This window comes from Panthera tigris, chromosome A2, assembly GCF_018350195.1.
Source record: "Panthera tigris isolate Pti1 chromosome A2, P.tigris_Pti1_mat1.1, whole genome shotgun sequence".
NCBI lineage: Eukaryota > Metazoa > Chordata > Mammalia > Carnivora > Felidae > Panthera > Panthera tigris.
The window spans coordinates 124,311,354-124,440,044 of NC_056661.1; the positions used below are offsets into that span (position 1 = coordinate 124,311,354).

The window sequence follows — 128,691 nt, forward strand, 5'->3', positions numbered from 1 at the left end:
CCAAGATGTCAGAGAATGAAGGTGTCGCTTTGTAAAGAAGTTAATTGTACGGGCATGAACTAAACTGTCTTTCCTCCAGCCAACTAAATAAATAAATAAACAGACAAAGCTGATGCTTGTATCAAGCAAGAACATGGAGCTATAGTTTAGGAAATATCATGAGACCAAACTATTGTTTAATGCATGAGAAAATGCTTTCAGCAGCTCTAAAGTTATCCCCAAACGATCGTTTTAAAGAATTATTGTGTCCCTTGATGTAAATGATAAAGTAATGTGAACCTGTAACAGCATAAATAGAAGAAGAGTATGGGTAACCCCAGTTATATAACACTGGGGTCCGTGAAGCTGCTTACTCCTCTTTGTTGGTGGCTTCACGGACCCCAGTGTTATGTCCCTTCCTCATTATTCAGGACTGCAGTCTCCCACAAACGAGTTCATGGTTATCTGACTATAGAGAATGAGGCTGAACATGTCAACAATCAAGGCAGAGATGAAAATAATAATTAAAAAAACCCACCTTCTATACTTTTCATGATCTTTTTTATTTAACATACATAGTACATGTAAAACAACTGGCATAAAATTCATAAAAATACAATGCTTCTATGCAATATCACTTTATTCCTGATATATCCTTTCATGTTCTCCTTAGTATCATTGTTCTAGTTTAATACAATCCTTCTTCTGCTAAGCAGTTTTAGAGGCTTATCTCACAGAAATCCTGCCCCAACTTTGTTTGTTTCTTTTTTGTCACGGCAACAGCTATTTTTATCGCCTCTCTGCCCATCCTTACCTTCCTCACACTAAAGCAAAAATATTTTTAATGCTAAAAATGAGTAAAATACTGAGCTTTAATACTGTTTTGTCATGTATATCGAAACTACTACTATTCTACTTTGCCATAAAAGATATTTATAATCTACAGCACCGGCTGCTACCAGATGTGACCAAGGCTGAGTGTGCAGGGCAGCCCAAGGCCTCTGTTCGAAACTCACGGGCTTAAAATATAATCATAGCTTGCTGGTGGAGTCACGTTAATAAATGCCATTACAAAAGGATTCTTTGGGGGTGGGGAAGAAAAAAAAAACTAACTTGACCACTTTTAACTTTTCCCAGCATACGAAACAATCAAAACAGTACTTTCATGTTTTTCCTGTACAGAATCTCCAATCATTACACGGGAACTTATTGGGAAGGGAATTATCGGAGGGTGGGGAGGATAAAGAATGGCTTTGAAAGTACAATTTTTAAAAACCTGTAACCGCTGGAGGTACAAAACAGCCATATTTGGTGCAGAACAGTCACAGAGCGGAGCACGCTTCCCTCCTCCCTCCCACCGCGACCCTCAGCCACCTCGGCCTCAGGTGCCCTCTTGCCATTTTTCTGGATTGCTGCATCATTGCTCAAATTCTACTCCCAGTCCACAACTCCCCAGCTGCTTCCCTATTTTCTGAAACTGGCAAAAAGCCCAAGAAATAAAAGTCACCCAGCAAGCGAGGAGGAGGGGGCGGGCACCTGAAGACACTGGCACAGAAGCTCCGGCCGGAAGGAGGCTCCCCGGGAAGGCGGGCTCTGGGGCAGGCCGGGGGCTGCACGCTCGCCAGCCCAGGCTGTCCTTGCAGCTGTCTGCTCTAAGCAAGCTAGTGCTTCCCCCAGACCAGGCTCGTCCTTGGGCTCTGGTGAGAAGGCAGAAAGGGAACAGCTCTTCAGTGGCTCCCAGCAGTGGGCACCGGAAGCCATCCCTGAGGACTCAGGTCTCAAGGACAGTCCACAGTGAGGTTAATCTGCCTGCGGTTAATAAAGAGAACACTGTATAATTAAATGTGTAGTCCGTCAGAGTCATGGTTTGCTTAGAATTTAAAATCTTAAAACCATTTCTCAGAACTATGAGGATTCGCTGTTTTGAAGAATCTCATTTCACACAAATTAACTTCTAAGAAACAAAAATTCATCGTAGGAATTCAGAGCAGGTTGGGGACCCTTTCAAAATAAAAATAAATAGGAAGGGAAAAAAAAATAAAGAGCAAGGCTGAATATATTCATTCCTTTGTACTGAAATGATAGTTTTGGGGATCAAAATTATAACATAAGGCTTAAGGCTTTGTCTTACTAAAGACAGGCAATTTAAACAGTAAAATATAAAAACTCCATTCACTTCTCGTTATTCATTTACTTTTCCGACAGAAAAATTAGTCACGTTTTATTGTATCTTAATAGTAAAAGAAAAACTACACATACTACATCTACTATTCCACTGTAAACTATGCCTACTCAAATGCACTACATTTGAGTCATTCAAAATAGTGGTTCTTAAAACTACAATTAAACATGAAAAATTCTGTCAATGGTTTAAAGGTATTAAAGTATAAACATCTGAATAATACTAAAAATGAGAAACATACACAACTGCCATTAAATTTTTTTAACCAAGAATAAGTACTTTCTAAGCAACTAAATGAGTAAATAACACTTATTTGACAAAGAATGCTGGGAGAGAAAGCGGGAGAGAAGGAGAGAGAGCAGACACGCTGTCACATGGTTGGTGGTTAGAAGAATTTGGTCCTGACCACTAGGTCCAAGAATCTGGATTAGTAATGGGCAGAAAATGCTTCATTAACAAGAGCAACAAGACACAGCAGAACGTGAAGAAGTGAAATCAACAGATAATTCCACATAGCAAATACCCATGTCTGCCCCATCTGCTCTCACGGAAGCTGATGACAGGGGCCGACACGGCTGAGGAGCTTATGACAATCACTGAAATGTCCAAAAGACGAGAGCAAGAGGCAGAAAAAGAAGCAAGGGGCATCAATAGTCCATAAACTAAAATCAGCCCCTACATAGTTCAGAGCTCACGATACTTTCATATCATCCTTGCCATGAGCCATCATGTTTTTTACACAAGTAGCTTTGCTCGCTCACTTTAGAACAAATATTTAAGTCAGGTACAAACATATACTCATTTGCATAGCAAATTTTAAGGGGTGCATTGAAATAGTAACCAACTGATTAAGGTGTTAAGTATCTTTACAATCAGAACGACATTCAAATTGACCACACGAAATGTTTTCTATTTGAAAACAGTTACCTATAAAAGTTTTTGGGATCTGAATTAAAAACAAGGCATGAATTATTAGCAAAACATTAAAACCATTACTGATGTACTTCTCTGTAGGCAGCAGTCACTCTTCTATAACTTCTAAGACCTTGTAAACACTGTTCTGGAATACAGTGGTGAAGTGTGGCTTGGAATCCTTCACCAGGAGGTTACATAAGGGAGGTTTCCCAGCATTAGCAGGGTCTTCCACATCCCAAATTTCAGGCATACTGCACCCAGGCCTAGAAAAATTAACGTACAGATTAAAAATCAAAGTACATGATACACGGCAGATGAAGCAGAGCACACTTTTTCTATTCCTGCCCTCGTTTCATTTTTTCTATGTAAATTCACTTAGTTTAAAAAATCCTGTTATAGTTATCTATATTTATTTAAGCTGCCATAAATTCTCTTTAGAACAAGGTGAACGCAGCAAGTGGACTATAAAGAAGGAAACAGATGTACAAAATACATGAATGCAGGTGGTGGGGTAAGACAGATCTTGCTTCAATTCTGCAACAGTTGGCTTAGCAAGGATGTGGTGTTGGAGAGCTCACAGTCTCTCTCCAGATTTGTCAAATGGGGAATAACCATGATGTGGGTATGGGTTATGAGGACTCAGAGAGAAAGACTGTACCTAGTTAGCACCGTGCCCAGAACACAGACAGAGGTAATATGTTATATTGACTTAAAAATTATAATTGGCAGATATGCTTAGTTCACATTTTTGCAACTTCCCACTATTGTCTCCTAGAATGAGTCAACTTAAAGAAAACCCAGTGGTGTTCAGTTCAAGTCTTTAGCTAAATGCACAATTAAATTTTATTTTTTTCACAATTAAATTTTAAAAGCAATATAGTTTATGAAGAACAGAAGTGAAATTGATATTATGTGGTATCAGTCCCAATAACTTCTGCAGATGGCTTTAACATTTATTTTAAATCTAAAGCAGTGTTATAGATATAACTGCTGGCTTTCACTAGGGTTCACAGATTTCTTTTTTCTTTTTGGCTTTTGTTACATTGAGGATTTTTATGTTATTATATTCCAAAATGTCAGTGTTTTCTTTAGGACTTATGATTTCTATGTCTTGTTTAAGGAATCCTTCCCTATAACATATCATGAGAGTATGCATTGTGTTCTTCTGTGAAAGTTTTAGAGTCTGCTTTTCACAGCTAGACTTATAACTCATCTGGAATTAATCTTTCTGTATGGTGTGAGGCAGAGATTTAATTTTAATTTTTTCCATATAGATAGCCCAGCAACTCTAGGGACATTCTTATTTAAAGCAATTTTTTTTTAATGTTTATTGATTTTTGAGAGAGTGAGCAAGAGAGGGCAGGGAGAGAGGGAGACAGAGAATCTGAAGAAGGCTCTGAGCCATCAGTACAAAGCCCGATGAGGGGCTCGAACCCACAAACCATAAGATCATGACCTGAGCCAAAGTCTACACTCAACCGACTGAGCCACCCAGGTGTCCCATATGATTTATTATTTGTCAAATCCATCCTTACCCCTATTGATCAGTACCTGGCATACTACTTTCAAATCTATATTACCTGTTTTATAATCACCAATGTAATAATGGATTCAGGCAAGAGTCAAAACTGGATGCAAGAACTATCTGGTGAAAGGTTGTTGAGAAAGAGGATAAACAAATGGCCTCTAAGTATTTTTACAGATTTCCTATTAATTCTATAGGAGATGTGCCTCCTTAATATAGAGAGATCAGGTGATCAAACTTAGCATGACCAATGATAGAACAAAGTGATCTCTACTTCCTGATGTGACACAATACAAAGTATACAACCCCTCTGATGTCATAATCTTGCCACAATTTGCCAAACTGAATCTAATCACAAGGAAGGAATTAGACAAATCCAGACATGGGACCTTTCCTCTAAGACAACTGGCTTGGACTCTGGGAAAATATCAACAAAAACAAAAAAGGGCAAAAGGGAGTTCACAATCTCCTATGTGCTATTTGAGAAATTAAAACAAACAAACAAACAAAAACAGAAAAATACACAATACAGAATAATTATAGAGAACTGACAACAGCTTATGTTTTGTCATAGTTGCTTCATTTTAAGAGAAAGAAACATTTCCAACATGTCTTTTTAATCCCCAAGTGCAGCCCCGCTTCCCTACCTCTACTATGGGGCAAGAAGCACATGCCTTTTTCTTCTCAATAACATCTTTAATTTGAAACTGACTAATCATCCAAAAAGTGTCAAAATATAGGCCTATCAAAAATAAAAAAATGAAAGTCACTGTCACTTCCAAAGCCATTTCTCAGAGGTGACCTGTGTAAACAATCCAGCATACATTCTGCTACACCCATTTAAAATTTTTTAAGTGCATTTATTTATTTTTGAGAGAGAGAGACAGGGAGAGAGAGACAGAGAGAGTGAGTGGGGCAGGGGCAGGGAGAGAGAGGGAGAGAGAATCCCAAGCAGGTTCCATACTATCAGCACAGAGCCTGATGTGGGGCTTGAACTCATGAACCGCAAGATCATGACCTGAGCTGAAACCAGGAATTGGACGCTTAACCGACTGAGCCACCCAGGCAACCCTCAGCTAGACCTTTTTAATCCAACTTCAGACACACACATACAAATATAGGAATGGACAGATTTATGTATACAGATGCTCCTGGGCTGCTTTTACAAACAAGAGATTATTCTGGAACTCCTCACTTAACAATAAAATGTGGCCATTTTCCTACCTCAGTACCTAAAGACCTACTTCATTCCTTTTAATAGTTGCTAGTACACCTATTAATTAGCCACTCTTTTATGGGTAGATATTTTGTTTCTCATTTTGCCATTATAAAATGACATTGATATAAACATTCTTGTGCCTATATCTTTCTGCAAGCTAAATTAAAAATTATTTTTAATGTTTATTTATTTTTGAGAGAGAGAAGACAGAGTGCAAGCAGGGGAAGAGTAGAGAGAGAGGGAGACACAGAATCTGAAGCAGGCTCCAGGATCTGAGCTGTGAGCACAGAGCCCGATGCGGGGCTCAAACCCACAAACCGTGAGATCATGACCTTAGCCAAAGTCGGACACTTAACTGACTGAGCCCCCCAGGTGCCCCAACTGCAAGTTAAACTTCTAGAAGCAGCACTATTATCACATCACAGGGCTACACAATTTTCACTTTGCCTCTATCACATCATCTCCCAGTGAGTGTTCCCACGAAGGCTGTTCACTAGATTCTACCAACACCGAGCATATATGATAAAATGAGAGGGCTTAGGTTTTCTAAGCCATTTAATTTTCTGACACATGCCAAGGACAAACTGTTGCCACACTGCAGGCCATGGGTAGTAGAGAGCGAAACATACAGGCAGTAGAAAACTACCCAGTTCCTGAGCTCAACTGTTTGCAGGAAAAAGAGAAGGTAAGAGCTGCCTTTGTGAGCTCTGTCTGCCTGAGTGTAACATCCTTTAGTACTTATCTGCGTGTACTGGAGCTCCCCCAAGTCAGCCAGCGAGGTCTTTAAATAGCATTATTGAAAATGGGAATAATTTTCTTCTGAATTCATGTGTTTTAATTTTATGTCAACTCTATTATCGGAATTAATGAGATAGAAAGCAGAGAACTGAGAAGAAAATAGTTAATTAAAAACTCATCTACAACTTGCATTTGAGTATATTTTCGTACTTGTATTTGAACATGGGGTGTCAAGTATTTAAGGAATAATCAAGCCACACAATTAAAGTCACTGGTGGGGCGCCTGGGTAGCTCAGCCAGCTGAGCATCTGACTTTGGTTCAGGTCATGATCTCATGGTTAGTAAGTATGAGCCCTGCACTGGGCTCTCTGCTGCCAGCGTAGAGCCCACGTTGGATCCTCTGTCCCCCTCTCTCCACCTCTCTCTCTCTCAAAAATAAAGAAACTTTATAAAACAAAAATTAAAAATAAAGCCACTGGTAATGAGACCACATAAATGTAGGGCTCACCAACATGCTGGGCACAGATTAAGTGCTAGATAAATATTAGGTCCCTCTTCCTTTTCTTCTTCCTTTTCTTTGAGTTCTCCATTTACTCCCCCTGCTCTGACAAATTTTTCTCTTCCAGTAACCTACAAATGTCTCAGGCATAACTGAAATGGACAGTGGGGGCCAAGGCATTAAAGGCATTTCTACCTAGTTCTGGTAGAAAGTTCTGTCAAGAAATGCAGTCTTCCGACTGCACTAAATATTAGTCCTTATTCCCTTTCCTCTTCTGAGTTCCCCATTTGCTTCCCTGGCAAAACAGAAAGCACAGCTTGTGTTTTGTTTCAAGGTTTAAGCAGAGTGCACCTGTCTAAGGTTTCCTGAGATTTAGTATCAGTCTGGCTTAAATCCTGTAGTAAAAGGAGAGTGCTGTTTTAGTTACTGAGTGAGGAAAACAGATTAGAGAAAGTCACCTCTTTAGCCTCCTTCTCTCCACTCCTGCCGGAAAAACACAACAGGGGCAAGTCAAGATCCAGACAGGAAGATCGAGTACGCACTCCCACCCCAAACTCTCAGTCTTGGTGCCCAGAAGTGGGCGCTAAATGGAGAGGATCCAAAGCCAGTGAATTTACTGCTGACCTTGTTTAGTGAGCAAGATTTGTTGCCATACTTCCTAAATTTGTCTTTCTTCCCTTCTTGTGTATAAAACAGTAATCTGCCCATCAGAACATGAGACTACTACAGCAATGCACATCCAAGGAGTTCCATCAACATCTTAGAATATAAAATGCCTTTGGGGCGCCTGGGTGGCTCAGTCGGTTAAGTGTCCAACTTCGGTTCAGGTCGTGATCTCACGGTTTGTGAGTTCGAGGCCCACGTTGGGCTCTGTGCTGACAGCTCGGAGCCTGGAGCCTGCTTCGGATTCTCTCTCTCTCTGCCCCTACCCAACTTGTGCTCTGTCTCTCTGTGTCTCTCAAAAAATAAATAAGCGTAAAAGAAAAACTAAATAAAAAAAAAGAATATAAAGTGCCCCAATCTCTGTGATTTACACATATTTAAAATACTATGCAAGATCTGGGGGAAGAAATGAAGAATCTTGAATCAAGGCTCATCATTAGCATGGGAACAAAAAGGTCATAAAACATTATTTTTATGTTCCAGTAACCTATAAGTGCCTCAGGATGATAATCGAACTGGGGAGCAAAGCCCTTGGCAATAAAGATCACAATGCTGGTGGAAATCTCTGACAAGAAGTTTTTCTTGCAAGTTCTTCTAATCGCAAATGTCAGCCTACCATTCCTTTATTACAATATCCTCATAAAATTGTTATGAGAGATGCTTATGACTTCTTTATTCTAAATTTATGTAACAAAGTTAATTAAAAGTGGGTATATGAATTTCATATGTATTCTCTTCTGTTTATAAGGACATAAAACATTTTCTAAATTATGATTCTAAGAACATAAACATTTTGTATAGATCTTGATTAAATTCAAGTCACTTGGGACATATGCATTGGAAAATCATTCAGTAATCAACAGTTGTTTGAGTTTCCTTGTGGGCTATGTCACAGAACTATTTTCACTCCTGAATCAATATTTAATTATTTTGTCTTAACACCCTTTTGTATCACTGAAATACATGGCGAATAAGCCACAAATGATCAAGCCACAAATACAGCAGCCTCCTGAAGGCTTCTGTTTAAAGAGTAGTGAGAATTTTAAAAATAATAGTTCTCCATAAATACTCTTATTTTCTAATGAAACTGCTCATGTCTGTGCTCCTCATGGATCCAGCGCTTTGGTATTTTAACAGCAAGAAGCTACAGGCATCTGTGTGTAGTCACCGAGGTACAACATCTCTAAACAGTCACCTTTACAAGTCATATTTGCTTTTATGATCTTACTAACCTCTGCTATACTCTGCTTAGTGAACTTCTCTGTGGAAATAGTTTTAAAAACTATAAAGCCAGGAAAATGTGGGTCACGGTAAAGTTAATTGTTTTCCCACTCAAATAAGATGTGAAACAGCAAGAAAGAAGTGTCACTGTAAGGGGACGCCGGGAGGGGGCCCGTCTCTCACGGGGCACGGCGTGACGTGCAGAGACGTAGTGTGCACAAAGGAGGCTCTGACTCTCAGCTGTCTGTCTGACTTCATTACAATGAGACTCTCCATTATTTGGTTTCAGACTCTGCAAGTCTTTTTAAAAGAGAATACATCCAACTTTAAATAAAAGTTTTTAAAAACATCGCAGGCAAATATGAGCGATTTGGGAAATTATCGATCAGTACCAATATAATACCTTTATGGTTGGATACACATGCAAATCATTATAAAAGAAACATATTCGTAATGACCAGAAAAGAAAAACTTGCAATTCAAAAAATGATCTAAAAAGTTCTTTCCACTTATACTTTGCTAAATGTTATATATATCTCACACATACGACTAGTAAAGCACTTGCCATAAGACTGAATTAATTTTTCATGTCTTATGCATATAAAATATTAACTGTGTTGAATACTCACTTGGATCTTCTTATACACCAGGACTCTTCTAGAATGTAATAATTCACTTGTAACTTTATCAATTCTCGCTTCACTTCTTCAGCTGCTTTTCGACTATACATTGAGTAAACTATTTTCGTTCTGGCTCTTTAAAGAAAGATAATTGGGCAAAAGAGTTTCAAGATTAAAAGGATGCAGTCAACGCACTTGGAAGACAGCACTGAATGGAACAGGAAGGAAGAGTCTACAGAAGAGTCAGGTCAAGAGAACTTTCTTCTCAGAGTTGCTGCTCAGGGGCCCCAGGGAGGTCAAAAGGACATTTAGAAGCTGCACAAGAGTCCTGGGAGAAGAGATGCACTTTGATGAACCCCTTCCTTTCCAAACTTAGTCTCTTTGTTCATTGGCTCATTTGTTTTTGTCTCGTATTCTCCATAACTCTATCATACATTAGAGTGAGGCGTGCTGTGTGTGGGCAGGGTGGACCACACATACACGGCCACCACACTAGAGCTGCAACACAGTCCCGACTTCGACAGCAACAATAACTGGCATAAATGGCTCTTCATTTTGGTCCTAGATTAAAATACAAAAACAAAACAAAACAAAACAAAACAAAAAAAAAACTAAACCGATTCCACACAACTGCTCTGGAAATAAGCTTGCGGAAATTGGTTTTTTAATGAAAAAGTTTTTTTATTTATAAAATGTATGTCTCACCGTTACACAAACAATACATTAAGAGGAGTCACCCAGTGACAGGGATAGCTTGACCTAGCCCCAGAAACTGTATGAAAATTAAATCTATGTCCTTTTTAAAAGAGAACACAATACTCTAACTTATGAAAAGTAGTAAAAAACAAAAACCAAGATCATTCTAGTAGGCTACACAAGTGAAAATCAGAATAAAATCTTCTTTGAATGAGATTCCGTTTCAACTGACTCTTGAGAATTCAAGAAAAAATAGCCAAAGGGCACCTTAATAAAAGCTAGAGGCTAATGAATCTTCTGGGGAGCACAAGGACGGTGATGACTAACAAGAACCTAGGTGGTTTGCAGCCCTGCTCACCTGGAGAAAAAGGACACACTATGATTTCATTTTACTGCCTCGAACAAAAGGCAGAAAAGGTTGTAGATTTATTGCCCTGTGGAGCCTTACCAGTTTGTATCGAACTCAGCCCTCTTATTTCAGCCTTGTTTTCTCCCCTAACTCTATAAATCCCCATTCACCACAGCCTCGTTATCTTGCTGGTTCCCTCACTCACTATTTGTGTGGGAAATTTGTTTTGGGCAATATGAGAACTGTGTACTAACCTTAAACCTGCATCTTCATAATGTGGATGATTCACAATGGGCCGAAGTGCAGAGAGTTTAACACTCGCCATTGTGGGCATGGCACCTGCAAACACCGCGTCTGCAAAGCAGGAAAGAAGGTCTCAGGAGACTCAGTGAGTGTCACAAGGGTCTCCTTCTGGGTCAACTCAATCACTTCCCAGGTGAAAAAACGGAGGCCCAGAGAGGTTCACGACTTAAAGATTCAATGGAAGAACCAGACTGAAGTTGGAAAAATGGCTATCAGCAACCTGGCCTGGGTAAACAATTTTCTTGGGAAGTTAGAGCCTCCTCATTTCATCACTGAGGATTTCTGGGGTTTTCTTTGTTTGTTTGTTTTTGTAATGTCTTAGAAATCTTTCCTGCCCCTGGGAAAGAAGTATCAAATTGGCTAGGGAAGTTTTATAGCACCAAGGGATCCTGGAAAATGATTTAAAATTCAGTCATTTGATACTCAGACAACAAAATCTCCCTTGGATAAAATGCCATACTCCATGAGTTCATTTCAAGGAGGAATGTGCAGGACTAAGATTAAAAACTCATTAGGAAAATAAGCACAACAAAAATTATTTTAAATCTCGCAATGTAAAATCTTGGATAAATTTTGAAAAAACATTGGTATTTAAGGAAAATAGCAAAACAGATTACTAAGAAAATATATATAACATTTCCTTGGCAAACCATTTAAGTAAGATTGACATCTCTCTTTTTCTGAATAATCTAGAAGCAATACTACTTAGAGTAAGGCCACTGGAAGTAAGTTGGGTTTAAGATTTTGCAGGGGCATATGAAACCGTGAGGGAAACTTACCTGGTTTAGTACTGTATTTGATCCATTCTATAAGTTCTTCTTGTGGCAAATTGCTGAATTCCCCTACAATATTCCATTGGGTTTGTAGATTTGCTGAACCCTGTATTGACATTGCTGCTAAGACAGCAAAAACAACAGCACCAGGATGTACTTTGCAAAAGAGCCATCCAAATAGCTGAAACCAAATTAAGAATACGTTGATAATTAGTACAAAGCAGCCTGTATCAAATAAACATAAGTTCTTCCCAGAAAAGAACACAGTCTCTGGTAGAGTCACAGATAAATGATTAATTATCCTACGAAAAAGTTCCAGCAACAATGACCAGGGGGATTAAAAGAATTTTACCATAAGCCTTACATAGGTGGGACATAATTTAAGAAGTTCTTCTCTCAATTTGTGCTAATTCTAGCTTCAGGTAAGGCCAGGACCACCTACATAATTTGTCAGGCCCAATGCAAAAAGAAAAGGTAGGGTCTCTCGTTTAAAAAGTATTTAGAAGTTCCAAAGACCAACAGAAGAGCACCCAACTAGATGTAGGGTCCTTCTGAGTGTGGGCCCTCGTGTGTTTGCAAAGGTCCCACACCTGTGAAGCCATCCCGGGGCCATGCTCTCTATCTTCAGTCATGGTGCGGGCTTCCTGCCAGCCTCCTTTCCTGTCCCAGCCCAGAGGAATCAGGAACAGCAGCTTCATACCAAGACAGGTAGGTCTCTAGAAAGCTGTCCCTCTTTAACACAACACCAACATTCTGATTGGGAAACTTGAGGCTAGCTGATTTTTCCATTCTAATAGTCCACACTCAATAATAACACTTTACCCCTATTATTCTCTCCCTAATTTCTCTATATGTCTTTAGAGTTAGATTTCAAGCCTCTTGAGGGCAGATATATATTATTGCTTTTTGATTTTTCTATCTACCATTCTACCCTCATCCTTAGAGTATGGTATAGATGCTTAGTAAATATTTGTTAAATTTAAAAGAGGTACTGCTGCTGGACCTTGGCTAATTGGTTGATGAAAAGGTGACACGATGCAGAAGCATCAATCTGTGAATACAGAGCAAGGACACAGTTATCCAGGGAAAATAAGCAGCAAATAACCAAAATGGCTTACACTAAATTTTAAAAAGGCAGAGATGTGCATACAAATGTATACTCAAATGAGAAAAATATTTTTTTAAACTTGATACTGAAAAAGAACATCTATTTGAAAGCAACTGTACCTTGAAATCACTGGCTAGAATTCTTTGTGATAGGAATGTCAAAACAACAAAAAAATATTTCTACAATGACGCTCTGCTTTCTATCAACATCTGTAGGGATCATTCATGAATTCAGCCTGTACTATTTGAGCGTCTGTTGTATGCCAAGGAATGTCTTAGAAGTTAGAAGGATAAATGACCTGTTTTGGCCCTTACCCTTTATGAACAATTAATATAAATCCATGAAGAACTTTATGACAATTTAAAGAATTTTGAGTTATTCAATATTATTTCAGGGTCATTCAATGACATAGGCTGGGGTAAAGTGATCATAGCAACTACAACACCAACATAACGATCTTACCTGTCTTGAACAGATCAAAGAAGCCATAACACACATATGTGGGGTCAAGAAGAGTTTTAGTCTCATAATTAAAATACCGAGGGCTGTATATGCTAACAGTTGCAATGCATGATAAACTAGCTGAAAGAAAGAGAAAATATTTTTTACTCCTACAGTTTAATATATTGTTAAATAGATGAATATCCAGAAGAGTACTTTTGCTTCGCAACAATACTTTGACTTCTGAAATAAACGAGTCTACAAGTTCACTTTCAAACCTCTCCATTTTATTAAAAGCCTAAAATGATAAAGTCACTAAAGCAAGTTGTTCTAGAATTCTGCTCAGGGTTAAGTCCATAGTTACCAAAGCCCACATCTCTGAATCTACCTTGATGATACCATCAGATTAACACAGGAAAGCGGTAAACAAAAGTAAGTACTATTTAAGATCCCAGAGTCTGCCTTGGAAGAGCCATCAAAACCAGGCAGAAATATGCAATACAGTATTATTAGCTATAGTCACCATGCTGTTGCTAAGAGAGTAGATCTTAAAGGCCATCCCAGGGGAAAAAAAATTATTTTGTAACTACGTATGGTGATGGATGTTAGCTAGACTTATTGTGGTGATCATCTCACAATGTCTACAAATCTGATTACTTATGCCATACACCTGAAATCAATATCAGGTTACATGTCAATTAGATCTCAAGTAAAAACAAAACAAAACAAGAAAGAAAAAAAGATAAACAAGTGAAACCACCAGGAGATGGCAGGAGCAACCAGTCACACCTCCAAAGCCTCAGGGCAAGGTGAGTAGAGAGGAAAGCCATCTCCAGTCAAGCAAAAGACACTCCACATGCATTTAGCAATAAACTGGATCTTCTGAGGATGATCAGAGCAGACCAAATGGGTTTCCTACTTAATGGTTTTAACAAATGAATGGTCATGTTTGTAACAGTCTCATAAAAACACATACAGGACTATTTTGAAGATGATTAGTGACAAATACCAATACTTAGAAACTGGAAATGAAAGTATATATACACACACACACACACACACATGCACACACATATATACATATATGTACGTATATGTATATATACATATATACATATACGTACATATGTATGTACGTATATGTATATATATACATATATATACATACACACACACACATTGAAATAAAGTATGTTTTAGTAATATTAAGTCTTTACCTCTCCATGATCAAACTGGTGTTTTCTGAAATGGAATAAGAAATATTACTATTGAATCATTGTTGAAGCACTTCAATTATTTGCATTTTTATCTTACAAATACAAGTTTTACAATTTCTGTAATATTCCAAGGACATATATATGTAAAGAAAAATTACAAAGTTATGAACCCAAACTGGTGCCATAATCTTTTAAAAGACAGTTTATTTTTAAAAAATTGACCTTGGAGCATACCTTGCACATTTGACTACAGGGACAATTCCTGGGCCAACAAAAGGGACACCGTGGTGTAGCAGGTACCTCCCTGTGATGTCCTGCCAAAGCAGGGAGGGAAGTGAAGGGAACCCTGAAGACTTCATAGTTCTGTTCCCCTGCTTCTCATCCCCAGGGGTACCTGAGCTCCCCCCCAAGCTGGGGCTGCTATAGAGATAATTTAGGAAACCACATAAAAGATTTTTTCATCAGTGGTCTGGAATATACAAATAGCCACAAAATTCCCTCTTTAGTTCTACTTGACAGCTTTAATTTTCCTGAGAAAAGATGTACGCTTAGAGGTCCCTGCATCTCCCTCTGGTCTCGTGCCACCCCTCTCCATAATCACTCCTACTCCATTTCCCTGCTTTATCTCCTCAAAGATGTTCATTTATTGGTTTCTTATTATCATCTGTCTCTCCGTACTAAAATGAACCCCTCAGGACTACAAGGTACAAACCTATCCATCCTCAATCCCACTGAGCACCGATGACACTGGAGACACAGCAGTAGATAAGATGGGGAAAAAAATCTTTGCCCTCATAGAACTTACATATAGTAAAGGGAGAAACAAAATGCAAGTAAGTAAACATTTGTCAAACAGTGAGAAGTACCGTGGAGAGAGCGAAAACAGGGCAAAAGATGCAGGGGGTGATGGGGAAGGCGTATAGCAATCAATGGGGTCACTGAGTGACATTTGAGCAAGGCCTGAAGAAGCAGAGAGTTTGAGGTTGAGCAACCCTCAGGAAGAGCACTTGAGGCAAAGAGAAAGATAGTGCATAACCCTATAGTAGGAAGTAGTCCTTAATGGGCTAAGTACAAAGACACCGTGATCAGAGAAGAGAGATGTGGGGGAGAATGGCAGTGCCATAGGAGATGTTCAAGTATAAATGGTGATAAACGCGGAGAGAGGAAGATAAGGGCACATGATGATGAAGAATAACAAGCCAGGAGACAAGGAATCTACAGGGAAGTGATGGTCAGGAAAGGCTTCTTGAAGGAGGTAACATTTAAACAAGAATTAAAGGAATTGGCCACATGCAGAGCCAAGCTGTGGGGAGCAGAGGCACAATTACAGCCTTGGGGTACAAACAGTGCAAAACTGCCGGGCAGGAAGCAATGGCCAAGGTTACAGAGCAGCAAGGAGGTTCAGGGGACATGAGTGTGGTGGGAAAAGGGAAAGTGAGAATTTATTTTTCTCTCAATTGCCTCTTTTGTGTACTTCACTCATTTTCCAATAGGGTTTTAGCATTTTTCCTGTTAATTCACAGAAGTCCTTTATACATCAGTCATTTGTCCTTTGTCATATATTGTGACTATTGTACCCAATTTGTCTTTTTCTCTGAACAATGCTTACAAGTATCTCATCAAACCAAAATATTTATCTGGTCAGACTTTTCAGTCTTTCCTTTTAGCGTACAGGTTTTATGTCATACTTAACAAGGCCTCTCTCATCCTAAGAGTCCTAAAATAATCTCTTGCTTAATATTGGGGTTTTCGGTTTTTTCCTACATTTAAATCTCTGCTCCATCTGGAATTTATTTTGTGTAAAAAGTAAAGTAGGGAATCAGTTTTCTATTTCCCTGCTCTTCTCTCAAAAGGCAGTCCAGTCCATTGGTCCTAAAACCAACAACAGAATAATTTATTTTCCCTGATAAACTGAAGCACAAAGCTGTGTCCTTCAAGTACAGATTATGTGTAGGCCTTAATATCAGATTGTATGGATGGAATCTGAGGTATGAATAAGTAATGTACTGAGCTCTGCATGGACAGGGGATCATGAGAAAAGCAAAGAAGGGGAATGACAACAATCGAAAACATCCATGATCAAATGTTGAGTGTACCACACCACATGAATTATAAAATTAATACCTTGTAGATATCTATTTAATAGATAATGTAACAAAATGATTAATAGCATACTTACCTCATTTGTGTCTGTTGTTTAGTTAAGACACCCCACATGTCACTAATAATCTGCAAATAGATTTTTTAACACTGAATAAGAGTTGTTTTGGGAAAAACAAAATTGTAACTAAAGTATCTTCTAAATTTTCAAACTCTACTTAAAAATATAAGTATAGGGATAAGAGATGACTCGGGAAATAATAACTACAACAACCTAATCTTACATTTGTACAGTACTCGATCATATATCTAATACCCAACAACCCTGTTCAAATAGATTTTCTTATCTTCATTTCGTACATGAGCAATGGGCTCAGATGGATTAGATGATCTCCTGGAAGGTGGACAACAACTAGGAAGCATTAATAGGTCGTGAAACCTGACCTTCTGGCTTCCAGTCCACATTCAGTGAACTCTACCATGCCAAGGTCACTAGCAATGCCTCTTCTTAATCATGCACATATACCCCATATACCCGGACAACTGCCTCAGAGACTGATAAGCACAACTAACTAAACACTGGGTTTGCACAGTTAGCAGCCAGGGAAGATCATCTAATCTGAAATCCTATCCCCAGTATGGATGCCCTCTTGGACACTGCTCACATTTTAATCTAGCCCTTGGAAGAACCACCCAACTGCTGCTTGAATCTACAACACTTTGTCAGTCCAGATCAATTCTGGTCCAAAGTCCAACCTCGTAGAATTGGCCATAATTCTAAGGAGCCAGAATGAGTGTAATCGTATTTCCAAGGGGTAGGCTTTAAATATTTGAAAATAATTATCTTTTGTCCAAATGAATCCTTCTTCTTTAAATCAAACATCTCAGCTTTTTTAACCTGATATAATTGCTTTTGTCATCTCTAGCCATCCAGGTTACTGCCTTTTTAATGGATTCTGGATTGCCAACATTGGTACTTTCTGATTTACCTACTAGGTGCACACCTACACGAAGTATGCAAAAGTGCAAAGGAAGCACAGAGCCTGGCATATAGCAGAAACTGACCACAAACTCATTAGATTTGAAAAGCTTGTGCAACTACAAAGCTGAATGCTACACTACACCCAAGAAGGAGGGAAAGGTGCAGAGTCTGATTCTTATTCCTTCCTTGCTTTTTTATGGACATGATGTGAGGCTGGTAACAACTTCTATGATCTTCTAATTCTGCATCTGTCAAAATGGGGGCAATATCTGTGTACCGTACAGAGCTGTCAAATAAGCAGGTGAAATAACACACGTGATATGGCTGGGGAGAGTACAAATATATAATGTGAACAATAACCATAGTACAGAATATTCTACAAATACACGATATTCTGTTAACCCAGAAATCACTAACTACAAATCAGAAAACTTTTAGGATCTATCATCTGTTTTTTGATAATAGATTAATCTTTATTTATTCTCTTAAAACACTTGCAATTACAGAATTCATCAACTCTTACAAGAAAAAAGAGAGTATCACACCTGCTCTTTGCTAAAGATTGGAACTTCCATGACCTGATTTAAATCTGGGCTTAGAATTTCATTATCAAAGCCAAGTTGGAAGTCTAACAATTTTATCGATGTTGGTAATACACTGTTAGTATTCTATTTTTTCCTTTTGATCAATAATAATAAACTCAATCCAGGAGTTAGTGAGAACTGCACAAATGACTTAGAAAGGCATACATTAAATATTTTAGAAAATATTACATAAAGTTAAAAGTCAGTCAGTAGTAACTTACAAAGACAAAAATAACTGTATCTGGGTCAATATGGTCTCTCTGATCATGTCTTTCAAAATGCATGACCATCAAAACCGGAGCCATCCTTTTCCTATGTCTATTTTATGCTGGCAGATAGAATATTTTTAAGGTTTATAATGTTCATCAAGGGCTGTAATTAAGAAAATACAGAAAACGTTTCAACAAATCCATATGATGTATTGTGTCATATTAACGTGTAACCTAGTTTACTTAACTACTAGGATAGAAACAACAAAGTGTTTTATTATAAAAAAGAGCTCTTAAGTAATCAAATCAACATACCTTTCTAACGATTGCAATAAACACAACCAGAACAACCGGAAGCAGCAGTGTCTTTGTATACCTCAGAGGAGTCTGCAATTCAAAGAGATGTTTTGTTAGAGGAAACTATTTTCAGACAAAATTTCATTTCAAAAAGTATAAGCAGAGAAACATGAGCATCAGTCCAATATACCCATTGACTCCCATCGTAAAAATGAAGATGCATTTCCATAGAAACAAACATCCCTAAAATGCTGAGTTGAAAACATGAACACTGGTAAGTATAAAATGTGACTAGGAAGATTACTGTTCACTTTTTGTACACAGCTTTTCCAACTACAGAGCTCAACTTAACATTTGCCTAAGGTCAGCAGGACTCTAACTTTAAACAGCATGAGCATTTCCTGTACATTTTGGTGGGGGATAAAAATCGTAACCATGATCCTAAGACACACTAAGACACACTAAGACACACTAAGACACACACACACACACACACACACACACACACACACACACACACAGTAATGACCAATGTTTACAGAAGAAATAAAAACATTTTTGCATTTTCTTAATAACAGAGAAAAAGCTACAGAAACATTTAATACCAAAGCCTTACACACTGCAATCCTATATATATTTCAATCATTTGAAGTCACACTTTTAAACAATTCTGGGCTTGAAATTTCTAAATTGCAATTGATTTGCTTACCACCAACATTTACCTTCACAAAAATAATACTATATTATTGAGTTAAATAATGTACATTTTCCCAAATATGTTTATCAAGAGAAATCTAGCTTTAATCATATTAAAAACACTGATACATTTTAATTTTACAAAGTAGTATTTTCTGATTTTCCCTCTCATTAGTCCAATTTTCTCACTTGTTATTCTGTATTAGAAAGTAATTTTGATAATTTATTAACCCAAAATGCATACTTCAGTTAGAAGTCCCATTAAAAGATTTTTTATGGTTTTATTTTACTATTTACAAGCATGTGCATAGTACTTAATATTTTAAAATATACTTATTTCTAATTTGTAAATTTTACATTATGTCTTTGTCTAGACCTATGTCTAGGCAAAAATCATATAACCAAAACTATTTTATCATTTAAAATTTAGACATTTGCTATCAACAACTAACGATAAATATAAGAAAAGGTGTGAAATACAGGTGTTTACCTTAAAAAGGCAATGTGTCAAAACTGTGTTAAAAGTATTTAACAATTTAACAAAGAATTCAAACAATTTTAAAAATACATTCAAAAACTTTGTTTTAAAAGTATTTTTTAGGGGCACTTGGGTGGTTCAGTCAGTTAAGCGTCTGACTCTTCATTTTGGGTCAGGTCATGATCTCACAGTTCATGAGTTCAGACCCCAAGTCAGGCTCCCCACTGACAGCATGGAGCCTGTTTGGGTATCTCTCTCTCTCTCTCTCTCTCTCTCTCTCTCTCTTTTTCTCAAAATAAATAAATAAATATTTTTAAAAAGACACTCAAGGAAAAATACATGAGCCAAAGATTTTGAATCTAGCCAGAATTTCACTTATAAAATAAGCCACTGATAGAATATTCGACCACGTAAAAACTCAGGGATTACTGTTCCTATGGCCCTTCCTGAGGAATCCGTTGGAGAGCAAGCTTCACACAATAGAGAAATGGCAGGAGAGGCTTCAATGCCAGAACACACAGTGTTAAAAACACCAACCTACAGAACTATGACAAGGATGTCACAGATATAACAGATATAACTGTGACAGAGTAGCATGAGTGGTTACATGTGTAGACAATTCAGATACAGTGGATCTCTTAAAACAGGGGTCAGAGGGGAGAGTACATGGGAAGTAAAATAACGTCACTGATTATAGTATTACAATAGAAATGGGGGGGAGTAGTGGCCAGGCAAGAAGAAACTAAGTTCAATATACTTCTCAGTAGGAAACCAACAGAAGGCACTGGAGTGGATATATGAAAGTATTAATACAAAGGAAACAAAATCATACAATTTCCTCAATACCAAAAGATCCACCAGAGTGTATGCAGAAGAACAAATGCAAGGGAAACAACCACACAGGGAGAGAGGTGAGCATGTGTGTGCAATATCAGAATTACAAGTTCTTTTAATACTTCTATGAATTGTTGGATTTAGTCTAAGCATAAAAGTTATATACGCTCATTGTAAAAACTAAAAAATGCAGAGAAAATAAAGAACCAATTTAAAGAAAGCCTGGGCGGCTCAGTCAGTTAAGTGTCTGACTCTTGATCTTGGCTCAGGTCATGATCTCAGGATTTATAAGTTTGAGCCCTGCATCGATCGGGCTTTGTGCTGGCAGTGTGGAGTCTGCTTGGGATCCTCTCTCTCCCTCTCTCATTGCCTCTCCCCCTCGCTCAAAATAAACAAGCAAACAAACAAATAATAAGGAAACAACCAATTTCACATTTTAATCAGTTGTCAGCATTTCCTCCCCAATGGGTTGTCTGTTCCCACCTTTCACCTATTTCTGCATAGGTGTGTGGGAGTGGGGATGTATTCTTTGTGATGGGGAAGGGTAAGAGTCCTCGGTAAATTTTTTTTTAATGTTTATTTATTTATTTTGAGAGCGGGTGGAGGGGCAGAGAGAGAGGTGAGAGAGAATTCCAAGCAGGTTCTGTGCTCAACGCTCCAGCACAGAGCCTGATGCAGGATCGATCTCACCAACCATGAGATCACGACCTGAGCTGGAATCAAGAGGTAGATGCTTAACCGACTGAGCCACTCAGGCACCCCAAGTCCTCTGAAATTTTTTCTTGATTTGGACAATCTCCTATACTCACTACCTTAATCCCTAGTTTCACTTGTCGTATTTATGGCAAAAATCATCCCACTTAGTCATTTGCCTTTTAGTTTTTGCAATATTTAATGTCAGATGTTTTAAGTTACATGCAGACAAATCTATTAATCATTCTCATATGCATTATGTTAAACTGTTCCCTTTTCCCCACCGTATGGATGTATCAAACAATGGATGCACTCTCCGAGCTGGCACAGTACTCTGTCTCTACAGCACGGTCCCTGTGAAGACACCCATGGAGATGAGGAATGGCAGGCTGGAAACAGCTTTGCTACTGTCTTCAAATTAACTGAAGCCAGGCTATGCCTCAATAAGCGATTTCTTCTATCACCTACCCGATGGTTCTTACTCTCAGGTGACAGCGGCATGTGTATCTAACTAATGTCAGAGGACTTCCACCAAGTCCTAATGTCTTCTGGTGTTTACCTTCTACTTCCTTTACCGCTTGCTTGAAGGAGTCTTGAGCTGCTGTGAATACGTATTTTAATGTCTTGCAGATACTCTTCCTTCCTTTCTTTCAGTGGGCTCAATACATTCACTCATACAGTTTTTATTAGCCATTATATGTCAAAACTTGCCAGAACCTGGGAATGAAGACTGGTAGGTACTGGAGTAAAGAGGACATCTTCAGGACATGCCCAATTCAGAAAGTCTGGTTGAAAGGACTTTGCAGTGTGGGGCACTATCATCCACTGGTCTGTGTAACTCAGGACACAGAGGGAACCCAGTGGGGAGCAAGAGGAAAATGAAAGTGTCAACAAAGTACCGTTGACCAGTGTAATATATACACACACACAGCTCTGAAGGAAAATGTTTCACAGATAGTAAACTATCATAATAAATTGGGGCCGCATGGATGGTGTTAAAAAAGACACATATATATGTGTTTGTTGAACCAAACCAGCTCACTGATTACTGCAAAATAATATTTTATAAAAAATATCATTAAAATATCAAAGTACTGTCCTCTGTATCTCATTTGGTCCTCACAATATCTTTTTGCAGCACACTACTAGAAACTAGTAAGCTATGAGAGAGAACAAAATGAGAGTCGCGTGTTCAACAACATCGAATACTACTGCAGACTTCGATCTCCCAATCCACCACACTACTGTCTGATTTCCTTTTAAACGTCTGAATACAGTTTTAGAAAGAAAAATGCTGTTGGAATGAACAAACTCAAACTCAACGATATTTCAAAGCAATGAGATTATTCCAACAAACAACCACTGAATGAATGGAAATGTAAGAGCTCGGGAGCGTCACTGAATTAATGTTGTCCCTGAAAAGAGGCATCTTGAAATGCCTCTGTGTTTACTCATTCAAAAAACTACTGCTAGTCTGAATGCATGCTTCCAAATTATCAAAGTGAGAAAAAGACCATACATTTCAAGGTGCTGTACTAATGTAAGTAGGAACATCTTCCTGTAAACCATCACTTTCCTTTTCCTTCCAAGTGAGGTAACAGCACAGAGGAGAGTCTGAGATAACAGGAGCGCCCTTTATGAAAAATGAGTGGACCAGAACCTGGGGAAGGAAAACTAGAAATCACATCTTACCTCCTTTTCCATAAAGTCAAACTCTGCTGCACAGGTATACAATAAAGTATCAAAATCCTTGTAACTGAAGAATTTTGATGTTAATAAGTTGCCAATATGAGCCTAGGAAGGAATAAAGTGAGGCACCATTAGATTACGCCATATGGTGTAATAGTGCATTTTCATCTTAATAGCATTGAGAAATAGCTTTCACTACATTGGCGAGCTCGCTGTCCCCATGCCAGGCTTGCTTCTGCTAAAGAGCTGCAACTTCGTGGTTCTCCCTTCTTTTGCTGACAAATGGTAACTCCAACAACACCCTGCCTTCCACGATCCATCAACATACCAGAGCTTTCATCCTTAGGTTTTCCCTGCTCAGTGTGCTAAGCCTGATGAAATACACTACCCATCTCCTTTTCTGGAGCCTTCTAGGGAGGGCGGGCTTGGTAACACATACAGACATCTGTCAATCATAAGGAACAAAACGCAATGGAGTGAAAGAAAAGGAGGAAACATTCATTCTGATTTTTGAAAAGGGGATTGAAAAGACTCTTTGAAAGGGGTGCCTGGGTGGCTTGGTTGGTTAGACTGTTGATTTCAGCTCCGGTCATGATCTCACAATTTGTAAGTTAAAGCCCCGTGTGGGGCTCTGTGCTGATGGCTTGGAGCCTGCTTGAGATTCTGTCTCTCTCTTTGCTCTCTTTCTCTCTCTCTCTCTCTCTCTCAAAATAAATAAATAAACTTTAAAAAAATGGCCAGGCCTTGCAATAAAATCCACCTTCTGCATGACGATCAATTTACCCGTGTAATTCTTTACATGTTACCAAGTGCTCTTACGTACCTCCTCTCATCTGCTTCCCACAAAAGTCATGTGAGGAAAGTGGGATTATTTGCATTTAACAAATGAGGAAACGTTGGCTAAATTTTCAATTCATTATTGTCTAAAAGAGTAAGGACCAAAGAAAAGGGGGAAATTATGTAAAACAAACAATAGCTAAAATCCTAAATGATACCTACATGAATGAAGTAGGAAGATTGGAGGAGAGGGGAACTAAATAAGGGGTGGTGGGAATGTGTTGAAAAATTCCAAAATACTCTATTTTGTTGGAGAGGAAATGCATGCTGAGAAGTTTAAGACATCAACAGGAAGAACATACAGTGCCTTAAACAGCATAAGAAATCTGTCTATCCAATGAAAAGGAGAAAAATCTAAAAAGCATGTAAAATAGTTGGAAACTGAAATACAATGGAAGAAATGTCCCAATATAATGGTAAGTGCCATATATTTAAAGAACTTAAATTCACAAATTAAAGGATAGATGCTCAAATTAGGTTTTAGGAAGAAAATTCAAATATATATTGTCTACAAAAGACATGTTTAACACAAAAGTACATAGAAAGGTTGAAAATAAAAGAGGAGAACAAGATATATTAGATAAACTGGACCAAAGAAATCTAGGTTAGCAATAGTAACATCTCACAAAGCTGAATTCAAGCAAAAAATACATGAAAAGAGACAGAATGACCTTATATGCTGGTAAAATGAACAGCAAAGCAAGGTCATATGTATCATGAACATATGTGCAGTTAACAGTATAGATTCAAAGTGTATCAAGAGCTGAAAAGAATGTAGAAATAGGTAAGAAGAAATAGGTAAGAATAGGTAAATTGATGAAGAAATAGGTAAGTTGACAGTGTTCATTGGAAATGTTAAATATTTCTCACTAAAATAGAAATATTTCTCACTAAAATAAATATTTCTCACTAAAATAGAAGGTTAACAAATGTTAACATAACACCTGAATAATAATATGCTCACAGAGAATACAAACTTCACAAGAGAGACTACATGCTACCCTTGAACATGGTAAAAATTTTTTTAAATGTTCACATACCATACCACAATATATTTTAAAGAACTGATATAATACAAATTATTTTTTTCTAATCGTAAATGCAATAAAACTGGAAAACAGCTAACTAGAAATGGCTTTAAAAATCCTTTTGGCTAGAAGCTAACATAAATAGCATAAAACTTAATAACCTTCAGGCTAAAAAGAACACTAAATAGTTAATTTGTAAGATACACAAAAAGTACTACTTACAGGGAAATGTATAGCTTTAAATGCATTTATCAGAAAGAGAGGTTGAAAACAAAAGAGCCAAGCACTTTCCCTCGAGCATTAGAAAAACAGAACAGCACAAAGAAATAAGAAATGAGGATGACGGAATTTGTTGACAAAGAGAAATTCAACAAAACCAGAGGACTCAAAAAAGGTGGTACTTTGAAAATATTAATACAGTAAGTAGAAAACAGGAAAAATAGCACACCCAAAAAAACCCCTCAAAAAACAGCTCTTTATAGGAGACTAATACAATATTGACTCTGAATCCAAATAATAAATAAAAGAATGTAAAACCATTTCACATACATGCAAAAATATTAATTAGAATTTTCACTAATTGAATCCTGTAATAAATTTTTAATTTTTTAAACTTTTTTATTTATTATTTTTGAGAGAGAGAGAGAGAGAGAGAGAGGGAGAGAGAAACAGAGCACGAGTGGGAAAGGGGCAGAGAGAGAGACACACACACAGAATCTGAAGCAGGCTCCAGGCTCTGAGCTGTCAGCACAGAGCCTGATGCGGGGCTCAAACTCACAGTGAGGTCATGACCTGAGCTGAAGTCAGATGCTTAACTGACTGAGCCACTCAGGTGCCCCAGGCTATAATAATTTTTCTAAAAAATACAATCGTGGGGCACCTGGATGGCTCGGTCAGTTAAGCGTCTGACTTCAGCTCAGGTCATGATCACATGGTTCATGGGTTCGAGTCTGGAGTCAGGCTCTGCGCAGACAGCTCAGAGCCTGGGGCCTGCTTCAGATTCTGTGTCTCTCTCTTTGCCCCTCTCCCCACTCACATTCTGTTGTCTCTCTCTCTCTCAAAAATTAAATAAACATAAAAAAACTTTTTTTTAAATACAATCCATTTGATGACACATATGAAATGGGTAAGATTCCTCTAAAGACATAAACCACCAATAACTTCCTCAAAAAAATGCATTTGTAGTAGAAAATTCTCTCATGAAGAAAAGTCCAGGCCCTGCAGGCTTCACTGTCAAATTCTACCATACACTGTAGGCAAAGAAATAATATCAATTCTACATAAATTCTCTTTGAAATAGAGAAGCTATCATTACCTTGAAACCAAAGCCAGATAAAAAAACATTGTAAGAAAATAAAACCACAGACTAATCTCTCTCATAAATATAGACAAAAATCCTTAAAAATATTAACAACCAAATCCAAATCCAATATACAGAAAGAATACTACATTGTGAGCAAGTGAGGTTATCTGAGAAACACAAGACTGAATGAACAATTAAGAATCGATGGAAATGAGTACTTCCTATGTCAGAGAAGTTGACAAATCCTTTTCCCCAATAACAACTATAAAACTGGACAAAACTGCCAAAAACAACCATATCAGGTTCTAGAAACTGACCACAAGGCAAGCAAACTGAGAAGCACTCATTCATACAAGAGCTGATGAACTCTGAGTGGACGTAGAAGGCGTCTGCGGCATTCTTGCCTGGGCTGGCCCATCTGCCATCAGATCAGCACCACGCTTGGTGGGACCAATAGTCCCCGAGGCTGGGGCTGAGCATGAAAAGCAGAACCTTTGCTACTGGAGGGTCCTGACTTGTTTGGGGGCAGACAGCAAAATGCCTATGCCCAGAGACACTATTAATAAAAGTATGGAATGGCAGGAAATGAAAGGTGAAAGCTCACAGCTTTGCCAGCCTAGTATTTCATTACTTGTGCAGTGAACAGCAGACTGGAAGACTACCTAGAAATTTTAAAAAGATTCTGGAAATGAGAAAACCAGCAAGGAGGTAAAAAAGTTCTCACATCCCTGGTGGACTAGAAAGCTGCACACACGGGCAGGGATCCTCGAGCCCAAGCTCTCCACAAACCTATCACCAACTGGGAAGTGGTATGCAGATTCACGGAAGATCCAATAAGTCATGGAAGATGGGAAAAGATGGGGCAGACCTGATGTTCAGGTGAGAGTTAACATAGTAGGCCTGACTGCTATCTTTTGAAAACCCTGCTTGCAAAGCTGGCACCTGGCTGGCATCAGAGAACTTAGATTTCAGATGGCTCCTTCCACCCTAAGCGAGAATGAACAGTGGCTCACTGTGCCCAAATTGTACAAACCCAGGCCTATCCTTAGCACCTACATTCCTTCTGGGAGTCTGGAACTTTGAATTGTGTCAGGCCGAGGGTGCCTATGTTACCAGCTCCCAGTGAAAACTGTGTCACTGAGTACTGAGCTTCCCTGGTAGACAAGCTCAAGCTTCTACCAAGAAGAGTGTGACAGAAGCAGGATGTACTGAGAAATTGGCTCACTTGGCTCCTAAAGAACAGGCGAGTGTCTAATTATCTTAATAGAAAGGGGTGAATGAAAGTGCTTCTTGAGAGCTATGGGACCTTGCCATTCTCTTCCTCTGACCAATGTCAAAATTCAGAATTTATGAGCTGATGTCCTTGATCGGTGTTACAGATTCCTAGAAATATTAAAGTTGCAATTAAATTACTTCTGATTTGGAAATAACTGTGGTTTGGTCCTGCTACAACATCAGGCTGTGACAGCAATGACGACATCACTTTAACCTGAATCAATACCTTAATTGGTTTGTCTTCTCCCAGGGAGGAAACAGATTCCGTTCACCCAGGACTTGGGCTCTTTCCTTTCCTGCTCATTCTCTGCGTCCTCACTGACTCGATCACCTTTTAGCTCTCCTCTTCGCAGGTGACTTCAGGCAGGAGGCTTCCCCTCTCCTCCTCTATGTTTCTGCAGCTTTCTGTACTTGTTTTTTTTAACACAGCCTTCCTCACATTGTATCACAGTTGCTAGAAATCGTTTCCACCTCACACTAGACCGTGTCTTACTCAGTTTTGTGTCTCTAGGATGCATTCTACTGCCAGGCACAAAGCAGGCACGTATTGAATGAATGAATACGTACTGAATGATAATTTTAGACTCCAGTTTTATACTTTAAAAAGTCTTTCCACAGCTTGCAGATCATCCACTGAACAACCCAATTGTTCAATCTTTTTTAAGCAAAAAATTCCCTTGTTCTAATGAAAACCTATATAATTATCCAACGTGTAAGAAATTAAAGCTAAACTGCACTGGGTGGAGCGGGGGGACTTCCAGGATGATTGGGAAGTAGGTGGAGCCCACGGAAGACGCCTTAGAAGTCTCAGGACTTCACAAGACCCAGTGTCAAAACTACAGCTTTAATCTATTATGGATAGAGGAAAGACAGCCTGTTAAAATAAATTACAGAAAAAAATACATGGTTTACTTTTGCTGGTTGCTGTGTTGCTTCTTTTTTAATTAATGTGTTTACTAAAACACCAAAATAAAATAGGCAAAGCAAAATTATGCAAGGAGGAATCCTTAAAGTTATAAAGCAGATTTCCATCCTACCCAGATACCAAAACAGAACAGACAAGAAAAACCCTTCTCTTCTCAATAAGGCTCACTTGGATTAAATTATCTATAATTTAGGTATAAATTATAAATTACCTATAATTTAGGTATAAATTACGTATAAATTATAAATAAACCTTTCACAAGCACTGACTGGGAAACCTGGGATGGGAGGAATGAGGCTATAATACAGTCTATAGATTCAGAGGCTCTGAAGATGGCATACTGATGTGTTACCAAGGGGAATTATGAAGAAACCAGAGAAAAATGACTATATGGACCTTAACATTTGAGCTTAGGACTCTAGAGCTTTCTTGCTTTAAAATTTTAAAATCTTTATGATACAGAAGGATAAAATAACAGAATTGTGTCAAGAAATTAATATTGGAGAATAGAGACTATACACAGAGTCACATTTACTTTCTATTATAGTAAATAGATAAAAAAAAATAAGTAAATAGACTTCACATTAGAATCTGGCTTAAAGAGTGGTACTTTAATAACTCAGGTAATTCATTCTTAGCCTGTCTGATTCTTTTAAAGTCTTTCAAGTTTAAGCAAAAATGCACTTACATCGTCTGCAATGCCAAAGATTTTAGATGTCAAATACTTGAGTACGACAGTTCCAAATAACCAAAAACATCCTTGGATAACCTACAAAAGAAAAACATAATAAAGCAAAAATAAATTGATGCTTCTGATAGCCATTCCTTGCATATAATGGAGGAAGAAAAATATAAATGCTTTAATCAACTGTGAAATAACTAGCTCCATACCCAAGAAAAAATATGCTAAACAATGCAGCTTAAAGAATGCTACTCCAAAATCACCAAAAATAAGAATATATACATACAATATTATCAACATTATAATAATTATAGGAGATTTATACGGAATTACAGTTAAATTCCCTTTGTACTAACAGTTTCTACACACGCACTGCTCCCCTGAAACAAACATGGGTGATAAAATAAGTAAAACTAGAATTCTTCACTTATCCAATATTAATTTTAACTTGCCACATGAAAACGGCAATTTGGCACATTAAAATTGAGCCCTAATTATGTCATAAAGCTGTTAGATATCTTGCATTAGATAAAAATAGATAATTTCCTTAAAAGTAAAACATAAAATCAAAGATACATTTTAGAGAAGGAAAAAGTTACACATTCAAATAGATTGATTCTTACCCATAAACTAAGTTCAGATACATTCATTTTCAGGAAATGTGGTTTCATTTCCAGTATACCCTTCATGGAGAAAGTAACATAGCATGCAGTTAATACTTATATACATAAATTCAAGCACCAAAAACCACTTATAATAAGACTCTCTAGAATCTAAAACTCAGCACATTGTCAATGTTCCATATAGCATTACCACAAGTTCAATGACTTTAAGCAACAGTCCTATTTTATCCAAAGTAGATTAGGTTAGTTAGTGACTTTGTAAAATTGAAAACAAATTACCATACATTTCTACAACTGATTTTACATCTCTGATTTACCTAAGAATCAATATAATATATAATAGAGTATAATAACATATATAAAGTATATAATAATTTCAGAATTTTAGACAGTATCTTATAGTCATAAAATTTTACTTAAGTTAAATATTATCAACTCTTAGAATAAACTACAAATGAGTTTTTAGTGGACCAACCAAATACTTCTCCTCTATCAAATCTTTGCTCTCTCCTGGACATGAATAGACTCCCAAAGTATATTACCTATAGGGGGCTAAATGCACTTGTAACTTGGCAAAAGTACGGCTACAGATCAAAACATAAATAAACACATGAACCCAAATTAAATCTTTTCAGAAGTTTCTGAATATCTGAGAATACAACAGGTGATAGGATTAAGGTTTCAAAGTGATAACTACAAATAAAAATAGGAAATGAGTGTTTATAGTTGAATATGCATAAATATGCTATATTCTGTAACTGTGGGCATCATTTATTTTTATACACACCCAAATAGGAAAAATACATAAATACACTTAATTCATACCTAAGACACACCTCAGTGTCAAGCAGCTAAAAGGAAACCTGACACACTGTGGGTCCTGGACTGAACTGAAGTTTCCTGTAAAATGTACTTAGGTTAGATTTTATTGGTACCTGAATACAAGTACCAAGAGTCATGTGCTTTAATATAAGTGATAGCAGGACTTGCCTGTGCACACATGTAAAATATAGAACGGAGTACACTGTTAACATTTCCTGATTAGAAACAGAGTTCACTGACTGTAAGAACTATCATTAATCTCAAACTACAGCAACTCACTTAATGATTTTTCTTTGTCATTGTTGAAAACGCAGCATCACCATATGCTAATTACTTATACCTGCAACTAAGTATACTCGAGCCACACAACCTGAAAAAGGGTAGCGTGGTCCAGAGTGGGAAGAGGCATATTTCTGGGGGAAAAGGATCTTAAGTGTTATTTGTGAAATGGGGCAAAGAAATAGGAAGTTCCCAATTTGTTCATGAGTTCTAGAAATCAAGAAAGCCAAAATAATCTGAGTAACTTAAACAATTATTCAAAGAGAATATATTTCAATTAAGAGAGTACAATACACTTTTGTCTTCAGGAAAGCAGCCTAATGCTAAAGCACATGCACTTTTAAACACAGGAATACTATTTTTCCTCTTAGGTACACTAAACATTATAATGGTGAGATCCATGAATAAAAAAGGCATACCCACCTCTGGAAGTCCTTAAATTTAGGAAGATTTATATTTAGAAGGTCATCCTGCCAAAAGTGGCAGAAGGAGTTAGACGACCTTTCACCATTTGTTCCAATTCTAGCAGACAGTCTCCCAATAATCTAAACCTGCTCTCAGTAGTGATTTAGCAAAATACAACTGAATCATCACCTGACTGAAACTATCTAAATATTTCACACAAATAGAACAGGAAAAAAAAAAAAAAAAAAACTAAGAGAACCCAGGGCCCCACACCTCTGATCACAGCAAAACCAGGAGAGACTACTGCGAAGTGCCACAGGGAGGCAAGGGGGGTCAGCGAGTGGAGTAGGAATAGGATAAAAACTGCAAAGAGGGGAGGAAACAAGAACAAGAAGAAAGCGTGAAACCTTTCTCAAGTGAAACCTGGGACCAAAACTTAGGTGACAGAAAAGACAAGGAAAGAGAAAGGGCAAAGTAGAGGTATGAGGCAAGGGGCTATGTCTTCCAGTATCAACTCTTTTGTTTCTTTCCTGTTTGAAAAGTGAGTACTGGAATACTCTATCACATATAGATGAATTCATTAAAACACCTCAGGTGATTCTTATAGAAAATAACTCATGAATCCCAAGCCAGTGGTTAAAAAAACTGGTCAGTCATTAGTTTCAAAAACAGCCATATACTTAAGAGGCACTTACCCAAATAATTACCAAAGAGGAAGCATAATAAGAAGTTAATAACATTGAGTTTCCAAACATCAAAACAAAACAAAGTGCAAGAGAAATCTGGAAAAATCCAAGAAAAATATAATTAATGCACATAAAAAACACTGATTTTTATTCTTAAAATTGCACATGCCCATGATGAAATTCAAACCATTCACAAGAGAACAGACAATGAAAGCAGCTCATGTTCTATCCCACACTTCAAAACCCAAAAGATCGCCACCATCAACAGTTTCCGGTGCATCCTTCCACATAGTCACATGTACAAATTCCAGTTTGTATTTTTTAAAAACCACAAATGGAAACTTGGCCCATAAGCTATGCTACTGCTTGCTTTACTCTGACTTTGTTTCCGAGAGCTTTCCATGAATCCAAACCAATCTAATTCATTCCATTGAATAACTGAAAAAAGTACACCACTCTAAAGTGGTTCCATAATTTACCGAACAGTCCTAGGACTACTGCTGAACAGGTAAGTACCTTCCAGCTTTATTTTGCTGCTATTTTGCTTTTCCTGTTGCAAACACCATTATGATAAGCATCCTTAGGTGTATATCTTATATACATGTCCAACACTCGTGAGATAAATTATTTTATTTTTATTGCCATAAAAAATATTGTACCAATTTACCCTCCATCAATGGGATATGAGAGCTCCTGCTGATACACACTCCTGCCAATTCTTTTAAATGTTTGACAATCTTTTTTTTTTTAAGTTTTTAAGTTATTCAGAGAGAATGATCTTTTTTTTTTTTTTTTAAGTTTATTTATTCAGAGACAGAGACAGAGAGTGTGCATGCAAGCTGGGGAAAGGCAGAGAAGGAGACAGAGAATCCCAAGCAGTCTCCGTGCTGTCAGTGCAGAGCCCAACTCGGGGCTCAAACTCACGAACCAGGAGATCATGACCTGAGCCGAAATCAAGAGTCAGACGGTCAACCGATGGAGCCACCCAGATGCCCCTATTTGACAAGCTAATATAAGAAAAATGTTGCCTCATTATTTCACTTTTCCATTCTTTTAATACTGGGTAGATGCACTATCTTTTCTTCTATTTGTTGTTTTTGTTACTGTGTGTCTGAATTGCTTATTCCTACTGCCCATTTTTCTACTGGGTTTCCAGCTATTTTCTTTAAGAGCTCTCTTTATATATTATGAAAAAAATCTCTCCTTATCAAACAAACATACTGTAAATATTTTTCCCAGTTCATTTTTATCTTTGTGGCATTTCTGTATTATGATTGTTTTCCAAATTTTTATGATCATCAAATTTATCATTCATTTCCTTTAGGTCTTCCATTATCAGAAAAGCTTTAAAAATAAAATAATCCATGTTTTCTTCTAGAAGTTTTCTTTTTGAGCCATATATATGAATTTCTATCCGAATTTTAGAATCAGCTTAAGTTTCAAAACTGACATTTTTATTAGAACTGTTTTATTCAATAACATATATCACATATTTATAGCTATAATCTGTCAACTGTTGAATCTTTAGATCCAAAAATACCACATTGCCTCCATTTCTCTAAGTGTTCCTATACTTATTCATTAGCAGAGTATAAAATTTTCTTCATATAGATCCAGCATGTTAAGTTTACTTCAAAGTATATTATTTCTGTTGCTATTCTATCAGGAATATTTTTTCATCATGTTTTCTGACTGCATAAAAAAATTATGGTAAATATACAGAAATGAATATAATCTTTTATTATTTCTAGTAGTAGTTTATTAACTTTGGTTTTTTTAGGTATTCAAAATCATATCACCTGCAAATAATATTTCTTTGTCTTCCCTTTATTTTTGAAAGTCTTATTTTTTAATCAATTGTATTGTTTGATATTCTTTCAACAAAATTAAGTAATAAAAGTGACAATAGGCATTATCTGTCAAGCTTCTGGCATTAATGGGAATAGTTCTATTGATGCATCATTTTGTGTGATGCTACTAGCTTTTGAAGTATATGTATATATTTAAAATTTCAATGAAGGGGCGCCTGGGTGGCTCAGTTGGTTGAGCGACCGACTTTGGCTCAGGTCATGATCTTGCGGTTTATGAGTTCGAGCCCCGTGTCGGGCTCTGTGCTGACAGCTCAGAGCCTGGAGCCTGCTTCGGATTCTGTGTCTCCCTCTCTCTCCGCCCCTCCCCCGCTCATGCTCTGTCTCTCTCTGTCAAAAATAAATAAACATTAAAAAAATTTTTTTAATTTCAATGAAATTTCCATCTATTTTCATTTGATTACGATCTTAAAATAAGAAATAGATATTGACTTTTATTAAATACCTTTATAGCATCACAGGAAATGATCATATTGTTGATCTTCTAAAAATATATTGATATGATAAATTATATTAATATAATTTCTAATGTCAAACCTTTCTCACATTCCTGGAACGAACTTAACTTTTCATGGTACATTATTTACATACACTTACTAAATGGGTAAGGAGCCAAATTCTCAAAATTTTATGACAATACCTTTTTCCCATAAGTGCTAAAATTTAAGACTAACTCTAAACTTTCCCAATCAATTCTGGCAAAAATTAGCAGAATAACATCACTTTGAATAAACAGATTCACAACCAACAATCAGGTAAAGCCATGTCAAGGGTATTCAAGAAAAAAATTAAGGCAGTATTAAAAAAGGAGGTCCTAAAGGTCTGCAGAGACATTTGCGATCCATTCCCACCTCAGCAGCCAGTCTGGTCACTTCCCTGCTCAAACCCTCCAAAAGCTTTGATTGTCACTTTAAGGGAAAGCCAAAGGCCTTACAAACACCTACAGAACTTCTAGGGCCTTCCCCACTAACACCTGGAACTTCATTTCACATTACCTTTCCCATCTCACTCCAATCCAGCCACATCTTGGACATGCAGGAACATACCGGGGACACCCCCATCTCAGAGCTTTCGTACCTGCTGTCTCTCTTAACCTAACAGACGCTACCTCCACTCCCTCAGCTATCTCTATGTAACCTTCTCAGTGAGGCCTTATCTTTGCACCCTTTTCAATTCTGACCTCCAGCACACACTCAGCACATTTTTTGTCTGCTTTCTTTTCCTAATACCTTTGGAATTAACATACTGTTTATCTTACATATTTGCTTTCTTTGTACTCTAGAACACAAGGTCCAGGGGCGCCTGGGTGGCTCCGTCGGTTAAGCATCCGACTTTGGCTCAGGTCATGATCTCATGGCTCGTGAGTTCAAGCCCCGCATCGGGCTCTGGGCTGACAGCTCAGAGCCTGGAACGTGTTTCGGATTCTGTGTCTCCCTTTCTCTGCCCCTCCCCTGTTCATGCTCTGTCTCTCTCTCTCTCAAAAATAAATAAAAATTAAAAAAAAAAAAAATTAGAATACCAGCTCTAGAAGGGAAGGTTTCTTTCTTTTTATTGTTTTTTTCACTGCTCTATCCTTAGAACCCAGGAAATGTTTGACAAACAACTCATTGCTCAAAAACATCAGTGAATTCAAATTTGAGGGAAAAAATTTGAAAATTTGAAAATTTGAAAAAACAAGAAAATTAAGAACTTAAAAGGTGCAGAATAGAGATTACGAATTATTTAGTATTTGTCTTTTTTTGAGTATCTGTATTTTTAGTAGGTTAAAAAAAAAATAAGACAACACTGTGAATGACTTATGTTAGTGAACTTTTTTTTTAAGTTTATTTATTTTGAGAGAGAGAAAGCACACAAGCGAGTGCAAGCAGGGGAGGAGCAGTGAGAGAGGGACAGAAAGAATTCCAAGCAGGCTCCATGCTGACGCAGGAGCCCCCATGAACCATGAGATCATGACCTGAGCTGAAACCAAGAGTAGGACGCTTAACGGACTGAGCTACCCAGGTGCCCCATTATGTTAGTGAACTGTAAAACTTAGATGATATGGGACAATTCCTAGCAATGCAAAAGTTATAAAAAACTATTCAAGAAAGAAATCTAAACTGTCTTATTATCATGAAACAAGTTAGATCAGTAATTTAAAATCTGTCCACAAAGAAAACAACAGATCCATATAGTTTAATAGGCAATATCACCAAACTTTCAGGGGATATTCCTTCCAATCTTAAATAAAATCTACCACAGAAAGAAAAGGTAGAGACAACTTACAATTAAACTCTATGGGGCTAGAATAAATCTGATATAAAAAACCATCAAGTGTGGCTGGAGCATTCTGGGAGAATAGCAGGTCTGCTCACCTAAATAACAACTGCACTGGCCAAATCTGTCTGATGGAACTGTTCTGGAACTCGGGAGTCTATTAAGAGTTACAACTTCCAGGAGAACTCTTCAATGGGAAATTGAGTTAATTTGAGTCCATTTCAGCTCTTACCTCAACAGCAGCTACCCATCGAGACACAAACAGTCCTGCACAGGTTCAAAAGCATAGGCAACAAAAGCAAAATAAACAAGCGAAACTATATCAACCTAAAAAGCTTCTGCATAGCAAAAGAAATGATCAACAATATGAAGAAGCAACTTACAGAATGAGAGAAAATATTTGCAAACCATCTAGCAGAGTTAATATTCAAAATATGTAAGTTTTTACAACTCAATAGTCAAAGAAACCCAAAAGCCCACAAAATCTGATTAAATATGGGCAGAAGACCTGAACAGACATTTTTCTAAGGAAAACATACAAATGGCCCACAGATATAAAAGTTGCTCAACATCACTAATCATTAGGTAAATGCAAAACAAAACCACAATGAACATCACCTTACACCTGTTAGAATGACTATTATAAAAAAGACAAGAGATAAGTGTTGAAGAGGATATGGAAAAAAGGAACCCTTGTTTTCTGTTGGTGGGAATGTAAATTGGTACAGCCACTATGGAAGATAGTATGGAGGTTTCTTAGGAAATTAAAAGCAGAACTACCATATGATTCAGCAATCCCAAAGAAAGAAAATGAAAACAGGATCTCAAAGAGGTAACTGTACTCCCATATTCACTGCAGCCTTATTCATAAGAGCCAAGACATGGAAATAAACTAAGTTTGCATCAATGAATAAATAGATATTGAAATTGTGATGTGTATGTGTGCGTACACACACACACACACACACACACACACACATACACAATGCAAAAATTATTCACCCATAAAAAAAGGAAATCCTTCCATTTGCATCAACATGGATGGATCTTGAACACATCATGCTAAGTAAAATAACACATTAAGAAAAAAATAACTGGCACAGTTAAAATCATAGACATAGAAAGCAGAATGGGGGTTTCCAGGAGCTGGAGGGGAAGGAGGGGAATAGGTAATTATTGTTTAATGGGTATAGAGATTCTATCTCAAAAGATGAAAAGAGTTTGAGAGATGGTGGTAATGGGTGCATAACAATGTGAATATACTTAATACCACTGACAGGTACACTTAAAAAGATTAAGATAGTGAATGTTACATTATGTATATTTTACCACAATAAAAAAATGGAAAAAATTTCTGTTTGGAAATAATTATTTATTTTCCTTTATATAACTATAGGGATTTAGGAACTTGTAAAGTGATAACGAAAGAAGGTATTTCACAGTAAGAAACTAGTTCCGTAGTTAGTAAGTCACATCATAAACCATATACCATTCACCCAAGACAGGTTCTACTACAAATAAACCTGAGTAATGTTAGTACTTTTTTAACTGTAATTGAGTCAAACACCTTACCCATAGTCACCTGTGTGACCCTGTGACTGACCAACTCTAAATGCTAATTATTTCTTTAAATGTTTATTTATTTTGAGAGAGAGAGAGACAAAGCGAGCAGGGGAGGGTCAGAGAAAGAATCCCAAGCAGGCTCCACCCTGTCAGAGCAGAGACAGACATAGGGCTCGATCACACGAACTTGAGATCATGACCTGAATGGAAATCAAGAGTTGGACATGTAACCGACTGAGCCACCCATGTGCCCCTACACAATTATTCTGATTTTTGCTGCAATGTAAAAACAAAAAACAAAAAACAAAACAAAACAAAAAAAAACGATATTAAACAGTTTGGGGGGGGAAAAAAGGCAAGTGTAACAAAAGGATAATTACTGTCTAATCCCATTCATGAAGAGATTTAAAAAGAGATAAAAAAAAAAAGAGATTTAAAAAATTCATGAAGAGCAAAATGAATCCAGTAATATATAAAAATTGTATTTAGTCCATAAAAGCAAGGTTTCTTGCTGTATAATATCAATTAATATAATTTACCACAGTAACATATTAAAGGGAAATATACACAGGATCATCTAGACAGACACTTTAGAAAAGCATTTGATGAAACTTAGCTTTTATTAATTTCTTTTAAGAGATGCTCAAAGCTTGAGGACACGTTAGAAAGACAAAGAAGCCAGCTTTACGTAGCTGGCCAAATCAGGAACAAGTTAAGCATAAAAGCATAAAAATAAATAATGAAAATGGTGGATTATACTGCAGTGAATAAAACAGATGCCATTTTCTCTTGGACATAAGAGAGAAAGTGGTAAGAGATTTGAATAGGAACGTCACAAAAAAAGAAGCACAAAGGGCCCATAAACACACGAAAAGATCTTTGGCTTTATTGACAATCAGAGAAAATGCAAATTAAGGCCATAAGATACCATTTTATACTCACCCGAAAGACAAAATAAAAAAAGGATGTACAATAATATGAGCTATATATTATCCATTACTGTTTGAGGTAGTCTAATCATTTTTGAAAAACAATACAGGATTAAATTAAAAAGCTGAACATGTATATAATTTACCACCCAGGAGTTCTACTGTTAGGTAAATACCCTAGAGGAATTCTTAATATATATGCCTCAGGAGGTACATGTGACAATATACAGCATTATTCATAAAAGAAAAAAGAAGAGGAAAAAACCTAAATGTCTTTCAACAAGAAAATGGGTAAATAAATTGTGCTTTGTTTATACAATGGAAAGTGCAAAGCAAAGAAAATGTCTGAACTCCAGTAACATCAAAATCTCAGAAACCTAAGTAAAAATGTAAGTCTCATAAACAGATACAATTTTTACAAACCTTAAAAACAATACTAACCTATAATAAAAAGGGTATATTATTCAGGAATACATAAAAGGTAAAGTCACCAAGAAAAGCAAGTTAGTTATAATTTAACAAGTCAGGAGACTGATTATCCCTAGGAGAAGTGAGGGGGATGTATCTAGGGCACACAAGGATTTCCAAGTAATGACGGTTCTATTTTTCAGTTAGAGGGTGGGCTCATGCTTGTTAATTTTACAACTGTACTCAAAACTTCCCTATATATTATAATGTCCTTTTATAGAGAATAAAAAACAATAATGGCATATTATAATAACATCAAAATTATAGGGAAAAGAAAACATTAAATTTTAAAAATTAGTGACAATGACAGATACTCTTGAAGAATAAACATTCATCAAAATAAACCATCCAGCGCCTTAGGACCTTTGTTCTAACTGTTCCATGACATCTACTTAGCTAACTCCCTCTCCTTCCAATCTTTGCTTTCCTCTCCTCTTCTCCCTAAAGACCTGCCCTAACTACTTACTTGATATCTTAATCTCCCACCACCTAAGACTGGCACTCCTGAAAAAATTAAAAATAGAGAACTACCCTATGACCCAGCAATAGCACTACTAGGAATTTACCCAAGGGATACAGGAGTGCTGGTGCATAGGGGCACTTGTACCCCAATGTTTATAGCAGCACTTTCAACAATAGCCAAATTACAGAAAGAGCCTAAATGTCCATCAACTGATGAATGGCTAAAGAAGATGTGGTTTATATATACAATGGAATACTACTTGGCAATGAGAAAGAATGAAATCTGGCCATTTGCAGCAATGTGGATGGAACTGGAAGGTATTATGCTGAGTGAAATAAGTCAGTCAGAGAAGGACAGATATCATATGTTTTTACTCATATGTGGATCTTGAGAAACTTAACAGAATACCATGAGGGAAGGGAAGGGAAAAAAAAAATTTACAGAGAGGGAGGGAGGCAAACCAGAAGAGACTCTTAAATACAGAGAACAAACTGAGGGTGGATGGGGGAGGTGGGTAGGGGAGAGGGGGAAATGGGTGATGGGCATCGAGGAGGGCACTTGTTGGGATGAGCACCGGGTGTTGTATGTAAGCCAATTTGACAATAAATTATATTAAAAATTAAATTAAATTAAAAAAAAAAAAAAAGACTGGCACTCCTGATCGCCCTGAGGTACCTTGATTTGTTCTTTTCTTTTTTTCTACAGTTCTGTGTCACCTTCTATTTTTTTTTTTTAATTTTTTTTAAGGTTTATTTTCATTTTTGAGACAGAGAGAGACAGAGCATGAACAGGGGAGGAGCAGAGAGAGAGGGAGACACAGAATCTGAAACAGGCTCCAGGCTCTGAGCTGTCAGCACAGAGCCCGACGCGGGGCTTGAACTCATGGACCGTGAGATCATGACCTGAGCCGAAGTCGGACGCTTAACCGACCAAGCCACCCAGGCGCCCCCTGTGTCACCTTCTAATACTATATACTTTGCCCATTTACTGTGTTGATTATTTACCCTCTGTGCTCTCGCATTCCCCATTCTCCCAGAATGTGATTAACATGGATGCTGGGATCTGTGTAGTTCTAGTCTCAGGTACAACCCACGTGCCTGGATAGTTGGTGCTCAGAAATGAACATTCCACTTCATTTTAACAGAAGGCTCCTGGATAATACACTATTCTATGTTTCTCTCTCACGAATTCTCTCTTTTACTTGTAGCAAGTCAGGCACAATCTCAAACCAGATAACATGACCCAAATTAAAATTTTCTGGGTGGCCTATTTTAAAACATGGTCTGTTAATTATATCACAATATTTGAATGACACTTTTTTTAGTTATGGAATCCTATTATGAGTTTCAACCATGTGTATAACAAATAGTAACGAGGAGTTTAAGGTCAAAGTAAATCGAAAAACAAAAAATTTAAACCATTACCATGTGTATATAAATGATCTTCCGTAATTTGCATACATCAATGTATCCCACAACATATACTGCAAATAATGATGCAATCTGAAATTTAAGAAGAAGTTAAATTATAAATAAAAATTACATACATAATGAATACCTATAAGAATGAAAAAAGATTATTTTTTGTTTTTTCTCACTTTGATTTGTATTTATATTAAAAGGAAATTCTTTAGTTTCTCTCTTACCTGCCAATTTACTATTGAATATGGTCAATATATAAATATAGCAAATATTGATGTTTTTCCTTCCATACACAGCTGTCTTACATAACCATGTAAATTTTCTACTTTGTGGATTATTCAACACAATACTCATTATAATGTCAGGGTGACTCTACTGTCAACATGTACAATTACAAAGTGCCTTGCCCAATCAAAAAATACAAAAATTTAATTATAATGTATGATAATTAATACATAATTGGGAAAGGTACATTGAACTCAAAAGTAATCATGTAATGAGTGTGTGTGTAAAAATGCATTAAGTTCTGCTTATTAGTCACTCTTTACAAAAATCTCCATTAGTGTTCTCTGTCATATAAATATTCAAGTACTTGTTATAATCAAATTTATCAAATTTCAAATTAGAAGGATAATTTTCACTACTTTTAACTTTCTTCACAGTTTTGAAGAAACCTGCATATATATTTACCAAGAATTCAAGGAGTACTGGAGTTATTTAGATGAATTAATTGATTAAATGATAACAATGTACCTCTTCATAAAATATAGTTACTCGGTCAAACAATGACTCTCCACTCTTCTTCATGGAGAAAGCAACTCAGATTAAATTCCATGCTTCCCCTACCACACAAACATGGTACAAATGAGCTGTAAAGTGGCTGAATGCTTAAACACAGAACTTAAAATTTCATTCATCAAATTATTTATCTCCAAAATGATCTACAACAAATTTTCTCATTAGCAAGAAAAACAAGATTTCCCTTTACCAGGAATTTACCCAAGGGGAACACTGCATTGCCTAAGGATGAGACTAATAAGACATGGTAACTGGGAGGAAGTGTGCCTCGTTATTCAACATAAGCCCCTCACTCCGTGCAACGCCTTCCCCCACTCACCACCCCCCTAAAAAAAAAACAACAACGCAGGTTAGCACCCCTAGCTGGAAGCAACGGCAACTCTCCCTTTCCACCCCAGAGCCAAGCAATACACAGCAGGCCTACAAGGGTAGACTCTTAAGGAGTGTCTCTCAGGGCCATATTTAAGCAGACACATTTAAAATGTCACCAAGCTAAAGGAAACAAGGGAGCCTAAAAGGTAAGATCAAAGAAAGAATAAAATACAAATAGAGCCTCTTTTTAAAAAATAATGATAAAAGCACCTGACCTTACTGGCATCTTGCTAAGTACCAGCAATGTGTTAAGTCTAATATGCATTCCCTCATCTGATCCTAACCCAATAAAGTAGGTTCTTTCATTTTCTCTATCTCACAACGGAGAAAACTGAAACTAAGCAAAGTTAAGCAGTTTGTCTAAGTCAAGCGGCTAGTGGACAGAGTTAGGAATCAAACCCAGGTCTTACTTCATATCTCAAGCAAGACATTTCCAAGATTACAAAGCAACTCTTAATCTGCTTTATATGAATAGGAAGATGGCAAGCACAATGAGGGAGCAGAAGTAGCTGGGGGCGGGGAGCAGCATAGGGAGAGACCACCCACAATTCACTCCCTCTCTCAGCAAGCACCTTCACCTTGCTTCATATACTTCTATTTGAAGGGAGAAGGGGGCAAGAATGCACAGAAAAATGATAAATTATAGATTGGTGGGGGAGCTCTATAAATAAGAACTGTTTAGCTCCCTGTCCTATGTTATCCTGTGTGCATTTATGCCCTGGGTAAAGAATGTACAGCGTTATTCATAAAAGAAGTACATTTATTTAAGAGAAATACTTAAAGTTTCAGCGCTGGTCCTCTTTTAAGCACACTAGCAACACCGAATAACAAATATGAGTAGGCTCATCAGTTTGAGTTCAATAAAGGCACTCCACTAGTAAGCCAATAAGGAGCACTCACTAATACATAAATGTTACATATTTCCCTATCTTGAACTTTCTTTAAAAGTATTAACTAAAAAACATTTTAGGACTTAGAATCATGTAATATCTCAGTTCTATAATTTTACACAAGTGAGTACACATAATCAAACACTGAGCTTAATTCCATTTAAAACTGTAAGCACCGTACCTGAGTAAGAAGCACAAACTGAGCAAACTGCCATGGAAGCATGAAAAATACATTGGAAATGCAGAGTGCAATCAGGCTTCCTCTATAAAGTTTTGTAGCCCTTGGGAAGATAAAATAAATATGAGTAAGTTTAACCACGAGATATTCTAGCACGGCCCCGAAATGCTGCCAATTAGTATCCTTAAACATAATCTGGTTATAACATAAACCAGACATGAAATGAACATATGGGTTAGAAATTATACTCCCTGACACTCAATTCCAACACCTTTCCATGAACAAAACAAAGCTTGCCAGAGAGAAAGGGCAGTTGGGTCAGTATATCCGTTGAATTTTTTCAAATTGTATTTCGGCAAATTTATAACCAAACATATTTAATGCTCCATCCCAATAGCTTCATTTGGAGAGTCAGAAGATGTGTATAAAAAAGTAGCATATTCTAAGTGCTAAGTATTCTGCAGATAAATTGAATTCCGAATACGGGCTGAGTAGAGGGAAAATCTGTGGAGGGTGTGGGATAAATGTTGGGTCCTGCCCAGGGAGGACCCAGAGGAGAGAAGAGAAGAGAAGAGGCAGCAAAGGCAAGGGGCCACTGTGGAGCACCCTTAGAGGCTTCACTTTCCTGACTTGTAATTTAGGGGACCTTCAGGAAGGTGAGGCAATTTTATCTTTCGTGCTAGTTTTGAGAAGTACTTTTCTCCTAAATCAGTGAGCCAACGAGAAGCCCCCAACATGTCTAACATCTGCGCAAAGTGAAGTGTATATGCTAACACAATGCAGTATACACCTTAAAGAGATCCTCCTCAGGATAAACCTACCTGGGGCACTGAGCGCCACCACAAAATGCCTTTCTTTACTTCCTTAAGCATCCCGTTTCTGAGGACATCTCTCTCTGCTCTTCTAATCCAACTCTTTATATCATGTCCCTATATCAAGTACTTTTAAAATCCAGGTAACCTTTTTGTGAGCTATGAAATCAATTTATTAGCTACAAACCTGTAATTTTTAATGGAGTGAATACATCCCACATTTGGAGAGGGGCCTGTCTACCTAAGGGACAAGGCCACATAATGGCTCTAGTCCTGCTGAGGTTGTCACAGGTGGAAATGGATCGTCCAAACGGTTTTGGTGTAACAGATTTCAACCAGCTTCTCCTACATTCTGCCGATCGTTGAAGGGAGTTCTTAGTCTGAGTCATCTTCAGAGTTTCGTCAGGCTTTGTTCTATTTTTTTCGCAGTCCCCATTTTGTTTAATTTTTACCCTCTGAATCAAGGCAACATCCATCCAAACTCAATATTCATCGACACAAAGGAGAGAGAAGTGTTCTTGGTCCTACTCTCTTCCATTCATACGGTGCGTGAATCTCTGTGAGGTCTCTAGCTGAAGGCCAGATGAACATGAGAAAGCCCAATCCAATCCTGAACTTCCAGCAGGAATTCTCCTAGTAAGTGTATCTCCGGTCTACTGAGTGGTTTCTTTTTATGCTTACTGTCTGATTCTAGGGGATGCTAAACACATACAGGAAGAATTACACGCGTGAACGTACCTGGCCACAATTATTCTACGAACTGTTCTTTCCTCTGAAGGACTGTATCTTACAGGTTACACTCTACTGCCATCAGTCTTCCCCCTTCTCTCTGCCTACTTTTGGGAAGCCGTGGTGGCAGCGGAAAGTGACTTGGGAAAGAGGAGATGGCAAGAGTGAAAGCAGATTTGCTGCTCCTCGAGCAACTAAGGAAAAAGGGAGAAGACTGGAAGGCAGCTGAAGAAAATGTTTTTGGTGCTGAATATTTTGAAGGTATACACTTAAAATAACCATGGATTCAACCTAGCAACGGCATCGTCTTAATTATTTCATTCCATTGACTGTTTTTATTATGGAAGCTTAAAAAATTCTAGCTTAAGTTATTCAATGCAAAACAAACAAATTAGACCTAAGGAGAAGTCAAAGTTACCTGAGAATGTGAGTCACAAGCAACATCTGAAGTACAAGGAACGGATAGGAGAAGCTTTCGCGGAGAGGTGGTGTCCACATCACACGTGTGCACTAAAAACAAAATTCATAGTGTATGGTCTGTCTGTTGAATGTGTTAAGTAAGACATACTAATCGAAAGCAGCTATTTACGAACACAAAAAAAGTCTTTTTCACACATAATTTAAATGGTATGTTGGAAAACAAGCTGCTAGGTTTTCCACCAACAGCAAAACTGAAAAGTGAGAAGCGAAACATTATTGAGAGGGGGACACACATGGCGTAAGATCTTGTGAAATAGTAACATGAATTGTCAACAACAAATACCAACAGACTTCAACTACAGCCTAAAAGGAAAGTGGGGAAAGCACGAGCAAGAAAATGTTCCGCCAAAATGAAAAACGTTTCATTTTGAATTGGTGGTGGAAACCTGTTTAGTTTGTCTTCTTCCACTTGAATTTCAGCAAAACTATCCATAACCAATACTTCAAAACTCTTTGTAGTTATCAATGTCAGTATTTTTATGCACAATGCTGCTTTACAAAAAAGTGGGGGTGGGGGGTGGGCAGCATTCCATTTCTGTTTTTACTTTTTCTTTGCCCAAGCTACCCTTGGTTGCAAAATATTTAAAAGTGGCAGAGGGGATCAAATAAAAAATAACAAATCCTAAAATGTAATGTACCAACTCTACTAAAGAACTCACTTTGGACATAAATAAATAACGTTCCATCCCAGTTTTAGTACTCTTATCATTTTTCTGCATCTATACGAAATGTAATAAGTCTATCTTTCAATTAAAGGAAAACTATACTGAATGACATATAAACAATCTGATTTTACTACTATTAAGCTACTCACACTAGATGAAATCATTACATCTTTCAAGTCAAGCAGATTTACTTAATTTTATTTTTTTAAGATTTTTTATTTTTTTATTTTGTAAGTACTCTCTACACTCAGAGTGGGGCTTGAACTCACAACCCTGAGAGTAAGAGTCACATGCTCTACCAAAGGAGTCAGCCAGGTGCTCCAAGCAGAGTTACTTTAAAGACTACATGCAATTACAAAGATCACAGTGAATAAAGGAAATAAACCTTTCCTTTATTTTAGCTCTGCCTCAGACTATTAGATATTTCCACTACTGCTATAGAAAATTTGAGCCAATTCACTTCTCTTTTTAAGCAAAATTCACCATCCTCTATGAAACTGAACATAGATACCTATTTATAAATGAACTATACACACAAGAGAATTCTGAAAAGATTGAAAAAGTCTTTTTAGAACGCATATTTATTGTTACTGGAAGGCAATTTAAAAAATCTGTTAGTTTACCAAATTAATTAGAAATTTCAGTATGATTGATAGTAGAGATATATAACCATACTTTATAAAGCTATCAATCTCTGTGCAAAAACCAAGAAGAAAATATTTAAACTATGTAATTCACAATTTGAGAATTTTCTCCATTCAGACTGTTTACCTACGTTTATTTTATTACCCAAATTCAACTATGGTGCCATCTCTTAGAAATTCATTTCTTTTACTAGCTGAAGTCACTCAATTCTCTAAAACTCAGTTACATCCCTTGTAAAACGTAGGATGAGAAGGCCAAATTACAGAACTGAAACAAAGAGCAAGGTCATCTGCCTCTACAAAGTTAAGAGTGAATGAATGCAAACGTATGGGAAAGTGCTTATTGCTTCTCCAATGACACCATGTGCTTTCCTAGATCTGGTACAAACATAACTGCTGGTCCAGATGACCCCAAGTAATTTGAAAATAGTAAACAGATTTGCTTTAATCAGACCTTAAATCTTAACAAGTAAGTATTTTCCTCTAATTATAATACAGTTCTCTACATAGGATGATAGTTCAAAATGCCTTCTAAAGGCATCACTGTGAAATTTAGGAATTATAGAAGGGAATAAACGTGTGAGCTCCTTCACGTGGGGTTACACACTGTGTTACGCACACTCAGACAAAATACAAGAAACTCCTGAATTATGAAAATGAACTCAAAGAAAATCTGTTTCTTTTTTTTTTTTAATTTTTTTTTCAACGTTTTTTATTTATTTTTGGGACAGAGAGAGACAGAGCATGAACGGGGGAGGGGCAGAGAGAGAGGGAGACACAGAATCGGAAACAGGCTCCAGGCTCCGAGCCATCAGCCCAGAGCCTGACGCGGGGCTCGAACTCACGGACCGTGAGATCGTGACCTGGCTGAAGTCGGACGCTCAACCGACTGCGCCACCCAGGCGCCCCAAAGAAAATCTGTTTCTTTAAACTGTCCTCTTATAGTATATAATTTCTGGCACACATTTCGAAGCACTAAATAATGCTGCAGCATGATATGGCCCAGGTATTGACAACAACAGCTCCAATTTTCTGCTTAGGAAAGCCTGAATTTCAAATCATCTACTCAAGAATCAAAAACCCAGGAATTTCAGCAGTAGGCAGCTTCATTTGTCAAGCTCTATTTTCTATTAATTTTTTTTTTTAACGTTTATTTATTTTTGAGACAGAGAGAGACAGAGCATGAATGGGGGAGGGTCAGAGAGAGAGGGAGACACAGAATCTGGAACAGGCTCCAGGCTCTGAGCAGTCAGCACAGAGCCCGACGCGGGGCTCGAACTCACATACCGTGAGATCGTGACCTGAGCCGAAGTCGGACGCTTAACCGACTGAGCCACCCAGGCGCCCCAAGCTCTATTTTCAAATGGCTTATTTATACTATTAGAGATCTAGCATAATCTAATCTACTTCTCTTCATAATGTAAAACTAAATAGGAGAACAACTAACTCGTGAATTATAAATTAGTTAATATCAGAAAGATCGTGTTTAAGGCTTGTTCTAAGAGTTTTGGCCAGAGCTGATTGATATTTGTAGGGTTAGTCATAAATTGTTGTTGGTATAATGTCTAGGTTTACAATAAATTATCCCCCTTCTGAATGCTGCACACAATATTAGCTATAACATTGCTTTATATTGCTTACTGTTCATTATAATATTGTGTTAAACCCTGCACTTAAACTGCTTCCAAAAAAAGATTTCTGGCCCCCATGGGTTTGGCTACTTTCCTGCAGAGAACGGTACAGGTTTAAAAATACTATTCCTGGGGCACCTGGGTGGCTCAGTTGCTTAAGCATCCAACTCTTGATTTCAGCTTGGGTCTGGGCTCTGCGCTGACAACACAGAACCCGCTTGAGATTCTCTCTCTCCCCCTCTCTCTCTCTGCCTCTCCCTCACTCACATGCTCTCACTCTCTCTCTCAAAAAAATAAACTTAAAAAAAATTCTATTCCTCAGATGCTAACCATAAAAAATGCTAGGAGTAACAGCCACAATTTGAACATCTCTTTGATGTTACTTAGGGCAGTACCACTATTTAGGAAGACCTTTAGCTCGGAGTGGGCTTTGTGTGGCTGGCTGATGGTGTTGCACCTTGATAATAAGCCAGGTACCTTTCTTGGAATTTTTGTCTCTTTCTGTACCACGTAATGATATGCTGCCCAATTAACCAGTCATATAAATCAATTTGAATTTGTAACACAATTTTGGCTCACACAAGAATTAATGTGGCAGTAATATATAATTGCTAGTATTAAGTTTTACTACCTTAACAAAGAATTTCTGCTGATTCTATGAAAAGAAAATTATCTTTTTTGTCTCTGAACTTTCAGGATATCAGTATACATCTGTGAAATCTGTAAACTTTGTTGGAAAAGCATTGAATCACATCTTCATGCCTCCATCTATTGCTGCAATGACCCAAACTTGACCATTTCTTACTCATTTAAAATAGAAAATATTGTCTGACAATATTCTAACAATATATCTCCTTTACCATGTGGTTGTAAACTATACCTCTCAAAGTGATCAAGAATCAGAATTCTGTCTATAGTATGAAAGTATTAGTCAAGATATAAAGGCAGTATAAACTATAAGTGATTTTAATTGTATTATCAAAATAATAACATAGAGAAAAATAATTCAAGTCACTTCTGAATGTTTAATTTTTGAACTGACTGTATAACGTTAGTAGAATATACTCTTGCAAGAAAAAGAACTGCAAAAAAATCTTGAGTCTTACTAGCAAATTCATTATTGGTAACAGGATTAGTGTACTAATTCTGAAACTACTTCTTGTATATCATAGAATAAAGCAAATAAATAAATTTATTTAAATTGGGGGAAAGAGGAAGATACAAATATGGAGTGGGGGAAAGTAAAGAAGAACCCTAAAATAATTATTGGAGGAATCAGTAGGAATTAATGATTTTTTTAAAAGCATATTTACTAGCCTTCTGCTGAAAAGAGCTAAAAGTAATTACACCCTAGTACCAGTGAGTGCAGCAAGGACCCTGCTTGTGGTCTCTAAATACCATTTGGGGTGCCTGGGTGGCTCAGTCGTGTAAGTGACTGACTCTTGGTTTCAGTTCAGGTCATGATCTCACAGTTTGTGGGTTCGAGCCCTGCATCGGGCTCTGTGTTGATGGTGCACAGCCTGCTTGGGATGCTCTCTCTCTCCCTCTATCTGCACCTCCCCTGTTCTCTCTCTCTCAAAATAAATAAACATTTAAAAATAAATAAATAAATATCATTTTCCACTAAAAGCGTCCAAGGTTCCTTAGAAAACAGTGGATTTGGGGCAGCTGGGTGGCTCAGTCAGTTAAATGTCTGGAGTTTGATTTCAGCTCAGGCCATGATCTCATAGTTCATGAGTTTGAGCCCCACATTGGGCTCTGTGCTGGCAGTGTGGAGCCTGGTTGGGAATTTTTCTTTCTCTTTGCCCCTCCGGTGCTCAGGCTCACTCTCTCTCTCTCTCACACACACACAAATAAACATTACAAAAATTTTAAAAGGGGGCACCTGGATGGCTCAGTCAGTTAAGTGTCTGACTTCAGCTCAGGTCATGATCTCACCATTCGTGTGTTGGAGCCCCGCATCAGGCTCTGTGCTGACATCTCAGAGCCTGGAGTCTGCTTCGGACTCTGTGTCTCCTTCTCTCTCTCTGCCCCTCTCCCACTCACACTCTCCCTCTCTCTCAAAAATAAATAAACATTAAAAAAAAATTTGTTTTAAATAAAAAAAAAATTAAAGAAAACAGTGGATTCCACATCTGGAGATAAGAAAAGTACAAGGTGATCCTGTAACACCTTTTTTTTTTTTTTTTTCCCAGAAAGGATATGTTCAAAGACAAATGGGGACATATCAAAGGCAGAGAATAGTACCCAAAACCCCCACAAAATCTTTAGGAATTAATTTAACATAAATATATGTCATCATGTCTGCACTTAGTTTAAATGGATTAGAAAAACGTCTGTGATGTGTAGGAGCATGTATAAGACAGAGAAAGCAAATGTGGGAAAATATTACAATTGGCAAATGAAGTGAATCTAGAACAATGTGTACATTAATTTTTCCAAATAAAAAGCTAGAGAGAAAAAGTAAAGAAACATGTAGTTTTTTGGTACTGCCTTTTTAGGACAAAATGTACAATGGAATTAGATAGAGCCCAAAAGAAGAGACAGAACATCTGTTGGCTTCTACTTTTACACCTGGGAACAACTGCATAATTTAGGTATGGACCTTCCACAGTTTTTGCTGGTGCCAGATATAAAACAGATAGACTTCTAACAACAAAAACTGGAATCTGGAAAAGCCACGACACAAAAATAAATCTTTTTGACAACTTTCCCCCCTCACACCAACCCTGAAGACAGACAGACACACACACACACACACACACACACACACACACACACACACACCACACAAATTTGGCAGAGTAGGCAGCAGTGGGGAGGCGTAAAAAAGCAGACAGAGATCTCACAATCTCATATAATGCTTAGCTTCCAGGAACTTGCGGGAAGTTGAATTCAGAGATGGACTGAAAGTAACTAAAAGGCTGAAAACGAACCTCCTCTCAATTCAAAGGCTGGTAAGATCAAAGAGCTAATGCCCTGGGCTGAGCAGCTGGGAAGTTGGATATTGAGCCTAAGAGCAAAGATCTCCTTAATTCAAACCAGAGGCAAACTAAAACAATGAAAAGTATAGCCTTGCCCAACTAAAGCAGGACTCATAGTGAGATCCAGATGCTCAGGGCCTCACCTTACATGCCTGACCCGAGAAAAGATGGTCCTTCTCTGGGAAAAAGAAAAAAACAAATGAAAGCAATTATCTAGTTCAGGCTTTCTCATTTTTTCATACAAAATGTCTTACATAAGATAGAAAGCTATGACACATGCAAAATAGCAAAGAAACAGAACCCACAATCAAGAGATAAACTCTAGTCAACAGAATTAAAGCCATAAACAACATATATGTTGGAATTAACAGACAAGGACTTTAAAATAACTATAATTAGATTTTAAAATTTATAGAATAAGATAGACTGGGTGAACAGATGTGAATTTTCAATAGAGAAATGGAAGCTCGAAAAAAACCCCGAAATTCTAACACTGAAATTCATAATATCTTAAATGAAAAATTCACCGGACTGAGTAGCAGATTGAATGTATCAGAATAAAGTACCAGTGAACTCAAGGACATGGCAAGAGAAAATATCTAAATAGAGACAAAGATAGAAAAAAAAAAAACAAAACATGAATAAAAACAAGAGGAAGAGAGTATCAAAAACCCATCAAAAATACATGGAATCAGAATCCTCAAAGACGTGAAAAGACAAAATATTCGAAGATACTGGCTAAAAATTTTCCAAAACCAATTTAGAAGAATCAACCCAGGGAACAAAGATGTTCAGTGAGCCGTAAGCAGGGCACATACAAAGAAGACCACATCTAAATTTATTACCATCAAACCAGTGAAAACCAAATATAAAAAGAAAGTCTTCAAACCACCACAGAAGAGATGTACTACATTCAGAGTAATAAGAAGAATGATAACTGACTTCTCATTAAACAACGGAAAGCAGACGACAATAGAATAACACTTAAAGTGCCGAAAGGTAAAGCTATCAACCTAGAATTCTTATCCAGCAAAAACACGCTTAAAAAAAAGAAGGCAAAATAAGGACATTTTTAGACAGGCAGAAGCTAAGAGACCCTGTTGGCAGCAGATCTTCACCGCAACGCTAAATAAAGTTCTTAAGACCAAAGAGAAATTCTACCAGATGGAAACCCAGATCTGTAGAATGAAAAATATCACTGACACCCAAACACAAATGTCCAGATGTGAAGGATGGCTAGGAGATAAAAAGGGAGGGATGTTTGCAGGGCAAAGGCACAGCACATACAAAGGCTCTGAGGAAGGAAAAGGAGTGGTCCTTTTGGGAAGTAGAGGGGGAAGGGCAGTGGGACCTAAGCAAAGAGAAGAGCCTGGATAGTGCTGAGAACCCAGCAGGGCCCAGGTCATCAAGAGGCTAGTTTTCTACTATATTATAGGCGGTTTTCAAATCTAATCAATAGATACATTCCCATCTAAGATCAGCACACTTTTTTTTGACTTTGGAGTTAATGCAATTTTAATGTAAATTCACAAATTGATAAACACACCTCTCAATAGCCTGAATAAATAACACATCTTTATACTCACACAATTTTCCAAATTAATGTAAAAAGTAATTTAAACTGCATCATTCTTCTGCATGTAATTCCTCAATGGCCTTCCCACTTACTCCAAATGAACCTTACAGTGACCAACAAGGACTACACAATTGGCTTCTTCCACATCCTACTCCCCATTATTAACTGGCCTCATCCCTTCTACTCGCCGCTCCTGTTGCGATAGCCTCCTTGCTACTTTCCCCAAAAGCCAGGATTCTCCCACCTTAGACAGAAGATGGTCTGACCTTCAGACGCTTATCCACAAGGACAGGGGTCCTTGTTTTACTGACATATTGACATATCCTCAGCATCTACAAGTACCTGGCATACAATGAGCCCTCTGTATACATTGTTTTAATTGAGTTGAATAAACAGAAGACCCAGAATAAATGTCCTGGCCAAAATGTTACCATCACAAAAAAGGGAAGAAGGGAGAGAGGGAAGAAGAAAAAAAAAAAAAGGAAGGAAGAGAGAAGAGAAAGGGAAGAGAAAAAGTTCCGCAAATTAGCAAGGAAAGATCTCTGTACTTTTACTCCTGAAAGATAAACTGTTGTGTTATCTTTGATATCCTACTCCCTTTTCTGAGTTATCTGTCTTGAGAGAAGTTTGGAGAGATTACAGGTTAATCAGAAAACTTAGAATCCTGTCCCTGCTTAGCAACCTTGACTCAAACATTTAACCTTTTAGCGCTTCCAATTATTATGCAAACTGGAATATTATTATCTCCTATTTATCTACCATACAAGAACATCCCAAGGATTAATGAGACTGTTTTCAAAGTGTTCTAAGAACTGCTTTCCAAATCTTAAATAACATAACTGTGTCAATAACTAATTAGGAACATGTACATTATCTCAGTTCAGTTCAAAAATATTTAAGAACCCAATATGGGTCAGAAATATATTATGGGTAATAAAGAAAGGTTAATTAGATATGCCTCTAAAGCAAACCTTTCACATACTACTTTGAATTACTTTGGTTTCAAAAAAAAAAAAAAAAAGAATTTTCCTCCTCACATGTGCCTATCATTTTATCTGTGAACATGTTTCACATAAAACACCATCAGTCATCTTAGTAATAACTTCTAAAAAATCTCATCATGAAAAAGCTAAACAAACCTATTTCACATATAATGAATTTTTAACAGTCTAAAATTAAAGAGAAATATTGTATTTAGGTTTTTTTTGATACACTCCTCTAAATGCTTTTCAATCAGTATGCTAAAAATCCTACAGTATCAACCCATGTGGCATACATCTGATCTTGTAATTAGGAAGGATTTAAAAGGCAGAGCAAAACTGTTAGCTTTCATCTTAGCAATAATTCCCAACTGGGACAGAATCAACATTTAATAAAAAAAAAAAAAAGCTTGACAAGTGAAAACATCTACATAATTTTTATTATGAAATGTGCAAGCTCAATATTATTATTACTATGAACAATCAATAAGTCCTTTGTTACATTTTCACAGGTTTCAGATTTGGAGGTTTTAAATTTCTGTTTTAAATTATTTGATTACTTCTTGTATACTATACATTGTGTAGTTCTTTTGTTAAGGCCAAAATGTTCCCTTATGAAATCATCTCAGTGAAAGACTGTTTTCAAAATATACTATCTTAGACTCAAGTAGAGAGCAAACTAAACAATGGAAATAGAATTTAAAAGCAAGTAACAATCCATAACTATTTTTTGGCATACAAACCATTCACTCGCATGATTAAGATAACTCTCCTAAGAAAGAGGGGTTCAGATTAGTAACCGCCAGCAATTCCGGTGAGCAAAACACCAGGAAGCTCTAGAACAGTTCACTAAACATGTGAATAGGTACGACCAGAGTAGATACTTCCCTTCTATAAAAATTATAGACTTTGAGCAACATCTTTAAAATTCAGAAAAAAATAGGGTCTGACAATCACAGTCTGAAAACCAAAATAAATACTAAATTATAATATAAACAGTTTTAGTTACTTAAGTTCTCACCCTCACTTTACCCCAAACTGCAGTTTATTCTACGAAATTTCAATGTTTTTACTCAGAATGGTCACGTTTCTACTCCAAAGCTAAGTTACTGATTAAGTACAATTATCTACTTGACTATTTCAGTGTAACTGCAATTCTAATTCTTGTCACATTTAGTCGACCCTTTCCTAAGTAGAAAGGGATGTCTAAGCATGTTTAAACACACCAAATGGCCAAAAAGTATCAAAGGGAAAGTCTATCAACCCGAAAAATGAACAGAATAGTCCAAATTTCATTGGTATAAACTGAAAAGCTTTGTAAGGAATGATGTTCATGCTATGTGAGCATCAAAATCGTGTAAGAAAAACATAAGATCGGGAATTGACCACCTCTAATTTAGACTGAGGGTAACACAATAGACCTTTCTGCTTAACAGACCATGGTCTTTAAAACTGCACCTTGGCTTCAAATTTTTCTATAATCTCTTTCCTCCAACATCTCATAGTGAACACTCAGCGCTCCTTTCCTCCACTGTTAAGTAGTTACTTCCTAGTTCTTAGGTCATTCTCCCAGGATCTGTGCTTCCACATGTCCCATGGTCCGCACTATTACACTGAGTGGCATCCACAGTCAAAAAGAGGCAAAAAAACAAAAACAAATTTTTTTTTCTTGCTCAAAAGTCAGACAAACCATGCTGCAATGATTTATCTCAAATGCTCTAATCTCTAAGGCTGCTCTGGCTTTAAATTTCTGTGATTCTAAATATTAAGCCTATGTTAGTTAACATAACAATAAAAAAAAAGTTCAACCTTGACTCTACAGTTACGTTTCAGTATAATTAGGGGTTTTTAACGTGTGCATATTCAAATACTGTAGACACTGAGTTTATAAATGCATAAAAGGATTAAGTTACTTCACACAAAACAAGCTGAGTTTTTTTTCCTTTCCCTCGTACAAAATTTACCATGAAAGAAAACCAGATAGAGATCTATTAATAGAAATTCATTTACAACTACAATTGATTTAGTGGAAGGATTTCACTGGCATCCTGAATTTATATTAGAATTTAATCTAAACTAAGTTATTAATAATAATACAAGGTAATAGTTACATAACAGTTACTATGTGCCAAACATTGTTCTAGATGCTTTACACTCATGAATTCATTTAATCTCCCCAATAATCTCATGAGATGAGTAACATCATTACACCCATTTACAAAGAGGAAACTAAGGCAGGTGAGACATATGACTTGCTCAGGTCACGAAGCCCCTAAACATCAGAGCCAGGATTTGAACACAGGTAGCCTGGAGACAGAGTCGATACTTTTTTATAATAGTGTTCTCTTTAGAAAACCCTTGGATATGTGCAAATTTACAGGAATAATATTCTGCAAAGGAGACTTAAAAATGCATCCAAGTTTAACATAGATGCATTAAGACAGAAACATACTATATAGCTCCAACAACACTAAGTTATCCCCTGGGGCACCTGGGTGGCTCAGCTGGTTAAGCATCCGACCCATCTGACTCCTGATTTCACCTCAGACCACGGTCTCCCAGTTCGTGAGATGGAGCCCCGCGTCAGGCTCTGCGTTGACAGCACAGAGCCTGCCTGGGCTTCTCTCTCTCTCTCTCGCTCTCGCTCTCGCTCTCGCTCTCTCTGCCCCTCCCTTGCTGGGGCTCTTTCTCGTTCTATCAAAATAAATAAACTTAAAAAAAAAAAAAGTTACCCCCACACAAGGAAGTTAACTACATCCATGGCTGGCTTATTTCTATTATCACTACACGTGAACTTCTGCACTTTTAAATTATATAAAGAATTGATGCAGACCCATCTTGCTTCAAATCACTAAGAGATATATGGCACAAAAGATATAATATTGACAAAAAGTTAACTTAAAATAAATGCTAGTGTAAAATTTGTATGAAAATAAGATTAAGCATTTAAAGAATGCTACTATAGACTAAATTTAAGGAAATTAAATTTTAAAAAGAAACCTGTATTTCCATCAGCAAAATCTCCTAAATTTTTTAAAAAATATTTGATTGACTACCTAAAGAAGAAACTTGTATTTCTGGAAGTACAATCTTCTAAAAATTCTGAAAATGTTTGTTGACTACATACCTCTCCATGATTGAAAAAGAAGCACAGCACTGTAACCAGGCCTCCTAATCGGCTGCCGCTGGAAAAGAAGGTAAGAAAACATAACTCAACCGAAATTCAGGTCAACCCTAATGAAACCATGAAATAATATAATACGATAAACTTCTAGTACTACACAAATTTTAGCCACACTAGAACTCACTCTACTGTGCTTATTTACAAAATGGTTTATTCCCTTTACCGTAACATTAGTCAAAATTAGTTTCATTTTTAAAAAGTCATTTTCCATCTTCCAAATGTACCAAAAAAACCTCAAACTGACAGGGAATGAAAAGTTGTGAATAGTCGCATTCCTGGGCATAAAACAAGCTGATATTTTTATTTTCTTTTTTTTTTTTCCACTCTTTCATACCATATATTTATTTGTGTCCTCCAGCAGTTCTCAAACTATTTTTCTGAAGACACAGGATAATAGATTAAGGAAAGAGGAGGAGAGAAGTGCAGAAAAAGGTTTAGTGGTCATTAAGGTAGAAAACACCATATGGTCTCCTACTCTTGGAAATTCAGAAAGCATGCCAGCCCATTAAAGATTTGATTAATTCATTATTTCCCAAACCCCATCCCAAGCTTTCCTATAGAACATGCTTGGCAAACATCAGTTTACAGATGAAGTTTTTACCTTTCATCTGTTTTCAAAAATTTATAAAAGAATACAAAAATCAAAATACAGCCATCAGTCTTCTAACTCTAGCTAAGAAATCATAATGCCATAGTTTGGCAGTTGAAACAATTAAATCTTCATTTGCTTAGGTAAGAGTAATACGCGTCCCCCCACTCTCCTCCCGTTCTGGCCAGAAGCATCTGGACAGGGGATAAAAAGGCTGTTCTAGGTTTGCTGCCTTTCTTTCATCTTTACTCTTGAGGACTTCTACTCTCTTTAGCTCATGTTGTTTTCTCATTATTGTGCCCAAATAGCCTTCCTTCTTTCTATCTACCCAACAAGTACATGTATAACACAGACAAGTCAGGAAGGTAAGGAAGAATCAGACACAGGTATCCTAGGCCATGATACTTACTCTTGGAGATGAATGAATAAGGAAACAGAGGAGATACACGAGATGGCAGAGACAATCCAAGGAACGAGCACACACACCCTCCACATCCCCCCAGAAAGAGATAGGAAGGGCTGGCCTCCCCAGCATAGGTGGCTAATCAGCCTTGGTACGAGAGGAAGGTTAAGTTTGTGTGTTCAGAGCAGCACGTAGTTTCTGGCGTTGCCATTTTCCCTACAGAGTCTTGAGCCCCTCACTTGCTGCTCTAGAGAAGAAGTGGCAGTGCTAGAAGTTTGAAGAAAGAGGCTTGTCTGAAATACCACATGCATTTAAGAATGGAGCTAACGAGGGGAAACAGATGGACTGCTAAGCCATCTTAAGGGATCATCGGACACTGAACACCACACATTTATAGGACACTAATGGAAGAACTGTGTAATTTTTCTCCACCAACTATCAACCTGGACTAGCACAAATGACCTATAAAGGGGCAAAGAAACAGCATACTGGCCAGAAAATGGCTGAAGTGAAGAATCACAGAAATAAGAGGGACAAATAAAGGAGCCAGAAAGTAGTACAGGCCAGGAAGCAAAAGCCAGCATTCTCCCCTTGGAGGCCCAGCACATCTTCTTAAAAAGACCAGCAAACAGGCCAACCCCAAATTTCATTGAAAGTCATGAGACTTTAGAAAATGTAAGCTAGAGTTACGGGTTTAAATAAATAAATGTTAATATTTTGAACTTATTCCACCAGAGCAGAAAGTGCAAAGATCTACATAGTTTAAAAATTGGTCTCCTCCCTGCCACCCTTCTCCAAATCCCATTCACCTAAGATAAATAATAACATCTGTGTGTGTCCATTCTCCCAAATCTTTTTCTATACCCATACAAATATATATTTTAATTTGATCATACTACTAACACCTCTCTGAAATATGTTCCTTTGCCAAACAATCTATTATGAAGATGATTCCTAATCAATACATGTAACTCAAGACGTTCTTATTAACGGAGGTCAAATATTACATAGTACAAATGTATTACAATTTGTTCTGTCTTTTCGCTATTATCGGACACACTAATATTTTTTAAATTTCTTACTATAATAAAAACACGTTAAAAAGATGCCTGGGTGGCTTAGTGGGTTGAGCGTCCGACTCATGATTTCAGCTCAAGTCATAATTCCAGGGTCATGGGATCGAGCTCCATGCTCAGCACAGAGCCTGCTTAGATTCATTCTCTCTCTCTCTCTCTCTCTCTCTCTCTCTCTCTCTCTCATTCTCTCTCTGTCTCTGCCTCTCTCTGTCTCTCTGTCTCTCTCTCCTCATCTGACCCTGTCCCCCACTCACACTCTTTCTAAAATAAAAAAAATAATTAATTAAAAACACATTAAAATAAATATCCTTGTACATGCATATACTGGTGCTTTCATTTCTATAGGACAGACCTTACTGTGAGACTGCCCAGTCAAAGAATGAACTTTCCAGAAAACGCCATACCAGTCCACATACACCCCACCACAGCATGTGAGGGGTCTGCTTCTCCATAACACAGAACCTGATGTGCCCGGACCCTTTTGTATTTTCCCCATTGGATAGGTGGTAACTTTTTTCTCACTGTTATTTTTACTTCCTTCCTGCTTATACAGAGCATCATTTTAATGGGTTTTGGAGACAATATGCATTTCTCTTCCGTGAATTGCCTGTTTACATTCTTGTCTGTTTTTCTATTGGATTGTCTGTTTCCCTATTCAAAGATTAAGGGTATCAATTTTTTGACTGTCATATGTGTGACTAAGTCTTTTAATAATTTATGGTGTATTCTGCCAGAAAGAAATATAAAAGTTTACGCAGTTAATTTTATGTAGTTAAATGTCAATATTTTCCTTTATTTCTTCTGCATTTCCTGTCTTGTCTGTGAAGATCTTTCCTACCTCAAAATGATACAGTGTTCTAAAATATCTTCCAGTATCATTGTAATTTACATTTAAATCTTTCATCCACAGAAATGTAAGTGTAAAGCCCTAATTTTGTTCTTTTTGACACAGATAGCCAATTATGCTAACACCATTTATCAAATAAACATTCCTTTTTCCAGTGTAATGAAATTCAGCCTTTATCTACTTTAATTTCTTACAGTATTAGAATCTGTTATTTCCAGCCAATTGACTTAATTCTGTATTTTCTATATCACACTGTTTTTATTCCTGTAGCATTATGGTAATTTTATTTTAAAGTTTATTTATTGATTTCGAGAAAGACAGAGAAAGTGAGCAGGGGAGGGGAAGAGAGAAAGGGAGAGAGAGAAACCCAAGCAGGCTCTGCACTGTCAGCTCAGAGCCCGATACGGGGCTCAAACTCATGAAACGTGAGATCATGACCTGAGCCGAAACCAAGAATCCGACACTTAACCAAATGAGCTATCCAGGCACCCCACATTATGGTAATTTTAACATATGATAAGGAAAGTTCCCCACCCTCAAGTACTCTTATTTTTTAACATTTTTTAAGGTAATTCTAACCAATGTCCCTCCCATGCACAAAAAAGTGTCGGGTTTCTGATCAGAATGTCATTAAATTTAGAGATAATGTTGGAAGAACTGCCATTTATGTGATGTAAGTCTGCCCATTCAGCTGGAGATTATGTCTCTCTCCATTTATTCAATTCTATTTCTTTAAATAAAACTTTTATGGACAAGCAGCACGGCAGTCAGATAACTAGAGTTAAAACTTCTAGAAATACAGGGATATAATAAAATCTGATCATAGTAAAGTATTTTAGCACTTTCAGATTTTGGTAGATCACATAAGCTGAAGAAAACATACTAACAATTTGAATGAGATAATCAATAAGCTCAATTTTATGAATATATATAGTACTTTAACTATACAGAGAATATGCATTATTTTTTTATGTCCCTGGAGCACCTGGCTAGAAAGACACCTCATTATCTGATTATAATCCAAACCAACCTAAAACACAAAAGAGACTCAAAACAACACCACCAATTTGGGAAATTAATGTAAAATTCCCTTTTAAAAATACCCTGAACAGAAAAAGAATCAAAACTGAAATTTTATGAATTGAATTTTTTTAATGGCAGAGTAAAGACAAGGACAGGGATGTGGAGGACAAGAACAGAAGGATCACAAGTCCGATTTTATCTCGCAACCAAAACTCATGATGAGGTCTGCTCAAGAAGTCTTCCACCCTTACTCAATTGCCATACGACCTGTGGGGCTCCGGAACTGGACATTTTCCCAAAGGCAGAAGCGTTGTGACAAAACTCCCCTTTCAGCAAATTACCACAAAGTAGGTTATGGCCCAACCTCTTCCATGAACACGAACAGCTATGCTTAACTAACCAGGGGGGCAGATTTTCCCCTACACTTTCATGTCCTGTATAGTTGGAAGGGAGAACAAAATTTGCTTACCTACAAGGAATATCTGAGTTACAATCGTTTTGAAATGACGTGACTTGCAACAAATCTAAAATAGTGTCTCCAGCATTAACTCCCTCCCCTATGATCCGTACAAACGACCACATAGGTCATTTTATTTTTCTAAACAGAAAAGATATAATAATCAGAAAACTTAAGACTGACTTTTTTTTTCCTCATTATAGTTGATCAGTTGATATTTCAGCATTCCCTAGTGGTTTAAAAAAAAAAAAAAAAGCTTCTTCTGCAATATTACCACCAACCATCAGAAAATTCTGAAGCTCCTATTGTGTCAGTTTTATAATATTCTAAGTTTGCTAAACATTTACCATATTTACTCATTCACCTCTTCAGCCTCAATTTCATTGGATGTAAAATGAGGGGGTAAGAATGTGAAAGATCTTAAAAATACTTTTCAGTTCTGACATTTAATAACTTATAATTCTCTTCTCACATCTTTAAGTGACATGAATTCAAACCAATCATATTTTGTGGGCTTCATTAATCACTGATGTTTGTACCTCCATTTACGAAAAAATCGTAAAACATACAAAGTTCAACACTCAATGAGAAAAAGAAAAACTAATCAGTTAATTCAAAATGTTATTAACTAACTCTTGAAGTTAAGTAACTCTTGTATAAATGCTTAAGAAAGAGAAAATGAGAGAATAATGTAGAAACAACTGAATTAAGAGAATTTCAGTCTCAAGTTAGAGACGTAAGACTTAGACACCTATGATGAAGAAACACCTGGCAGGCCAGATGAAGAAACACCTGGCAGGCCCACTGAGCACCTTCCCCTAAACTTACACGTGGATTCTTTGGCTCCTCTGGGGCATTAAGGAAAGCCACAGAAAGTAAAGGTAAGGAACAAGAATGATAATTGGGAAGGCTAGGAAAGGTCTCAGCTTAGCCCTCCCAGTCTATTAGAGGCAACTAATTAATGCCTTTAATTTAACTCTTTGTCTGCCAGGGCCAAAAACATAATCTTTTATCTACTAGATTGTGAACTTCCCAAATCATCATGGTGGCTGCCATAGTGCCTAACACACAGCCTGAGCGTTGTCTATGGCAGAGTCAAAAGGTATCTGAGGGGTAAATAAAAACATGAAGACAATCCACTTAAAAGGCGGCTGGCATTCTTTTCTTTCAGGGGAGGGAAGGGAGCACTTTCAAACACCCCACACCTCATGCTACTGCTGTCCTTGGTCACTGGCCTAGATGCAGACTCCTGCTCATCATCAGTGTCATGTGTTCAGTGGAACCTCTACTGTGACCCACCACACCACTTGACTCCCCATCCAGACCTTTCACTGCACCCTTCAGAACCTCCATTCCACGGTAAACAACTTCCTTCACGGCACCCTCAGTCTCTACCCAGATGCTTCCCTCTCCTGTCTTGAAACCTCACCCTCCTCTGAGAAGAAGTTTCCCCTCCCCACACCACCATGCTCCTGAATGGCTCTAGGCCCCGGGGGCGAGGCCAGTAGCTTCCTCTGTTGCTACTTTCAGACACCACCCTGGAACCTTCCTGAAAGCCTGCCCCTCTGAGCTCATTTCTCTCACTTCCCTTCTCACAACAGTTCTCTCCCAACACTCCGGCTTGTTCCCCATAATCCACAGCTATTCTCCTTCATCACAGGCACACCTAGAGTCTTAACTCACAGGAGGCAGGGTTCCGGGTTCCCTGTGCCTCTTTTCCCTTCCTCTCTTACACTGGGGTGGCTTTTTGAGGAGAACTTTTTAACGACCTTTTTTAATGAACTTCTCTACATTTAATGTCTGCTGCTCTGTATCACTGTGGCCACTCTAATCTGTCTCTGATCTCTTCCTTCTCTTCTTGAATATTTACCTTTCTCTGTTTCTACTTTATCCTCCGTTGCTTCTCAGCTCTTGTCAGAAAATCCTGGCCATTCTTTTGTAGACATAGCTAGTCATCAGAAAATGCCTTTTCTTCCACAAGAGAAACCAACCAGTCACAGAGCATAATGCATTCATCATCTCATTTTCTGCTCTACTCTATTATTTTCTTTGGTCACTACAGGTTCATGCTTCTTTGATACCAGAAAGAATTTTTGACTACTTTATTTCTAAAGGTATTCCAGAAGCCCTGAAAGCATGGAAGATTAGTCTATATCCAAATCTTCCTTTTAATTTTGCTTAACATCCCCCCTTTCTATCCTGAATAATGATAGTGAAGAGTCACAGTTAATATAACCAGTTTTTCTAGTCTCTTCTCATGATCCAATCCAAGCTATCTATGAAGTGAATCAATGTTTTTTTAGGTTCTGTGGCAGAATAGAGTAGCTTTTCATATCAATTCTTTATTATAGATCAATATACCACTACCTGTTTCAAGGCAAAGTTGGGCTTCTTATTCTTTATGTCAATTTTGCTTTGCTTCCACTGTTTTATTTGACATTTTTCTGTTGTTCATGCTTCATTAAAAAATCAAGCATTATTGTTTATGCAGGCTGGATTTTTGACTAAAATAGTCTTAAATAAGCTATGAATTGCACCAGCTCGAATTTCTTCAGCTTCATGTTCTTGTTGTGGAGGGGGTTTTTTTTTTTGTTTGTTTTTTGCTTTTTTATTTTTATTTTTTGGAATGTTCTATTAACTTGGCCTGCTAGCACATCTTTAGTCATTTGGTCTAACAGTTGTATATGAATATTTAAAAGATAAGTATTTCTCTTCAGTACACATAAATTGATGAAAGTTATTGGTTGAAAATATTGGCATCTTTTCTCCAAAACCTGTCCCTTTTTAGGTCACTATCTCAGCAAATGACACTTCAAACCAACAAAGTTTGCTACCCAAGTCTGACCCCTAGGAAAGACCCATGGCTTTCCTGTTACTCTGTTTCCTCAGAGTTACCTCTGAAAGTGCTAGAAACGTATTTCTTCAGTAAGCAAATAATCTTAAGATGGGAATCTGAAGAGGAAAAGCTTCAAATGAATCCACTGAAAAAATACTTCCTAAATTGGTAAAATGCTAATAAAGCTTATATGCTAGATAAGAATATATCATTTTTGTGCCCTTTGCAAATAGCAATCAAGAGCTAAGTTTTTCTTCCCCCAATAATTTATTTATTCACTTCATTCAATTAAAAACTATTTTCTGAAAGCAAACTTTCTTCTAGGTGCCCTGCAAGCATTATCTTATTGTATCTTCTGTCTCACACAGAAGACAGTGTCTCCTAACTCATTTCGGTGTTTTCCCCCCTACCCAGTCACTTCTTAAAAATTCTCCTATAATCTTTCATTCCAATTAACTTGATGAAACACTTTACCTCCCTATCACAACCCTGAAAAACCTTTGTTACATTATATTTTCTTTTACATCTAAAGGCAAACCAAAGAACTGGCAGTCACTCTAAGTTCTTCCCACGTCATTTATTCAAATTATATAAAAACTCAATGTTAACAGGTTCCACCCACGATATGGAGCTTCCATACTGCTTTTGTGTCCTCCTATCTCAATCATGACAGCCTAGGATAGCCAGACAGCTAAAGACAACCTCTAACACGGTAGGTGAAGACAAAAGATTAAAAAAAAGCAAACTAGAAGATACCAAAGTTGTTTAGGGAAGAAAAAAATCATTAGTATCCACTGAGAGAAAGATATTGAATCCATGAAACAAAAATAAAATACTACTTTTTAAAAACGGAACATTCACAGAACAAATGAAAATTCTTGAAAATTAAAAACAAGATAACAGAAATGAAAAAGTGAGAAGAGTTGGAAAAATAAAGTGGACAAAGTATTCTAGAATGTAGAATAGCAATGATATTAAAAATAGGAAAATATATGAAAATTAGAAGATCAGGAAATGCAATACTCAAATAACAGAAGTTTTGAAAGAGAAAACAGAAGGAATGATGTAAGTGAAGAAATAATCCAAGAAAATTTCCCTGAAATCAAGGGCACAAACTGCAACACTGAAACAACCCATCACACGTACAAGATAATAAAGGGGAACAGATCTACAGCAAGACAGATGTGAAATCTGAGAACCACGGTGACAAAGAAAAAATTCCACAATCATTCAGAAGGAAAGACAGGGGAGAAAAGGTCACATACAAAAATTTAGGAATCTGAATAACTTACACTTGAACAGCACCATGTGAACCAAGACAACAATAGTGTGATGCCTTCAAAATTCTGAAGGAAAATGATTTCCAATCTGGAGTTCAATACTGGCTAAAACTATCAATCAAATGTAAGGACAAAATAGATACATTTTCAAATATGCAAAACCTTACCTCCCATCTAGTCACTAGAAGATGTACCAGAGTGAAAAAATAAACCAAGAAAGAAGAATACATAGGATATGGCACAAGAGATCCCATTATAAGAGAGCAATGAAGGAACACTGGGTGGTGAAGGAAAATGCCAAGATGACAGATGGACACCAAACCATAGAAAGCAGTCAGTACAGAACCAAGTACTGACTCATGCCAAGATTCTTTTTTCTTTTTAATGTTTATTTATTTTTGAGAGAGAAAGAACGCAAGTTGGGGAAGGGTGGAGAGAGGAGGACAGAGGATCTGAAACCAGCTCCACACTGAAGGCAGTAAGCCCAATGTGGGGCTTGAACTCATGAACTGCAACACAACCTGAGCTTAAGTTGGATGCACAATCCACGGAGCCACCCAGGTGCCCTTCGTGTTTTATTTAACTTGAGATTAATACCCAGGTGAGCCTAGATCAGATTGTTGTCCATATTTTGTCTTGGCTTCCACATGCCTTACTACTGGCATCAGCTAAAGACGCTCATTTCACCTACAGAAATTGTTCTGTTTTGGTATATCCTTGAGAGCCAGGATGCAGTGATGAATTTGGAAACAGGGGACAGCTCTTCCCCTGACAATATTTCAGCTGGACATTCAGACCAGGCCCGTTCTTCCAGATGCCCCTTTGTCCTCATGACCTTGCCCACAGATGCCCTACAGAGTTGGGCTCCTGGTTAAAAACCCATATATAATTTCTAAGGCCCAACCACAGACAATTACAAAGGTTTACCTGACAGGCCTCACTGAGACAGCTACCCTCCCCCCACACACCTGGTGCATGGCAGTCTCTGAGGACTCAGGATATCCTGGCCAGTCATGGCCTTCACATCTTTGCATTCCTACCCCCAGCTGCCTTCATTCCTAGGTCTCTTTATCTGAGACTTTGGGCAGAAGTCCTCTTCAGATGCCTCTGCCAAGGGCTCCTTATAGAGGGATGAGAGGGGGAGCTCTGAAGATACTTTCCCCCAGTCTGACTCAGTACCCAGTACTTTTCCATTCCTAGCCATCTCCCCTTTGCCCTTCCCCCACCTACCTCAGGGTCCATAAAACTGCTGTAGCCTTTTGTTCAGGGCTTCCTCAACAGTGAGATGACCCCCATGTCTACACTGGTCCCCCACTTCTCAACCAGTGCACTGTTTCATGGGGGGAAGTGGGACAGGGGTAGTCTGTGTTTTCTCCAGTTTTAGACTCATGCTACATTATCACAGTAAGTGACAGAAGGCTTAACTCTTTTGTTTTTGGCTTGTTGCTTTAATGGACGACTCCAATACTTGACAGCTCAGCTCCCTCTCCTAGCTCAGCTGAGCTCCTAACAGTCCCTGAAGGTTCCCTCAGAGAATCCTCCTTCCTGCAGAATGGAAACTTGCACATACCAAGTCTTATGAAACTGGCCTCCAGAAACTGTTAGTCTGTAGCTGAAACATGTCAGGGTATCTTATGAAATAGATAACTGTAATCATGAATTAACAAAACAGCTTTTAGAAAATAACAACATATGTTTTATTAAAAACAAAAACAAAAACAGAACACTGAGAATTCCAGAAAAAGAGATACATCATGAATAGGTTGTATTGACAAAACATCTTACTTCATCTCAAGTCAGAGCTTGGCAGCCCAGCCCCATTTCACCATTTGGCTGTGTTTTCTGTTTCTCCTTCCACTTCCATTTTTTCTTTTTTTTGTGAAATGGATTGACTTATCTGACTTCAGAAAACTTATATCTGTACTATTTAAAAAGAAATATACTTCTGGAGTAAAAATGTCATACTCAATCTGCCTGTAAATTTATATAATACAATTTATAAAAAGATTCTAACCACAGTTATAGATATCCTCCTCTTTATTCTTAACCCACATGTTAAGAAGTCTGCAGCTTTATCCCACTTTATAAAGTTAGAAGGTTGACAGAACTAACCACCAAGAAAGAAAACAATAAGAACTACCTAGCAATTTAAGACCTCTAAAAATACTCATGTTAAGAACATTCTAAAATACGATGAAAAAAACTGATAGAAAAGACGTGACTGAAGACTCTGTTCAACACAATATAAACCAGGATCACCACTGGACTCTAATTTACACATCTGCCCTCAGGGCACAGTGCAATAGTCAAGGCTCTCTAGAAAAGGCTCTGTTCATGTACAAGAACTAGATACTCATTTGGGGCTGGAAAGAAATGAGTTTAGGACACATTTGGCTCAAGCTAGAGTGATTACTCAGGTAGGGTTAAAAAAAATGCCCGCAAACAGAGCAAAGGGAGAAGGAGAGAAGTGAAAACGTGTGGCACTACCGCAGGTCTATATCCAAGCCCAGGTGCATAAGGCAGACCACCCTCAGGGTCCAAGAGTCAAGCAACACCTGAAAGGCTGGGGCACAAAAAGGCAAGTGGGTGAAGCTGAAACAGGCTGCAGCCCTCGGAGCCAGGAAGAGAAACCAAAAACAGCTATTTGGAAACACTCAAATGAGTAAGGTAATCACTCCCTCATACTGAGTAGCAGTGGTCTACAGATTTTTTTTTTTTTTTTTTTACACTCAAAGTATAAGAAATGAGACTTTACAGCTCAGCACATGCACGTGTATACACGTATATACAATAAATAGCAAATAGAAGTTTCTCTAAATCTTACCTATCTTACAAAGTGTTGTATAATCTATGATGTACATTTGTATTCTTTTCTTTTTCATGTGAAATATACTGCTGCGCCAAACCAATTAAATTGATTCTAAAATCACCGAGTAGGCCATACCCTGCAGTTTGACAGATGCTATGCTAAAGGAGTTACTGGCTAACTGTAGTGACAGGTGAAAATCAAGGGTCTCATGAGACCATAGTTTAGTTTGAATCCTGTCCCTCCGTTGGTCAATTTCTGAATGTCTTCGCTTGCTTTGGAATAGGTCTCAAACCGGCCAAGGTCATGCACCAACCAGCCAAACCATTTCTCCAATCTTAATCTTCAACAATGTTCCTCAATAATCTGCATCCCAGTAAAACTCATCTGCTTTCTACATCCAACGTTTTCCACCTTTGCCTCTCCCTGGAATTCCTTCCTCCCCCACCTATCCAAAATGCCCTGACCCTCCAGGGGACGGCTAAAGCAACCCTCCACCCAGAACAAACTTCTGCCACCAGCACTAGAAGCGCGTTATCCTTGTTGGCTGTCTCCCATTTACGTGCGCTCAGCACCACTTTCATCTCCCACTCACCTCACCACATGCTGTCAAAACCCAAGCGCACCAGCTCACAAATAAGTCACTTGGTACATACTTTATGTGGACTAGACAAATGAACACGTGTCTCCTATGTAGGGAGAAAACTGCTGTCTGGGGACAGCGGGAGCTGAAGACTGAGAAATCTCAGGTCAGGGCCTAAACCACCGAGAACCTCTCAGTCAAAACCACAAAATGGAGTCCCTGCAGCGGATGTCATACCCTTGGCCTTCAAAACGATGCATTATAAGGAAATGATACTGCATGCTTATTAAATATTTAGAAATTCTTCTTTCAATTAAAAAGGTAGCATAACTATAGGTCGGCAATTTAGCAACAATGCCATGTTCCACATTTTAACTTCTTTTCCTCAAAATCAAATATCCCAAATGCAATAAAGCTACCCATCCATTAGACAGCTAGGCAGTACTTAGCAAAATGACGGACCCCCTCCCAAAGCAGAGACCTTAGGCTCATCATAATACAAGGCACACTGGCCATGCTCTCCTTCAGGTGGACTTCCTCTTGACCAATTAACATATACTTCTGGTTAAGATATCTGTGTGGCTTGTTTCAAAAACAAAATCTTCCACATCACCTTTTAATCACGCATTTTCATTTCAGTCTCCTCTAGTGACATGATTAAAAAAACTTTGTTATAGCTAAATCAGAAATATTAGCATCAAAGTATCTTAAATCTATATGCAAATATACTTTAAATTGATCTTCTAATAACTTCCTCATCTGACAAATATTTATGAAGTTACTGTTATCTGCTCAAACACTGAGCTAGGAATGAAAGAGATCTTTGAGGCACTATACTGAAAATACCAGTACTTCCAAGGCAAAGATAATGGTATAACAGCAGATTCAAACTCATTAACCCAAATTGAAAGTCATATACCTATGCTCATACTTCTGTACTACAAGGAATCTATAAGCAATATAAAAAAATTCTAAACATATTCTCAAGGTAAAATTGTTCAAACAAGTACACAATGTAACAAACTGTCAAAAAAAGAAGAAAAATAAAGATGCTTACAAAATTTGTCAATCTTTTACTTTAAGGACTATTATTCACCTGTGAAGTATACCAGGTCAGATATTAAATATCTGTATAAAATATATTTCTATTTTAACATCAGCAAAATAGAATTGTTAACACCATTTGATAATGAGTGGTCCTTTCCTTATATTTTATGTAAACAATATATTATTTATGCTTAAAAGCCTATAAATATTTAAAATTAATCAAATATCCCCACCCTTCTCTATTTAAGCCTCTAAAATTATTTTAAGTTTGGCTGGCTATGCCAATGGTGAAATCATTCAAACAGGAAAGAATTTTGTATCTACAAGTAGATCTATTAGAAATATTATAAAACTGAACCAAAAGTTAATCTTTATCTCACCATTTTTATTATTTTAGTATATAGTGTTATAATACATACCAAAATATTCTCGATGAACAGTCTTACCTTAAATATGTGCCATATATGAAGAATAATGCCATCATTAGTCCATTTAAAATAAAAATTACAGCCACATAAAAGCAAGCAGGATCTCCCAATCCTTTAAAAATAAAAAAAAATTAAAAAAAACATATGTTCTAACTATAAATTACTCTGTGTGTCTGGCAATTTATATTAAAATGTGCTTATTTTGAAAATGGCACAGATATCTTCAATGGTTGCCTTGGTTCCCATAGGAACACATGACACTACTGCAGAACAGAGATGAGAACAGGGCAGTAGCTGTGATGGTTTTATTTTTTATTTTTATTTTTTAAAGTTATTTATTTACTTATTTATTTACTTGTTTATTTATTGAGAGACAGACAGAGAGACAGAGACAGACACAGAGAGAGACAGAGAATTTCAAGCAGGCTCCAAGCCCAGCGTACAGCCCAAGGCGGGGCTTGATCAAAGAACCCTGAGATCATGATGTAAGCTGAAGTCAGGAGTCAGACACCTCCCTGAGCTACCCAGGTGCTCCAACTGCCGTGGTTTTAAAACAGGGCTACAAATTCAGATACTCCTCCTTTCGAGGTATTGGGGAAGGGGAGGATCTATGCTCATGCTTTTGAGTCTGGCTGGGCTTGTGACTGCTTTAACAGACGATGGCAGAGGCCATACTATGTGACTTCTAAGACTAGAAGAGGCCAAGCAGTATCCAACTTGGAGTCCATGAAAAGCCTGATTACCCTGAGGTACTATCTGGCTCAAAAGCCAAAGATGCATGGAAAAGGCATATGTAGGTGTTCCAACCGACAGCCCCAAACGAGCCCAGCCTCGCAGGGCAGAATGTAAGTGAAGCAGTCTCCAATTAATTCCAGTGTTCCCAAGCCATTTGAATCTAGCAGAAGCCTCTGACACAATATCACAGAAAGAACCTTGCCTTCACAGCTTTCAATAGGACTGAGTCCTTCTCCTCTGGTAACCGTCCAACATATCTTGGTTTGAAGACCAATCAAGTCCATTGTTTTGGTATAAATCCGGTACCAGCTGGCTAAGATTACCTATTTTTAAGAAAATAGAGGCATTTTTTTAGATTTTTAGAGAAAAGATATTATCATCAACAGTTTCATTACTAGAATATTTTTGAGATATTTTGATGATTATTAAACCTTCCTTTCCTACACTTACCCACTTGGTTCCCTTTAAATTTAGTCAAGTAAGCTTTACAATCCCCTGCATAGATTCCTCATTAGCCAGGCTTCAACTGTTCACCCATACATAAGAATAAAATATAACATGAAACACGCAAGATTTATATTTTTCAAAAGCTATAAGATTCTACTAAGGAACATAAAAGAAGAGATGAACAAATAGAAAGATAGTTTGTCCTCTTGAATAGATCTAATTTCTCAAGATGTGACTTCTCCCTCACATATGTTTATGTTTAACTCATAAACATAAAACAATGCTAAGCAAAATCCCAAGTGTCTATCCAGAAGTGCTATGTGGCAATATAACAAGGAGAATAACCAAAGGGAATATTCTATCTAACAGATACTAAAACTTGCTACTTACAAAAATTAAAACAGTGTGATGCGGGAAGAAGAGCCAGACAGATCAAAGTAATCATGGCAGAGGCCTCGAGGAGTGTTACCATATCCTCCTCCAGGGCTGAGACACTCATTTCTTCAGGGGCTGGGAGGGTTGGTGGCTGACAGCTCCCACCAGAGTCCCACTCTGGGAACTACCCTCAACTGGAGGACAGTAAATTCATTATAGGTTACACCCTGACCCAAAGGCGACCCAAAGGCAACCCACGGGTAACTGGGCATTCAATACTAGACTAGTCAATAGGGAGGGATGTAAAGGCCAAGGACAACTCCCAGCAGGGCCATCTCAGTTCCAGAGCTCTGGCTGGGATTGCCTGCAGCCTCTGTTGTGACTGCATCAGAGCCCAACTCCTCCAGCCTCAGCCAACTTCCTTCATCCCCTTTAGGTGTTGCCCCCAAGGGCACTCCTCTAGATACTTCCTATATGCAAATCTCCATCTGAAAGCCTGCTCTCCAGGACCTCAACCTAACCCAACACAGAATACAAAGCCCCAAAACAGATGCAAGCATATACGTAGAATAATTCTGTATATAATAAAGAAAGCTACTTCAAATCAGTAGGGAGAAAGAAGATGGACCACTCATCAAAGTGTTAGGTTACACATGAGACCATTTTGAAAAAATATAAGGTTAGATTCCTATTCCAATACTGTGCAATAAAATAAATTCCAGAAATATTCAAAACATAAATGCCAAAAAAATAATTAAAAGAATGAAGATTTTTTTACAAATATGAAAAATCATAAATTTAAAAGATTAATAGGTATGCCACTTCTATACAGAAAAAATACGTACATATCATACACAAAGTTAAAGGCAAACAAAAACCGGAGGAAAAGGTTTACCCAAATAGCCTGGTATTAACATCCAGAATATAATAAATGTACCCCTACAAAATTGCAATAGAAATATAGACAAAGGACATAAACCATTACTTTTATAAGTAAAAATGCATTTTTAATGTATAGCACCGAACGAAATACATATATACACACGTATATAGCAATGAGAAAAATATATCATGTGATTTCAATTTTTTTGTCTACCAAATTGGCAGGGATTCAAGGAAATAAACATTTTCAAAAACACTGCCAGTGGTAATTTCGATTAGTATAACCTATCTAGAAAACATTTTAGCAACACATACCAAAGTCATTAAAGTATATATTTTGTTGAACCAAATAGTTCCACATCAACAAATTTATACTCTAAAAAACGTAAGGACATGTATAGAAATTTAGCTTCAAGAATGCTCATGCCAGTATTAGAATATTTTAAAAATTGAAAACAGCCAAAATTTTCATAAAAGATGGACTAAATAAACAATGGGAGATTGGATATACAGCCACCAAAAATGATGTTGCAGAAGAAAAGATGACACAGGAAGATTGTTACAAATATCCTAAAAGACAAAAAGGACTTATAAAAGAATATTTGCTATGTGATCCCATTTCTGTAAAAATAAATGTATACACGGTTATAGAAAGTACTCATAAGAAGTACATTAGTAAAACAACACAGGGGTGCCTGGGTGCCTCAGCAGGTTAAGCTTCCAACTCTTGATTTCTGCTCAGGTCATGTTCTCACAATTCGTGAGTTCAAGTCCTGCACTGGGATTTGTGCTGACAGTGTGGAGCCTGCTTGGGGTTGTCTCTCTCTCTCCCTCTCTCCCTCTCTCTCTCTCTCTCTCTCTCTCTCTGCCCCTCCCATTCACTCTCTCTCTCTCAAAATAAATAAACTTAAAAAAACAGAAACAAAAACAAAACACTGGAACTTGGCGGTTATTTGTCTCTACCTCCTCTATCTCTATCTCCTCATTAATCAATCAGCTAACTCACTGATCTGGATGGAGTTTGGGACTCCTCTCTCGTGGAATGGGAATAACGGAGAGCCCTGCTAAGTCCTGGTACAGAGCCCAAGCTTGAGATCCCCAGAGACCAAGGCAGCCACTGCCCTAGCCCTAGAACATGCTGTCTAGCAGCTCAGGCAAGTTAAGAGGGGGGAGTCACAGGGGCAGTGTATTAACAGGGGAACCTCATATCAAGTCAAGGAGGATGTCACTGAGTCACATCTCAATTTAGCCCTGGAAAATGCTTAGGGATGTGTCAAATGAAGCCAGGGACAGTAAAAGAGAGGCCAAAAAAGTTACTGATATCATTGAGATCACCTCCTGGGTGGATCTGTCTTTCCCCTCCCCGCAAAAAGGGCATTCATTCAATTAAGTGAAGAATCCCAGACAGGGAAGAAACATTATTTGGCAAATGACATGTAATGGCACTCCCTTGCTATCATCTCTGTATCACCGAATCTAGATAGTTTTCAAATTTTCTAAACCATGAAATCATGACAGTTCCCATGAAACTGGCTAAAGCCCACCAAAATTAATAATAATTTTTTTCATAGTTCTTTCCAAAAGAATATATATAATTTCTTTTTAAGTAGAAGATGAAATAGAATATATTGAACTATACCTTACATTTAGAATCAGCATTTAATGCAAGTAACACTTTAAAAAGTAAAAAAAAAAAAAAAAAAATCACAATTGAAAAAGTAACTTACCTCAGGATAAAGATTGAACCTTTTTAATGTATTTATAACAAGGGGGTATTCAGTCAGCTTATCATTCATAATCATCCATACTCCATTCAAAAATGAGGGTGCTTCCACAATAGTCTTAAAGTAGGAATAATACAGTCCCTGAAACAAACATGTTATAGTTATAATAAAAAGCACATAATTACTATGCCTCTTATCAGCTTAAAAAAATACACTGTTTTTGAAAAATAAAGCAATCGGGAAAATAATAGCTTTCAGTTTCTGATCACTAATACAATCTTAGGTTACAAAAAAGAACTACATATGTTAGTATAACCTTGCCTTAATTAAAATAATTGAACTCAAAAAAAATAAATTAAATAATTGAACACAAAATTTACTCAAAAATAGTTTTAGCATTTAAAAAGTAATATAACTCAGACAGCATACATAATCTAAGAAACCCCAGGTCCCATACTAATTTAATTGTTAGAAAAGGCTACCTTATGAACAGGGTGAGTGAGTGGTTTACTACAGAACATAAATTACCATGATCCAAGAAATCTTCCCTCAGCAAAAATGTTTCCCCCTTCCTGCTTATCTGATTCCCCCAAATTCTGCCATCAGTCATCTTTCCTCCAGATTTGCATGTAAGAATGAAAATATATTAGGAAGGCTACATATTGATGTGTTACATATCAATTATTACATTCAGATGCCAACCAGTTTTCCAGGCTGTTTTCTTTCTGTCCAGCTCAGAATATGGTAAGAACCCCATAGGACTGGGATCACGTGGGTCGGGGAGGACAGCAGTGGTACTCCCATTATGAGCGAATAGGACATATTGAGGTTGGAATAATACAAAGAACAAAAAATAAGCAAGTACTAGTACTTGCCCCCTTGTGAGGGAGTATAAGTGGCAGTACGGGGCAAGACAGGAAACATCCTGCATCTTCTATACAATTTTGCCTACAGCTGCCCTGGTGGCCAGAACACATCAGCTGTCAAATTCCATACTGGATTTAAAGCTCATAAATATGAAAGCAATTTGCATACCTGGATATTTATTGAAAACAACAAAAAAATGGTTCTTCCTACTATGGTATTTAGCTTTCATATCACTTTTTAAAAATATCTCCTACTATAATGAGTTGAATAATATCCCCCAAAATTTCATACGCACTGACACCTGTGAATGTGAACCTATTTGGAATAGGTTCCTTGAAGACATAATCAAATTAAAATGAGGACATCTAATAAGTGATATCCTTACAATGAGAGGGAAATTTAAACACAGAGACACAGGGGAAAATGTCTCATGATGACAGAGGCAGAGCCTGGAGTGATGGCAATTCCAAAGCCGGCCAAGGAATGCCAAGGATTGCCGGAAACCATGAGAAGCTAGGAAGAGGCAAGGAAGGACTTCCCACAGAGCCTTCTGACAGAACGTGGCCCTGCCCACACTTTGACTTCACACTTCTAGCCTCTGAAACTCTGAGAGAATAAATCTCTGCTTTTAAGCCACCTGGTTTATTGTACCCTTGTTATGTTAGCCGTAGAAACCTACTACAACCTATCTTGTTTTATAGGTTTGTTTTGGAATCATGTAAATATCTTACTGAATTACAAAACAAAAATTTTGTAAACCCCAAACATCAAAATAAAGGAATTAATTATCAAGTTGGAAGATTTCAAATAACTGTAAGATACAGTAATTCTACTGTACATCCCTAATGGAATATATCCTGAAGTCAAAAAGAAATGCAAGAAAATCTTAAAATGTTTTCAATAATCATATGTTTAATAATACCTTTGGTACTTTTGTTCCTCAAAAACAAGTAACTTGAAACCAAGATTCCTAAGCTAACAATAAAGATATAAATTTAATACAAATTTATAATTAATTTAATTTAATTTAATAAATTAAATTTATTAAATAAAATTAATTTAATTTAAAAAAATCTCATCCTAAATTTGCATTTTAAAATACGAATATAAGATCATAATTTCTCTTTTAAAAATTGTTTCTTAGTTCTGTTTACTAAAAAGGCTTAGACACAATGGCCAATCTAGTATCAAATACATCTGAACCCAGAACAACACAGGTTTGAACTACACAGTTCCACTCAGATTTTTTTGAATAAATACAGTATATTTTCTCTTCCTTATGATTTTCTTAATAACATTTTCTTTTTTCTAGCTTACTATATGGGAAGAATATAGTTTATAATACATGTAACATACAAAATATGTGTTAATCAATTGTTCATGCTATTAGTAAGGCTTCCGGTAAACAGTAAGCTATTAATCATTAAATTTGGAAGGAGTCAAAAGTTATACGTGGATGTTTGACTGCACGGGGGTCAGGACCTCTAACCCCCTTGTTGTTCAAAGGTCAACTGTAATAGCAATAAACATCTCTAGCACCAAAACTGTGGTCTCTAACTACCACTTGCTACTGAAAGGAATTGGGGCTCCTTGGAAAACTGGATGACTCCAGGTCTGGAAAGGATACACCTAATAGTACCAGAAAGTATGAAAGCTATAGAAGATTAGCAAGGTCACATCAAAGGGACAAAAAGTCAATGCAAGGACTCTCATTAGTTAAAGACAGTTTTACAAGTTGACAAAACATGTTAAAATTCATCAGTTCATAATGATTTATTCCAAAAGATGGAACTCCATCAGTTACCAGAAGAAAATGCTAGGAAACCAACTAATTTTTCTAGAAAGTAGTAAATAAAAAGAAAAACTCAAGCATTTATTTGTCTTACCTGTACAAAGCGTACACAGAGAATATATAATTAAATAATAAATAAATAAATATTATGGGAAAATTCTTCTTTATAAAAGAATTACAGTTAACAAATGCAGGAAAAAAATAATGAGAATAGATCATCAACATTTGGTCATCTTAATGAATTAACTGATCTAGGCTGATGGCTAGGCTATAATGGAAGGATCAACATGACAATATCTAAACCCACTGATCAATCTTGGCGTCACAGAAAGTGAGACAACCAATTATGGTGTGCCTCTTTGTATGATACAGCAAATGTACACCCGCTTATGAAATATCCCTACTGAAACAAACAAACAAACAAAAAAAACAGACAAAAAGAACACCACTGAATCTTCAGTTATCAGGTCTCTCTCAATTATTCAGGAAACTTGGGGCAGTGGAACATAATAAATGACATGAATTACTGTGGATAATTCTGTAAGATAAATAACCTGGATTCTTCAACAAATAAAGAGCAGAACAACAAAAATCAGAAGTGGAATTTATAGATTAAAAGACAAGAGAGGGGCGCTGGGTGGCTCAGTCGGTTAAGGGGCTGACTTCGGCTCAGGTCATGATCTCGCTGTCCGTGAGTTCAAGCCCCGCGTAGGGCCCTGTGCTGACAGCTCAGAGCCTGGAGCTTGTTTCCAATTCTGTGTCTCCCTCTCTCTGACCCTCCCCCGTTCATGCTCTGTCTCTCTCTGTCTCAAAAATAAATGAACATTAAAAAAAAAATTTTTTTTAAATAAAAAAAAATAAATAAAAGACAAGAGATACATCAACTAAGCACAATGTGTAGACATTGTCTGAATCCTAATTCAAGCCTACCAACACACCAACTGTAAAAAGGAAAAAAAAAAAAAAAAGCCAGTAGGTCACTTAAACACTGACTGACATTTGACAGTATTAAGCAATTGCTGTTTATCGTTTTCAAGTGCGCCAGAAGTACTGTGGGTAACAAAAAATTCCTCTTTCGAGATAACATACGAAAGTATTTACAGATGAAATGATACGATGTCTGAGGCTTCCTTTAAAAAGAGATGGCTGTGTGGAGGTGAGGGAATGAAAGAAAGATGGCTGTGTCTCCAGGTGTTGAAGCCGCAGGATGGGGCATGGGAGGTGTCTGCTCTTTCTACTTTAGAACATCTTTGAAAATTTCCCTGATAAAAAGCTTCAAGTTTTTAGATGCCTAAAATACCACACGAAAACTAACCATTTCAGTGCGAAAAGCCATCTCCCTTTCCAACGTTGAGAGGTGAGAAAAGTGGCGATCATTTTCAAAGAGGTGTGTTATATGGCTCCTGCAAAAACAAAAGAGTTAACAGAGCAGCAGCATTGAACTTACGCTAAGTATTATTTTGAAAAGAAACCAAGAGCAAACATAAAAGAATCTAGAAATTTGCACATCATTTGTAATGAAAGTCAAAGACAACAGTGTCCACATTTGTTTTTTCACTCTGTATGTCTTAACATTTCTACTAAAATTTCTATTAGAAAACACATTCAAATTAGATTTTAAAATTAGAATGAACCAGAATAACAATATTTTAAACTAAGTACAATAAAACTATAAATGAACTATAAATGTCATTGGGTTCCCATTTCAGAAATATCTGATTAATGAAATTCATATTTCACTCTATCCAGAAGATTAAAAAAATTAATCTTCCTCTCAACATGAACATAATATTACGTTAAGTGAAATAGGGCTTCAAATATAACCTCTTCAATAATGGATCTCTTTTTTTTTATTAAAAAATTACATTATTCTGACCTTGATTTATCAATTAAACTACTTTTTCAAGCTATTGTGTTGCCTGTAGTAATTAATATATATATATTCATCCTTATCATACTGAAATTTTTTTCTTTATATATATGGGAAATAGCTTTGGTAAGTTGTAATGATCTGCATAAAATACATGAGGAGAAAACAATCTTACCAGTGCAACACTGCTGCAAAGGCAGCTGGAAGAAAAAAGAAATTTAAATTACTATGTTAGCATAAAGAAACGTGTTCACCTTATAGAAAAGCATTGCAAAAATAAGCATGGTAAAATTTGGGATATAAAATGTTGGATTCTTAGCGATTGGGGAAAGAAGAGAGACTCTTTGGAAGAAACCCCAGGGCTATGCTTAAAATCCAACAGCCTGGATTACAAAAGAATTAGGCATGTATCTATAAATTTCATTCATTCACTCACTCAGCAAAATGCGGGCCCTTTATTTGCCAAAAACTATCCAAGGAACCCTCACATGGAAACTTCCACAAACAGAACTGCCAGAGGAATAGAAACAACAGTGAGAAATAACTCAAGAATAAAGGCATATGGTGACCTCAGGGCGCCGGACTGAGGATGAATAAAATAAGAAACTATCACTTATTGTATATTGCTGCAATATCTGGATTTTTATGATGAATTTTACTATTTTTTAAACAAATTTATCATGAAATATAGTAAAGAAGGAAGGAAGAGGGAGGGCTGTTAACACAAAACAAGCAAACATTTTAGAATCTCTAAAATAAGAGAGTTTTACGGGAGCCCAAGTTAGGACACATGCCCAAGAAACATGCTCTTCACAGAGAAGTGCTTCAGAGAGTAAACAGTTTTTACAAGGTTATATACTTTTTTACATCTTGTAAAAACTCAAAAGATTACAGATTAGCATACAGGCAGCAAACATAAGTTTAATGTCAAGGAATGCAAGTAAGAGCAATGATCGATATCTTAAAGACAAGATGGTTTTCCTTAGGCTACTCATTTACAAAGCAGGTGTATAATGTAGGAGTGGTGGGCCATAAATCAGGCGTTTGTTTTAAACCAAGTTTATGTACAGTCATGCTGACTTAGAAAGAAATCTAAAATAACTTCCCTTATATCTCAGGCCTTTAGAGGTTTTTTGTTTTTGTTTTTCCTCTCATCAGGGCAGAAGGAAGAAAGAAAAGGTAAGGGAGAGAAAATAAGCTAATAATAAAATCAGTCTCATAGGAGAATCAATAGTTGCTTTCTGTCCAAGTACAAAAAACATATTAAGATGAATCCAAATGATACCAATTTTCTTATGCCACAAGATTCACCCTATTGCAGGCTTCTTATTAAATAACTACTAAGGAACTGAACTATAAAATACTCTTAGAAATGAAAACCAAATAGTCTAGATCTTATTGCCTTTTTCTTAAACAAGTATTTACATTTTTAAATATTAAAAAATACATGTTACCTAGGAGATAGTAATGGTTATAAAAGACAGATTACTCCTTCTGGATCACTAAAACTGCAAATATTTAACTAGGTTTGTCATTTGACATTTGTTATATATATTACTTGGATCTTTCAAAATTTTGATTTTTTCTTGTTGACAAATCTACCATCCATTTCTTTTTTGGTTTCTGCCTTCAAAGACTTCACCTCACCATACATAACACAATTTGGGCTTTAGTTTCTCAATAATCTAACTATCATGTTCTGAATAAATTGTTCTCTCACTGAATGTAAATGCCATCTTTAATGTATGGAACACCTTACACCCTTCTACTTTGGGAATCCCTTTGAGATTGTAATTGGAGTTTCATTTATAAATTAATTTGGAAAGAAGCTACACGGTGATGACATGAATCCATATGTATATACCCATAAACATAGTACATACCTTCAATTATTCAACTTGCTTTTCAATTGCCCTTGACAAAAATCCTATCGGTAGAATTAATATAGTAGTTACACAGTTAATTCATATTTCTTAAGTCTCCTTTGTGAGCTTAACATTTTTCTGCTAATATCCACGAAATCTTTTTTATTACACTTTACTGAATACTGTTAATGTACTTATTTTTGAAGTGTAATTATTTTGCCATGTACTTATTTTTGACTCGTACTAAATTATTAATTTTATTACCTTTTTTTGGTTTACACTCAATTCTCTATTTTGAACAATATTATTTAAAAATAATAATTTTGCGGGGCACCTGGGTGGCTCAGTCCATTAAGCGTCTGACTTCCATTTGGGTCATGATCTCATGGTTCGTGGATTTGAGCCCCACTTCCCACTTCCAGCTCTGTGCTGACAGCTCAGAGCCTGGAGTCTGCTTCAGATTCTGTGTCTCCCTTTCTCTCTGCCCCTCCCCACTTGTGCTCTCTCTCAAAAATAAATGAACATTAAAAAAATTTTTTTAATAATTTTGCTCGTATTTTATAATTTTGCTGTTAGTATCTTCTTCCCACTTGACAATAATAATAGACTTCTAGAACAATACTAAGTAATTCTGGTAAAAGAGGGCATCCTGCCTTCTACTGACTTCAGTGGCAATGCATTTCACATCTGCTTTTAAATTAGCCTCTAACCTTCAGGACTCTGGAGTGATAAATAGGATTTCTCAAGGCAATCACCTCTCTACTTCCTCAGAATACCACAATTCTTCAGGAGAAGAACGGAAGGAAGGAAGGTACCGAGTGGCCTTTGGTGCCTTCCTCTAATTCAATCCCTGAAGCACTAAACTGTTCTTGGAATTTGGGGCATTTGAATGGAGCTCTTTCATAGCCCCCAGGGTCGATTCATAATATACTCAGTGTTTTCAATTCCTTTGCTCCTTTCAATTTAGTAGTAATAATAATAAAGCAGCTGACATTTTCATTCTTATTACATGCCAGGTACTTTTGAAGTGCTTTACCTAAACCAACCCAGTAGATCCCCACAACTATCCCATGGGGTAGACACCAGTATTTCCCCACTATATAGTGAGAAACTGAGGCTCAGAGAACTGGAGGAACTTGACCAAGGAAACAAAGCAAGTAAACAGAGAAAGGGAAGTTGAAGACAAGAACTTTAACATGAAAGCCATACACTGCCTGGCCTCTTGAGGAGGACTGCGGGGGCAAGGGTAAGACAAAAGCCGGGGCTTCCTTACCTTAAATTATCTTGCTCCCTTCTTTCTTTTTTTTTTTTCCTTAAGATAAAAGGGGTGGAAAGTTGCAATTTATCTATTGATATATGCAGCATACTTTACAGAAACTACTAATTTTTACATAAAAATGTAGAGTTATGCTTTAATTTATTCAAAATTGAAATAAGCTATGTGTGTGTATACATATATTTATATATATACATTTTTTTCATTTGAAAATGAAAGCCTCAGTAAGGCAGATACTGCCTTGTGAGCATATAATTTAAGCAGAAAGACATAAAATGACAAAAACTTCTGAAGTCACCCCTAAAGAGCTTTTCTTGCATTCTTGCCTACAGAAAAGATTATAAATGATTTTCTCTAAATTTAGTCCAGTGATCATCAACCCTGTCTATATAGTCTTTTGGGAGTGTCACAAAATTGATAATCCCTTTTCTTCCATTTTAATACACATGCTATTTTTTTTTGTCATTTTAAGGTACTGTGGTGAATTTAGCATGTTTTTTTTCTTTTAATCGGAACATTGAAAAAAACCCGAACTTTCAAAAATCCAAGCCGATTCCATAAGAAGCAAAGTGTTCAAGGAAAGATTTGCTTTGTAATCTAATTCAAAAGATTGCAATCCTATGGCTGAGAATTCTGAAAGGCTCTTATGTTTTGCTGGAAGCACTTAAATTACCAACACTCTGAAGCTAAACTGGACACTCCTTCCACTTTCTGATTAAAGAAATTCTGTACCAGATTATATGTCACATTATATCAATTTTCAGTTTCATGGGATTTGAGAGGCCTAGCCACTGAAAATTGTTCTTCTCCTGTTATTAGAATCTTGTTTACACAAACTAGAATGTAACTCCCTGAGGGCAGAAACGATGTTTTACTGAGGTTTATACCACAGTACTTACAGGATGCTGAGCACATACTGGAGAACACAGCTCAAATGAAATGTTTGCTGAACTAATGGGTACAACTTGATATAATTAAAGGGGAAACGAAATCATCTAAATCATGTCCACATAATAAGGGTGAATGTACTCTGGTTGATGGATACACACACATACACTTGTATGTAAGTAATAGATTTTTTTTTCCAAAAATTGAGTCCCCACTTACTTAGTGCAAATTTGACACCCCCACCAGCCTCCCTCTACAAACAGTCAGGTGCCTAAGCTTTTAGTTCCCCTCTCACCCGCAGCCCAGCAGCAGGCAGCAGGGGAGGACGAGTGCCCCCAGGTGAGCAGGCGAGGTCCCAGAAGTCCACCCCAGCTCAGTTCCCTTTGACCCCCCTCCTTCTAGCCACAGCTCCCCAAGGTGGCCTTTGTTCTTTTCCTCTGGATCGCTCCACACCGGCAAGTCCAGTGTCTTGGGAAAACGGGGAGGGGACATTCCCTGTCCCCATCCCAATGCCTGGCCCACAGTGGTCAGCAGCAGCAGGGAGGGCAGGAGGAAAGGAAAAAGAAATGGGAGAAGGGGCTCTTCCATAGGTTCAGCTCAATCCTCCCTCAATGGCTCCTAAACCCTAATCCCTCTCTGCCCGGCCCCCGGCCCCTGCCCGCCCTCACCTCCTCTCCCAGCCTCTTCCCTTCCCCCAAGTTGCCTCGCTCCAGCAGATGACTCAGAAGTCCAGAACCCCTTTATGAATACACCCACCAACACCCATCAGGGTTGCTGCGAAGTAGAGCCCTGTGATCTGCATCTTTAAGATACTCAGCTGAGTCTTTTGCACTCTAATGCACAGTCCTTTCCTTTCCTTTTCCACCTCCTCAAGGTGTGAGAGCAAGAACCATGAAGCCAAGGTGGGCTGCCTCTGCCTTTGCTCTCCTGTGCTAACCTGCAGGAGGCTCTCCTGCAGCCAACAGAGATTTCTGATCATGAATATATTATCCCATCCATGTTACATTTTCCCTGACATGTGTACTACGTGTAACTAGCATTTGACCTAAAATTCAGAGCTACCTTCACAAACTGTCTCATTTGATTCTCACACAGCAGTGGGAGTATTTATTCCTATTTTACAAATGAAAAACTAGGCCTTCAAGAGGTCATTTCCCCCAAAGGCACATAGCTGATAAATGGCAAGAATCACCTGGAGCCAGGGGTTCTAATTCCAAACCTCCCTTTCTTCCCACTGGGAAGGAGCTGCCTCCTCTCCCATTTGTGGGCATTTGCTGACCTCATCTTGTAACAATATTTATATGGAAAAATGTATTCTAAAACCATAATGACTTGCAAAATTTAATACAATTTATTCCTAAATTGAGGTTAATCCATACTTAAAGCATTCTAAAGAGTTTTAGCCTCCCTAACCCTCAAGTGACAAATGACATAAAAAAAGGTTAAGGATGCTCCCCTTAAATCTATTGGACAAGGTTTCCAAATCAACCTTGACAAGTTCTATACTCAATCCTTACTAATCATTTCTTATTGTTCTCAAGGGTCTGTTCAGAGTTTAAGTTTCTTTCCAGAAGGTAAAGCCACCAGTAAATAGTCTGTCTCCTTGTTCCATATCAACAATCCATCCTGGAGAATGAAGTCAATTTCGAAATGTACAGGTTTAAGCATCTCATCCCCTTGTCTAAAAAGTCTCGTAACTCCCGAAGCCTCAAACCATGGAGCCCACACTCTGGTCTGTTTTCACTTGATTCCCACCACATGCCTTTCATGCGCACTGCACTGGGCAACAGTCCCCTAAAATACCAAGTGTTTCATGATGCTATGCTTTTGCTTCTGTCTGTAAACTCCTACTTTATCCTTCAAATCACAGGAATTCAAATGTGGCATTTTGTGAAGCTGATCCTGCCATCCTAGCTAAAATACTTTATTACAGTACCTAAATAGCTAGTCATGCACACGCCAGTTTCCTCTGCTAGAATGGAAAGGCCTTGAAGCTGAGCTTGTGTTTAATTCCTCTTAATATCTACATGTCCTAGCATGACACCTGGCACCTCACTGGGTTGAACTGTTAAATGACGATCACCATGTAAGAGAAATTAAAGAATGCACCCCATTAAATAAAAACCTAAATACCTAAAGACAATATCTAAGCATTCCAAACTGTTCAAAGGGTTCCCATTACATGAAGGTCTATATATTACAATAAAATTAATATATTGGAAGAAATCATATTTTCAGTCTATAGTACCTATAATGAAACAGAGGCCAGTTTCTGTGTAATCAAGTAACAAGTGAAAAGACATTTTGTAGGATCCAGTTTAAGAAAGAGAAAACAGTTGTTATACCATAAGCTCAGCTCCTGCCTTCTTTCTAGCACCTAGATTTTTGAGAATTATAAGTGCTTTAAAGTCAACAAGTATCTAAATGCCTACTAGACGCACATTTTCCTAGAAACCAACAACATTAAAGAAATGTTATCTAACATCAGGGGCACCTGGGTGGCTCAGTGGGTTAAGCATCTGACTTCAGCTCAGGTCATGATCTTGGTCTGTGAGTTCGAGCCCCCATGTCAGGCTCTGTGCTGACAGCTCAGAGCCTGGAGCCTGCTTCAGATTCTATGTCTCCCTCTCTCTCTGCCCCTCTCCCTGCTCGTACTCTGTCTCTCTCTCAAAATAAAATAAAGACATAAAAAAAAATTTTTAAAGAAACATTATCCAACATCAAAAATAAAATCTTTGAGAGATATGATTTAGGTACACACGCAATATAATGAGAGAACACATTGGGCACTCAAGCAAAGGGCACAAAGTCTACAAACTGTAAAAAAATCTGAGAAGGCAGATCAGTAATGACTTTCTCAGGACAAGGTCTATCAAAGGGGGGTGGGAGGAAGGGACAGGGCTCAGGACATGAGTACAACTTAGGTAGGGATTTCTGGTGGACAGCCAGAAAAGAAGACAGCTACAATAAAGCTGTAGGTGGGCTGGGCTCGAACATGAAAAAGAAGTTCCATCACTGATACATAGTACAGAATACAAATTATAATGGCAATAACAAGACAATATTCATTGAGGGCCCACTCACTATATGTATAGTGTGCCAGGCTCTCAGAGCTCCACTGAACACCAGGAAAGGAGTTTGTCAAAGCTTCTCAGCCAATGGGGCCTGGAGGGCTAAGGATGGCAGCACCAGAGTCCCAGGGGGCCCGTAACCTCCAGGTTTTGAAGAGAGCACTCACCCACCCCACGCCACACAAATATTATCATTTTCTACGTGTGCCATGACATGAAAAAGGTTGGAAAGCACTGAGCCACTAAATAAAAGAAAGTTTCAGAGAATCTATCCTAATACAGTAATATAAAGTCACAGTGGTCTAAACCCTGGGATTGCATTAGAATCATCCCTGGCACGAAATAAAACTGGAGATGCTTGAGTATTAATCCAGAACCCCTAAATCTGAAACTCTAGGGATTCTTTTTTTTTTTTTAATTCACAAGGGATTCTGATGTTTAGTCAAGGCTAATTATCACTGGCACAAAAATGACTGGAACAGAGTGTAGGTAGTTGTCCACAAAATGTAACCTGAGAAATGGTTCTCTGTATTCCAAGTGCCCTCCAGCAGTAATTGTATCACGTGAGAGCTCCCTAGAAATGCAGACTCTCAGGTCCCATCCCGGAATCCTGGGCTCCAAATCTACATTTTAACAAGATCCCTCAGATGACTTGTAAACACTTTTAAGGACAATGTGTCAACACTGACAGCACAGTGGAGTCACCTGGGAGGTTTGAATGTGCTAGGTTTGGCACTGGGGGTGATTCTAATACGCAACTAGGATTGAAAACATTAACCTAGGAGGGGCGTGTTAAGATTACATTCTCAAAGACCCTAATTCAATCTCTCTCACTTGGGGGGCTTGGAAATCTACACTTCTAGCGATTTTTATTAGGAAAAGGCAAATATTAATTCAAATGATACTCTGATAGAAAAACTGTCAAAATCCTGATAGCAGAAAACAATGATTAAGAAAGGGAAAGAACTAAAATTGAAAATAAAATCCTTTTTTTTAACCTCTCTTGGCAAGAACGTCACTCCTAAAAAGAAAGAGTCCCTGGATTTTATATGACTTATAAGTTATTTAGTCTAAGTCTCATTTTTCCCAGATGTTAATAAGTGGTTTTTACTTGGTTATCTCTATTCCTCACACTTAATGACCTCATACAGCCACAACAATTACCACTAATACATCGGACTTCACATTCTCCAAGTTGCTTCCCTGGTTATTTTCTGTTTTTGTTTTCATCTTCCTGCTCCCCAAACTAAAAGTCTTTGTAGGTTTGGTCCTTTTATTGTTTTCTTCTTTGAATGGAGGAAAAAAGGAATGTACTCAATGTATTAATAGAGATACTCAGTCTTAAGAACCAGGACCCCTTTAAAATTCAGGCATGATTTGAAGACACTACTAGTAAGATCTAGAATTCAGTGATCTATGTGATGATGGCTGCAAGGCTGACTTTAGATCATTTGAATCTCCTGCATATATTTGGCATTGAGCAAAACAGTACATTACAACAGGAAAAAATTAGGAGGCTCTCAATTACAATGACAATGTCTAACATCTGTTTATCAGTTGCAGATTACAAAACACTTTCACACATTAAGGGAAAAGAACCAGGAGTCCTTATGAGTCAAATATGGCTCTTATTTTCCCATGAGGTGCAAGGTCACATGACTGGGATGCACCAAGGCCTGGAGGAAAAGCCTGGATTTTGGGACTCTGGCCACTGATGTCCTTGTGACTGGAAGCTCAGGCATGAAAATGTTTAATAAGCACATTTAACCAAAAGAATGCATTCAAATGTGGGAGGAGATGCTTTAGAAATAATACAAAAATCAAGGACAAAGGCTTATTTTAAGGTGAATGTATGAAAACAGAGCACAGAAAATATATATCACCATCCTCAAAGAGAATATAATTAGGCTATTCTAAACAGAGAAATATACAAAATAAATGTTCACATCTTTAAATATTTACATATATACATATATTAAAGTAGGGAATACTTAATAGAACAATTACCCAGCATATGGGCTTTTAAGGCAATCAATTCTAACTTCCTTTAAAAATCTTATTCTCAGATAATATGAATACAAATATTTCTAACTCAAACAGTTACCTACATTAATCATTTTCATAAAGTAACTTTCTCCTTATTGAAAAAAGGCATTTCAGTGTTTTAGGTAGCTAAATAAATACAGACCCAAAATAATATGCTAGCCCATTTAATGTTTCTGAGCAATCATAGAAAAACTGTTAAAACTTTAGTAAACCTACTGTGAAAACTGTAGATGCTGCATCTCTTCATTAGAGGGGGAAAGAAAACCTACACGTGCACAATATAAACCCAGACCCATCACACGAAGCAAAAGATTTTAGCAAGTTTATTAATCAATAAGCCATTCCAATCTTTAGATTATAGATTCCATCCCCCAAACTGCAAACTGCCCTTGGATATCACAAAGTGTACTTTATTCTTTAAATGGTTAAGAAAACCACGATACCACTGATTACTATTTTACTCTGTTTTTATACTACTGCCAAACACCCAACCAACACAATAAAAAATAATCCATAATTCAATCATCTTCAAAAATAGTTAAGCACAAACAAAATGGAAACTAACAAGTTGACCATAAGGATAGAATAGAGTGACTCCCCCAAATAAGCAGAAGCCAGCAAAGGAGTGTTCTTGCCAAAAGAGTTATCAGGTCATTTTCCCATTAATGTATCTTTGACAGCTGCCTTAAACTATAGATCTGAAACCTACAATTTGACAGATGTGCTTAACAAACCAAGGAACCTTAACTTCAATCTCAAACTTCCCCCTGTGAACTCACTAATGATGTCAGGCCATTCACCTGGCCTACTTTACTTTCTTCACATGTAAAATTCCAGTAACCAACCTTTCAGTCTGGATTTCTTATGATATTTCCATGGAGATCAAAGAGGACAAAAGAATGAGAAATGAGGTCTTATTAAAAAAAAAACCTTTAAATGTGGTGGAAAACAGTAGCACTGTGCCAGTTATATAAGTACTTTATGATGATTATTAAAATGTGGAGAGGGGCGCCTGGGTGATTCAGTCAGGTAAGCATCTGACTTTGACTCAGGTCATGATCTCACTGTTCACGAGTTTGAGCTCCACATCAGGCTCTGTGCTGGCAGGTCAGAGCCTGAAGCCTGCTTAGGATTCTGCCTCTCTCTCTCTCTCTCTCTCTGTCCGTCCCCCACTTGTACTGTCTCTCCCTCTCAAAAATAAATAAAACATTAAAAAAAATTTTTTTAATGTGGAGAAAAGATTCTGAGATTTGACAATAGCAGCACTGAAAAGCTGCATTACAAAAAACTAGTGATTAGTGTTAGGAACTAATAGACAAATTCAACGCAGAGCAATAGCATTTTGGGCAAATTTGAGTTGAGTTGTATAAAAATGACTAAAGCCTCACTCTTCTGAATTACAACAATCTCAAGTTAAAAATTTGTCAAAGTAATTGGCCAAGTAATTTATAAACTTTGTTTAAGATATAGTTGGTACTACTGTAAACTAGAAGATAAAATCACCCCATCCTTAGTTAGTACAATGAATCACACTGAACTCCTGTGATTTTGGTGACCAGGTTATTATGTTAACATTTGCTGCAAGAAGTTAAAATTACAAAATGCTGTCCAAGCGTTGATCATGTGTAGTGACAGTAGTGAAAAACATACCTGACAATCGGTTACTCTGGAAAGGAAGTCAAACACGAAGGAATATGCCAGACAAACGTGAAGATGTGTATGTGAGCTGTTAATTTAAATGTATTCAGGGAGGAAAAAGGACAATGCTGAGAAAATAAAAAGTAGTATGAAAACAAAAAAGAGAAAAGTTACAACAGTTGTAGATTTATGTACTCTACAAATCAATACTTCCACTTTTAAATTTATTCCTATTCAATGATTCTTGAATTGTGAAAGATCATCCATGAAGAATTGATCTTTCCTATGAAACTGCCTTTTACAGAATTAAACAGCAGCATAAACGTCCTGACCTAGAAATAGATGTAATTTTTACTAACTCTGAGGACAAATACTCATTAGAATGGTAACTAAAGAAAACTAGCAGACTCCTTCCTGGAAGAGTAATGTTCCGATGGTTTGGGTAAAGTACAATCCGATGGCAAAAGATAAACTAACGACACAAGAATTTAGAACTAAACATACAAAGTACGCAGCCTAAAGCTGGCCTGCTTAGAAACATGCACACAGGCTTATAGGTCTCTATGATAATGTAAGTATCTCATTAACATAAATTTTAAGACACATTAATACAGCCTAACAGGCTAAGCATATAAAACTTATAAAAATGGCCACAGTTCAAATTTATCAACATGCAAATATGCATATGTGTATAATAAAATTTTACCTGCTTTCAGTAATGATGCCATACTATGGGCCAAGAATCAATCACATATTGGTAATGTCTCCTTATACTTACACAGTCTAAACTCATCACATTTGTTAATTTGAGCACACACAAATATAACATACTCAGAACCCCTCCAATTGTGTATTTTAATAAAAAAATATGTTTAAGTGACTATGAATGTTGTTTAGAGTTAACCAGAGTCTATTTCAGAAAAAAAAAACTGGTTTTAAACATTGAAGAAACCCTTTAAATCCCAAATTTCCATCTTATTCCCTGGCTTTCTAAGGAAATGTACCGGCCCAACATCTGTGTATTAACACATCCTTAGAGCTGATGCCCAGTTGTGTCTAAGCGTTTGCTTGACAGCCATCCCACTAAGATGGCCAGTGGTCCCTGTGCCTCACAGCTCCTCAGCTTTTCTCACCCTTTATGCCACCCTAATATGCTCTCTTTCCACTTCCTGTCCCCGTACCTCCACGCATGATCCCTCTCTGCTTTATTTCCCCTGAAGGAAGAAACAAGAAAGCTAACACTTAATTGAGCATTAAATGTTGCCATTTCTCTGAACAGAGTCCCCGGGGCTTCATTTCTTCTTTTGCTATACTCACCCTGGGGAAGATGAAATACAGCAGAGCAGTTAAGAGCTTGAACTCTGAAGCCACATTGCCTGGATTCAAATCCTGAGCCTTCCACATTCTAGAGATCGTCTTGGGCAAGTTATTTAACAGCTGTGTGCCTCAGAGCCCCTGTCTGATAAAACAGGTATGGCAATCACAGTGTCATGGTCAGGCCTGAGTTAGCAGTGAATTGAGTCTAAGATAAATGAGTTTATCTAAAGCACTTAGAACTATGTCTGGCACAGAGTAAACCCCATTTCAGTAAAAGGTGTTATTATTAATTCCCATTAATTTGGGAATTAACACCCATTTGCAGGTGATGTCCTATTTTGTTTCCATTCTGACATCTTCTCTTATGTCCCACTGCCTGCTTGACATTTCTACTTGGACATCTCACAAATATTGCAATGGAAACACGTCCAGGATAGAATTCCAATCTTTTCCCTCAAACCCAGCCCCTCACCATGCCCCTAGTCTTCACGATCTCAGTGAATGCACCCTATATCCCCAGTTACAGCAGCCAAAACTGAGAAATTATTCCTAGCCCTTCCCTTTCCCTCAATCCAAGCCCAATTCACCAGCAAACCCTCCCATTTCTCTCTCCAAAGCAGATCTCAAATCTATCCCCTTCATCAAGACCAACAACTCTCTTGCCGGAGTCCTGCCAGAGCCTCCCCACTGGCTTCTCCCAGCTCTGCCCTTGTGCTCCACAGCCCATTTTCCCAAGTGTAGATTTCCCAAAATAAAATTTAAGTCACGTTACTCTCCTGTTTAATACTCCTCAGTGGCTTCCCGTCATGCTAGGAATAAAACCCCAACTCCTTAAGGAGCTCTGGTTTGTGGCCTTCTCATGTTGAACAGGCTAAGCTCTGGCCTACCTCAGCACATGTCGTGTGCCATATCCACAATGCCCCTTCTTCTCCGGACAGTATGCATCTTCTCACCCACAGGTCTTGCCTCTAAGGCCAACTCCCCAAAAATTTTTCTGACCCTAAAGTGGGTCTCTCCTGTTTTTTCTATCTTAGCCCTTTTTCTTTCCTCCACTGAACTTACTACAATGTACTATTATTCTTATTTGTTCCCGGCCCTTTTAGAATGGAGTTCCTTGGAGACAGGGGCTACATCCAGCTTGTCTTGTCCTCCCTCTTATCCCCCAAAGCTAGCATCAGCTGTAGTAGGCATTCAGTAATTGGTAAATGTGAATAGAGCTGCTGTTACAGATATTATTTATTCTTTACCATAACCGTGTGGGGCATTTATCCTCATTTTATTTATTTTTTATTTTTAAGTTTATTCATTTTGAAAAAGCATGAGTTGGGGAGGGGCAGAGAGAGAGAGAATCCCACTGACAGTGTGGAGCCCAACACAGGGCTGGAACCCATGAACTGTGAGATCATGACCTGAGCCGAAGTTGGATGCTTAACTGACAAAGCCACCCAGGCACCTCATATAATCCCCATTTTAAAGATGAAGCAAGCAAGAGTCAGAGATATTTAGGGATCTATAACTTTTAAGTGTAGAAACAAGACTCAAATGCAGGTCAGTATTGAGATGCCTGTGCTATTTCAAACACACCACACTGCCTCCTACCCAGTCCTATGGCTAACACCTAGCCTCAATCTTCTGCCTCCACCCACTTTCTTACCCTTTCTGCCCCTAAAAAGCCATATTTCTTTCCTATTATATGGGCTTTCACACTCCCATAAATTGTGGAGAACAAAAGCATTTTTACTTCCCAAAGGACATTTGCCAATATATGGAGACATTTTGGGTGTCACAACGGGGGACGTGCTACTGACGTCGAATAGATAGAGGCCAGGGATGCTGCTGAACATCCCACCATGCACAGGACAGCAGCCCCTCCCCACCCCCCAGCAAAGAATTATCCAACCCAACATGTCATCACGTTGTGGTTGAGAGGCCTTGCCAACACAGAACCAGCTTTCAGCAAGGGTGCGGTTGCCACTGACCCTAGGAACCAGGCAGGTATGTTAACGAACCAAGCAGGACAGATGAAAGGGGGAAAAAAGTAGTTTTCAGTATCTTTCTCTTCCATATTCAGGTTACAGATTTATTATGTTTTGTAAATGGCATCTTACCTTGCAGTCTTTCACCACAGGCATGCTGTATTTGCATGTTTAACATGTATATTCACTTCCACAAAGGATAGCACCCCTTCCATCTCTCCTTGAAACACACAGCCCTCTCCAACTATGCTTTTTTCTTCCCTCTTCTGATAATAGACATGGGTACAAGAAACACATCACTCTTCTCTCAACTCTAATTAAAATAACAGCCATATCAGTTGATGAATGGCAACTCACAGCCCCAGTTTTGAGAAAATAATAGACTAGGAGAAACGTGGGCAAATTGGACTGTCTGTGTCCCCGCCTAAAAGAGGGGAGGTGAGAACCACTTAGTACTAGGGGATCGCTGCCATGTAGGAATAACAGCCCCGTGATGCTAGATAAGCTGCTTCTACGGAGAGGCAGGACATCGGACTTAAAAATTACTGACATTTCCCTCTACCTCACCCCATCCCCAGATTTTGATTTAATTGGTCAGATGTGTGGCCTGGCTATTAGGATTTCTTGAAGCTTCCAGATGACTCTAGTCCAGTATTGCTAAGATTGAGAGCCACCAGTCTAGTCCAGGCTTCCCATTTTTACATGTGCTTACAAACTGAGGCTCGGAGAAGCTAAGTGCTTTGCGCAGGTACCCAACTAGTTTGAAATAGGTAAAAAAAAATCAGAAAACAGTTCTTCTAAGGCAATGTTTTCACTGTAGGTTTTTCTAGTGTTATACCCTAGACCATAAAACTCAACAGTTTATAAATGGCATTGTTTTAAAAGGGACAGAATAGAAAATCAGAGTATACAGTACATTACAGAAGTAAGATTGTTAACATGACACTTGTTTTAAAGCATATGCACATATTTGCTGGTCAGACTTCATTTGCCTATCTAAATCCATTCTCCTCCCTTCTCTGCCTAGTTCCCAGCCCTAAAGAATGATTCAGTTGGGTCCCTTGCCCGAGGGGTTCCAGTTGGTAAGCCAGTGAGAGGCACGAGTGGGGAAAGTAGAAGGTTGGAGGAGAGTATGGGGTCACTCCTCTTGGGGGGAGATCCTGCTCCCACATCACAGCTCTCCTTGGGTTCAGCTCCTGATGAAGCTCCCCTTCCCCCATCAGGCCCAGACATGGTAGCACTTTCTCACTGCTGACAGTCTGGGTGTTTCGATGCCCTCTGTGGGTTCCACAAAACTGTTCACTTTCGAAAACAGTCCATTTATTAAATCTGTTTCCTGCCAGGACACTGACAAACCTAAACAGAATAACAGACAGAAATGTGCATAAATGTACTGGGCTGCACTTTCAGAAGTGTGAGCAGGTTTAATGTAAATTGTATTGCCTACTGTGGGTTATGGTCAAAAAAGATGAAGAAAACACCATCATGGTTCTTCTTACTATACCACTGGTGCCCCTGGCTGATATAGGGAGCTACTGGACTGATACTTCTAAAAACACACATTTGAAAAATATTTCTTTTTATGACTGTTACCACTAAATAAATAGTTAATTATATCCAAAAAAAGAAAAAGAAAAACACATGTTTGTTGAATAGATGTTTGCAACGGTGATTAACACTGCCCAACAGTGGAAAGGGCCCCCATGGTACATAGTGAGTCCATCAGTGCTTAGCATATATGGAGGAGATGCAAGAAACAGAACTGAGAATCTCCAGTCAGTTTCTAACTTTTAAAAATGTATGCTTCTATCAGGGAGGTTCAAGTTGTAAAATTTCTTCCCAAAACATAAATGAACCATTTTTGTCATAGCAAAATCCCATACTGTAAACCTGTACAGTGTCAGCTCAATTCTCACTCATTCTGTGAAGGGCAAGAAGGAAGGGAATGAGGAGGCTTTCAAAAATGTCTAAACTCTGCTCCTTCTTGCAGGATCCAAAGGAATAGGGCCAGAGGAAGAACCAAACAACCCACATCCCATTTTCCAGAACCACCTCTCAGGCTGTCCCGTGGCCTCTTTTAAGCAGTTAGCAGGGACAGAAAATCATCCAACCTCCATACATCTGATGACCAGTACACCCAAAAATAAGGGACAGCTCCTTCACTGTACCTCTTTTCAATGCCAAAAGGGGTAAGTCAGGTAAAGTGCCACACTGCTCTATTAATACAAAACTGTATTTAGGTAGAAACATTAAATACAATGCTCATGAAATCCAAATATAAGGTATCTATCCAATAAAAGGAGATTCAAAGTAAATGCAATAACAAGAAAAGAAAATGGCAAGATATTATTCTATGGTTGTTACTGTAACCTCTGAAAAAGAAGTGGTGCCATTCCATATTTCACTACAAAGTGGCTTATGTTTATACTAGCCATTTGACAAAAATGCAACTTCATTCTGTCACCAGATCTCAAGTCAGTATTATGCATGTGCTTTTATGATAGCAACTAAAACTTGTTAAAGGCTTTAGACACAAAGTGCCTTCCCACATATTAGCCACCCCTTTTAGTTCTACTCCTCAGAGTAAGTAGGGCAGGTGATAATCCCATGTCACAGAGCAGGAAGGGCTCACAAAGGAAATAACTTGAAACTTAAACCAAACTTAACCACTCTGAACAGGATTTGGAGCCTGTTCTCATCCATTGTACCATGCTGCCTCCCCAAGGTGAACTTATCTAACCTGCATACTGGCAAGGTTTTTTTCAAGCTCCCTACTAAAAAGGGGAGGAATATACTGAAAATACTGATTTTTTTCGAGGCTTGAATCTACAATATATAAAAGTACTCGAATAACAATATCAACCTGAGACCATTAAAACACACACACAAACACACACACTCACTCACACACACACACACACACACACACACACACGGTGATGACTCTGGTTTTTTATGATTGAGTGGCTTCTTCTGGTGGTGGATGTTATCTCAGGGGAAGCTGATTGTTGTGTCCTATTCCTTCACCTATATTGAAATCCAAATTCTTTTGGGTCACTAAGGGAATTTGAAAGGATAACAAAGAATAAATCACCAATAGTTAAATAATGCAGTAGCCAAAATCCATTAATGTATTATATAGGAAAGGCGGTGTTACAGCATTTTCCATTTTCCAAGCACTGGTTTGGAAAAATTAGGCCCATTATCCAAACTGCTAATAATTTGCCTTATCAGAATGTCAATCAGGAAACAAAGAAAACCTGAAGTCTGTCCACAACCTGTGACTGTTTGAACTTTATTTGTTCAGCACATCGCTGCATGTCACCCATTTGGTGCATGGTAGCGGGAACGGAGGGGAGCCCTCCACACCAAACGTTCCCAGGTCAGCAGAGAGGATTAAGGCTCCAGTGCCCAAAACACAACACAACCTGGAAAGTGACATGCTGCGGGGAATCACAAAGTGCCACCGGCGGTGTCTGCGGCCAAGAAGAAAAAAAGCAGGCTAAAATTCAATTATAAGTTTAGCAACTTTCTAGGATAGGGAACGAGCTTCTACTTTGAGCAGCACGGAATCGCTTCCAACCCAAAGCAAACCATCCTCCGGGCAGGGGCCGAGATAACGGGAAGGCGGCCGGTCCGCGCCAATCAGCAGCGCCCAAGTCTCGTTAGCGCAGACCTGTCAGTTCGCAGCCAGGCCGGGCAGCTGTTGATCTCGGGGCCATTTTTTTTTTTTTTTTTTTTTTTAAACAGAGACAGAGTGCGGACTGGAAGGGAGCGAGGAAGGCTGAGCAAGGAGGAGGGGGAGGGGAGGAGGAGGTGAGGACGTCCCAGGAAAAGTCGGAGAAGGCTGCAAACTGACGGGGAGAGGGCGGCGGGGCTCCGCGGCGCGGAAGTGGGAGGGGAATACAGGGGAGGGGGAGAGGGGCCCGCGCCTCAAAGTTCCGCGTCCCGGCGGCGCCCGCGCTTTGGGGCTGCTCACCTAGCAGGAGCGTGGTCCAGGTCCGGCCGCGCCCCGCGCGCCGCAGGCCCAGCGCCCCACGCAGCCCGGCCGCCAGGCGCCCCCCGAGCCCGCCTCCGGCGGGCGGCGCGGCGGGCTCGGCGCGGGGCCCCTTCCTGCCCGCGGCGCCCTTGCGCCCGGGGGACCGAGGCGCGCGCTCGGGCCCGGGCTCCCCGGCGCCGGGGTCCGGCGCCCCCCTCAGCGGCGACTGAGAAGCGCGGGGCGGCTGGGGCGGCTTGGGGGCCGCCTCCCGGTGCTTGTTCCGCGCCTGCAGGACCATCTTGGCATAGTCGCTCCTGCTCGCTGCGCGCGCCCGAACGGCGGCCGGGGAACGGCGGGCTGGCGGGGCGGCACGGGCGCCGCTCACTCTCCGGCGGGCAGGCGGGCGGAGGGCGGGCCGTTCCCTCCCCGCGGGCCGGGAGGCGGGGAGAGCAGCAAGGCCGGGCGGCGGCTGCTTGCTTTGGCGGTGCGGCCGGGAGGCGGCGCCGGACTCGCGCTCCTGCCGCCGTTGCTGCCGCTCCGGTTGTCACGGCGACCGCGGAACGCCGGGGGGCGGGGGCGGGGACACCCTGTGAGCGGCCGCGGCCCCGCCCCCGCCGCCCCTCCGCCTCTCCGCGCCGGACGCGCGCTCCCGGCCGGCCAGCGCGCACGCGCGGACTTCCGGCGCGGAAGGGGAGCCGACCCCGCCGCGGCCCCGGGACCCCCGCCCTGCTGGTGGCCCGCGTCGGGCTCTGTCGGGGCGAGGGTGGTGCTCTCCTTCCGGGAGCAGCCGTCCCTCCCTCTGGGAGTGGTTGGGAAGAAGGAAGGGCCTTTTCGGGGCGGGAGCCTCTGGCGAAGTTTCGGACCCGATTAAGGGTGCGCGTGGAGCCCAAAGAAGCCCGCGTGGCCCAGGCGGCTGGTCGCGGGGGTGGGCTGGGCGGGGGAGGAGCGCTCGGGAACGACCAAGGGGGGCGCTGTGCACGCGCTCTGCAGGCGCGGTGGCCCCGCCGCTGGAAAGCGAGGGGATAAAAGTCAAGCTGCGGTTTCACACTGACTCCACAGTGTGTGGCTTCGCATCTGGGAATGCTGCCCAGTGCACCTCCCTCCGCTGATGCGACCAACGGTGCAACTCGACTTAAAATGGCAGCAAAGTGTCTCAGGGGGAGTGATAAGCGTCGAGGCACAAGTGTGTGCCTGACGTTACAACCGTAAACTGAAAACCAGGGGGGGAGCCCAGGCTGGAAGGTGACAAAATTGAACGGCCCGAGAAGGAAAGATTATCAACAAGTATGTTCTGTTAGTTTCAAGTGCTGCAACCTTGTGACTTAGAGAAACTTTATTTGCTGATAAAAGACAAAACTTTAGTCAAGAACGTATTTTCTTTCACGTAACAGCGGAATGCGGGAGTAAAGGAATTAAAAGGAAGCAAAACCCAGTTATCCCTCCTCCTCCACCCCACCGCTCTCCTGAATTCTGTGCACAAAGCTCTACAGCTGTATGGTTAACTGGCAGGTCCCCTTCCTTTCGGTGTCCAGTGGGCTTGTTCCAAAAAGTTGTCCTTAAGTCCCAATTTTGTAAATCGTATCATATCATTTGTAAGTCATGTAAATCATATCATTTATCTGTATTGTAATTACAGAGGCTTCATAGACTATGGATCCTCACCGTGAAGTTTCTCCACTGAGCGATGTCTTTATTAGGGAAGTTAATACATGCATACATTTCACTGTTAGGCCTTTTTAAGAGACAATGAATTCTTTTGTAAGGGGAAAAAAACGTCATGCTAATTGATAATCCCTCATACTCTATATTTTGTGAATTAGGATTTTCAGCTGTTGTTTTTATTGGCGCAGGGAACAACTATTTTTAGGCACTAGTTTTCAAAAAACAAAAGGATAGCAGGGAATGCTTGAATTCTAAAACAATGTGTCAGATGGATCCAGTGTTGCCCTCTTGGATTAATTTTTAAATCATTACCGATTAGATTAAAAGAAACCTAACTCAGGGGGCCTGGGTGGCTCAGTTGATTGAGCATCTGACTTCAGCTGAGGTCATGATCTTATGGTTGGTGAGTTTGGTGAGTTCAAGGCCCACATTGGGCTCCCTGCTGTCAGCGCAGAGCCTGCATTGGATCCTCTGTCTCCCCTCTCTCTGCCTCTCCCTTGCACTCTCTCAAAAATAAACGAAAGAAAGAAAGAAGAAAGAAAGAAAGGAAGGAAGGAAAGAAAGAAAAAGAAAGAAAGAAAGAAAGAAAGAAAGAAAGAAAGAAAGAAAGGGGGACCTAACTCAATGTCTGTTAAAGGTAATACAAATAATTCATTGACCGATTTTTGTTTAAATGATTGGAAAAACACATGGAAAACGAGGTTCAGTATTTCATCTGCTGGATTGCTTGTCTGTCTCCTCCTATACATGGGAGGCTGGATTCAGGAACTGTATCCCTTTAACTGGTACCATTTCACCAGAGAAAATACTTGTTGAATGAATGAATGAGTAAATGAATGCAGGAAATGACATAATCAAATGATAATTCAAAACCTTGTGTTCTGTAGTGCACTTGAAAGTCACCTTGTTGCAGCCCTCTCCCACAGTCTCAACTTTCTAGAGGACAATCTTTTCTATTCAATTTCATATTGTCCCACAGAGCCTAACCCAGAACCTGGCTGTGGAAGTTTTTTTAATCGAAAGAGAGACACCTATATTTAAGACACACCCGGTAGGTTTTTATAAACTCCACCAGTGCTGATGAGAGCTCTTCTTTGTTTGGAGACCAAGTGAAGAATCCCAGCAAGGGGCAGTATGGAGTATTGGGCAAAAAAAACATGGTGACTTTAGGCCCAGGTACCAGCCTTTGCTCTGACGTGTGCCAGCCCTGTGACCTTGGCCAATTTACTAGACCTTCTTCAGTTTTGGTTTCCTCATCCCTAAAATGGGAGTGATAAAAAATATCTACCCTTCAGGTTTATAAAAATTAAATACAATGTATATAACTTACTTCCATCAGAGTAATTTCTCAATAAATGTTCAAATCAGTGGCCAGTATGAAAGGAGGATGGCAGGTCCTCTGTCCTCCCAGAGCCTAAGGCCGACAGTCTCCAATGGGTATGAAGATGCAGGGGAGAAGAGCACAGAAAAACAAGGACAGCTGTGTGCTCTCTGGACCAGTCCTACACTGGGTGGGATTCAAGCTTCTCAACTATCTGAGAAGTTGACCTCCCCTGAGTTTTCCTGCTTCACACACATGCTTTACAAATGATGCCCATGGGTGGGTCATTAAGCCTGGATAAAATAATAGGCATCTCCTCTTGACCCTCTTCCCCCCATCCCAACCTCCCCCCACCCCGAGAAGCATATTTCACACGAGATGGGTAGTGGAACAGAAACTAGAACAGTCATGGAAGGTTACATGCCAGATTTCATTGTGCATTTATCGCAGTGACATTCACAAGAGCCGGGAATGCATTTTATTCATATCTGTATCTTTAGGCCAGTGCCTGCCACACAGTGGTGGATGCTTTAAAAAAAAAAAAAAAAAAAAGACAAACTGAAAGCTGCATTTTAAAAACTGTGTTGTGCACAGATGATCCAGTGAATCAATTCAAGATTATAATGAATATGGATTAAGCATTATAGTTAGTAGCCACCTTTAATGTGCTTTTCAAGAGTTACAGATGCACCAGGAAGGTACTTCCTTATGTGACATTGTAGAAATACTGGGCCAAGGCAGACAGATTACAGACACAGAAACCCAACAGAACAACCACTCATTGGGTTTGGTCCCCAGGGTGCAAACCCAATCCTTTCCCTCACTAAAAGCTACGCTTTGGACGTTTGAAATATAAACTTTTAATTAAAAAAAATTTTTTTTTAACTTTGGGCACAGAGAGAGGAGGTTAAAGAGGGGAAGTGAGCATAAAATCATAAAGGAAGGCAAGTAAATGCACCAAAATAAAGCTTAGCTACATTAAGCAACCAAGGAAACATTGTTAAATGGGTGATGAAAAGCAAAATTTGGTCAAGAGAAGACTATGTTAGGAACCAATTTCCTTGTTTCTCTACACTGGCATTTTAAAGACCCCATTTAACACTTTCAAATTTCGGGTGTCTAGGTGGCTCAGTTGGCTGAGCGTCCAACTTCAGCTGAGATCATATCTCACGGATCGTGGGTTCAAGCCCCAAGTTGGGCTCTGTGCTGACAGCTCCAGACTTGGAGCCTGCTTCAGATTCTGTGTCTCCCTCTCTCTCTCTCTCTCCCTCTCTCTCTCTCTCTCTGCCCCACCCCTACTTGTACTCACTCTCACTCTCTCTCAAAAATAAAAATAAATAAATAAAAACATTAAAACTTCCAAATTTCCTGCATTTCCTCCCACTCGCACTCCTGCCCACAGAATGAAGCAAAAGGAGAATCTTGACTGTGGCATCTATTTCTCATTTCCTTGGACTAGGTCACTTGATCCCTTTATTGGAGAAGTGTCTTGGGGGCAAGTTCTAGATTCTGACAAGTTCTAGATTTCTCAGTAGTAGCTCCTGTCAAGAGAAGAAACTGCAAATCCAAGAACACTTCCCAAAAATTTAAAATGGGTGCCACAAAGTAGATCTGTGTAACATTCAACTTCCAGCAAAGCTCCAACATTAACTTGTCACTGTGTTATAATGTATTCCTTTAGTCTCTGGTGAGAACAAATGTAAATTGCTACTTTATTGCTTTTTAAGTTTTATCTTCCCTCTCTCTGGTAGCTGACCTTGTAATTTAAACTGTTCATGCTCAAATGGGTGTTCCTGAGAAAGGCCTGGAGTGCATTATTAGTCCTAGTTATAGTGCATCACCAGGAGCCACTCCAGTGCAGAGGTCGGTGTTTCTCCAAACTGCAGTCTCTCGCACTGAGGGCTCGCTATGTCCCTAGTGCCTCAATAGACATTAGAGACATTAAAAATTCAGATACTAAGTCTTCATCCCCAAAGGGCTTGCAGCTTGGTCAGAGAGGCAGGGTAGGCTAGAACAAAGTATGGTTATGCAGGAAAGTATGTGATCCAGAGTGTAAGTACTGAAGGAGCTCTAAGGAGAGAAGACCATGGCTGACATGACGGACGAGTTTGCAGATAGGAGATGAAACTTGGTCTAGGCCTTGTTCGAACAATGGACTTTGAACAGAAGGAAACATGGAAAAGGCATTACAGACGGGGAACAGCGTATTTCCGAAACCCTATGTGCCTAGTATATAGTGGGTGCTAGTATGAACATCTTAAATCCTTTTTGGAATGAGGAAGGGAAGAAACAGCTGACGTAAGTTTCAGGAATAAATAAATGGATTAAAGAATGAATCAATGAAGTAATGATTGGAGTATGACGTGCCCAGGGTGTCTCAACATGGCTCCTGGCTTTCAAAGCCCCACAAATCTATCTAGACCTGAGCAGGCTCCTGCTTGAGGGATGCCGAGTGACCCTCACACCCACGTGACCTGAGAAATACTGGGAGCCAGGGGCGCCTGGATGGCTCAGTTGGTTAAGCGTCCAACTCTTGATTTTGTCCGCTCAGGTCACGATCTCACGGTTTGTGAGATGGAGCCCCACAACAGGCTCTGCGCTGACAGCACAGCTCGGGGCCTGCTTGGGATTCTCTCTCTCCCTCTCCCTCTGGCCCTCCCTGACTCGTTCTCTCTCTCTCTCTCTCTCTCTCTCTCCCTCTCTCTCTCAAAATAAACGAAAAAAAGAAAGAAAAGAAAAGAAATACTTGGAGCCAATGAATTCCACCCCCAGGCTCAGATTTGGGCCAGGACTCGCTTGCATCTGACTGGCCTCTGCTGACTCCCAGCCAGAAGCCTGAGCCCCTCACCTGCCCCCAGGCCCCCAGGCATGGATCAGGTAAGGAACTGACCGACCTACACATTGTACAGTCAGTCTCCTGTCTCCATTCTCCAGGGTAAGCACCTGGATGCCTTGCACAATTTTTCCTCTCACCCCTAAACTGTTGCCTCTACGCAACCTTACCTCATGCTCCCTGAGACCACCAATCCATCTCTGACACACTCAATTCTTCTCAGTAGTCTCCACCTCTCAGCTCTTTCCAGAGGCCCCCCTCTCCTGTGATAGGTTCATTCCCCTACAAGGCCACTCTGTCTCTCCCCAGAGCTCCTTTCTGCCACCTGGAGAGCTCCTCTGAATTCCAAGTCATCTTTGCCCTTCATCATTGTGTCCCGCACAGGCACTTCCTCAAGACCTGGCCCCAGCCTGCTCAGTCTTCCCCAGTGCTCCGAGGGACCTCCACACCCATCTAACACCCAGCCTCTCAGCTCCCTGACATCCCTGTCTCTGGTGACCTGCACTCACACTCTGTGTCATCCACCCACTCTCATGGACTCACCCTGATCCTTGTCACCACCCCAACTGGCTTTGCCTCTGCATTTTATAATGCAAACAACCCCACTTCCAATGCCTCTAAGTCTCTTGGTTATTCCATCCTGACAGTCAGGGCCCATTATTGCAGCTTTCTGTGCCAAGATCCCCACCTCTCCCCCGCATGGCCTTCCTCTCTCACCAACCTGGCAAAACGTCACTGTCCGACTTCAGATCTGCACCTGTGCTGCTGTGAAACACTGGACAAATCCTACAACATGGAAGGAAGTAACCCCTGGGAACCCTTAGTTTTCCATCAGCAGCTGAACCCTACGTGCTGCCTGAAATCCTTCCATGTTCCCTGATCCCATTCTCCAGAGCAGGGGTAGCAAATGTTCGCTGGTGCTATGGACTGAATATTTGTGTCTTTACAAAATTCATGTGTTGAAATGTAATCCCCAGGGTGGTGGTGTTTGAAGGCGGGGCCTTTGGGGGCGATTAGATCATGAAGATCATTAGGGCCCTCGGGATGGGATTAGTGCCCTTATCAAAGAGACTCAGAGAGTTCCTCCACCTCTTCCTTCTTATAAGGACACAGCAAAAAAAGAAGGGCATCTATGAACCAGGGAAGATTCTCACCAAATCTGTCAATGCCTCGATCTTGGACTTCCCCACTTCTGAACCGTGAGATAGAAATTTCTGTTGTTTACAGCACCCCCCCCCCTCCAGGCTATGGTGCTCTATCATAGCAGCCTGAGTTGACTAAGACAACTAGTTTCTCAAACCTGCTACCCTCATACCAATTCCCATACTCCCAGAAAATGATCTTTCCTCCTACACTACAGAGAAACTGGCCACTATCAGAAGGAGTTGTCTGCCTGTTCTCCCATGTACCCACAAACTCACCCAATATCCTCATTCCTTCCATCCTAAGGAGGATGGGGCTTTCCATACACAGCCAACCTCTCCTATCTTATGACACCATCTTGGTGCCTCCCTCTGCCAACTGCCGCTTGGGCACCTTTCCACTGTTTGGGCTGCCTTCAAATAGCCTTAAGCCTGCCCAATTGACTCCTATTTTAATTAGAACCTTCCTCCAAACCAACAACTCCTCAAGGCAATGGCCCTTTCCCTCTCCTTGCCTCATTCAGACACATTCTGGTAGAGTTCCTTAGACCTACTATTTCTGCTTCTTCATTTCCCACTCAAGCTCACGGAAGTCTGGCATTGCCTCCAACCCTCTGCAGAACTGCTCACCCAGAGATTGCTAATAACCTCCCTGTTGCTAGGTTCACATCTTGTCATCTGACCACACCCTTCCTTTGACTTCTCTGACCCACACACTTGGTTGTTGTGTCCCTTTGGCTGTTCTTTTCCAATCTCCCTTGAAAGCTCCTCTTGTTCACTAAATGTTGATGTCCCCGCGGGTTCAAAAAGGAGCTTCTCCCATTTTGACTCTGTATACATTCCCTGGGCATTCTCACTGCTGTCTCTTTGATGGGTATTTCTGTCTCCAGCCTTGATCTCCTCTCTGAGTCTCAGACCCGTATCCACAACTGAGCATTTGATGACACACTGACATGTCTTTTTGGCACCTTAACCCCCCAAATCCAAACCTGCTTCTCTTCTAGTGTCCTAATCTCAGTAAATCCACCAGGACTCCCTCTATCCCCCTTTCCAGGGAGTCATTCTTATTCCTTCTCTCTTACTTTCTTCATCCTGTCAGTCACAGACACCTACTGATTCTGTCTCATAAATGTCTCCCAAATAAACTCCTTTCTTTCCATCCTTATGGCCATGACTCACCATTATTTTTCCCATGGCCTTCGGCAGCACCTCCTAACCGGTCACTTTGCGTCTTCTTTTTTGCCCATCTGTCTTCCAGATAACTGTTTCCAAAATGAGAATTTGATAATGTTTCTCCTTAAAAAAAAAAAAAAAAAAATCATTCATCCCTCCCGAATTCCTCCACATGATCTACTACGCTGCCGTCATGTGCCGTCATGATCTGTGACATACTGTTCCCTCCCCCTGCTCTTTCTTCTCCAGCCTCGTCTCTGACGTCGCCCCAATACTCTGTGCCCTCAATTCCCCTGGACTTGCATGTGTGGTCTTCTCTTGAACTGCCCCACTTCTGCCTACCCTGCCCCTAACACTTCACTAGGACAGCTGAGTCATCCTTCATATCTCACTTAGAAATCCGTTCCTGTAGGAACTTTCCTCCCCCTTCCCCTGGGCTCTACAGCCAGTAACCGAGACTGTCTTCTGTCATACTACTTACCACACAGTCTATTTGCCTGTTCATTTATCCAACTTCTCCGTCAGACTATAGGGTTCCTGGAAGGAAACTGCGTGGTAGGTCACGTGGCCCAGGAAGCAGACTCTGAGATGAAAATCTGCATACAGGCAGTGTGTTGGGGGAGGGGGGTGCTCTCAAGAACAAAACCTGTAAGAGAGTGAGGAAGGTGCAATTGGGCAAAGAGAAATCGAGCCGCAATATGGTTGCCACAGAGGCTTTGGCCAATCCAACAGGGAGCTCTGAAGCTAGGATGGCCCTTCAAAATCATCCCAAATTGTGGCAAGGGTCACAAGCCTTTGATATCACATCAACTGATTGTTGGTGCTGGCTGCTTGCAAGGAGCAGGGGCAGAGATCTGAGCATGGCATCTCCATGGAAAGTGCACACCCAAGAGCAGTTCCTAAAGAGGGACCCAAAGCCCTCAGCAACCTACATGCCTGGTTGCAGACCTGAAGGAAGGGTCTGGGCGGCACACGCCCAGCACCCAGGCCAACGCTGGGGGGTGTCTCGGGACCTGACAGACCACGAGCACCTATTCAATATTTTGCTTCCATTTTGCATTTTTTTTTAAAACGAATAAGCATTTTTCTCAAATTCCTTTCTTATTAGTATTTAATAATCTGTACATTTGTAAGGGAGACATTCAGGAGAAGTATGCAGATTTTGCCTGTAGAAAAAAAGTGAAAAAAGCAATAGAGATACATTTTCACAAAGTTCATCCTTCATTCTTTTTTTTTTTTTTTGAGTCATATTTTGGAGAAATAGCTCTTGCATGTCCCTAATAATTCTTCTTTAGTAGTTTAAGAAGGATCTTGGAAACAGGTCTTGAAAATACTGCCAAAAAAAAGAAAAAAAGAAAAAAGTAAGGTAGATAACAATAGACCACGTACTATTTATAAAACTTAAAAGGTTACACAGATGTGTGATTCTGAGTACTGAGGGAGATGTCTTTGGTGTCACCTGACCCTTTTCTTGGAGCCTGAAGTTGGGGGAACAAGGTTGGGGAAATCTACAACTGCTCAGCAAATACCATAGGTCTGCCAGGTCTCGTCTCGGGAGCTCTGGCAACATTAACCTTACCCGGAAGCCTTTAAGAAATGCCAGTGTCCAGACCTCACCCAAACCAATGAAGTCAGGAAGGGAATCATCTGTACCTCTTAGAAGCTCCCCAGTGACTGCAAAACGGTAAGGCAGAGACCCACAACCTTAGGAGAAAAGGAAATGATCTTTATTCATATTCCTTGGTTATATGATAGACTTTTAGCATACAGTATATTAATTTATCTTATGTAAGGCCCATACAGTAAAAGGAAAAAACAATGAGGTAGCAAGGAATGTAGGATGTCACTCCTTTCAAATTCAAAAGTGGCTTTTACACATCAGAGACAGACCTTTGTCCATAGCACTCTCTATTTGAGTCTCTCTCTTGTGGCCTCTCCAACACTTCAGTCAGGTCACAGATGCCAACTTAACCCACAGTGCACAAGTGCCCAGCATTGGTTGGAAAACAGTTTGGAGCTTCAGTCTGGAAGGCCAGGGATTTGCCCCCAGACTCCTGTTCCTCCCCCTGGCCCGGATCCAGCTTTGCCACAGCTTGGAAAACCTGAGCAGGAATCTCCTCTTTCCCACGCTCCCTGGAATAGGCAGAAACAGAAAGAGCTGAAAAGGGATGGCTGTAGGGAAGGAGAAATGAATCAAGGTGCAATTATGAGGAGACCCTGAAGAGAGTCGTGAAATATCTCGGAGAACAGCAGCTTGTGCCAAATCTCGTTTTTTCTGGAGCTACCCAAGCCCAAGACATATTTCTGGTGTTAGCCAAGGAAGAGGGCAATGGAATTTTAAGTATCTTGAAAACAAAAGAAATCCAGGTGGAGGCACCCTATATATTTATGTGTGGGCATTATTCAACACAGTAATGATGTATTTGTTCTTTATGCCCAAAACAACTGGTAAAACATCAAGGAAAACCCTCAGAAAATACCCACAGAAATAAATAGTAACAGCTACTATAAAACCAGCCTTTACCAGGTCCTGGGCACTGTTCTGTGTCTTTAATACACACTATTTAATACTCACAGCAACCAACAAGGTGCATATTCCCTCCAACTTACTAGAGGGAAAATACAGAGAGGCTGTGACTGGCTCAAGGTCAGACAGATAGTTAGGAGTAATGGGGCCACTCTGCCTGATCCTGAACTCTGTACTATCTTGTGGGTGGAGCGTTCATGAAAGACAGACACCATGAGTTGTGAGCTAAAAATGGCTTCCTTGCAAATAAAGTCTACGCATACCCATCCAACAATTATGGGCTTTCATGAGAAAGTATGTTCAGGGTGACTGAGTGTGACACATCACAGGGATTAACTTGAGTTCTCTTTAATTTATATATTGAAAAGCAAGTCCTCTGCAGACCTTGGGACTCTATTTTTAGTAAGCAATGATTTGCCCTACTGCTGACAACCCATTGCAACACCCAGGGGGTTGCAACACCACCATTTTGGAAAGCAGCAGCCTGGTGAATAGACCTAAATGGAAAGATATTTATGTGACTGAGTTGGAAAAGGTAGCTGGAAGATGCATAAAACTAGACATCGGCAGTTTGTGTCAGACTTCCCAGCTTAGTGCCTTTCTGGAAAAGTGGGCAAGAAAAGCAGCTGGCAGAAAGAGCAAATATCACAGTGTTGGAGTTGAGCTGCAGAGATAAGCTTCAGGGCATCCTGCTGCCTGCCAAGACTACAGGACAGAAGTCCCAGAAGCCACAGCACTTATTGCATAAGATTAAATCACTGCTGGCCGAGAATTCTCCCCCTTGAAACAGCAAATGACAGGCTCAGGGGGGAAGAAAGAGCCACTTCTCCCAGGACATCTGCATGCTTGGACATTTGGGTCCCTTGACGCTTCAGGTCAGCCAGGTGACTTTGGTCAAGTCAATTAATATTACTGCAGAAGGAAAAAATATATGCTCCCCTAAGTCCCTTTTTGCTCAAAAACCTGTGGTGCTTTGATTAAGATGAGACTGGTGTATAATGTTTATTCCCGTCGAGAAGAGCTAGCTCGAATGCTAGATTTTCACTCAATGTTTTCTTCCCGCCTTCAATCTTTTCCCAGTAATCCACCTCCAGATCATTTTCTTTTTCATTTCAAATGAATAGATTTTGTAAAGCCCTAGTGGATCACTAGCCCACAGACTCTAAAGCATCCATTGCTTGTATTCAATCCATATTAGCATTATTTAGACTCTAAGCCTAAAAAGTATCTATCTATCCAAATACTACGTCCTCAAGACTCCCCTTGATCACCATGCACTTTTTCTTTATGCCATTTATGGTAATTTATGGTAATTATGCCAATTACAAACAGGAAGAATCCCACCTAAAAATGCATTTCATTAAAAAGAAGAAATTATATTGGAGAAGTTTCTTTTCACACATTAGCACACGCCTTTGGGTACATTTCAAACGATCCAGGTAGATGTAAAAGAGACAGTCCCATTTCATGTGCTAATTATCACAAGGTTCTCAAAGGCTGTCCCCATGACCCAAGGTTTTGTTATTTACTAAATGTGATGGTAAAAACTGTCATTCATAAATCCAGCCTGCACTGAGTACTTACTATGGGATGGGCAGCATGTTTGATACAGACATGAAACTAGTGAATAAAACAGAGTCCTGCCCTTACGTCTGAAGATGTGTAAGTAAATAAGTGGCGGTAGCTACCCTCCGGAGTGTCCCTCCATTTCCAAGTGCATCCCTTAGTCCCTGCCCACCAGTCCTCCCCTCCCCCACCAACACCTGGGAGCTTTCAGCTGTACTGTGGACTGGTCCCTTCACCCCAGATGAACGGACGCTGACCCACACCGGGCCGAGCGTATCATCTCTCCTGAGAATTTCGTCTAATTTAGTTTGGACAAGTCTGCTGAATGAAGGACTCAAAATAGAACATGACGGAGCAGCCACCTTCTGCTTGTCATGTCAGCTGAGAAGTAGAAAAAAATCAATCTGTGGAAAGAGTGGAATGCAACAGACAGCATGAGAACAGGGGTGGGAGGGAGAGAGAGGGAACGAGAGAGAGAGAAAGACAGGGAGAGACACAGAGAGAGAGAGAGAGCCAGAGAGAGTGAAAGTGGATGAGTGAAGGGATCCTGAAGAACCCTGCTTCCTCCCAGTAGCTGCTTGCTGCCCCTGCCTGAGGGCCGGCCATATTCTAACATTACAACACTGAACAGCGCTTAAGGCACCCAGTTCCTTTTTCTGTTAAGCCTGCTCATATTTTTTTTTTTAAACGTTTTATTTATTTTTGAGACAGAGAGAGACACAGCATGAATGGGGGAGGGGCAGAGAGAGAGGGAGACACAGAATCGGAAACAGGCTCCAGGCTCTGAGCCATCAGCCCAGAGCCTGACGCGGGGCTCGAACTCACGGACCGCGAGATCGTGACCTGGCTGAAGTCGGACGCTTAACCGACTGCGCCACCCAGGCGCCCCTAAGCCTGCTCATATTTTTAAAAAATGCTTATAACCAAGAGTTCTAATAAGTGAGTGAATTGTTATTCATATGACAATTGAAATGGGTGAAGGTGAGGTAGGAAAACTGAACAGACTCCATTTTAGAACGGCCACGTTGCTGCTGTTTTTCTGCCAGGCCCCGTTTACTCACGTTCTGTATTTTGCTTCTGAATAAGCCAAAGAAGCTATGTTCCCACTTCAAAGGGGAAGCAGGGAAGTTAATCATTCTCTGACTTTGGTCCCGGGCCCCAAACACCTGATAACATCTCAGAAGAGCTGGATCCCAAACATGTTCCAGGACATGCTCTTCAAATAAACCTGGGCTGCTGCTGGCCTCAGTGCCCCTAAGCAGTAACACCTATTGTTCACCTGACATCTGCCTTTGATTGGACCCTACCCTGGATTCCTGGAGGAACACATACCTGAGACCCCTTTTCAGTATAAAACTCTAACCCCAAGCAAAAGTGAGACTCAAATGCCCTTTCCTTTCTAGTCCCCCAGACACTCTGTCTGCTGTTCTCTGTCTTGTCACTCATGCTATTCAATAAACTCTGCTTTCACTTTTTCCAGCTTGCGTTGGATTTTTATCCTACCGGAAGCCAAAGACCCTCTTGGCTGGTCCTGTGGGACACCCCCTGGGTCCTTGAACCCAGCCTGCCTGCATCAAAGGAAAAGTTTTTACTTATCTTACTGCTATAGGTAGAGTAAAAATAATAAGTGTATTTCATGATAAATAGGCAATGACAATTCATTTTTAAAAATTTTTTTCATGTTTATTTATTTTTGACAGAGAGAGAGAGAGAAAGCAAGCGTAAGTTGGAGAGGGGCAGAGAGAGAGGGAGACACAGAATCCAAAGCAGCTGTGCTGACAGCTCAGAGCCCGATGCAGGGCTCAAACTCACAAACCAGGAGATCATGACCTGAACCAAAGTTGGACGCTCAGCCGACTGAGCCACCCAAGCACTCCTAAATTCTCTGCATTATAAACATTCACACTCAGCAGCAGCTTTTGCAAGACACTGATCTTGGCAATGGGGTTAACAAGATGCATAGCAATGGTGGGCAACCTTATTTTGATCAAGGGCAAATTCAGGAGAAAGCACAAATGCTTACAGGCTATATTTCTCTTTCATTCAAAATGGCTTTGTGGTTGATCCTATGGGAGAAATTATTTCAGCTTAGATGATCTATTTATTGAGGAGAAGAATGTCAGTGAGAAAACTATGCTTGCTTTTTAGCCTTTGAAATATTATAATATAGTCCAATTTGAAAATTAGTAATACCACACAGCTTTTTCTAATTGTTCATCTCTTGCATTTGGACAGTGCCCTCACTTTTGCCACAAGTTCATCTGCATTAGCCCCGTTTATTCTCCCGTTCCCCCACCCAAAGATCTATCCCAAGAAATACTATTATTTCATTTAACATATGGAGAAACTGAGGCTCTGCGGAGGTTTCAAAGCACCTCTGTAAATTCTTTGACATTCTTCCCATCAAGAAGAGGGGTTTATAGTCCCCTCCCCTGGAAACATGAGCAGGACTTTCAAATGCCTTCAGGAAAACAATGTGGCCAACAGGTCACTGTGTGACCTGAGGCTGGGTCACAAAAGGCAACTGACTTCCACTTGCCTCTCTCCTAGGACTCATCCCTTTGTGTAAGAAGTCCACCTTCCCTGAAGCCACCATGCTGGAGGGTCCACATGGAGGGAACACACTCTGACAGGGAGGGGTGTCCAAGAAGCCCCAGACATTTAGGTCTCCCCAGGTCAGACAGCAGACACGTGAATGGAAAGGCCTTCGAGAGAGCTATAGCCCAGCCACTGTGTAATGATAATTGCAGAAGGACCCAAAACTACCTAGTGGGGCCCTATCAACACCCAAACAATGAAAGATAATAAATGCTTATTTTCATTTCCTGCTACTAAGTTTGGAGTGGTTTGTTGTACAGCAGGCTCCAAGAGAAGTAACTTCCCAGAATCACTCAGAAACCTCCCAGTGGAGCTGGGGCTAGAATCCATGCATTCCATTCAGTGCGGTATTAAGCAGACAGCAGTGGGCCCTGGGGGACCAGAGAAGAACCAGGTACCGCCCAAGCCCTCCCCAGTCTAGGCCTCCTCCTTCCACCTCACCCTTGCAAAAGCTCTTCCCTGCAGGAGGTGAGCCCCACCACTGCTGGTTTCTAGAAGGAAATGGCTCCAGGGCACTATGGCTATTCCTCTACACCATGCTGTGTGCAGGTGGCTTCTGGCACTTAGAGGTGCCAAGCCGGCTGCCAAGCTTGGCTTTCCCTCCCATCCTTCTCGGAGGAGTTGGCTGGCTGTGTTTGCGTTTGAAGGCAGGCAGTGTTGCAAAGGTAGGTGGGTGCCATACAACCTGCCTGCAGAGAGTTGCTTGGCTCAGATGAATTACACCCAGTCCCTGGTCTCACATTTGGCTGATCTACAGGAAAAATATGTGTGTTCTGGGCCCCAGCTGATCTTTTAATCTAGCTTCTCTGTTCTAAAATAAACATTCTCTGTTAAAATTGTAAATTTTCATCTGCTTCTTCCAAAGAGATTGGTTAAAAAAAAGCATAAAATATACAAAAATCATTTTCACTTGTAATGAACTCAGGGCTGCTGGGTGGCCGGCCCTCACCTAGTGTCCTGGGACTGTCCTGCAGGGGGCGCCACTTACATCAAAGAAAATTCCACGAGAATGGAGCTGCAGTGCTGTGGTACTGTGCGCTAGGAAAAAAAAAAAAAGAAAGAAAAGAAAGTCATCTTTTTCATTTTGGGAGCATGTATATTTTCATTTAACATTTATATGTTTCATGAATTAAATCAACAAATATTTATCGAGTACTGACTTTATTAAATCTTTTTTTTTTTTTTTAATGAGAACCAGCTTGGTTTTTTGCCTGCTGTAAAATCAAAGCCCAGTTAAAAGATTCATTTCCAAATTTTTATTTCTGCATAGTTTCCTTTAATCAAGGTATTTCTGCATAGTAAGGAAGAAGGAGGAGGAGGGGAAGAAGGAGGGAGACTTTCAGGGTTGTGATGAGGAGTAAATAATAGGTTTAGAACATTTAAGCATAGTTCTTGCCCAAGACGGTGGCTCAACGGATGGTAATTACTGATCATTACTACTCTTGCCTTATCTTTCCAAGGTTTCTCCACCAGGCAGGGAAAAATGAGGTCAAATTACCAGGACAATTTGAGTTTCACTCACTGGTTGTCTGGCCACCTCGTGCAGGACCTTCACACCTCCTCCACCTATAAGCTCCCGCTGGTAGTTCTAGGACTCTCCAGAAGGTGTGTCACTGGTGTGCAAGAACCAGCCTGCTGCTGTGCCCTGCAGGCCTGCAGATGCCCTGCCCGTCACCAGAGTGCCCTGTCTTCGGGGCTGTCACAGCTTGGGAAGCCACTCCTGATGGAGGCACAGCCTCTCTGCCTGCCACCCACGCTGATGACGAGAGAGCAAAGCTGTGCTGTGGCCTGTGACAATCGGCTGCGGGGACCGAAGGACCAGCTCTGTGTGACTGGCTGTTGGAAGAATGCCAAGCAGGGAATGCCCTATGTTAGAATTTAAAGACAAAACTACTATTCAAAAAAAAGTAGTGTCTTTCCTCTCAGTAGGAAAGGTGCATCCCAGAGCCTGGGCTGGGACAGGGGTCTGGGACCCTGAGCTCAGAACCCCCACTTCCTTCAGCAAGGAAGGCCCTGTTATCAGGCTCAGCTTGTTGCCCCCCGGCCCCTTCTCTTGGGAGGTCTTCTCTCCTGGGGGTCTGTCAGCTCTCTACAAAGAGTCAGCCCCATAGGGACCCCTGCCCGTGTCCTCTTCTGGGAGGCCCTTCCCCCTGCAAACAGGCTATTCAGGGCTGCCCGCCAGTCCATGGTCTCTTAGGCTCAGGGCCCCCCACTTCAAGGCTGTTCTGTGGAGCACCACTCCAGCATCTCATCCTCCTCAAGGGACTGGCCACAGTGGCTGCCACAGGTTTTGCCGGGTTCTGCTGGGACTTGGTGCTTTCTGTCCCAAACTGACAGTTCTGACAAACGGCCTCAGGTAGCATGGCCTCCGAGGCAGGTGAGAAGAAACCGGTGTGCAGTGAACACCCGCTATCTGCCGGGCATTGTGTCAGCCACCTTCTCTCCTAGCTGCACTAGGATCCCCCCTTTGAGAGAAAGGGGTGACAGAAGCTTACTTTGTCCTGGCCTCCAACCCAGCTCCGGCCAAATCAGAAGGCCATGCTTCTCAGAGACTCTCGGTCTCCACGTCTCCTGAGGGAATCTTTGCTGGTAAACAGTCACACCTCATGGTGTCATGAGAGATATTAGAACTCCCTCAAGAGCTCGGCTGAACAGGACAGAGAGTTTAGCTACAACACAGTTCTGGCCACCACGCTTCTCCTGCATGGCCTCTGAGCTGGCCCCAGACCCTGGCTCTACCCATTCATTATTCTGACACTGTTTTTAGGTCTCAGTAACTATCCGTAGCCCCTCCTTGAGTGTGTTTCTTCAACCTGAGGTCGGGGGTCCTGATAACCTCCTCCAGTGAACCTCCAGTTTCTCCCAGGGTCCCGGGTGCCCCAGGGACAAGGGGCTCCTGGTGTTCCTCCTCCTAATGACATCCACTCTTTCATTCCTGATACTGCTAGCTGTTGGTCCTTCTCTCCCTCTCTCTCTCCCTTCTCTGGTTTCTCTTTCACTGATTTTTGCTCTTATCTTTATTATTTCCTCCATTCTACTTATTTTGGGTTTAGTTGATTCCTTTCTAGTTTCTTAATGTGGAAGCTCAGGTTACTGATTTGAGACTTTCTTTTTAATACGGACATTTCATGCTATTTTTTTTCCCTCTAAGTGCTTCCTATCCTTGTCATGGCTGCATTTTCATTGTTATTCTTTTAAAATATTTTATTTACCAGGGCGCCTGGATGGTGCAGTAAGTTAAGTGTCTGACTTCAGCTCAGGTCATGATCTCACGGTTTGTGAGTTCGAGCCCCGCGTCGAGCTCTGTGCTGACAGCTCAGAGCCTGCTTCAGATTCTGTGTGTGTCTCTCTCTCTTTCTGCCCCTGCCCCGCTTGTGCTCTGTCTCTCTCTGTCTCTCAAAAATAAATAAGTGTTAAAAAAAATAAAAAATAAAATAAAATAAAATTTATTTACCTTGAAACTTCTTTCCACTAAATAACCAGCCTTGTTTAATTTCCAAATGTTTGGATATATACTAGATATCTTTCTGTTTTTATTTTTTCTCTAGTTCTGTTATGATCATACATGTTATTGTGAACATACTTCGTATGCTTTCAATTATCTAAAAAATTCTAAGGTTTATTTAAAGGCCCAGAACGTGGCCTATATAAGCACTTTCAAAGAATATGCATTTTGCCATTTTGGAGTGGATTGGCATCTGTTGATAGGTTTTCCCTTAAGAACTGGTCACATTTTCCTGATTCTTTGCTAACTAACTTGAGATTATATTCTAAACAATTTGATATGATGTTGTGAGACTCTGGATCCCGTCAAAATCCTCTGGCGATTATTGGATTTTTTTTTCTCCAGTTATGAATCTAGAGAATGTTGATTTTGTTTGCTTGCTTTAGCAGTTAATCAGCCTAGTCAGACACAACACAGGTCACCAGTCGTGTGGGACTGTGATTTCAACATCAGGTCAGATGTCAAAGTGGTGGCCATGTTGCTTTTGGGTCTGTTTCATGCACATGCAGCCTCGTCGCTAGCTCAGACATTGTGTTAGTTTTGTACACAGGATTGGAGCTTTCTCTTCTCTAGTTCTGACCTCTCCAAGATTTCCCTCATGCCCTCAGGCTCCCAGGAACACTTGTTCCTGGTTCTTCTGGCCGTAAAAATGAGTTCCTCTTAGAATTTATTCAAACCACGCTGTCACGCAATTCCATATGACTGGTGCCGTATTCTGGGCAAAATGGTGAGGAAAAAAAGAGGGAAAACAACAGTGGGGACTTCTACTATACTCTGGAGCACTGGGAGCCCTTCTGCGAGATTCCTCTGACAAGAGAAACTAGTTTTACTTCAGTGCTTTAAGGCTCAGGCCCATAGCACTGCAAAGAAGTTCCAGACTGGGGCCACTCTTGTGTTAGAGGTAGGAGGGAAAAAAGGAAAAAAGTTGATGTGCGCCATACTTTCCAGCTCCCAGGGGTCTGCTTTTCCTGCTATGGTCAAGAAAGGAGTTTTTTTCTCAGGGTTCTAACGTCTGCCTGTGTGACATTCCATAACGGGGGCCACTATCCCGTCAAAGTCGTGTGATGAAAGAGGAAAAACGACCCCAGATACCACATTACTGGTACTACTTAAATTTTTGTTTCTCCTCTCCAACCTACCTTCCCCTGTTTACTTTTCAGATTCCTTAAGGAGTTGGGGTATGTTGCATTGGTTTTTAGCTACAGTTTGTGTGAGAGAGAGGCTGTTGTGGGCTCACTTCATCCTGGCCAGTCTCAGTCATATCCAACATCCAACAGTTGGTGAATTCTATATACGACTTGCATCTTCCTGTCCTTCCCTCTTTGGGAAGGCTTTTAGAACTGCCAGGTATGTGGGGATTCCAGGGACTTTGAGGGAATCTGATTTGCTTCGTCAGGGGAGTAGTGCCTCTTGGTCCACATGTGACTCATTTGCATATTGGTAGCTTCCACCTTTCAGGAATCACAATAATCCAGTGTCACAATTTTATGTTCCCATTCTGGAGACATACCCTACTGCTACTACAGTCATTACCTGTGATACTTAGTATTTGTTTGTTTGTATGTCTATTTCCTCCTCGAGGTTCCTTGAGGGCAGAGAATTTATACCTGCCTTCTGAGCTCCTTCCAGTCTCTGGCACATAGCGGGAATGTGGTTTTAAAAATATTTTGAATTGTCTGACGTTGCCTTGAAATTGACTTCCAGATTCTTGGCATGAGTGACGCCAATGAGTGGTATTTTTCTGGTCACGTTAAACACGTCTGCTAATAATAATACATCACACATCTCTGAGAATGATCCTGTAATTACAGTCTCTTATCCCTAAAAAGGTCAACACTTCACAAACATGAGCATCCTGGAGCTGGTGGGAGAGGTCCCTCTGAATCTTCTCTACTTCAGAGACAGGTAAACTAAAGCACGGGAAAGTCAGATGTCTTTTTTTTTTTTTTAAGTTTATTTATTTATTTTGAGAGCGAGCACGAGAGTGTGAGCATGAGTGGGAGAGGGGCAGAGAGAGGGAGAGAGAGAGCATCTCAAGCAGTCTTCACACCGTCAGTGCAGAGCCTGATGCAGGACTCGATCTCACAAACCTTGAGATCGTGACCTGAGCCGAGATCAAGAGTCAGACCCTTAACCAACTAAGCCACCCAGGCGCTCCCACATGTCCTTCTATTCAGCCTACAATTATTATTCACTGTGAAGAAATCGAAAGGGAGAATCTGAGTCAACCCAGGCTCATAATGGCAGTTCTGATTTCAGTTCCCCTCAGCTGCATAGCAGACAGCTCAATATCACTCATTTTTTTTTACTTTTGCATTAAGACATCATGTAAGAATACGTTTTCTCACTTCCTCTGTGTCTCTGACTGCATCAATAACCAAATGCATGGCACGCCATGCTTCACCGATACCACTGTGCTCCTGCCCTGCCCTGTCGGTTTCCATTCTATGGTGGAACAAAAGCCTTAAACATATTTTTTTTTAGTTAAAAAAAAAAAAAGCGTTTACATTCTCCTGGCGTATGAGTGCAGTCAAGGCAATTTCACGTTATTTTCCAAGGCTTTTACTTACTTGGGGGAACTTTGCATCCGAGAGGTATCAGCAAGATGTCACATCAGCCATTCACCTACATGTTCTAAATTGAGCACCTGCCCTGTCTGGCTGAATGCTACATTTATCACATCTCTGGGAACAGCTCCACACCCTCAGGAACTACACTGAATCACACACACACCTCGCGCTGTCACCAAATTGCTTCAGATGGGAACTTGATTTCCTCCGGAGAATTTTAAATTCCAGCGAAAGGGCGCCAGTAAACAGAAAATGCTTCAAAGGCCTGTGCCACAGACTTCTGCTTCACGCGAATTCGGCCCAGGAGCAGATCTAGCAGGGATTCTCAGTAGTCTGGAGAGCAGAAAGCTGAACCGCCTCCAGAGGAAGTAGGATCCTCTCCTTCGCCAGTGAGCCCACTGCAGGGCAGAGAGCTGCGGGACTCAGCGAAGGTCTCCGCGGCTCCCTACTAATTAGCTTCCCATGGGTGGGAATGGAAAGAACCGGGTCCTGCTGTGGGCGGGAGCTCCTGGGTTCTCAGAGGACCCCTTTGCCTCCTTTCCTTTCCCTCCCGCTGTGAGCCCAGTGGAGACTGGCTCCCCACCCCCAAGTTCAGCCCAGCCCTGCACTCCCACAGCCTCCAGCAACCCGGAGAAGGTCTGGGATGAGAAGAGCTGGGTAATTTGCTTGGTCAGTCATTTTTGAGATGGTTCTTGAGATGAGCTTTGCAACCCGAGTCCTTTAACAGCAGGGTATTTACCGTATTTTTCACTCGCAGGAGTGCCCATGCCTTTATTCTCAGCCAGCTCTTCCTTGTTCCTCATTGCCTTCACCGCCTGGTGGTCAGTGTCCTGGATTTTGGCCTCCGGGATTTGTTCTAATCACGTGTGGCAAGACACGCAGACATGGCAATGACTTTCATGAAGAAAGGTCACCGGTGTCCGAGAAGAGGGGGCACGCGTGCCACACCGCATGGGGAAATGCCAAGGCCAATGAGGAGGCAGAGGAAAGTGGTGGGAAATGGGGGTACATGGCTTTCTTGTGGTTTCTGTGGGAATAAATGGGCAAGCAAATGGAAATAAGTTTAGAATTGCTTAATTTGAATAATTCTAGCAAGTTCTGGGGCATAGGGGGTGTCCCTAGTTGCCTGGTACCTGGCCCTGGTGACTAGGGCAGGTGGAGGATGGCCTGGAATGAGAGAGCACATCAAACAGGCAGTTGGGGGTGTGGGCTATGGATTGGTGAGTTTGTATATGAAAGGTGTGCTTGTGGTTGTTTGCTGTCTCTGGGAATTAGCTAACCCCAAGAGAGGCCTTCCTCCTGGGTCAGCAAGGGCCCAGATGTCAAAGCATCAAAATAGAGAAAACGAAAATCATTGCTGATAGGTCTTTACTGCTACTCCGTCCATCACCAGCCATGTAAGAAGTATTCACAAAGCACTCGACTGGGTTAAACTGGACTGAATGCAGGGTCAAAATGTGTTATAAAGAAGGGTGCCTGCGTGGCTCAGTCAGTTAAGCTTCCAACTCTTGATTTCAGTTCAGGTCATGATCCCGTGGTTCCTGAGTTTGAGTCCCACATCAGGCTCTGTGCTGACAGCACAGAGCCTGTTTAAGATTCTCTCTCTCTCTCTTTCCCTCTCGGGGCCCCTTCCCTGCTTGCCTTTCTCTCTTTCTCACAAATAAGATAAACACTCAAAACGTGTTATTAAGAAATCACCAATTTCAGCTTCTGGAGCTACCTTGAAAAAACATTGAAACTTTTCAAATGAGGGATATGCTGCTAGACAGTCTATTTGCTACCCAGTTTCGCTTTTGTCTTTCAACAATAAATATCTTCATTATTTCATTTATCTCCTACAATGTCTCGCGGAGATAGACCTTTCCAGAACTCCAGGGCTCGCATATTTCCCACCCGAATCCAAAAGCTTCAGTCATTTTGACATTTTTGTGGGCTTTTAACTGCATCTCTTTTCTCCTCCTCCTGAAGGAAAAGTGTCAGTGCCAATGAGTCATACACAGATCATGGGCTTTTTAGAGCCGAAAGGCCCTTAGAAATCATCTAAATTGGAGTGAGTTGCCTGAAAGAGAGGTGTTCTGCTCTTCAGGAGAGAAGTAGCAACAAACAGGAAAGATAGACATGTGTCCTGAAAGAATGGACTACATCAGCACGATACTGTAATACATTCAGTTGCTTTTTCCTTTTCATTTCCAGACCCCCATTGATTTCCCTTATCTGCCCAGTTCTGGTTCTCCATGGGAACCATGCATGTGGGGTCTGTTTGTATAGATAAATTCATTCTGGAAACGTGTGCCAAGTACTTATGAGAAGCCAGGCATTGACCTGGTCTTGGGCATGCAAAGAAACTGCTTTCTTACTAAGGCACGTTTTGTACCCCTGAGGAAAATGAAAGAAAGTGGAAAATAAAGGCACTAAAATGTTGTCGATTCTGCAATGGGAGTCATTATCAGTAGAGTGGAGACCTAAAACAGGAAGTAGTTTCATCCTTGCCTATTTTCCTGATCTGGGGAACAAAATAGGTGTCTTTGTAGAAAGCCCTTGTATACTCTACTCTCATTAGATGATAGTCTAATGTCTGACGTATCCATAGACTCAGTTGAGAAACTTGTTATAACACCAAAATTCTTGCCTTTACTGTGGTGCCTATGTTAATTTGCCTGCAGGAGGGAGTGATGCTGACAAAAAGTCTCTTCACGGAGGGCCTCTTTCTACCTCCTGCTTCTGTATGGCCCTGCTTCTGGCATACTGTGGACAGGCTGAGTATGAGTGTGGGCTTCTGTATGTGTGTCAGGAGATTTAAAAGTATGGAAGTATTACACATGGAATATGTTATTTCATAGGCGTGTATGCGAATCCGTAATTATAAACCACCTTGGATGAGAAAGTGGCATCAGCTAAACTATTCTGAAATTGAAGCTTAAGTTCGTTTTTCTCAGGTCGTAGTAGTAGAAAAATAACGCCCACAGAAAAATCACCTGTTATGGCAAGTAAAAGGCATGGTCAGTACAGGGAACAGAGTGTAGAAAATCTGGGTCCAGTTAGACTGACTCTCCAACCTATGTATGTGGATGATCTGAGAGACTGGTCTCATAACCCAAGTTTCCTACTGGAAATGTCCATGGCTCTACCCAGTTGTGTGAATAAGACGTTCTGGAAAACGGTTCCAACATGGCGCAGCCCGGAGAATTACTGTGTCGGCCGCCACTTCCTTCTATTTCCCTCTACATCTTCTCTCTTCACCATCCCTCCCCTTCTCACCCTGTTTCAGGCATCAGGAATAGGAGGTAGGAAAAAGAGCAACATACTCACTTATTAAAGAATCAAGCCATGAACCTCTGCCTCTGGTTACCTTTTTGGTTTCTGACTCTCTCAAGACAAATTCATCTGCCGAGAAAACAGAAATTTGCAGAAGCATTTAACAAAGTCCTTCCAAGAGTAAACACAAACAGCCACCTTCCCTCATCCTCCACTCAACGAGGCTGTGACATTAGGTAAAATTTGTGCACAGCACATCAACTCCCATGATGGTATCTAGATTTGTTTCCAATTGAGAAGCTGTTATCCATCTTTTTCAATTTGCTTTGCCTTTGCTGGTGAGAAATTTGTCAGAAGCAAACTCTGGAGGCCTGGTGTTGTTGTGTTTCTTATTTTATGCCTGGAGGTAAAGACCACCTGAGTAAATTCAAAGTTATTTGAAAACTTAAAATGCCACTATACTATTGCAACCTGCTATTTTGCCGGTGAAGCTATAGTCATTTATTTAGACGGTGTTCATCTTCTGTGTCTGGCATAATGGATTTTTTTTCAAAAAAAAAAATTCTTTTTTCAATGTTTTATTTATTTTTGAGACAGAGACGGAGTGTGAGTGGGGGAGGAGCAGAGAGAGAGGGAGACACAGAATCCGAAGCAGGCTCCAGGCTCCAAGCTGTCAGCACAGAGTCCGACGTGGGGCTCGAACCCACGAACCGTGAGATCATGACCTGAGCTGAAGTCGGATGCTTACCGATTGAGCCACCCAGGCACCCCTGGCATAATGGCTTCTTAAAATTAAAGATATAAGTTAGCCCTCATCAGAGAAACAACACAATAGTAAAGCTTCCCAAATTGGCATAGTGAAGTGTTGAAAGTAGACTCGGGAGAGGACAGACGGTCCCTAAAGAATAAGCAAAGTATTGAGTGGTGAATAGAAACCCCACCCAGTCAGCGGATGCCCTGTGCTGATCCGATTTTAGCAGGAACAATGACAAAAAGAACAGCAAGCGACCTGCTGGGCGCTTACTCTATTTTATATGCTTTATGGTATTACCTCATTTTTTACTTCCAAAGACCATTTTGAGGGATACAGTTTAATATCTCCATATTGCATATGAGAAAACGTGTGAACATTTAAATGAATTGCCCAGCTAGTAAGTGAGAGTGCAGGGATTCCAACCCAGTCTTAATCTACATACTACTATTTTGTATTTGTTCCTCAGAACACCCAGATCCAGTGCTGGATACCTAGAAAATAAATTAAGAATATGTTGATCCATTTTTGGATAATTTACCCATGTAGTAGAGACAGAAAACAGGAAAAAAAAAATGACCCAAAGGGATTACCAAGCACCCTATCGTTATTTTTTTCCCTATATCCTAACCGTGTTCTGTGTTATTCCTTCATGCAATATTTACTGAGTATCTAGGTACTGAGTACCTAGTATCTAGGTATCTGAGTATTATGTGCCAGGTACTGTGCAGGAACACAGAAATAAGTAAGACACAAATCCTGTATTTAAGTAGTGCATAGCTCAGTAAGGGACTCCTGAAGGCAAACAATTTTTTAGGTTTATTTATTATTTGAGAATGAGAGAGATAGAGACAGCATGTGTATGAGTAGGGGAGGGGCAGAGAGGGAGAGAGAATCCCAAGCAGGCTCCTCACTGTCAGTGCAGAGCCAAGGTCAGAGCCACATCATGAGATCATGACCTGAGCCCAATTCAAGAGTCAGATGCTTAAGAGTCTCAGCCACCCAGGTGCCCACAAACTGACAATTTTTAAACAAACGACATGGCAAGTGGAGTGCCGTGAGCAAACCACAGAGGAGCTGGGCAGGACCAGTTTCCAAGAGGAGGGGACTTCTGGGCAGAGACTAGAAGGATCAGCCTCAAGAGGAAGTAGGAGGGCAGGTGAGACCTTGATAGATTGAAGGGAGGATGGGAGGCCGGATGGGACAAAGAGAGGCTGGAGATTTCCAGCGGTTCATTATCACTGGAGTGAAACGTGATGTTGGCTGTGTCAGTGATCTTGGACAGGGAGGCAGGGCCGAAGCGAAGAGAAGCTCCTGAGACACGAAGGGAGGGAGCTAAATGGAGGACACGGTGCAGATAGAGTGGGTAAAACAAAGAAGAGTCTATTCTGTTCCAAAAAAAAAAGTGTAGTTCGTGTCTTCGAGTTCTGTTTGTCCCTGGATGTCTCCCACTTTCTATTAAATGCAAACCAGCGGCTTTACAATTTTTATAGGTTATTTCATGACAAATGTTATAATATGTCACTGCCAGCAGATGGCACTAAGTATATACAAAATGAACATTTTGCGCACTCCTTTTTTAGTGGCTCTTCCTATTAAAAAAATTAATCCAGTTTTCATAATACAGTAAACCATTTTGGTAAGTGTGGGGAGTAAACAAGTCTGTATTTCAGATTAGTTTTGCTTTTCACAATATTGGAAAGAGTCTAACAAAGCCCAAGTCTTCATTTAAAATAGCTGAACTTGGCTAGTTTTATGATCAAATTTCAGCATTTAATGCTTCATATAATTGTACAGTGTGAATGTACTATTAACGGCTTAAATGCCTGGCCTCTTCTGTTCTCAAAGGACTTTTCTCCATTTGGGGAACTCTGAAATTTGACAAGGGTCCAGAACTGTGAGAAAAGACGGTCATCTCAAGGCATACAGTCCCCTCTCTTGACAGTAGCTGCTGTGGGATACCTTCCTAGGGATTCCCTTGGGGACTCCGGTAAGGTTCTAAAAGGAGAGGAATTTCCTTGGTGGCATCATCTCTGAGTAGTCCAGAAAATTCATGGGAAACTAGCATGGGTGGGTGAAGGAGTGAAAGTAGGTTTTCCGCAGTCAGGTTTTCTCTATTCGTAAGCCCCCACATACACAGAGAATGGCAGAAATCACTCAGACAACCCGACAGACGGACACAAAAGTCCGAACTTGCTTTGCTTATGATCGGGGCCAGCAATCTACCCAGGTTAGCTCAGGTTCTCCAACAAATAGAAGCCGAGATGGAGAAAGGAGGGCACGGGGCTTGACGGAAGGGGTCATGGCTGTGGGAGGAGGTAGGACTGGGTGCGGCAGCCCGAGGGCTGTGAGGACCATCTGATACCCAGGAGAGGAGGGGTATCAGGGACTGCCAGGGAGACCTGCCCGGGTCTTGGCTTACTCAGTGAGGAGCTTCAGAGAAAAGGTTGCCGTTCCGAAGAGTCCAGCACTGGGTAGAAACAGCCAGGCCCTAGTTCCCACCATGCTGTCATTAGCTTTGGACAGCCCAGAAGAGTGTGGCCACTGCTTGATGGCCATGCCAGAAGCTGCAGCTGCAGGTGCTATAACCCGAGGCCATCAGTTAACTGTCCTCCTGCAGTTGAATAGTACCTTCTTCTTTGGAGGAATATCCTAAGGGTGGTGTGCCTTTGTGACAGCCACACGGTCCCAGCTAAAAAGGGGACCTTGTTAAGATCCCCTTTGTATTCCTTAGATCTCCCTGATGAAGCCTCGGGAACAGGTTTTTGTTTGTTTTTTCCGATGGCTGAGGTGCTAATTTTGTATAGACTTTAGTTCCTGTGTCCTTGGGCCTGGTTCAATTCAGTATATTCCACGAAGGGGCTTTGCAGCTTCATTTGAATAAGCTCAGTATCTATAGATGAGTTAGCTGTAGCTCTTCCATGGAATTTTTCCCCTTCTATGAAAATTTTCAAATAAAGGCCATTGTCTATATGGGTTCAAAGGATACAAATGAATTTTAATCTCAGCCAAGCATAATAATCCAGTTTCTGCAAAAGCTCCTCTAACATAATTCAAAGTCAAATAAAAATGATCTTGCTATTTGCTCTTTTGGATTATTACTACCTTTCAGAGCTTCCTTTTGTTAACATCCAATTCAGAGTTGACTCCATGTCTTTAGAAGTATTAAAATGGATCGCATGTGGACTACTTTATAATGCACTTCCACATGGAATACCTTGTTTGATCCTCTCAATTCTGGAAGGAAAGCCTTATGAACAACTTACAAAGAAATGGAGGCCCAGAGTTATCGGATTGGAGAGTAAGGGCGCGTGTGTGGTCTTCCCGCTCCAGAGGCGTATCTTCCTTTAAACCCCACTGCTTGCATGACCTGCTTGCCTGTCTCTCCAGTTTCTAGTAAGTACTTCAACAAGCACATGCTGCCGTTGAGCCACAACACAATTCCTGGACTAAGCCATCTGCCTCAATGGTTCTGGGCTCTTGTGCATGCTGTTCCCCCTACCCGGAAAGTGCCTCCCCGCTTCCCCTGTCCATTTAGCTGGTTACTTCCTACCTTCCCTTTAGGATACAGATCGAGGAGCACCTGTACTAGAAAAGTCTTATGTGAAGTGACATGGTCTGCTCAGGCGTCCCTTCTATCGTGCGACCAGGGCATTGGTCACAGAGTGGTTATCACACACAAGCTTCTAAGCTCTTTGAAGATAGTTCCTTTAAAGGGGATGTGGACAGACTTGCACACTGTATCCACACAGCAGACTGTAGTTTTTCAATAGAAAAACAGGAAGGAATCTGAGAACTGTAGGGCATTCAAAGAGTATTAAGTATCAAATGTTAATACTTGATTAGGCCAGGGTGCCTGGGTGTCTCCATCGGTTAAGCATCTGATTCTTGATTTCGGCTCAGGTCAATGATCTCATGGTTTGTGACTTCGAACCCCATATCAGGCTCTGCATTAACAGTGCAGAGCCTGCTTGGGATTCTTTCTCTCTTTGCCCCTCCCCTACTTGCTCTCTCTCTCAAAAATAAATGAATAAACTTAAAAAAAAAATGCTTGATTAGACCTCATTTCAAAGAAAAGCAATGTCTTCTGTTCGATATTACTGAAACCCAGGCTAGAAATTTTGCTCTCTTGGGGAAAAAACAAAACAAAACAAAACAAAACAAAAAACAACCTCTTAATGGATGTATTAATGTTAAGTAGGTACATTGTGTATTTTTTTCTAATTTTGGTAGTTAACCGCCAGAAAAGATGAAGAAGCAATTTACCACAATTCAAGAGAAACAGGGAGCCTAATTTGAAGTCCTAAGCAATGTACTACTTAAAGTTGAGTAATAAAAATCTTGGCCTTAAAAATAAAAACAAATTTAATTTGTAATTTTCTTGTGTATTATAGAACACGGGTGTTTAATAGACACAGGCCATCACATATACTGTGTTGGGTAGCAAAAACAGAGTTCTTGTCATGTGGAGGCTATTTTAAGGCCACGAAGAAGTCACATTATTGCTCATTATTATGAATTGTAATACAATTTCTATGAATGATGTCTTTCCTCAAAGTCCAATGAACCATGATGTGGTAATTTTTAAGAAGTTATACTTTTTCAATACTATTCAGGGTTTTCCAACTTTCCCTTAATGCACATAAATTACTTTCATAGGAAACATTTTAAAAAGAATCAAATTTCTATAAAAAATTCTACCAAGTTTGTGGTGTTCAATAAAGGCACTGTCACATCACCTGCTATTTGAAGAAAGAAATCGCACGAACGGAAGCTCAAGAAAATCTACAGTCTGAAGTTTTGTTTGGCTGGCTAGACTATGGTCATCAGAACAACTCGTGATGCTTGCTTAGGCACCCTGGGGCCACTGAAAGACAATCTAAGGTTTAAGAACCACTGATATGCTAGCACAGCCCCCCCACCCCTTTTTTTTAACTTAAAAAAAAGTGAAGTGGCCTATATACTTATACACACACCCATCTTTGATAAAAGTTTTTTATTTTTAACATTATATTTAAAATTGAGTCCTGCTGATACACGAATGGATCATTTTCACTTCTGTACAATATTCCATTGTATGGGATTCTTCATTATCTGGTCCACTGGTGGCCCTTTGGGTTGTTTTCAGCCTTTATTCTCCTGAGGTACAAATAATGCCTCCATAAATATTCTTGTAATTGTTTTCCCTGGCGTATTGGTACAAACATTTCTTCAGGGTGATTGTTGGTTGCAGGGACTACACCCTCTCAAATTTACTAGGTAACAAAACATTATTTTCCAAGAGAGCTGTACCAATTTATCCTCCCTACTACAATTTTGTGAGCAACAATTTTGTCGCTCCTTGTTTTCACCGATTATTATTAGACTTGTGCATTTTGTCGTGTGTGTTTTAACGTTTATTCATTTTTGAGAGGCAGAGAGTGCAAGCGGGGGTGGGGCAGAGAGAGAGGGAGACCCAGAATCTGAAGCAGGCTCCAGGCTCTGAGCTGTCAGCACAGAGCCCGACGCAAGGCTCGAACCCAAGAGCTGTGAGATCATGACCTGAGCCGAAGTCGGAGGCTTAATTGACTGAGTCACCCAGGCGCCCCTGTCATGCGGTTTTAATTTGTATTTTCCTATATTCTTCTAAAAGTTTTAATGTTCTGCCTTTTTGATTTAAGTTCTTGATCCATATAAATTTTATTTTTATGCATGAAGTTATATACTTACCTGTTCTTTTCAAATTTTCCTTTTGTCTCTCATGGTTAAGAAGAATTTTCAAAAGGATTTTTCTTCTCCCTTATCTCTTACCCCACCTCTTTTGAGGAGACTCAATGGATTTATCAAAGAATATGAATGGAGCTCCAGAGAATATACTTTTTAACGATTAAAAATATAGGGAGTTTTTACTGGACGTAAAACTCCACTAGTTCCCACGAGGCCAAAAACTGTTGGAAATTTACTAATTTCTGTATCCTACAAAAAGCAACCCAGTTTAGATTAATAATAATGGTTTAAGAAATTTCAGTCATAGGGACACCTGGGTGGCTCAGTCAGTTGAGCGTCCGACTTATGCTCAGGTCATGATCTGACAGTTCGTGAGTTCGAGCTCTGCGTCAGGCTCTGTGCTGACAGCCCAGAGCCTGGAGCCTGCTTCAGATTCTGTGTCTCCCTCTTTCTCTATGCCCCTCTCCCATTCACGCTCTGAATAATAAAACATTCTTTACTATAAATAAATAAACATTTAAAAATAAACATTAATTTTTTTTAAATGTAAAAGAAATTTCAGACATAAACATAACTTAAAAAGTTTATAGTATCGAACCATGAAATGATGATCACTGCATCTTTATTTAAACAGCTGAGGCACTGAGATTTTAAAACTTGATATTTAATGTTAAATATGACATACTGAATATGGTACAAATGATAAACTATTTTAGACAGTTGACGCATGGTCTCCAGCCTACACAGTAGTAAGAATATACTAACTCATATGGCATCTTCATCAACATTACTAAACAGTGAAAAACTAAAAACTCACTAAAAACCAGTACCGTACAATCTCAGTGCTGAGCTGGACACATATAAATGTGGATGAATATAAAGGGGCGATACACAAAGGGAAATGCAACCATTTAACAAACGTGAATAGGTACCCAACCTCAGAAACCAGGGAATTAGTGTGAATTAAAATAATAATGAATAAGATTTCAGGTGTCACAAATTTGCACACTGACTTCTGGTGGTGTATATAATCCTTTTGCAAAGGTAATTTGAGGCAAACTGCATTGTAGACTTTAAGAGTATCCACATTTCTTGGCTGAAACTTAACTTTATGGAATCTATCCTACGGAAATAATTTGAAAATTGAAAAATCTTAAGGTACTAGGATATTCACTGTAGTGCTGTTCTACATA

At 39.6% G+C, this 128,691-nt stretch overlaps 1 protein-coding gene and 1 long non-coding RNA gene across 8 annotated transcripts; both read right to left on the reverse strand.

Moving 5' to 3' along the window:
• Positions 1-523: 523 nt before the first annotated feature.
• On the reverse strand, positions 524-97,416 carry DPY19L1 (dpy-19 like C-mannosyltransferase 1). Of its 6 annotated transcripts, none has more exons than XM_042969822.1 (23): positions 96,890-97,416; positions 79,009-79,033; positions 78,279-78,366; positions 74,308-74,445; positions 71,079-71,199; positions 70,160-70,253; positions 56,710-56,767; positions 45,041-45,132; positions 43,085-43,184; positions 40,847-40,924; positions 31,885-31,971; positions 29,684-29,743; positions 29,067-29,147; positions 23,014-23,115; positions 18,639-18,710; positions 16,628-16,677; positions 14,449-14,473; positions 13,253-13,372; positions 11,689-11,863; positions 10,861-10,960; positions 9,571-9,696; positions 3,166-3,339; positions 524-1,676 (listed from the first exon to the last, which is right to left on the reverse strand). In XM_042969822.1, exons 1-22 carry the CDS (start codon positions 97,185-97,187, stop codon positions 3,183-3,185), a joined length of 2,247 nt encoding a protein of 748 aa, XP_042825756.1. In that variant the 5' UTR covers positions 97,188-97,416; the 3' UTR covers positions 524-1,676; positions 3,166-3,182. The 6 variants fall into 6 exon arrangements, with proteins under 6 accessions (XP_042825756.1, XP_042825732.1, XP_042825748.1 ...); XM_042969798.1 differs by having other exon boundaries at positions 524-1,788; positions 96,890-97,415; XM_042969814.1 differs by having other exon boundaries at positions 3,158-3,339; positions 96,890-97,415.
• Positions 97,417-106,242: 8,826 nt separating this feature from the next.
• Positions 106,243-121,170, reverse strand: LOC122236451. 2 transcript variants are annotated; one of them, XR_006214518.1, is made up of 6 exons: positions 121,096-121,170; positions 118,526-118,813; positions 112,700-112,749; positions 106,911-107,153; positions 106,674-106,724; positions 106,243-106,353 (listed from the first exon to the last, which is right to left on the reverse strand). It is a non-coding gene; the product is annotated as an uncharacterized LOC122236451 (long non-coding RNA). The 2 variants fall into 2 exon arrangements; XR_006214519.1 differs by lacking the exon at positions 106,911-107,153.
• Positions 121,171-128,691: the final 7,521 nt, after the last annotated feature.

What these genes read in the sequence shown, in the direction of transcription:
- DPY19L1 (XM_042969822.1), bottom strand. Translation starts at nt 97,187, where the DNA reads ATGGTCCTGCAGGCGCGGAACAAGCACCGGGAGGCGGCCCCCAAGCCG. An exon ending in TGGCTTTTCGCACTGAAATG is followed by an intron (nt 74,446 to 78,278) that starts GTTAGTTTTCGT and finishes TGTTTGTTTCAG; the next exon opens with GGACTGTATTATTCCTACTT. An exon ending in TTATTGCAATCGTTAGAAAG is followed by an intron (nt 16,678 to 18,638) that starts GTATGTTGATTT and finishes ATCTATTTGCAG; the next exon opens with ATTATTAGTGACATGTGGGG.